This window comes from Syngnathus acus, chromosome 16 (assembly GCF_901709675.1).
Source record: "Syngnathus acus chromosome 16, fSynAcu1.2, whole genome shotgun sequence".
Lineage (NCBI taxonomy): Eukaryota > Metazoa > Chordata > Actinopteri > Syngnathiformes > Syngnathidae > Syngnathus > Syngnathus acus.
The window spans coordinates 12,177,069-12,298,964 of record NC_051101.1 but is presented as its reverse complement, the minus strand read 5'-3'; the positions used below and the strand labels follow the sequence as shown (position 1 = coordinate 12,298,964).

The following is a 121,896-nucleotide window of genomic DNA, read 5'->3' as shown; positions in this document are numbered from 1 at the left end:
AAATCATGCAAGAACCGTGCAATGGTGACATTTACCGAGCACACGCCATGCTACTCAAACGGTGGCCGTGGTCCGCAGATGCGGATGAGCGATTATCCTAAGTGTGTAGGGTGCATCATTTTGGACCGGTTTATATTTGAACAGTGAAACTTTCTTGGGGGGAAAAAAATAATTCAACTGGTATTAAAATAAATATATTTATTTTAGTGTATATATAAATAATTGATATTTTACTGATTTCTTTTTATTTTACTGTGAAAAGACAACTGATTGCCGTTGCATTTTCCTACTTCAGCAGCTTGATATGAATAAATATACTTTATGTAAGTGTATACATTTGTTTACTCCTTGGAAGACAAAATATTAATTATTTCCGAAAAAGAAAGAAAAAAATCAGTTACTATAAATTAATGAAATATTTGTTTCATGGTATACATGATTTCGCTCATCTTCCAAAAAATATAAAATGTCGATGTGGCACTTTGAGAAGAAAATATTTAATATTAATTAATCAATATTAATAAATAAATAATTTACTGTACTGTATTTGTGTTGTGTTAGTGTTATTGAATGTGATTTTGATGACAATCTTTAATTTATTGGAGTTTTTTTTTTTTTTTTTACAGCTCACAGTTTTGTATGTTACATTTTTGAATGTTATAAAATGTGTTTCTATTTATACAAAAGTAAAGCACTGAGTTGCCTTACTGTACGCAATGTGAACTGAACCATCTGTCCCGTTAATTACAGTCCTATTCAATACTTATTTTGTGTTTTGTTTTTGTTGTGCGTGAACGAACTGAACAAAAATCACTGAAGAAAAATCAATTAAGGCATGTTACCTTCTTATTGGACTGTCTGCACCACAAAATCATTTGAGCGGATTTATCCACTCAAATAAAACACGAGTATCTGCTTAAAGCCGTCCATTCCTGTAAAAGAAGTGCCATGCATGTATTTTTATTTTTTTTTCCAGAACTATCAATGACAAATGGCAAGAGTGAGCCATGAACAGGAAAAGGTAACACGTGCAAGGTGACCAACAAATGCCGAGAAAAAAATTCACATCTGAAGTGCAGAAAAATAAATAAGAATAAATAATCACAATTTAATCCAGTGTTACCTTGGCTTCAAAGTTTTATCCGTTCAGTGAGCCAGCTTGTAACTAAATTTACTCGTTTTTTTTTTTTGGCAAATAAATGGTCCCCAATGAAATTAATGACTTTTTTTTTTTTTGGTTTGATGCTTATGACAGCAGAGAACAATCTTTTTTGATGGGTTTTGAAAGAACAATCAAAATAGTCCGAAAGAGCTGGCAATATGGGCAACTCTGTTTGGGCAACAGCTGGTAGTGAATGAGTTAATTCCGCCATTATTTTGTCCCCCCCCCCCACCCTATCTGAATATTATTCCACTACCGAAGCTAGAGGGGGGTCCGCAGGGGCCCCCCTGAAATATGCTTCAACCCCCAGATGCCAGCCAGTCAATTGACTTTTTGGTATTTTCCGATCTTTCTGGAAATTTCCAGATGTCTACCGTAGGGAATATTTTCGGAAGACCTCCACCAAGGAAAATAAATCCTAGCTCCGCCAGTGAATCTCAAATCAACTTCCGGCAGACAGCACAAAGCATACAAATATCGACCGAGCCGTGGCTCCTAACTTGAAAAACTGCTAAGGTGTGTCAAAGTACCACAGTAAAAACACATGTGCAGAGGCCTCATGACAAAACACATTTGTCCGCCATAACCCAAAAGCGACAATTAAATAAATAATCAATATTTAAAAACAAAAACAGACTCGTGGATCTAAACAGCGCTCCGAGACCCACCTGGCAGAACCTAAGTTTTGCTACGGCACGCTGGGCTATCAAGCAGGCAAGCACGCGAGCCCCACGCACCTCCTAACCGGTCCCAGAGAGGCTGGGCTAAATTTTGTGACGAGAACTTGGAGAACCTGTGAAGCAATTCCAGGGATCAGTCATTGCTCTCGGCCCGCCTTCTCCTCACCAGCGAGGAGAAGAAGCTTCGACTCTGCTGAGGACCCATCAGCATGGGCGCTTGGTTCTTGTGGATGATCTCGATCTGGAAAGAAGGTTTCATTCCGTTTTACCCAGCGGAATAGTTTTGTCGGCTTACTTTTCGCAGATCAAAACGAGATCACCTTTGTCTTTCTGAAGGGTCCGCGTTTTTTTTTTTCTTCTTCTCGGAACCGTACATGATCGACCGTAATTTGTTCACACCTGTCTCCGCACACCACAAGTGTTTCCTCCCTCCCTCAAAGTGGCTGCACTTTGTCACAATGAAACATCTCGCCTACTTTGAGCTTGTTTTGTCTTTAATTAGGACGGCCCTCTCACGCTGAAGCGCGGCAGCCATTTCCATACGCGGCGCCCGGCCGCAGCCCGACGAGGCGCGGCGTGACCAAACGAGGGCCCTTCAAGCGGCGCCGTGACAATTTGCACAGCGGCTTCTTCTTCGTGTGTTGTTTAAACGCTGGAAGAAAAACATCACGGTCCAAATGGGATGTTACCCCCGCTAATTATTAACAACAAGTATGCAAATGGCGCCGCATGAATAAACATATTGACGAGCGTCTGTCAGAGCATTTGCATATCTGAGCCACGTCTGACATGTTTCTTTTTCGCTTTGATGAACAGGTTGCCAGTTGTTACGTGCTTTTCGCGTGTGATTGCACTAATGGATCTTAATTATTCTTTCACTTTCATAACATGGATAGCAGAAATAACCTGTCATCCGAATATGATTTACTTGAATGTATTTTTCAACCAGGTATAAAGTTGGAAAGCAACGATTTAAGCACGAGATGGTGGCAGCCAATAGTTTTTCTCGTCATTGCCCCGATTGACCTTGGCGGAGGTCCGTGCCAACTACATAAGAGTGAAAACTTACGGTGCATGGAGTCTGCATCCAAGGTTCACCATCAATCTGCATGGGAAGGGATTTACTGGTTCTGCAGGAGACGATTCAAAGGAATCACGTGATTAAAATGGTGAACATTTAGTTATTTGCCTTCAATGGCGTCATTTCACAAAACGGAAAGTAGGGCAAACCTGATGGTGACGGAGGAGCACTGCGCCAGGCGTCTTCCGGCGCTCTTCAGACCCGTGTAGATCTGACCCATCTCCATGGCCCCCTCGAGGCCGACCACCTCCAGCAGCTGATCGGACAGGTCTGGAAACACAAACGTGCGGGACTATTGTGAATTCAATTCAGATCTGAGTTCCGCACGTGTTTGGAGAACATGGTGAAGAAAGTCAGGTGGGAAAGAACAAAAGAACTCGCCGACATCTGCATCTGAGACACGTAAACGGCGCGTTAAGAACAGCAGCGCGTCAATTAATTAGATTGCGCCGGCAATGCCAGGCAATCTTGTGATCATATCATTATTAATTTGCACTGATGTGTATTGATTTTGGCCCTGTTGGAGGCTGGGTGTCACGCGGGGGCCCCATCTGCTTCAGCCTCCGACGCTTTCCTCCTCGAATTAAGGAGCCGCCGCCTTCCCGGTCGGGAGCGCGTTCGCATTAATTGAAATTCAGTCTTTTTTTTTTTTTTTAAGTCTGGTTGAATGCGTGCGAGGGTGAGGACTGGCTGCTCCCAACCTGTCGCGTCGGCTTTCCCGTGTCACCGTGGTGACGGACAGGCGTCGCTCTCTATCTGGGGCTGTGAGTGAGCTGCTTTTCAGGGTCACACTGTGTGTACATACATGGATGACATCGCCCACCCCCCCTCCCCCGTTTTCTCACCCGAGTGCAAACGCTTTAACACAGGTGACGTGCACTGTGTCGCCACGGGCAGGGGTCCATTTTTTTTTTTTTAGCCCCGGGCAACAAAGATTCAGTGTGAAGTCATAGTTTGCTGCCTAAATGGGTTGCCATGGAAATCTAATGACAGTGACAGCTCAATTTTTCACTTGCTGCCTAAGCAGACTGCCGTGGAACGAAATAGAACAGTTCGCTTTGGGACTGAGATTTTTTTTAACTATGTCCTTCGCTTAACGTCAGACAAAAGAAGCTCTAAACTTCCTCAAGCAGCAGAGCCGTCAAGTCCGACTACAGCGAAATGTCGGGATTTCTGCGGCGACCTGTCGTCCAATGAGCGCGTCGCAAGGGGGCTTGTCATGGGGCATCAGTCCCCAAACAACACACCCCACCCACAGTGGGGGGAAAAAAAACTCACTCCCATTGTAAATAATTCACTCTGCAGCCATTCCCTTCCACCTGAGGGGCTTGTCTCCTGGCGTCACCAGCAGGATGATTTAACAGCTCCAGAAAGGTCAGCTACACAACCATGCACACGCACGCACACGCACACAAAAACCTGCCACCAGTTTGATCCATGTGTCGTGCTCGACTACGCCCCCTCTGGCTAATACACTCGTGTGTGTTTACCACTAAATGGATCTTTTGGGGGGGCGTGTTGGGTCTGTAACAACGTGTAGCTTTTGACTGATTGGTCCATGATGTTCGTAAACTTCCATTTTTTTCTGTTATTGTTTTGATTATCAATTTGATGAAAAACTAATTTTTGAGCATGCTAACATTGATATTCTTAATTGAATTTTTTGTTACGCAATCAAACAGCAGATTTAGAAACAAACTGAATTAACCTGCTTGTTTTTGTTGAGTCTTGCAAGCGGTTTGTTTTGGAAAATCATCAACGGTCTTCCTCCACTTTTAGCAGGTAGCCACGTTGGACTTTTCTTTTTTGGGCCATTCCCGATGACGGCCGTCCTTTTGACGTAAATGGAGTCGGGGGAGTCCGCTCCTATTAACCGAGCGTGTCCTCCGCTGTCTTCGCAGGCCATTAATACGCAAGTGACAGTTCCAAATAGTGACACGGTTTTACCTGCGTGTCGCAAACAAAAGCCGCTAGCTGTGATTCACCTTGTCACCCGTGAAATATTCATGCGCTCGTTGAAAAGTTTCGGGGTCCCGAGTTTGGTGTTGAATGTTTCTCCCGTCTCTCACCTTGAACTGCAAACATGAGCTCCTTGGGGTCGGTCAAAGGCGTCCTCCTGTCCAGGCCCTTCTTGGCCGCCTTACGGTGACCCCTTCTCTTTTTGCTTTCGCCCCACAGGTTGGAGCCGCCGTGCATGCTGGGTATGTTGAGGATGGCGATGCCCTCTAAGGAGACGGAGCTCAGGTCCAGGGTCACGCCGTCGCACTTGGAGCGAGAAATTGAATTATCGTCAAGATGGAGGTGAGGTGTTGTTGCAACACGTCTTCCTCGCAGTTCTGATACTTTTGAATTTGAATAAAGTCCATCTTTATCAAGCTCCCGTACTTTTCTCGTCCTAATTAATAAGGCACTTTTCAAAGCGGTGGAAAAAGATGAAGTGTATCTTCATTAACATTTGGTATCACACTCGGCGGGGGTTGTGCAGGGCTAATTACCTTTGCGCACAATCCAAGTCTAGTGGGAAGCACTCTTCACGTCCATATTTTCACAGGAGTGAAATTAGCGCAATTCTGGGCTATTTATGGAAAACAAGATGGTCACCTGTTATCTTACACAGTTTTCCCCTGCTATGTAGGCAACTTTGCGATATTTTCATTTTTTTTTCTAGATTCTACACAATCAAATGCAAATTGCGACTTTGGTGTAGTACCGCATTGTGCCACAACATGCCCCGGCAGCACTGAGGTCGAACCGGAAGACATGCGGCATAATTACGGACTCACCTCAACCTCCAGGAAGTCGTGTAACTTCTTGCACGTGGCCGAGAAGGTTTCTGAAGTGCCGAACTCAAAGTACCACAGCTTGTTCTTTGTTCTGGGAGAGAAAAGAAGGGCAAGACAACACTCTTGTGACAAGCCAAAGCATCTGTTGTGAAAAGGGATTTCCTAAACACTAGAAAGGAAATACAATCGTGTTATCGGCGGATCATTAACCTCCACGGAATAAATGTTGCGTCCGTTTGTCATATATTGAGGTATGGAGTTAAGCTGGCGTCAAGAGGCAGCACGTGGAACATCGGTGGCTGCCATTAGCGTCAGTTAGGTGGTGAAAGAAGGTCATCTGTGTGCATCTTGCAATTAACTTAAGACTGGAGGGGGGGGGGAGGCTGGCACCCCCCCGGCCTCCATTGCTAAGACTGACGATCAATGACCCAACCATCCGTCTATAAACTTTTAGCATAAATTATATCACAGGGCTAAGAAAACATTTTATAATTTGTAATTTCAGTCTATTCATTGACCAATTTGCAAGACCACCCTGAAATTTGGTTTTAAAAACCAGAGGTCCGAACATCGACCCTTGCGGGACTCCACTTTCCGACATTCCGAGCCTCCGATCAATACGGAAGAATTCTAATTTCACAGAAGAGTTTTCATCTTTCCAAGAGATGGACGGCAAAGAGCGGAATGCCATTTATCTCCCAGTGTGAAAGACAAAAAACAACAACGACGATGCTGACACACAGGTGTGAATACAGTAAAGAATGAGGGGGATGTATTAGTATAAGCAGAGGAACAATCACTGAATTATTGATTCCCTCATTAGGACTTTTGTCAGGACCATTTAGCCACTTTATAGATGGGCTTTCATTTAGTCTACTTGCAAGGTAGGGCGACTCTCAGCTGATTTATCGTGGCAAGAGAGGGAAGGCGGAAGACTCAAACCGCAGGACCGTGCGCGTTGGCACGTAAACAAATCAGGACAGTGTATTCAGAAGAGATGGTTGCTGATTTGTGGGGCAAATGAGGCACGTGGCTAGCAGGTGCAAGTGAAAAAAATAAGATGAGCCGCAACCTGGAGATATGAAAAAAGTCTATCGATAGAAAATAAGAATCAAATAATCCTGATAAATAAATTGGAAAATCTTCATTTCATTGTTTATTCCTGTTTTGAGAGACAAAGGTAACGCGAGGCACCCATTCCCTCAAAGCTGCCGCATCGCCACGGGACGTCATGCAAACTTAATGATGCTTCCTGTGGGTGAGATGAGGAGGCGAAAGCAACGCCGCTCAAATAATGAAAGCTCAAAAGCAAGATTGGACCTGTGGCAGTGTATCGATGCAAAGCGTATGCTGATAGCTGCTCGGGTTGGTCACGCGATGATGAAGTCAGCCGTTGAAGTCAAAGCTGCCAATGAAGCAAATAATAAGTAAATGAAAAATGTTTTAAAAATGGCTGAATTTTTAAAGCAGATCGACGGAAAATCGTTGAAATCTAAAAATTGTCTTTCTTAGCATGATCTCGGAATTTAAGCCTAAATCCCAAAACCTCGTCTATCCTATCACTGCTGTGTCATCACAACGCTTTTATTTGAGCTCGGCGTGGCGTCGCTGCCCTGAGGCCAAAGTCCCGTTCCGTGCACTTTACACTGGACGCACTTAACACAACACGGCCTCCATTGATTTTCTCCAGCGCTGACACTTAATCTAACCCACAGTGATCTATGACCTTATTCGAGCACTAATTTCTTCTTGATCAGAGGTGATAAATATCGCATTGACATAACCAACTCTTTGCGTGCCGCATCAATGCGTCGCCGTGGTGTTTTAGCGCCCTGCCGCCTGTAGCGCTCTCCCGCGTCCGCTTGCCACTTTGAGAAACGACCAGAGCCGCATTAGGGAACAACAAACATGTATTTTTGTTTTAAAAGCAAGAATACCCCATGGACTAAGATTTATATGATGGTGCCTTGAGCTGAGAGTTTACTTTTTTTTTTTTTTTACAATGGTTTCAGAATTCTGTAGAACATTTTTGTACCAGTGAGTATTATTTTGTCTGTTTACATGTGTTGCTTCACTGTTTGTGTTAAAATATCAATTTCTTGAAGGTTTAAAACGCTGTATTAAAAAATAATAATAATAATCATGTTTTCTCTATATGGCAGAGTGAAGTTAAGGATAACGGATGTGTCATGAACGCAACAAACCGACTGAACGGGCTTTGATCCGTGCTTGGTTGAGGACAACTTAAGTGGCTTCACAAGAAAGGTTAAACGAGTGTGTGTGTGTTTGTGTGTGTGTGTGTGTGTGTGTGTGCGCTCCCACCGAGCTGTGGGACAGGGGCCACAGGTGAGATATCTCTAAATTACACACAAGCGGTCATTAATTATAGATGACACTTTGGTCGCATAAACGATTTCAACCTCAAATGAGGTCCGAGTGTGTGTGTGTGTAATTTATAACACTGGTTGGTTCTCAACACACACATTCACACACACACATTGTGGTGTAGCCCAATCCAGCACATGGCGGCGCTTTGATGAACACGGCTCATTATGCTAAAGAGCGCCGCATGCCCGGGCTTCCCTGCGCCTTCCGGAAAGGTTAACTCGGGATGGTTACACAACACAGCTGGGGCCTGGGGGGCCCGTGGGGGACCCCGAGAGTGTGGGGCGTCCCGGGAGGGGCACACCGAGACCGTTAGATGTCTAAGGACCTTAAATAGAAGCCCAAATATCAAGGGGACATCAAGGCTCTGGTAAAGATCGACACTTAAGCAACACAACGGGAAGAAATCTGCTTTTTTTTTTAAATGTGGCAGACAGCAGGGTGAACAAGTGGTTAGTACGTCCGCTTCACAGTTTTGGGGGAACTAGCAACTTGAATCTGGAAATTTTGTTACTTTAGCGTAGTTTGATAGTAACTAAATTTCGCACGCTAGCAGCATCATGTTATTTTGGTTCAAGCGCTAACTAATGTGATCTGAAAATCTTTTCTCCTGATCTCTGTTGTTTTTTTTTGTATGGCCACAACATTCAAACAACAAACAAGAAGTTGGTGAATGTACATGTAATCAGAAAAGTTGGCAGGTTTTTAGTTCTGAATCTCTCCCACCACCAGAGTTGTAACCCTGTGACACCTTGGAAATTCTGTCAACACCTGCCATGTTGCTTTTAGTGGCCAGAAGGTGTTAACCCCCCAAAAAAAACATTAACAATATGAGCCACAGTCACATAACAACGGGTTGCCAGGGGGAGAAAACTGAAAATTGGCTGCTAGAAAAGTGCTTATTAGACCAGGTTGAAAAGAAACCGCTCAGTTCCAAAACACCAAATAGGATAAACGCATTGGCATGGAGGATTTTGTGGACAGTTAGGAAAAGTTTGCCCCAGCCACCAGGTTCCACAATCAGCACACAAGGGGGGGTGGACATTTCGATTATAACAGGGAAAAAAAAAAAAAATTGGTCTCAAGGACTCATGTTGGGAATTGAACAGGAAATCAGCCATTTTGGTTTGGTCGTAATCTCACAGCAGATTTAAAGTTACAAAAAAAAAAATCAGGCTGATTCACTGAGCCAGTAAACTTAAACGAAACCACAGCGCTTATCCCCGGAAAAACGCATATCGCAAAAAACGTATCACCATATTTTTTTTGATAGACCGGAGGAGCACTAAAGTTAAACAACGGCGCAGAAACGCAGCGTTGATTAATTCATAACGACACACCGAAAAGCCCAGAGGTCTAAACTTTACAAACCGTGCCGTGTCTTTATTTTCCCGCCATCCTTCCTTTTCCCCTCCGAGTCACAGATTAGCGCGTAATTACATTAAGGATCAGCAAAAAATGTCGGATGACGGTGGGAGGAAGGTTATATTTTGAAAAAGTCAGTCGAGGAGTACCGGCGTGGGTGGGAGGAGGAGGAGGAGGAGGCCCAGTCTTGGTCACGGGCCGGCTGATTGTCTGCTTTTAATCCTCGACCTCATTATCACCTCCAGGTCCGGCAGTGGCAGTAAATGAATCTATCTGCCGAGTGTCAAATCTTCACACCTTCGCCCTGGTAATCACCCCAAGGTGCAAATACACAAGATGGATAGGACGCGAGGAGTCAAGGGAGAGGGGGGAGGGGGAGTCGCGAGACCCCGACATTCCATCAAGAAAATCTCCTCCGTTCATAATTAAGGCAATTGTCCCAATGTTGCTTGGCAGTTAAAGGTGATTAAATATTCAGTTTCTGTATAAGGTCAAATCACAGACAAAGCATGCAAATTACTGCACATTAAAATGCATGTAAATGTGTTCATGTGTTTTTTAAATTATATTGTTTTATAATTATATAAATATTAATTTATTTTAATTTATCCATCCATCCATTTTCTAATTTAATTTAATTGATTATTATTTTGTTTGTTGCTGTATTTTTTGCTTTATCATAGCGGTCTTTACAAAAAGTATCAAAGCCCAAATTTTGTCAGCTGTTATATTTTTGAACGGAATTTTCATTTCCTCCATGTAATCAACGCAGCGTGTACAGAACTCCGAAGCGGCGCATCCGTGTTGTTTCCACACCATTTTACGAATCCTCGGTGAAAAATGATTGAGGTATTTTAAGAAAATGATTCTGTCTGTTATTTGAATCCCGTTAATAATTCACACGGGCGAATGGCTTTAGGATCTCTCTATTACACACTATCCTTGCCACTTCAATAATGCATGCTGATAGTTTCACAGGGTAGCAGAGATTTTTGTTGGATTTGTTCACGGGGCTCGTGACCATTGGAAGTATCGCAACTTATCAAAGAGGAGGGGGCGGGGTGAAAAGTCGAAATTCACGTAGCAACAGGCACAAAATGCGCTATTGGAGTTTTTCTACGACTCATAAACTCATCATTTTGCCAAAAATGTATCTCCGAATACAGTCAACAACAAAGACCAAACATAAAAAACACCAGCTGGGCCAGCAGCATCTTCACATCTCTGAAGAATGAGCGCCAGGAGGACGTGGCGTGGCTAAATGGCGCACCAGGAGCAGGCTAACATATGCTAACGAGCACAAATGGGATTATTAGGAGGCGGCGTGTCATCGCTCTGACTGATCCGCCATGTCAAACTAGCCAAGCCAATTCAATTAGGGCCTGGATGACTCCCCGGCGCTAGTGGAGACGTATGGGCAAGACGTTAAATATTGATGGAAACATACTGGAGATGCCACATTTGTCCGTGCGCCAAAGGTGAACACGTCTCCTGCAGCTCATCACAAAGGCTAAATATGAGGAGCGTCCATTCGTCATCGGTGGAGACGCTACACGGCGGGTCACCGGGGAGGTAGGGAGGGGGGGAAACCACACGTGATGAGCCACTGGGTTAATTACACTCAAAATTACACACCCCTCCCCTGCGACACCACATAGTGGAAACCTTTTTTTTTCCTATTATCACCTGTGGTGGAGACCATTCATGTCATTGGCCCAGACTTTTTTTTCATATTTATAATCTGATAATGAAAGACAAAGAACTTTCTCATCCTTGACTTCAGTACACCTTGACGCTAGAATGGTTTGAATGTTTAAGAACAGTGAAGGTGAAATTGCAAAAATGTTCAGGAGTGTGAATTTGGAAATTTGGGAAAAAAAGAGTGTGACCAACCTGCTGTTAAATTTCTCCGGGTGCTTCTCCCTCATCACGTGAAAACGATGTGCGATCGAGGCGTCCTGCAAAGAGGAATTGAAGTGTTTCGTTAGAACACTTTATTTATACAAACAAATAATATGAAGCAATTTCAGCGCTAAAATGAAAATGGAAACGAGCGCGGCGAATCGTCGGCTTACTGTAGCAAATGGTGTGATCGAGTCTTTCCTCATTACGATATTTAAGGCAACTCGGAGCTCATTAACAGAGCGCCACGTGACGTGCGCTTACGCCGCCGTGTGAGGAGAGGTGGAGCGCTATTGACAGGAGAGGCCTGATGACGGAGGCTCCGCCGTCGAGCTAGCGGCTAATTAAGCAAACGCGCGTCGCCGATAATCACAGCTCCGGGAGCTTGCAGCCAGCGTGGAAAGCGTCCTCCCTTTTTTCCACTTATCATCCACCTCTCCTCCTCTGTCACTCTTGACCGTCCTCTCACCCGCTTTCACGGCCTCCCGGAGAGAAGCCGGAGACTAGAGGCGGGGAAAAAGTGTGAGTTTTACCAAAAGAGGCTTTTTTTAAACAGCGTATGTTAGAGAAGCGCGAGCGGCGTATTAACACCGCGCCGTCTGCTCGGACCGCTTAAGAAAATAAACTTTGAGGAGGAAGTTGATTAGAAATTTTACTTGTTGGAGAAAAAAAATAAATGCAGTTGATAAAGCTTGTTTTTCGGATAAGGTGTTTCATGTAAAATAATAATAAGATGGAGCAAAGCTGGTGCGGCGAAGCTTAAAGTAATCAAGTGACATTTCCTTTAATTCGCACTTCTAAGTGTCGGCCACAAAATGCTGGCAAGGCCTTTGAAGAAAAAGAGGCTGAACTCAGCAAAGTTGTCTGGCTCGATAACAATTTAGAGCAATACGGAAAGCGAGTTGGCGCAAACTTTTTTTTTGGGGGGGGGGGGGTGCTCCTCTCAACCCTCCCTTTCCTCCATCATGTCCTTCGCCTCCTCCCTTCCAACAATGTATTTTGATCCACCCCCTTTTTGAGTGGCACTATTGAAACACAAGGAGGACCCCCTGCTAGTGCACAAACTTAGCAGGAGCCAAAAGAGGAAGAGAAAAAAAAAAGAAAAAAAATCAATGGCTCATCTTTTTCTTCTTCTGGATGTCTCCTCAAAAAGACCAAAAGTGTTTTGGCTGATTCCCCACGGACGCAGCAGACGGAGAGGTGAGATGATGGATGTATCTGAAGGAACTTGATTCTCTTACAAAACAGGACAAGAGCGGCGAGCCGGGAGGGAGTTAGTTAGCTGGTTAGTTATCTCCCCTTTGGCTTGAGGCGTTGACAAGCAACACCAAAAAGCTTCACCTCGGCAACTTGGAAAAAAAAATTCTGACTCTTTACAGTCACCTGCTACATCGCCCTGAAATAATGACCAATGTTAAACATTTGGCAGGCGAATTAAAGCGGGACATGTGTAATGTCCTCCCATAGCTCAAGGTTTAGTCCAATTAGGAGCGGACTTTCATGTGCCTTTCATGTGGGAAGAGTAATGTCGGCCGACAGGATTGTGGCGCGGTCATTAGGCCGACTGACTGCATTATGCTAGCGAAGAGCACGCCCTGATTAGTTCTGTCTCTCGGCTTTGATTGAAATCATTGCGTGTCATGTTGAATCTGGGGAGAAAATTGGTTCTTTTAATCGGAATAGAAATGGCATAGTGTACATATATATATATAAAAAAATCGGCCAGATTTTTTGTGTGGATACAAAAAATGTCCTTCAACTTCTCGCAACCTTTCCTCAGAGCGATGATGCTACGTGGTTAGCGGTGGCGATTGCTGATCTTTTGATTTGAGCCGTGTCATTATAGAAACAATCTACTTTTCATCAGCATAATCTCTGAGGTAATTATTAGCTTGACTTGTCGCGTAATCTTTACGGTAGCACACCAAAAAAAAAAACAATGTGTCAGAAAATATATGACACTCAAATCTATAGAGAGCTCAAAGTCTTCTTAATCCCTTACAAACAACTTCATTTGTTATCATCACGCATGCTGGCTGATGCTGCGCAATTTAAAAATTGACAAGAGGAGCCACAAAGCTTGTACATGCGTAAATAATTCGTGTTATTTTTTAGCATTCTACTGATAGATGTTTCTTGGTTTGAATCTGGGAACTATCCATCTAATATTGTGTACATGGTTCAAATTTGCTAGCTGGCTTATGTGACCCTAAATGACCCCAAAATGCGTGTGTCTTTTCAGTCTCGGCTTCTTAAGACTTTTTTGTTTGGCTACTCATTACGTGCGTCAGCGCTACACTGCCACCTGGCAAATGTCAATGACTAGATTTCCTCGCTGACATTCATCCGTAATGACCGACATCAGTGTCATTATGTGCAAACAGTATTTGTTTTGGAAAGGAACCATGGAGTGTTAAGAGTGCTAAAAAATGTTTTTGGTCTTTGAGGCCTTTGCGTCAAAGTGTGTGACTCACCACTCCGATGGAGAAGTAGTTGTTGACGATGCTGTACGGCACCGGATCGCCTCGCTCGTCCTTGTCGGTGGCCGTGACGTCAATCTTCCAGCGGTCCAGCATGACCTCGCTGCTGTTTTCGATGTCACGTAGGATCTTGAGCAGGCTCTCGCCCTCGTAGCCTTCCAAAGTGAAAGGTCACAGAGTTGAAGTTTTAGGTTAAACTTTGAGGTTAAGATTTTTTTTCAGTACCTCCTCCCCAGCGCAGACATCGGGCCAGGTCATTTCCTGTGCCAAGCGGAAGTACACAGACGGGCGGGTTCCGGTCCAAGTTGGCCTTGTCTGACAAAAAAAAAGAGAAATAAAGTCACGACTCTGGCAACCAATCACAGCGAAATGGAAAAATCAATTTTGAGTACTGCTCTGGTGCTACTTAACGTAAACAGCCCGGCGGTCTATTTCTAGAGGCACGTTTTGTCCAACAGCCGTTCCCTCTTATTGCCTCACTCTTGTTTTGATTGATAAAATAATTGAGGCAATTTTTTTCCCTTCGCTGGCCGTACAAGTCAAGACGTAGTCGCGGCCAAATAAAGACGAGCGGGTTGATTCTTTTGTCTTCTTTCTATGTTCTTTCAAATGGTTCAAATGATGACTAATATGTTGTTCCATCATCCCATTTTACCACCCCTGACCACACACGCTTGCGTGTAATGAAAGTGTTTACATACACACCATCAAGTGTTTTCTGCTTCTAGTCAACATTGATGTGAGCACGGAACAGTGATAAAAAAATACATCACCCTACGCCCCCGAAAAAAAAAAAAGAAATTGAGTGTTTAAGCTTGAGTATGTTGTCAAGAGGGGCGTAAATTGCACCTATTTAATCACTGGAAGCAGTGAATGGGTTCTGTACCTATAAAGTCCAGGATCCAGCCCACCGTGCCGTCCCCTCCGCACGCCAGCACCCGGAAATCGGGGACGTCTCGGAAGAAATTCAACCTGCGAGGGACGAGCAGAACTTTTTCGGTGGCAATATAGTACACGGTCAAATAATTTCTTGAATGACCTCCACCAAGGCCAGGGAACCGCTACTATTTATTATTTCTTTATTATATGCACCGCTGCTGAATCGCACATTTAAAAAACTCTTTTTTCAGGCAAGTGCAAATTTGGATACGTGTAGTACCATTCCCTGCCACAACATGCTGGGCAGCACTGAGCTTGACTGTGAAAGAAGAGGTGATAAAGTAATCTCAAAAGTTTCTCAGTATAAAAACAGAATCCAAAGAAAGCCAGAGTGTGAAATAGGCTGTTGTAGTTTTCAGGAATATATTTTAAGCAAAGTAAAATAATTGCCTGTTAAGTCCTGACATTTGTAGGCATTTCAAAAGGGAATCATTGTCATTTAGCCGTATATCAAAACCTTTGACGAGTGCTCACCACGCCACTGCGCCCCTTCTAATAATAATAATAAAATTGCCGATCACTCATCTGCTGCCTGGTGCGGGCCTAATCGGATCACAACGTCCAATGTTCAGTTGGACGTCTTCCGTTCCTTCACAATAACAAAGACGTAACTGAATGAAGGCCTGCATGGCGGCTAAATGACTCGCTCAATTACACCCCGTCCGGGACGGTCAAACCGCATTAAAGAGGCAAACAGACGGCCGCGCACATGAAAGGCAACTTTGGGCCCATTTAAAGAGCAAGAAGCAAACACTTCATTTGCGCTTATTGCGTTAGCCGGGGAGCTAATTGACAGCAGCAGGGTGTGCGCGCGGCCAGCAGTGTCCACTCCGCTAATGCGCCGGAGAAAATATTAACCAGGATGTAGCAGCTCGAGGTCACTGGCAAAATTCAGATTTCGGAATGGAAGACGCAGGCGATGAAGCGGCATCCCTTTTGCACGTGCCGTGTGCCGTAACGCTTTTATTCCTGATAAAGTCGCTGAGGCTCGGCTAATCAAAGCCAAACAACGCGGCGGCACGACAGCGCCGCCGACGCCAGATGCCGAAGGCCAAGACGGGGAACCCGCCGCGTGGAAATCAAACATTCAAGGCCTTAATCACAGACGGTCGCCGTCTGGAAACGTCATACTGGTCTAGTTGCTCATCTGAATGCGGGATCACATGTCGTCTCAAAGACACGCATGCAATGATGCTTATTATGCATGAGCAATGCAAAATATATCACAGCATTTGTAAACAAAAAATGATAAGCGGATGAGATTTAAACTCTCTGCAATGCTTTCCTGTCCCGCCTTTTCCAATGTTGGAGGTGAAATGTGTTTGAGAAGAAGACAACACATCCAAAGAAAGATTCCATCTATTAGATTCTGGAATTTGTTGAGATTCTTCCAATAGTGAAAATGTTCTCAAAACATTTGGAGGGGGCGATGGCTGCGGTACTTACCCGGGAATGGGTCCATTCTTAGCTAGGTTGTACACCTGCCTCGGGTTTAAGAGGTACTGGAACTTCCTGTAGATCCTGGAGTGTCACATGACCAAAAATGAAATCACTGTCACACAGTAGCCATGACTTTTCGTATTCCGTCCCGATAAGGCCCAAAGGCAATTCGCGAGTGTGACGCGGCGAGACGGACTGGCCGGCGGCGGGGCGGGGCGGGACATACCCTGAGACCCCTTTGAGGAGAAGCCATTAGAAAGACTAATTCATTTTAATTCCAATTTCATTATGTCAACTGACTGAAGTCATATTTTGATCTCATAATTTAAACAAATGGGGGGCCGGCGTAATAAGGAGCGAGTGATGATGTTTCAGTAATAACCCAATTAGCCCCGAGTTACAGAGAAGGCCCGGGTGGTGAGGAAGGGGTCGCGAGCAACGGAGGAGGTGAAAGCCATCCAAAAGATGACACGCTTTGCTTTTGATACTGCAAAAGTCGTCTTTAAATTGCTTTGTCTCAAAACCGTCATAAATTAGCTCAACAACGAGACATGAAATTTGGTGGGCGTATCTATTATGAGCAAACCCACAAAAACATTCCTTTTATAACAGCCATTTTAAGTTGATTTTGAATATTTCCAGTAGCCCTGAAACGACTAACTCAGACTAAATTGTGTGTGGGAGGAGCATGGGACATTCCCAGCATCACCCCAATCTCTTTTAACAAACAAGACTATTTTTTTAGAACAAATGAATTCAGATTGACCTAAGAAATGTTTGATACGTCAAAAACCAAAGCAGAAGAAACGACCGAGGTCTTTTGAGGCTATAAAGGAGGTGGACTGTGTTTTAGTGGAAACAAACTGTGTACTCAAACTGTGTACTCACCTCTCTCCCTGTTTGCCGCCGCTCTTTGGATTGACAAACACCAGCAGCGGATGAGTGCCCTCTATTGTCGTGATCTGAACAGGAGATGTCAAAACAAAGCGTGGGTGTTTGGAGACTGCAGGATGCTTGGCGGGAATTGGCTTTCATGATGCATCCTCTCAAACGGTTTGAGCGGGCACATCGCACGGCTACATTGCACCAGCTGAAAACTGCTCACGCCCCTCGCTAGGCCTTGGTACGGTCGCCTTAATTCAATCTCGTACTAAAAAAAATAGACATCCAGAAATTGCCATCACCTAAAATATCAACACCAAACTTCATTCATAGAAATTTCAGAAACTGGGATCAATGTTCTTTTGATCTCGGTATTTTGAAACACAATATTGTAAGATAAGTTTAGGTTGACCATTCACTATTTTTACATTGGTTCTACGTCGCTACGTTTGACTGCACTCTCAATACTCGTTAGTCAGCACGTGTTAATTGGCAGCCGCTTGGTCCGCCGTGACGCGGGGGAATCACTTCCCAGTCCCAGAAAGCGCCGCGGGCCCAAGCTCGCAAAGCGCCAACCCAAACAAGCTCTAATCCGCCGGCCCTTGTTTGAGCGGGGCTTTTGTCGCCGTCAGACCTCGCTCCCCACCCCGAACCGCCGCCCACCCGCCCCTGCGTTCGTGACACAGATGAAGTGCTTAACTCTCCCTTGTCTGCTAACCCAGCAGGCCGAGGGGGGAATTAACGAGCTCCCCGTCCAGCCCCGGAGTGATCCATTACTTCCTGTAATTATAAATAATAATCTTGATTATTACGCTGGTTAGCCGGCGAGGGGCAGAGACGGATGTGGCGCGGGATGCGATTCATCACCGCCGTTGCTAGACGAGCAGTCGCCACGGACGCCGTAATGGCTGACGGATATCGTATGAGCGGATCGTAGACAGGACGAGCCGGGATAAGGGAGTCGCTCACGTACGCCGCAAAAGTCAACAAATTGTGTACGTCCACTTGCGGATGATGTTCATCACCTGCAGGCCTTGACCGTCCACCGTCACAGAATTGGCTCTCTGGACCTTTCCGCGACTCGACAGGCTGCACCGTGAGTCCTTCCTAAGAGTCGACTGCCTTTCCTGAAAAAGAATTTTTTTGGAGGGCGTACGTGGAAGGAATAAAATGTCAGACCAGGAAAAAAGAAAAAAGGTCTCACCAGGACGACGGGACAGATGGAGTTTGGCGGGAGGATGTGATCCCTTAGAGGACCACAGTCACACTCGGGTTTCACGTGGGAGGCACACTTGTTATGGAGCTGCGAGACATCATACCGTTATTATTTTTATTGGTGGGGGGTCCTTGTAAACAAAACTCATTACAGTATCGGTAATTAATGACTCGACAGAGACGATAAATAAAATGACAGACATTGCTGGTCCTAGTTTTTGCCAGGTACAACTGTATCGAGTCCTCACCGTGATTTGACACCACACGCAATGCAGCCCAGTTAGGCCCTGGTAACACTTAATGGTTTTGTGGCACTTGTCACACTTGTTGGGGCAGTTCCCCTCCACCCAGAAGTGATGCATGACCTGTAGAGGGAGTGACACCTTGAGAGAAAAAAAAATACTGGTGGCAAAAGTACACACACCCTGGAATCAAGAAAAAACAAACAAGAAAAAGAAGCGTGGAAACAATTAAAGGAAAAGCAAACAAGTCTGTGGATCAGTCGGTTGTTGCCGCTAATTAGCAATTCCAAGCAGGCAATAAGAGAGCATCGGGGCTTTCGGAGAACGCGAGCGCGTCGACGAGTGCGCCGCACTCCAATTGGACGCACCTCGGTGTTTTTCTTGGATTTGACGTAGGTTTTGATGCAGGAGGGCGGCGCGCGGGCCACGCAGCGCTCGTGGACCGTGTACTTGCAGACTGGAGAGACAACAACAGCATTCAGAGTGTGCATGGAATTCTGAAGTGAATATCTGCAATATAGTTAAGTGACACATTTCATTAGAGTTCAATACATCAGGTTATGGTAAAAAAAAAAGAATACTAGGAAGAATAAAAATAAGACTGGCCTGTGAAAAGAAATTTTTGGGATACCCTGTATATTAAATATATTCACATTAGTGCTCTAAAAAAGTCATTCTATTTCTTCTGTCTGTGGCGGCGGTGCTGCAGGTGTGTATGCAAAAAAAAAAGAGGCTGTTTTACATAACCTGTGCTTATTATGAATATATGGAAATGAGGTGGCTGTAACTAAACAGTGCACGCCAACACCGCCAAGTAAAATAAGAAAAGGTCATTCAAAAAACGTGGATTGAAAATGTGGCTTTGGCGCATGAATTCTTTTCAATTGCAGCAAGACAATGATCACCTATTAATAATGGCAATGCGGCAGGTTGTGTGTGTGTGTGTGTGTGTGTGTGTGTGTGTGTTGCAACCCACTCACATGAACAGCAGAGTCCCTGCTTGCCGAGGCCGATGAGCATGTTGAGGCAAAGGTTGCAGTAGGCCGGCTTGTTGAAGTGCTTCAGACGCCACACGTGTTGACCGTCATCTTTCACATTCTGCACACACACCATTAGCACAATTCAAGTAGCAGACTTATCTGATAAGCATTGAGCCTATTTTGGCTTTACCGCTATCGTAAATGCAATAAAGTTTACGCTTGCAGAAAATACACAGAGGAGATAAACATTGCCACTTTTTTTTTATTATTATTATGACACCTTCTGTTCCATTGGACCAGGAAGGGATTCTAAAATGTCTTCTGCTTTGTAGGTGCTCTTCATTGGACAGTTTAAGATCATGTCAACAAACTACAAATTGACAGAGAAATAAATTTTTAGTATTTTCATGCGAGGGTTTACTTTCGGAGTCCTTTTATTCCCTTATAGATGTGCAATTAAATAGATCTACATATATTTATGGGGGAAAGAAAAACAGCCATAAAGTGCAATTTAGTGACAATCTCACTGTAATTAGATTTGTTTTCTGGGACATTTTTGTCCATAGAACATTCTTGGCATCAACTCGATAAAAGAAGAATAAGTTTGACTGAAGAGAAGAGAAAAAAAACGTCCATGGAATCTTGTGGAATGGCTCCATCTAGTGGATACTATTGGAACTGCACACTCGTACCTGAAGCCAGGGGGCAGCCATCTTGCGTTGCCCCCCCTTTAACAGATTTTTTTTTTTTAATGCCAGGATCTGCGTATAACATAATGAAGCTCCGCCTTGTTTTGATTTCTATTTGCAAATTTTAATTTCTAAACAGTCTACAGTCTAAATACAGTTTACAGTCTAAATAAATTAAGAACAAATGTGTCTACTCACAGTCTCCAGACCCAACAGGACCAGAAGTGGGATGGTGGTCATCCCTCCTCGGATCCACTCTTCCAGAGACACGGTGCCATCGTGGTCATAGTCGATCTCCTGCATCATTTCCTGGAGGATCTTTTCATACAATTGGTACGAGGACAAAACAAGGTTAGAAAATTGAGTAAGTCTTCACGTCACCTAATCTGATCAAAATGAAGACATATTTTTAATATTTAATGTATATATGAATATTGTGAGAAACTAACATTACTAAAAAAAAAAAAAAATCAATAAAGTTACATTTGAGCTCAGAAACACATTTCAAGTTTGACCTCTTACAGGTTTGAGCTCTGTCACGTCCCATTCCAGGTACTCGGCCACGTGCATCATCTGCGAGATGATGTGCTCCAGCTCCTGTGTGAACGCACACACACATTTATATTTATACGCCATATTTAAAGACAGTCTTTAGCTGGCCTTGTGAGCCGCTGTTGATAATGGGCTGATGGGGGCCGCATAATAACAGGTTGGAAATGTCAGTGGAGGCGGCGTGAAGAACTCAGTGGCTTAATTACAGTGTTTGTGGTTTTCTTTCGAGGGAGAAGCAGAGCAGCTGACATTATTACAAAGTTCAACACGGGGTCACTTCGTAATTTGGTGAGTGTCATTAAATGGGAGATACGCACTTTCTAGAAAAGCATCAAGGCAATATTTATGGAGCAAAAATTCATTGACATCTGTGTGTTTTTTGTGGGTGTTTTTGCCGTTTTGCTTGTCCTATCAGAGATAATAAAAGGATCCAGAGCTATTAATGGGACACTAATGATAGGATATACAAAGTTGTCTCACCAAGCCTCCAATTTCACCCCATCAAGGGTGTTGTCACACAAAATTGCCACCCTCGCTCTTCACATTTTATTCATTCACAAATGTGTACCACTGATATTTAAAATGGTCCATCAATGGCTTGAATGTGAGAAACTGAAATATTGTTTCATTTTTCATAACGTTTTGGGAGAATGATAACAATCAATGTGCTATGTAAAGAGAACGCAGTACATTAAAAAAAAGATGAACTAGAATGAAGACAAATACTTACCGAGCTGTCCAGAGAGCCGTTTCCGTCTGTATCATAGAGACGAAACATAACTGTGAAGAAGGGGAAGAAAAAAAAACTTTATCAACATCGTCTGCTTTCATCGCTCTTTAACGTTGCACGAGATAGTCACAATTATCATAGCAGCTGACTTGCGGAAGCCGAGACTGCTGACATCATGAGATGCTCCAGAACAAACGGATAACGGCTTCTTTCTTTCACAGAAAGTGATGTAGAATGTTTACGAGCAAACTAAAGAATGGCAAAGAAAATAGAAAAAGATTCACAAGTAAATTCCTAATGTCAATTAGAATAATCATAATAAACTACCTTAGATAAAAGAAAAGTTTGTAGATTCATATTTTGTACTTAAATTGTATTTTTTCCATGTTATTGTATGAGTTTATAAGTCGAACGTAATTGGAAAAAAGAAATACTTGCATCCAGTGATTAAAGGCAACAGAAGTAACTGCAGTTCTTAGACTCACCAGCAGAGAGCGCTATCTGATAATACTACACAGTTGTGACTTTCAGTCAGAATTGTTTTTTTTATAATTTATTTATCTGATCGCCAAATTGAAAAGATAAAGGTCTCATTTGGCAAATTTAATAATAAAACAACAAACAATATAAAAACAAATTCAAAAGTGCTGTGTTTTCATCTATTCATAACCCAAGCTCGAGGACCACCATGACATCATACTTTCCTTTCGGGTGGCAAAAGTACAATATTCCATGGGCCATGTGTAAACAAAGCCTTATTCCATGTCAGAAACGGTTGGACCTTTGGTGACTGACTATTTTTAGCTTTTTTCTCTATTGCCATAGTATCAAGCGTCAGCGGAAAAGACGATTTGAGCTATAAAAAAGGACCGCTCGGCACTCACACTCCAGTTTGTCCTCTGGCCGTCCTCCTTCCAGCAGCGACAGGTAGCACACGATGTCTTTGAGCTGCACCGTGCTCTGCGGCCCGGGTAGGGCGCTCGTCCTCAGTGGGGTCGAGTTGCTTTTGATCAGCTTGAGTCCTGCAGCGAGGAAGGGGGGGGGGGGGAGCAAAAAGTCAAACCTGCAACTGGGAAGTCTGTCATGTTAGTAGGGAGGCCTGACATCAATGGAGCACAACTGTGCATTTAGAACTTTTAACTTTTTATTTTATGAATATAACATTAGACTTGGAATTGAATATTAAAATCAAAGAATTCCTTTAGATTTGTATAATGTGAAAATGTATTAGCTTTTATTGCTTGACCCTTTTTTTTAATGTGTATTATTCAGCAGAAATTACAGTAATCGTTACAGCCAAACAAATGAAGGAGTTTGAGTGAAAGCCTTGTGAGAAATTGTTTAGTGAAGTATTTAGAAAAGCTATAAAGAACCTAAGTGATGTTAGTGTAAACTCTTACCAGCGACTTTGGGCTTGTCGGAAGACGAGGACGGGCTGGCATGGTCCTTGTTGCTAAAGGACAAAAAAAGATGCTGGCAGAACTCGTGCGGCAGCTCGGTCTCCAAGAAGGTCTGCATGAACACCTTGAAGCCTTCAAAGTCAATCTCCTGAAACATACAGTAAAATAAATGACCTTTTTTTTTTTTCCTCATTGAAATGTGATCAATTCATATTCCTGCAGCCTGCGGTGTTATTATGTCAAGAAAGGGGTTGCCAGAAAAGAAGGTAGTTAAACTCACCTGGCTGAGGATTTCTTGTTTCTGTCAAGAGAGAGCAGAAAGATTGACGCTTGTTTTTTTATTGATACTTAAATCATTTGTCAACTATGAAACAATAAGCTATAATAATGTGTGTTGGATTGATCAGCGATGACTTGCACAAACCTCCTCTGGATTGTATTTGGCCAGCACACCATCGCCATGGAACTCCTGCAGCACGTCTTTCAGTTTCTTGGTCGAGTCTGACGACAGATCAAAGATGCATGAAAACCGCTTCAGTATGTGTGGATGTGTGTGTGTGTGTTGAATTGAACATCTCATGTAAGCTGTTCATCGGCAAACGCTGGAGCGCTTGTCATCATTCCTGAATGCCATGGCAACACAATCCTTAATGGCGGAGCGTGTGCGTGTGTGCCTGGGTGTGTGTGTCACATTCTGCAGATGTTCTTAAAGCGGTTGTGTTGCAGCAAAGCAGCACTTTAGCCACATTAAGGCATTGTTGGCTGCCATTTTTGTGCAGAATCAAATGCGCACGCTTGACAAGAAGAAAATATTCGACAACCTTCTGCAGCTGCTGAAACAACAATGCAAATCTCTGTTCTGATTCTCTCAAAGTAAATCTGCTTTTTGAATCATCACTAGACATTTTTTCGCACCCTTGCCCCGAAATCCATATCCGATTTAACTGTTCATCAACCGTACGTCCAATTAGCAATTAATGAATTCACCAGTGCCTTAAGAGGTTTTGACAGCACGAGTAAAGTTTGTTCGGAATGACACGTGGGTAGCGCGAGGCGTCCTTGCCCTGCCAGCCTCATATTTTCCACACCATGTCAACATTTTGGAGGGAAATGTAAACCGCTGGCACGGCGCGGTGAAGGCGGCATGATGGATGGATGACTGGGAGCGCTCGCATTAAACGCTTCAACGTTTCCATCTGGGTGCCAAAATCATTAGCGACGTCATTACGGGAGGAAATTGAAAAAAAGTCACGTGACAGGAGCGGCGTCAATTGTATTGCGCGTTTTTTTTTAATTCATTTTACAATCTTCGATTCGACTAACTTGTGAATGTGCAAAAACTAATAACGAGAAGGATGCTTACATTGAGTGTATTCTTGCAAGAGGGCGAATTCTGCCGGGGTCAACGTGACCCAAACGTCCTGGCCGCTCGTCATGGTACTCAGGCCTCACCCAGCAGCATTTTGGTCACGCTTAATCCAAATGAACGAGATGGGCTGTTTGGACAAAAAAGAAAAAAGAAGGTTAAGAGGAGTAGAAGAATATTGAGAAAAATATTCTAGGGTTGAGCCAAAAACGCTCGGTCATTTAGGCGTGTTCTCTCGTCACATTACAAGCCCTTGAAAAATTCCGTTGTGTTGTGATTTCATTAAACCCGAATTGAATTAAAGCCCCAGCGAGTACAGGTGGCCGTTAGGTATTCGTGCAAAATCCTAGCCTGACGCAACAAGTGCAAGACGACTGTTTTATTGTTATTGTTTTGTTTTTTCTGCATTCTGGGCTGCGTCCAATGGCATCATCAGACAGAGCTGTTGCTATGATGACGGCACCAGTAGCCCACCGGATTCCAAATGAGACCACTGCCCGCATGAATCGCCTGCTCGTAAATGTTGTGAGGCCAAATGATGCGCAATCCGTCAGGGACATGCAACTAAGTCTGCGCGTCGTTACGTCTCGGCTTGTGCGGTGAACCTGCGAGCGGCATCAATGAAATATTAAGTGTGGTGTCGCACACACGCAGAACACACAGAAAGCCCATTCCCCATATCTCGTCATTCCGAGGCATGGTTGGGAAGCAGCATCCTCACGTGTTTGCTCACGCTTGAGTGTGCTGCATCCATCGGGAGGATGGAGAGTGCCTTCACACACATACACACACACACATACTGCGACAGGCATGCGTCGATAAAACCACGAGACGAGGTCAACATGCCGCCGCTCACCTGCCACAGAGTCCAGGGAGCAGACGAGCGCCGGGTCCAGAAGATCCGCTGGTCGCTCCAGTAAGTGGGCGAGGAAGAGGAGGAGTGAAGGCGCTCGTCATTTAGAGAGTGTGCAGAAGAGGAGGCGGCAGCGGCGATCCGCTGGGGGATCCGTTGGGTGCTGAGCCAAGAGTCTTTGTAATTAGATGTTGAGTGCGGTGAAGGAGAGGAGGTGCTGATCCAGTCCAGTTTTTTTAATTAGAAGAGGCGATCTAGGTGATCCAGTGGGTGCTGGGGATTTTTTGATGTGACATGACAGTGACCAAGTAGGGGATCCGATGGAGAAGTGATCCGGTGTACTTTGAATGATCCAATGGAGGATCCAGTCGGTGTAGGATGAGTGCTTGGACTAAACGGTCGATGTTGTGAGATGTTCCAGCGAGATCCAGTGGGCGTTCCAATATTCTAAGGCTTTTTTTGTTTTTAATCAGATGTCAACAATGTACACACAGATTCAGTGGAAGATCCAGCGGATGCTGACGTTAGATCTCGAGCGTGTTATAAGAGAGATGGATGAAGTGGCTGCTGAAGCAAGAGTGTGCATTTCTGAATTAAATGTCGCATGTGAGCGAGGAGGGGAGGGGGGGAGGTCGAGCAAATGAGCCAGCATGTGTTGAAGCAAGGTTGAGTCTTTCTGAATTAGAAGAGGGGGCGTCAATCCGCTGGTCCATCTATTGAGTGCTCCATTAGATGCTGAGCCATGAAAGTGGATTTTTGAATAAGATGTCGAAAAAGAGAGGCTGTGCTACTGCCGCAGCCCACTCTTCATGTCAGGGGGGGTTGCTGTTTGTTTTCCTCCAAGCGAGAAACAGAGGGAGCGCACGCCAGAGAGAGAGAGAGAGAGAGAGCAGAATCATCACTCTTCCCGCCCCTCTATCTGCATTTTTCTTCCTTTCTCTCCTGTCAGCGCGAACGTAGCATCGGTTAGCATTCAAGACGACAGCCGCCAAGTGCGCCAACCTGTGGGGAAAAACGTCTTTTTCATCAACAGCATGGAGAAATGCTCAGTGTGATTCCAACAGATGCATTCTGGATTGGCTCATGCATTCAATCACATCGAGTGAATGGAACGGACTGCTTTATTGGATTTATTTGGCCTCTTAATAATGCATTGAAAGTGTAAGAATCATCGGAATAATGCAAAAACACAATATATGCTGGAATATTAGTCATTTTTAGTTATAATATATGACTATGAGTATAGTCATATTACAAGTCTACATTAGTTGCGCCACCGTTTGTGTTCAAATATTCATCGCTTCTAAAACCACAACAGACTAAACAGAACATATCACTGAAAGATTTCTGACTCCGCCCCCGGGTTGAGGAGACCACTTCAGTACGCAGTTAAATGGGAACGGATCATTAAGCGCGCCCGCATCTCATACACTGGAAAGCGAGCGGTCGCCATGGCAACTTTTAAGCGCACTCTGCAGTCGATTCACATCGCTGCTTCGAGGCTTTCTCACCAAGCAGATGAGCTTGGGAGGCGAAAAAGTGTTGTGAGGCCAGAAGAGCAATTGGATCTCCATTCAACCTCTGGATACATAATTCTATCACTTCACTACTACTTCACTTGTGAGTCTAAAAATAGATGCGGGAGCCTGCCTGAGCCTCGTTATGTAAGATCCTAAAAGTCTACAGGGATGACCCGAGGTGAAGTTTTCCCTTCCCGAGAGGGGTTGGCTTCCTCACAAGAATTAAAAAATAAATAAATAAATCAACATACATCACCTTCAGCATCTTTTCTTTTGCTTTCTGTCATTTTCTTTTGTGTCCAGATCTAATGAGCACCGACGGACGTTATTGATCGCTGTGACATTTTGTCCGGGGTTAAGCGGCAGGCCTCGGGCGCTCCACCCCCCGAGCCAGTGCCATCAAGGCGTCTGCTCTGGTCTCATTTTATTACTTGCGATGATTAAAGACAAAATCACGTTAGAATCGACCGATGAAAGGATTAGTCGAGGATGCGTACGGCGCTTCAGGTCCATTGTTTTGAGAGATTTTAAAACAAGAAGAAATCACATTTTACTCTTACATACCTGACTTTTAGACTTGCATCCCATCCCAGCCTTGTCTTGAACTGTAAATAAATGCCTTCATTCATAAATAGGGTGATGTCATGTTTCAAGGGAAGAAACAGCTAAGCAAATTCAAGTCTTGTATGACTTTATTCGTCAGCCATATTACGACAGTATATTGTTAGATTATTTGCTAGTATGCATACAGTACAGTTTAGAGCATAGCAGAAGGAAAGTGTGACATCTTCTGTGCAGCATTTCAGTCACCTCCGGTCCCACAATCTCGATTGAAGTCAATGGTCGTCTTCGAATCCGAAAGACAAACAACTCCAACTCCCACAATGCATTCCGTCACATGCTTCTTTCTACCTTTCCATCTGTTTATGGAACAAAGAAATAAAACAGACCAAATAATGCTTTTCTTTTTTCAATTCACCGTTAAGTGTTATTGGGTGCAGTTTAAGAGGCTAAAAAGCAAATGGAGTCAGCAGATGGCAGTTCTCAGTGCGACTTCCACTTGATAGAGGGCAGCTGCGAGAAACTCTGCAGAGCCCAGTACAGCACACTGAGGGACACCAAGGCCTGAATGAGACATAAACACGTTACAAGTAGTGGATTACTTGCTTGTTGCAGTATTAAGCAGTGCAGCAGACAGAGGGAGACAAAGACCTGTACATTTACATGACAGACTGGGAGTGTTATTATGACATAGTTGTATTAGTAAAATGATATTAGCGCTTTTACAGAATGAACAACAGTGTTTGTATTACTTTACAATTATTTGAACAAATGGGAAAAAAAACTCATACTTACCCTGGTTTGAAAACTTGAAATTCTAACCTTGTCTTCAAGTTCGCTGTTGAAATCCTAACGCGGGCTTGAAATTCAAATTTGAGGCCGTAATCCAAACCCTAATTTGAAGCGCTAATTCTGTCAACGAATTAACCGAGTTCTCCCCGAGCTTGAAACGCAATTTTGAGTTGAAACAACAAACTTGAAATCCTAATTTGGTCTTTATTTATTTTATTTTTTTTACGTGAACCCCGTTTTGAAAACGACCAATCACAGGACGGGAAAACGCTGATGTCATCAAGGGCCAGCGCTCTGGCGGCGTGAGAAGTAATTTCAAAATCTAACTTGATAAAGAAACAGTTTTGTTGCTAATATCACTGAAGTTACACGAACCTGTAACCTGCGGACATCCGCATATGTGAACATGCGCTACACTTTTATTCGATAACGTATATTTGTAAGATTGCTAAAAACAACAACCATATCCTGCTCTTCATCCACAACTGTTCATTCATCATCACTAACGTCACATCAACATGTCATGTCAAAGCGTGACGCGACACACATGGACGCCACATGAGCACCGCAAGTCATCACAAGCGGGAAAATATGCTCACAACTGTAAACCGTGAACGACCAGACCGCATTTTTGCGTCATGCTGCACATGCAGACTTTTCTGTGCTTCTCTTGGGCTAAAATATGTGAAATACAAACTATACAAAAAATTTTATCCATGCCTAAAACACATTTTTAATAGTATGAAAACAAACAAATCAATATAACAAAGGTTCACTGTGTACACAGCGATGCTCCTCAAATTCCTGTCTTGTTTTAAATTGCACTTTCACCTTACAGCAAGTGTTGTTTCACATGTGTTCTGTCTGATGTGTGTGTGACAGCAATATTTCTCATGGCTGCGCTCCAGCCTCTGGTGGGATGTAAACTTGCCCAATGTATCCTTCCTGAACGCCCCACCATTGTAGAGTAGACAGGAAGTTGTACTCGTATGTGCGTGTGGACATATTTTCACCTCATTTTGCTGTGCACTTATTCAATACAAACAATCGAGTTTATGGAGAATTTTTATTTTGATAAGCAAAATTAAACGCTCGCCGGAACGCTGACGATTTTTCATTCTAAGACTGCCGTGCAGCTGCAGAGGCCTGACATTTTCACCCCGCTTCTACTGGATGCCAGATAATAAAATTGTTTTATCGTCGTTGATATTCAGGAAAAAATACAATCTGCTAGTGAGAGACGATTTTACACACGGTGTACAGTGTTACCCGTTACTGTTTGCGCACCCCTGCACCCCCGTGACCACAGTCGCCAGAAATCTGTACGGCAAGGCGAGCGGAACGAAAAAAAGAAGGATGAAAGTAAAATGGAAACAAGCAGTGTGGAAGTGGTACAAAATTCTGTGTTTTAGGGTTCCTCCCTTGAGGAGAATTATCATTAAAACATTTCTTTACAACTTCTTGACTTCTAAAATGAGGCGGTCGTCAATGAAGCCCATTTTTACAATCCATCCCTGGAGAAGAATTCACATTTAAACGTTTTCTTTTACACGTCGGCTTCAAAGACGAGGAGAACCGACTTATTCCCTACTTACTTAGTTATTGGAATATATGTCGCAACCAGTCATTACCGATGTAAAATCTTGCTAGCTATTAAAAAATATTTTTTTAAATAAATTTTACAATTAATAAAGGTTTCTTTTTTTTGGTCGGTCATATATTAGTAAAAATGAAGCCCTTGTTTGTATTTTCACAGCTTAAAGAGCGCAAACGTGGTTGCCCTTTGCGACTCAGTTCAAGGGGATTCCTCAGTAAAGACAAATGAGTCTCCGGGGGGGGGCAAAGAGGTTAATGGCCCCCTCGACTCCTTCCATCCGCCCACTGATATTTAGAAGAGTTATGACGCCCCTGCTTGTACGCTCCCGCTGCGGACTTTGTTGGAAAATACGAGGCTGAGAAAGGAGAAGATGGCAGTAAAGGGATTATGTTTAAAAAAAAAGATCTTACAACGGTAGTGAATTTTGATTCCTTGGATATTGACGAATGGCACGAAGACTCGACTTTTGAGGTGCAAATGCATTTCAGAAAAAAAAACGAAGCTACCATATTTCATGTCAAAAAACCGCTGCCAACTATTGTCTAGTGTACATGGTTTCAAATTTAGTAGCAAAAATAAATCTCTAGGGATGAGTTTGAAGGATCCCTGAAAACTGCCAAAATTTCTTCTTCTTGATATGTTTTTGTAGGTCTACTCATGATAGCCATCTGTACCAAATTTTAGGTTGCTAACTGAAACTGGCTTCAGGGCCTATATTTTCAAAAAACGTCCGTCGGGTCCGACAGATTGCTTCCTCTCGGGTGTTTTGGATCGTAACAAAGTGATCAATAACAGAGCACGTGGGTTCTGTGATTACCGTGGTCGGCGTCCCAATAAAATAACATACTTCTTCTCTTCTTGAAAGCGGGAAGTATTTGCACGCGACCGCTTTTCCGACGCTCCTTCCAGTCTTCCTCATACCGACCTTCTTTTTCCGCAATCTCACGCTTCGGCGGCGGCCAACTTGGAAACGTCATCGGGAACCCATTTGGTGCCCAAACGACTCAAGGGCAATTCGGACTGAGGGGGACAAAAAAATTGACCAAACTGGCAGCGAGGAAACTTTTCCAGGCGGGACACTTGAAAAATGTGATTTTTACGACTCCACTTGTGATTGTTAGCCAAGACACGAGCGAGCCTGTTCAATGAGGTACGCGGAGAGCGATGGAAGCCTTTATGCTGCGAAATGATACGCCACCCTGGACCATATTATTGTAAAATATGACTTATTTTTATTGCGGAAAACTATGAACGTCCTCTTTCATTATTCTTGAATGATTTTGGAGTCGATTCGACGAGATGCTCTCGTGGGAGCAGACACCCTCTTAATATTTAAGAGCGGGATTAAAACCTTCATATTTGATCAAGCTTGTCGTTTGGGTCCTTCAGCGTGTTGCCTTCGGGTTATAATGCTGTACTGTTGGCTCTCTATGGACTGGATTTGAGGAGTGGGACGAACAAAGTACAAATATATGGTTATGGTATGAAATAAGAGTTTCATTAAACTACTGCAAGTGACTCGGTAAGATTCGGTAATATTAATTGCTGAAGATAGACTGTTACGTTGTCTATATGTGTTGCCCCACCGTTTGTGTTCCAGCGTTTGCACAGCTCCAAACAAATCTTCATTCATGATTTTACCGCCTCGACCTTCCGCACATGAGGTTTTTTTTGGCGGCGAGATAATGGCGACCTTTCGCCATGGGTTGTCTTATCAGGAAAAGGCGAGGCGGCGTTCAGTGTTTTTGCTGATTTGTGTCGGACTTGAACTTGATAATATTGATGTGACCTGGACATTTATCTTTCCACAGACAAGCAGACAAGCACAAATGAGCTCTCAATCAACTCTGTCATGGCTTGACTTATTACTTTCCTGTTTTATGATTACTCATCAAATTTCACTGACACGGAACGACCAAAAGTAAACATCAGAGTCGGGACAAGCCTCCATGGGGCCCTAAGCAAAATGTTAGCCGACTTCCATTATTGCCGAAGTCATTTTTAGACTTCTGTTATGCCAGTAAAAATTAATACAATCAAAAATTCATGTACTTTTTTTCTTTATCTGTGTCAAGTGACTTTCCAAGTGCTTAGGTTTTTGTATTGTTTGAGGACTTATTTTGATAATAATAATAAAAAACTATGTATTCTAACTCAGCCTTAATTTATTATTTATTCCGTTGGCCAACAGAGAGGAGCAGTAAAATGGGAGCGTATAATAATTTGCTTGTAAAAGTAGCTTTACTCCTGAGCAATTTGACACCCGCCCCACCCACACATTTTAAATTATGGTTACGGCCCTGTGTGACTGAGCACTTTTTAAGTACCATTAGGCGCGTTGGTGCTGGCAGGTGCTTGAAAGGCTCACAAAAGACTCAAAATGGTGGCTGACACATGGGCGCCCTTTATGCTTTTAATGACACGGCACGCCGCTCTGACGCGTTTTGAAGCCAATCGGTGAAGAAGAAAAAAAGTCGGCGGCAGAGAATTGGTAATTGTGCTGTGGCCCCTGCCGACTGTACACTTGCACACAAAATGTCTGGCTTGTGATATATGGCATCCTTAAAGCTCTCGGTGCTATTAACAGCTGGCAGACTCTGACCACGGAATCACACCAAGGCTTCACGAGCCAGACGTGAGGCTGGAAAGTGTCTGTATGAATGGATTGGATTTTTGGGGGGGGGGCGTTTTGTATTATAGACATGAAATGCTATGAATATTTCATCTGACCAACAGAGTGAGAAAAAATAATATTACATTAGGTAATGCGTTGAAAAAAAATTACTGTCCTATAATACTTATTATATAAAACTTTATGTGGGGTTAATTAGTGCTGAGAAACTGCAATGTGAAATATAGTAGTCGTGATAATTCTAATTTAAAATGATAATACTGAATTATTATTTTTTTGGGGCACACCTGAACTCTACAGATGTGGCCGAGACAATAAAAGCGGCAACTCTGTGCTCACGTGCAAATCCCATCAGCCAGCTCTAGTTAGCGGCAGACGCCACTAATTGTTTCCAGAAGCGTCGCTCTGCGCTCAGTGAGCAGGGCGAGGACAAAGCCAGAAGAGGGAGGGAAGGGGGGCAAAAAGTAATGACAGGTCAGCCACCATGTACAGTCCACAGCCATAACGGCACGCCAATTTTAGGGCTAATTGGCACGCGCATCTGGAGGGAGAGATCAGAGCTCCGCCGGCCGGACTTTGCACACAAAACAGACCACACAAATACACGGGACCGTGTCGGGACAATCAACGTGACAGCACGCTTTTATCCGAAAAGTGACTTCATCGTTCAAGATCATTGTCACAGTTGTCATTGGAGATTATCTTTGCGTAGAGCAGAACAGAAAGCAGTACGCAAGGTCAGGTGATGAGCACGGGGAAATCTGTCACGCTAATTCTAAATATTGGACCACGTGTATATTTAGGGGGTGGGGGGGCGTAGCCAAGTTCAGCTCGCTCAGAAAAGGTATTCAGTAAATTGTCACGTTATTTATGTTAACTTGTTTTTTCATATTTTAAGCCTACTGACTGACTATTTTGTGAAATGTATAAAAGGTCAGAAGGCCTTACCTGGGTGGGCACAGTCAGAGCTGAGTTGGGGGCCTTCACATGGCTGTACTGCAGCAACATCGCCATGCACATACAACGTAGCAGCTCCAAAATGGACGCCCACGGCCTGGATGCAACATATATGTGTATACTAGGGTTTTTCTTGCATATGAAATTTGACAAATGAGCAGAATTTGAGCAAATACACCATTTCAATTCAATTGACCTCCTGTACTTTATCATTGTACACCGTAAAATACATGTAAAGTGTTTGTTTGAGAAAGAAGGGGCCTCCAGAATACCACACGTATGCAAATGATCAAAATTGCACCACCTACACCAAAATCTGGGCATAAAAGAGCACCTGCAGTCGATGATGAATCCCAGGGAGGTGAGCGTGAGTACGACGTAGGCAGTCATTCCCAGGACGGTCAAGTGGGTCAGCGTCTAGGGGTCCAAATACAGCACATGGCGTGATTTCCAATGTAAAGCTGTAATCAGCATCATGGACGCTTGGCTCTGCAGTCGCTTTCCACAAAGCGCCAGCCCGCACCACTGTTTACTGGGCACTGCCAAGGCAAACAGGCATGAGTGTGCGAGCACATGGTGGGTAAACGGCATCACATTAACAGCAGTGTACACTCGCTCTGTTGTGTTCAGAACTTTTAATTTTCTTTGATGGAGGGTGTTTGCGTCAGACGCTCACCCCGTTCGCGCAATCAGTCGATCGGATTGTCAATCATTAAATCAGTTCGTCATTCACTCAGCGGGTCCGCCGGTTCAACACTCAGCCAGTCAGTCAATCTGTCACTTGGTCAGTCAAGCAGTCACTCAGTCAGTCACTTATTTACTCCGTCAAAAAATGGGTGACTTCATATCACTCACTGGGTTAGTCACTCCTTCAATCTTCAATCGGAAACCTATACAGACCAAAGTATTCTTTACAACTGGCAAAGCAAGTTAATAAATGTACTGAAGTCCATAAAATTCCCACACACAATCAGCTTCAAACTCATCAACGGGCACAATTGTTCGAGAGCAATGATAACGTTAGCTGTAGCGTACAGTGAGCTAGCGAGCTGGCACACACTCATACGGTACATAAACACAAAAGGGTGACATGATTTATTGCGGGAGCCGGGAGAGCTCTCGTTGTTATTTTCCTTCGCAAAAGTCCTGATTGCAGCATCCTGAAGGCTATTTTGCTTGGGAAAGGCTCCAGTCCACAATTAAGGCGTTTGTGTTCACTGCCGGACCACCAGCTGGTGTTTCATTTGCAGGCGAAGTACGGGGAGCCCTCTTGGCCCCGGAGGTGTGTGTGCGTGTGTGTGTAAATGCGTGTGGGACCACAACTGAGGAGCACAGAAAAAAAGGGAGGGGTGGGGGGCAATTTTATTTGGGAGTTTCGAAGGAGTTTGGGCGTAACGGCACTTCTCGGCTAACCAAAACTATGCCTGAGGGGGGAAAAAAAAAAGGCTTCCAAAGATAACTGCCGAGGAGACCCGATGCTTTATTTTTCTGACAGAGGAGGAAAGGAAGGGGGTCTTTTGGCTTGGGCAAGTGGAAAATAATAGACAAAGGTTCCTCCAAAGGGAAAGGCCGATCAGTCATCCTGTCACGATATTAGACGCAGCTCATTTTTCTTTTTGTTTTTTAAGTCAAAGTTACTGGAGCTCGAGCGGCCGCAATAAACTGTGTCATTAGTTCAATCATGTTGGCAGACGAGTAGCCTTCAATTAGGGAGCTCAGCACCTTCTCGTCAGACGCCCACATGGACCAAACATCGGCTATGTCAACAGTTTCAGGGTGTTTTGAAAAATATATATATTTTTTTTACAACAAAGCCAGAGATGTGGAAAAGTGGCAACCAAATATTGTTCAATTTTAACATTGAGAAAGATTTTTTTTTTTTTTTTGCCACAAATAATTCCGTGCGTCTAAATGTGACAAATACTTACCGCCTGGTTTTCGAAGAGCTCGTGGTACGTGTGCAGCACCAGCAGGAAATGTGTCACCACGTAAACTTGTAAGGGCAGTGAGCAGCTGGGATCGTGAGGCTTCTCCATGCCGGTCACCTGCCAGCGGAAAAGAAAAAATACACAGGACCTGAAACCGCTTGCCCACAACCACTCGGTGAAAACCATTAGGAGAAGAAAATCTTCCAGGCAAGGGACAGAGTGGTGACCCAAAAGTGACCACTTTAAACTAAATTGGCGGACTTCCTGTGTCTTTTTGGGCAAAAACTAAATTTCTTTGCAATTCAGCATTGAACCAAAACGGCAAGGTTCATTTGTGTTTTAGGGCACGGCCTCTTGAGTGTTTTTGTGGGTCTTTTCACCACAGACATGCCTACCAAATTTCATGTACTAGCTTAAATCAAATTGGTGAATTTTCATTGCAAAACCACAGTCCTTGTAGTATGTCTAATGGGTAGGATTTTCATTTGACTTGCAAAATAAAACGATGGTCAGTTTGAAGAGTCGAAGAAGGAAGAAAAATATATACAGCGTCTACATTTTCAAAGTCTGGCTGCTCTCGTTTGATTTCCATCTCTATACAAATGACATCAAGGGTGTCAAGATCACGGCGAAGTCAGTTTTCCATCGTCTAATGGAGCAAACGCAAAGCCATCACTTATCGGGCCAAATGAAAAATATACAATATGTCAACGTCACTGCTGTTTTTCCCACTTAAGGGAACCTCTGTTGTGGCAATATTGTTCTGCGGCGCTGTAATAAACATTGCAAAGTGCCACAAGTTGCCTTTGAAGGTTATTTTGAGACATTGCAGAGTTGTTGTTTCAACAAAATAAGGTTTGTCGTTCTGACTCGAATGCTGTAAAAGGTGAGTAAAGAAAAAAAGTGACAAATATTGATTTTTGGGGGTGACGGGGAGCAAAATGTATTATTTTAAAGGTTCAGTTGGGATGAAAATGAGTCTATGAGGTCATCTGGATTTTTTTTTTTTTTTTTTTACTGGAAGACGTGAGTCTATTTGTTGGAATTTGCTGAGTCATGTAACCCCTTTCTGTCATGTGGAAAGGAAAAAAAAAAAGTGAATTCAAATAAATTGACCAATAGAAGCCGCCAGAGAAGCTCGCTGCCTCTCCTCCTCGGCACACCTGCAGCTACGTCGGGTCGTGGTTCACCTGGTGAGTCTTCCCCAACCACGAGAACCCTTTCATGGTGTTTGGCTTCTGAGGTTGCCTTAAGGGGCCAATTGAATCGTGAAAAAAACATTTCCCCAAAGTGTCACGCATGAGGGAACTAAATATGCGCCACCATCAACGTTATTTCAAAGTTAACCGCCGGCTCGTTCCACTGGAGCCTTTCTGTAGACACACACACACACGTGTGTACACGCATATTTCCACTGGGGCACCATGCGGTTTTAATCCCAGAGACGGTGAAAATGAACTTATTGTGCTCCGTCTACAAAGACTTTGCAGCTTTTATTTGATGTGGCCATTCCCTGTAAAAGTCGCAGAAGACTCCCGCTGTGAGGAATTCTCTTTTTTGCAATGATGTCAGGTCACGACGTGGTCCCGCACCCACCTCTGGAACGTGATCATGGTTGCCCAGCCGAGGGTTTCCAGGCGTCCAGCTGGGACCTTTGACAAAAGTTGACACTTTGTCTGAAAGACTCGAGTAGGTGGTTGACCTTCTCCACAAGGACAAATAGTAGTGGAACTGAAAAAGAGGAGAAAACACCAAATCAGATACAAAAAAAAAACTGAAATGAGCAGTTGTTTGTGTTTAAGGTGAGTGATAAAACTTTGCCCTCATGTGATGACTATTTCTCGGTGCCCATTTATTGTTCAAATTTTGTGATGTCTTGAGATATTTTTTAAGGTGAACACATTTTTAAGATAGACCTGCTTACCAAGGAGTCATGTTGATAGGTGAGACTGGCTTTGAGCGTGGAATTTTAACATAAAAATAAAAATCCAGGTGTTACCTGGATAAGAGCGAGTTTGTTGGCAAGTGCAGTACTCACCTGACTTGTGATGATTTCAAAAGAATTGCTGGGGAAGACCAAGCCATACACCACCTTGTCCTTTTCTGGTGAGAAGGTGCCTTAAAACACAACGCAACAATTGAAGTAGCCACACTAGCATTAGCATGAGGCTTCTTTTACTTTCATACTAAAACCAACACTCATCGTATTTAAATCTTAAACCAGAAAAACTACAATTAGCTTTGTTAGCTTCAGAACAACGGTTCTCCACTTTCTAGCCAACACCAAAAACAAAACAAGTTTTCCCTGTTAGCCAAAAGCTTTTAATGTGTTTGCTTACCAAACAATCGGTCCCAAATGATCAGAATCCCGCCGTAGTTCTTGTCAATGCAGTACAAGTTTCTTCCTGTTGGAAAGGTTAACATTAAGAACAGTTGAGCTAATGCTAACAAAAATAAAAATCATATGACCAAATCAACAGGTCTTCACCGTGGTGAACTCTATGATGCTTGGGGGTGTTGAAGATCCACTCCAGAGGTCCCATGTCTCGGATTACCTGAAAGAAAAAGTAAAAGCCTTGAAGTGAGGTTCTGCATTTTTGTTTTTTAATCGTCAGACACCAATCAACATGGAATTTTGTGTGGATGTCTATCATACATTATCTGAAAAAGGTCTCAAGGATTATTTCGGGATTATCTGGATAGGTTTATCCTAACATGATGCTAAAAGAATATCTCAAAGACCCAATGTGAGCAAAATCCAGGCCCTGTACTTTGACAAATTCTCATTGGCTTCCAACACATGCCTCAGAAATGCTTAGCTGGGCAAAATTCATAATTGGTCATTTAGTATTTCTATGTAATAGCACGTCTGGTTGTTTTGCACTGGATTGGAAAAAAAACTTCACTTTGGCTGCGCAACAAAATCCATGCAGCAGTGACATAAAGAAAATGACCATAAAGACAAAATAGCGTCTGTTGCGAGCACTTTGGCTAATAGCGCACTATAAAGGTTGGATTGGAGGTGTTACAAAGCCATTCATTCCCAGGAAGGATCATAAAAAATAAAAAAAAACAGCGATACTTGTCGTCGCTTTGCTTCTGTTTGGAATATTGAACAGCACAGGCTCATTTTTATTGAGCGTCTAGACAGGAGCAGACAAATAAGATAAGTATTGATATTTTTTCTAATGCTGACGTGATGCCTACCTCCGTGTGCAGCCAGAACTGGAAGAGCAGATTGAGTTGGATGTGGACGGCGAAGGCGGACGGTGGCACGGCCAAGGCCATGGGCACGTAGAAAATCTGAACGAAAATATGACTTTTATTTTTTATTAGGAGTGTTGGAAAGAGTGCACGGGAGTAGGAACGTACCCACGACGTCAGCTGCTGAGTGAGCGGCTGGCGTAGCGCAATTGTGAAGTTGTAGTACTCGGAACTGTGGTGCACTTGGTGGGACGCCCACAGGATGGCCACCTCTACAAAAAACACAACACATTATGTTTTGACTATTTGTTCTGGCATCACGGTTGAAGCGAATATATTTTGGTACTGCAGTAATGTGACGATCTGATCACTGCAAAGGCAGAAATCAAATTATAATCAATAATCGAATTTTTCGATTCATCATTTCAGCCTGAGCTATCGCAGCTTAGCAACTATTATTGTATTTTAACGTGCAACAGGAACAAGCTAGTTAAGTTTTACTTGTTAGGGAATAGGTTTGGGGACCACCGGGTGGACCCTAGGAGCACTTTGGCACCTACAGGCTTCCAAAAATATTATAACTACTGTGTTGCACAGAAGTGGTGATTTCTTTTTTATTTGCACAAGTGAGCCCAATTTCAAAAAGTTTTATGAGGTAATTTTTAGTTCATCTCAAGATTCCGCTCAGGTACGATCATGTGATTTACGGCGTTTATGATTTTATGTGCTCAATCACGTGCGACCGACACTTGTGAGTTGCATCGAGGCCGACAGTCTTAAAGGGCACGGGTCGGGGGGGTTCTCTCGCACCTGAACAAACACGTTGTTGAGAAGTGCGAGTGCGTTCCAAGGTCCAATCAGAGAAACGACTTGAGGGGAAGGGGGAAATCCAGAAGGATTCCCCGGGAAAAGTAGGATATTGGCGTTATTGCTGCAGCTCGGCAGGTGCGAGGAAACGGGCGTACAAATGACCGTTTAGGGATTAGGACGAAACAAGAAAGAGCAGAGCTGGGACGTGACAAGATTTGGAGGATTCCCAAGCGTCTAACTATTGAAAAGTGTTTCTCGCTGGAAAAGACAGCTGTGGACAAGAGGGACTCCAGGCCCGGATCGGACCACCAAACGGAGTTTTTTTTTTTTTTTTTCTCTTTATACATGATCAATGGTCACATTTGGGCCATTAAAAGAAGAATATTAAAGATGTCAATGGAATGTTTTAATCGTATAAGAAAATTAATAGTGATTACAATGGCATTTTTTGTTCCACTTTGTATAAAGGGGAAAAACCACAACCATTTATTTAATTCATTTAAATCTTGATTATTAATATTATTCATCTTTTTACAATTTGTCATATTCCAAAATATATTTAATATATTATTGCATGTCGCTTGCTTTTTTGTATTTGTTTGCCTTCAGATATTTTTACTCCATGAACATACTGAAAGTCCAGTTGAGTTTCGCACTTTTTGTGCTGATGTCCATAAAACAAAAACAACACAAAGCAAAGCATTCATTTGAACTGTTTTGAACCAATTAAACAAGTATAGTGTTGATCTATCATTACGTACTTGTTGCAGAGTCAGAAAGTATAAAGTGTTTATGTTCATGCTTTGTTCCAACATCTTTTTTTTTTTCCCTACTTTCCTTTTCATGCAACAGTAATGTCGCTTGGCAAGGTCCAGCAGCGCGGCCGCGTTAAGATTGATGCTCCTTGTCACCGCTAGGAAGTGGGAAGCGCTAGGCTTCGCTGAAAAAGCCCATGTCCTCATGTCTGAACTCCACAGGACGCCGCATAGTTTGGCCAATGCCGTTCAGAAGGGAAGAGTTCTCAAACGCACACAAAAAAACAACAAGGCCCACCTCAATCTCAAACGCTTCCAAAAACATCCTCGGAACATTTGGTACATTTTATATGGAGGACATTAACGGCCTGCCGCCCGTTGTTGTGAGCTGGGCTCGCCCTGTGCAACTATTCTACCGCTGACCCAAAACAAAATGGAAATTATAACAACAGCTACAATGCTAACAGCTAGCCTACCTGGACCCAAATGATTCATTCCATTAACAGTTAATACATTAAAGAAATGTCCTACGCTTCTGCCACGCCAGTGAAATTCCAGTAGCATGACATCAGGCGAAGGCCCTCCTGGCACTAATAGACGGGGGCGCTTGATTTAAAGTCCTGCGAATGGAAGTTTGCCCCGTCAATCACGGCGCTAATGGGCTGTGAAGTAGATGGTCGTGTTTGGATTGGACGCTTCTCGGCGAGCGAGCCAATCCAAACATGGAGCGAAGACTGGACAGGACTGAATCGCTCGCTACACCGCAGTTCAGCTCTGTCACGCACACCAATGCAAACACACTCTTTGGTCAAGCCCACTTTGGCTCACTGCAAACAACTCCTTGCTTATATACAATTGTGAAGTGCTACGTTCCACGTTCAAACACAATCCACCGGTCCAACTACAATGAGGTTGACTTTTGCACTGAGATCAATTGAATTTGGAAAAATCCATTGAAAAATGTGGCTCATTTAGTGTCAGTTTTATTCCATATCTCAAGGATGTGGAATAAATGATCAAATGGCTTTATTCCGTCCGTCCAGGTGGCATGGAGCGGCTGAGCATTTGCCAAGGCTAAAAATAACTTGATGACGTTACTCGGCTAAAAGTAGCAAGAGACAGAACGGTGGCATTACTGCTAAGTTACAGAGCTGGTCAGCGTCGCTCTACCGGTAGTCGTCTGTACATTTTCCCCAATTAGCAGTCGGGGGCCCCAAAGAAAATATCCCATCATCATTACGGCACCGGCGGCAATGAATGTAGACACCGCGCAGGACAGCTTTGGTGGTTTTACTGACATCGGAAAAGATCATCTGCAGCAAACTTGAATTTTTACCGGGCTTTTACAGTGACGCAGACAAGTTCGAATTTAGAGTCGAAGCCGTTGCGACGCGCTCATCTCGGATCAAAGCCCCGCTGATGTTGTTGATGTTAATAGGTGCCTCCCGGGAGGCCTTTCGCTCTCTTTCTCGACTCCCACATCCTGGCCTTCGAGTCGGGGGCGTAGAGGGCGAGGGGGGGGGGGGCTTTTGGTCAAACCTGCACCAAGGCCAGGAACTCGCCGTCACCGCCAAGATTTATGAAGTGGCCCCCAGTGGCCAGGTTAAAACTTCCCTGGCAGCTCTCGTGAAATAATAACATCCACACGGGAGGAGCGTTGAGCACACGTGTTTGTCTGCTGCTCTCTGCACAGCTGACGGGGCACAGTACAAAAAAAAAAAAAGTTCCTCAGCACGACTGAAAGATGCTGAGCACATCAACTGGCGTGATAGATTAATGCACTGAGACGCCTCTCCTCCAATCAATACATTAATTCATCAGGGGTTGGACTACTGGCTTTGTATCATACGTGCAAACTTGCTTAAATACTGTACTGTATATTTTAATTTGAATAAAATTTGCATCTACTCCTCCCACAATGCGCCAAATGAATCCTGGTTTGCGGCCGTTTTTGCACACGCAAATCTTTAGTAAATTGGGCCCTTGGTGTTTCCCCTGTGCAGAAAAAAAAAAGCCCACAAGAGGCTGAGAATCTTTGTACTGGTCGCTCCGGGTCGGGACTACAAGCCATTAAAGGCGCAAGCGTGACCATTTAGCTAGACCGCTCTGCCGTTTTGGGCCCCAAAAAGCAGCGTGGCCTGGCGAGACGACTCTATTATCTCATGTATAATCAAAGGCGGGACAGCTGAGGGTCTGATTAATGGCCTCCGCCCCGCCGGCGGGGCCGCATTTAGACGCAGAGCTGCCATTAGTGGCGCTGCAGTTAGACGCGTAGAGTAAACAGCATCAACGCGCCTGTCAACAACACGGCCGCCTCCGAGCCCGGGCCGCCTCGCGCGCGCCCAAAACCATCTGCTTCCACGCACTTTTTGCTATTCTTGTGTGCTCCTCAGGTTATTTGATGGATGCGGTCGCAGCTTAACTAAAGGTCACGTCTTGCCCAGAGGTTAGACTGTTTGAGGCGGGGAGCTGCCACTGGCTCCTCCGCAAGCTAAATGCCAGACAAAGACCACAAGTGGAGATTCACAATGGAGCGTCACAATGCTCATGAGGAGGAGTTCAAAGATCAATCAAGGATGATAGTAAACCGAAAATAAATCACTGTACATTTAAACACATGATTGCCATGTTTGTCATAGTATTATTATTTGCCGTCAAATTCCAACTTCATACAATTATGACTTTGACCCCTCAAATGTATTACAGATTTTTGTTTTTAATAAATGCTTCATATAATGTTGGCATTTTTGTCAAAATGTAACTTTCTCTTAGTACTATGAATATTCTTTTGAAGATTTTTTTTTCTCACTCAATATAAATTTCCCTATTAAAAAAAACTCATGATCTCAATGTTTGAAATATTCAGTTCTTGCAGAATTACTACTTTCTTTTATGTCGGTATTATAACTTGAGTTATTCATTTGACTTTTTTCCCCATCGTTATATTAAAACTTCATCCACATAAAAGTAAGTGATCCCAAAGGTACGTTTGGTTCTGTAAGCGGACCAACTGGAAGTGGGGAACGGCGTCACGGAACAGCTCGCGGTGGCAAAGAGTCTGCTCCGGTTTGGACTCGGGACTTTTCCGTCGAGGGAGAATCCTAAATTTGCGCGTGCGGCGAGCGTTAAGCCGAGCAGAAACGTCTCTTCGGTAATGAAGACATCAGCGTGGACGTCTGACTGCCTCTCCAAAGTGTTTCCACTTAATTACGCTGCCGTCCCACTTTGATGTGGCGACGGCAGAGAGGGGGGGGAGAAGGTCGTAAAAGACTTGAAACTGAAAGTGCTGTTTTACACGGAGCTAATAACAGCCTCGCATCTCGGCGCACCACGATGATCTTTTGGCAATTTTCTATTGGACGCTCCCCATAACGCAAAACGGGGAAGATTTATGGCCCTCCTGCTTCCACACGGACGCAATTTTGCGATGTTGCAAAGCTCGAAAGCGCCCTGGAGAGAGCAGACTTCGACCAAAACAACAATGTTCATTTGGATCAGCATCATGATTGAACATATTGAACATTTTTTGGCGTGTTTTGAGTGAAACTTTTAAAAATTGCGATACATCTTGAAACATGTGATGCGAGTTCGAATGTGAGCGTGTAAATACCGTGGGCGAAGCGGTGGAACCAGTAGTAGCAAAAGTCCACGGCCAGGAAGCTGAGCCACCAGGTCCAGGCCGAGTCCCAGGGCAGCTCCACAAGGCGGAAGTGCTCCCAAACGTACACGTAGGCCGACAGTTCCAGACCTCGCACCAGCAGCCTTGAGGGAGATCCAAATTAGAGTTACAAGCTTTTTTTTATTTTATCGCTGGTGCTTCATTAGCTTCTAGCGCCTGTTGTGAGCTAGCAATCCACTCTTCTTTTTTAACTACTGTTCACGATATATTGGAGATAATAATTCCCAATTATTTTATATTATATTTTAAAAGACAAATGTACCACTGAATAAATCACCATAACAATGTTTGACGTTCATTTAAAGGTGTCCACTCACAGCGGGAGTCGCGACATCATCCCTAACGAGATGGAGATGATCCCATCAGCAACGTTGTAAAGTTTGGCTCCCGAGATCAGCGAGTCCAGCAGCATTTCCAGAATCACCAGACCCAGGAAAAAAGGGTTGGCCTGTGTACACACACACAATCATGACTCAGCACCATTTTAGCAAGTAAAAACAGGGCATCCAGTGTTGCTTTTTGCAAGACTACTATTTGTTTTGGAGGCGCAGAGGAAAAAAAAAAGAAAAAGCAACTTTCAAGTCTGGTCATCCGTGATGTTTGCTTCTCAGCAGCATCAGCCTGGACGAGGCTGCCAAGGAATACACGAGAGGAGCATTTACATTACACAAAAAAAAAAAGCATAATAAAAATAACTATTTGTATCTACCATATTTGCATCGTGATTATTTCTAATGACATGGAAGTTGATATTTGTTAACTGGAATCCAACTGCCACCAACAGTCTATTTTATCCATAGATGGAGGGCTGGAATCTAATTCCATGACAAATATCCAAAGTGTTCCACTCAGGAGCAAAAAAAAAAGATGGAAATTGTGTCACATTTTGCATGCCTGGTGCATCCAGCCTTTTGTTGTATGACCGAATAAATGCTGAGGAACGGCCTTCTACCTGGAAAACATGTCATAACAGCTTAATGGCACTGTCAAACATGGAACTAATTACTGCTGCTCATGTTTATCTGCCAGACACTTAGCCACAGCACCAACATGTGTCTGTTCATGTGTGTGCGTGCATCTGTGTAGCGCAACGCCAGGGAGTCATCAACAGGCGCAAAAATTCCAACATCTGGTCGCAGACTGCTATACGAACACGTCCGAGTCAAAAGTCCCGTTTCCCCCACCAGCAGTAAAGTTTAATTCACGATTGTTTTGCGTTTCCATTGTAAAAATTAGCACAGAGTGTCGGGAAACAACATATTTTATCTTGAATGAAAGCTCAAAAGCATTTTATTGCTTGGATTTTATTTATACTTATTATCAGCTATCCTTTTTTTTTTTTTTATGATAGAACGGTCCCTGTTGCTCGTTGTTCGCCGGGAACAGGGACCAGTCCAGCCTGCAAATAAAGAAAATCAATGTTCAATATCTGCAATTTTGACCCAAAAATGGAATAAGGAATAAACAGGATATTCTGGCAACAACCATTTTTGTTAAATGGGGGTTGGCCAATTGAATTGTTTGTCTACCTACTGTAAATGCAGAATGTGGAATAAATGCTCAAAAGGCTTTCCAAGTCAATTCGATGCCGTCTGCACTTTAGCAGCCTTTACGCACCGCTTTTTGGTCGGGGATAATTTGGTTCCTCGCGTGGAACATTTGCCGACCAGATGTGGGCGCCTTTCCCTCCATTCATACGTCTCGCCGAGGTCACGCTTGACATAAAACATGGCGGCTGACAAGACACTTTTATCCCCGCTTTCACTACCGCACCAAGACTACAAATCTAAAGAAGTTGATTTCCTTGCCCCCCCCCCCAGAGTAAACAGATTAAAAGAGATGCATAAGAAGCATTGTTGTGTAACTAATTGTTTTGATACGCCCTACCAGTAAGTTTCATGACAGTTCCCGAGGCCAACTAATTATAAAATTCCAATCACACAATGCGAAATGTCAACCAGGGTTACAAATTTTAGGAGGCTTTTAAGGGCAGGCAGCTCACAGAGATAATAAGAATAGAAAACTGTACAGCCATTGAAAAACTAGTTTGACTTGGGTAAACACACTTGCAATGTTAGCATTGTCATCAGCGCATTAAGTGGAACTCGAATATTTATACTGTAGCCCTGTTAAAGGTTATACTGCAAAAAAAATAACTACACAGAAGGAATATTTTTTAAAGGCTTAAATAATACAATACAAAGAGGCAAAATACAAATTTCATCATGACGAGACACAGCCAGTGCCAATTCTTTAAAAAGGCTTCTTATGCAATCCTGTTGTATAGCTTCATTGTTGACCTGTTTTGTTTGTGTTAAATTAGAAGCTCTTGTGCTAAACCCGTGGTGTGGTTTGCCTCAGGTTTTTATTTTTTTTACACAACTTTTGCACTCATTGTTACTCTTCTACACAAAGGTTTTACTGTTTCGGCCCTGCAGCATGTGAATTATGAGTCATTAGACTGAGCGTAACTGCACTCCCAATCACTTTTCATGCTGAGAGAACTTTCCTACTATCCTATCCGTGGCAGATGGCCAGAAAGTAAGAACATCATGTGGGAGACGTGATCGATCAAGAAGCTGAACTCAAAGGACCTGCTGAATGTGAGCGCTCGGGGAAGATTCGGATTGGGGGGGGACAAAGCTGCCCGTCACTAGCTTTTTATTTGTGGTGAGTCTTAAAAATAGTTATCAGACTTTGACGTAATAGCAGTAGCGTTGATGAAAAATGATCCAGGTTGCCAATTCTTGTCCTACGTCAAAATGGCCGCCGCACGAAGTCTCAAGCCAGCTGCATCATGATGGAATGTGGCTTCGGGAAAAAGGCCGGAGGTTTTTGGCATTCTAATGCTCATAATTACAGCCATTGTCTCAGCCATGTGACACACTGCCAACTTTGAATCCCGAAGGGCCAAAATGGTTTTGCAATTGGTGTAAGGGAGGTTGAATGGTGGATGGAAAGTTGAAAGACACCACAAACTCTCTTCATCCTTTGCTTACATTTTTAATTCAACTAAGCTGGTATATTGTGTCACCAGTATTTTGCGGGGCTGAACTGAGCTGAGCACTGTAGCAAATGATTTGTGACGATTTCAATACGGTGTGTAAATGTTGGAAAAGTTCCATTTTACACTCTGAAATCTATGCAATTAAGTCAGGGGTGTCAAAAATATTAGTTTGTTGGGCTTGGTAAGAAAAATCACTTGCAATGTCTCTTTGTGCTATCATTTCTATTTCATGGAGATTTTAGCAAAAATGATCACAAATTTGTATCACATAAAATGAAGAGGCAAGCCAGATCTTGTTTTAAACTTATGCTGTAAAGCAAACTAGGTGAACTTGAATTTGAGTATTTAAAATAATAATAACAGTAACCAGCACGAGTGTGTCCGAATAACACAAAGTCCACGTGTCTATCATAACACCGTGGACAAAATGGTTTATTTATATACTTGTCTGTTTTGTATGAACTAATAAAACAATTTCAAAATTTCTATCGAGTGATTAACTGGTGCGTTTTCAGAACTCACCTGATGGACGTACGCGGGGACATTTTGGATACTCTCGAAGGAGGACTCGTTCGGTGTGAGCAAGTAAAACATGGCCCGGAGCCGCTGCGGTACCGGACCGAGAAGACCACCGTCCGCCATGATGACCACCTGCCCAGGTGATAACGACAAGTAGGACAAGAAGATGGTGGATGGAAGGAAATAGGAAAAGGATTTCTCTCCTTCGCGTCGACACTGCGTTGCTCGTCCTCTGTGTGCTTCTTTTTTGTTTACTTGCGTCTTGTGCGGTGAGAGGTCAACTGTGGAGAAGTCACACGCTCCCTCATAAATATGGAGTCATGTTAATGATATCTTTGGGTTGGCGCCATTATTGCGTAACGAGACAGGAATTGGATGATGAAGAGGGAGGCGGGAAAGGGGCGGAAGTGGGTTGCGATAATCTCGCAGGGACGATTATACGGTTTTTTTTAATAAATATTATTCTATTATAATATTTTTACAATTTGACAAGGTGTGTGTGTGTCCAACTTTATTTTAAAAAATAAAGAATATATTTTTGACGTCAGTGAATTTTGATTACGTCACGCTCAAACAGGTGTAGGGAAAGTAGTATGACGTCAGAACATCCCTCACATATACATTATTCAGTGTTATTGAAGTGACTTTTTTTAAGAATTTAACCTTGTTTCCCTAAAATTGGTCAATCAAAATCGATTTAATCTCATTTCAAATGTACACAGATCAAAAATAAGTCACCACTCCACACACTGACTCCTTACTTGAGCCAGTGTTCAAGTTTTTGTCCATCTTGCTCTTTTTATCCGAGATGTTTACTCCTTTTGTCTCATCACCAAAAACATCACAAGTACAACTATAAACCAACTATTTAAATTATCACTCATATTCCAGTTAACAGAACAGAAAAAGTCAATGTTTGAACTAGAGCATCTATTAATTTTGGATTACTAGAAATTACCAAAACAGATTTTGTCATCATGACTTGAACTGGAGAAACTGTGACATATTTGAAGGAGGCATTTTTGTGACTGCAGCTGCCATTTGAGGAAATCCGATCGTGCACAAAAAAGTAAATCACAAGTGAAGTCGGTCAGTGTTTATTGCGGCACAACCCGACGACTGCGGATACAAACGTATAAGAATGCAGCTTATTTATTTACATATCACTGATCATCACCGATACGTCCTTTGCTTGGCAATTTTTAAGTCCTTCCAAAAATGTACAGACAGGTGACAAATTACACAGGCCGCCATGTTAGCGTTTTGAGGTTTTGCGTTAAAAACAACCTAAACGGGAAGCAAAAAACCTCAACCGAATGACCTCTTGGAAAGAAAAGCAACTTTTGCAGATGGCAAGCTTTGACAATGAATCACACGCTGCAGTCAGCAGACTCGAGATGGTTCGATTATCAGTTCCTTTCGGATTTCACACCGATTCGTCTTCATTTTAATCAAATTCTCATTTGTTCGGTTACAAATGCAGACGTCAAGGAGGGGATAAGACAGCAAAAAGGAAGTAAAAACTGGAAAGGGAGATTTTGTTATGGTAAAAAGGTTCTTTAAAATAAAAGTTTGTGTATTTTTTAGGGAAATGTCAAAATATTTTAGAGGAAAATTTCGAAGTTTGCATTATTTTTCTAAACACATTTTTGAAAACAATATTTTGTAAAAAGAATTCACGAGAATAGTTTTATTTTTTATAATATCGTAGTAATATTAAAAGATTCATACTGGGGGTTTTTTTCAATCAAAACATTTGCATCATAACAATATTTAAGTAATCTGCAGAGTTGCCAAAAGTTGAAGTGTGTGAAATCTAGGAGGGACTGATTTATGCTACTACCAAAAATGGAATGGATTTACTCATTTTCCCGAAATACAAAAAAAAATCTTTGAAGAATGCATAATGGGAGGCAGCTTCATGGCGATTGTTTTTTTCAACGGTATCTGCCATACCTGGACATGCCTTGCTTGGAATCTCATCACTGCCCCTTGTGGTTTACAGATGGTACTGCAAGATATCTGTAAGCTTCCAACGAGTAGTCTTCGTTCTCATCCAACATGGAACATAAATGAGCCGTAAGAGGGACTATTTCCAAAAAGGATGTCGACAGGTTAACGTTTCACAAATCTGACGGCGGCCAAGTCCAACAGTGCAAATCAAACATGGAATGTTTACATCAGTGTAGCCAAACGATCACATTTCAATATTTCGGAATACAGTGAACCCCCGCAAGATTGCGCTTTATCGTTCGCATGCTTGCTAATTTACAGGCAAAACTAAATTTTGGTGTAGTTAGCTTGTTTATACTACAACATGCTCAGCTCAACTGGATGCGATGTAGCATTTGTATGTGTTGCTACTTGAAGTGTTAGAATGACAGTCTATGCTAATTTACAAAACATAATGTTAAATTGCTTATTATTTCCCATTATTCGTTTGAACTGCATGTATTTTTGTATTAAAGTAGTTTGAAACTTTCTATTTACCAGCTATGCTAATGAACGATAGCTCATCAATGGCAATTCACATTATGTGCTAGCAGGAAGCTAGCCAACTTGTTCCATGTGTTTTTGTTGAACGTTTGCATTTGAAGATACAATATTTGATCATCTTTTGTTCCATTTTTTGTTTGTATGTGCTACTTCTGTGTGTTTTAATGCTTACTGGAACAGCTATGCTAATATGAATAAACAGCTTAGAGTAAGCACATCTTTTATTTGGAGAACTGTGCAAGCAGAGTCTTCCTAAAAGTGAGAATGGGAGCTAAGGAATACTGGAAGAAACATTTTTTACTTTGTACGGTTTCACTATATTGTGGATTTTTTCCTATTTCAGGTGGATCTGGAACATATCCACTGCAATAAACGGGGGTTCACTGCACTCGTTGTTTGTCATCATTTAATGATGTGGCTTTAATCATAACAGAGCGTGTTCATCGCTCTGGTCACTGTCGTGACTGTCGTCGTTGGCCAACGAGTCCGTGGAGTGGCGTAACGTCGCCATGCCGGAAAAATCGGAAGGTAGTAGCGTTCCCTTTTTCACGTTGACCAGTTCTTTCTCCCGCGCCGCCGCCCCCTGCTGGCCGCCCTTCACGCGCTTCCACTTCATCCGCCGGTTCTGGAACCATACCTTCACCTACACACAAACAAAAATATGTATTTTCCAAAAAGTCTTAATATTATACGAATGAAGTTACAGAATGTTCTTAGATAATGAATCACGAGTTCAGCCTAGGCCAGGGTATTATGGATTTATTTTCTAAATTGTCTTGGTCACACGCCTGAGAGCGTAAACATTTGTCTCGAGTGTATGAAATTCACAGCGGATTGCTTTTAGGTCATGGAGGCCTTTTTCCGCATGAAACCCTGGACACTTTCCAGACCCCGATTACCTCTCCCTCCCTCGGGACGCGGCGTCACCTAACGTGACCTCTCCACAGCAACACATCCTCTCAAGAACTAGCACACCTCAACACCCCCCCTTGCTAAAAGTGTGATTTCACTAGGGAGGATGAAATAGTTGAAATGTGTGCTAAACAGTCCATCATTGTCTGCACTCATCCAGCGTGAAATGTTCTCTCATTGCTACGAGGTCATTCAGAAGTATTGTAGGGGAAAAAAATGGAATGTTTGTGAAGACACCTGACAGTGATTATCTCGATTCGTCCGACTCGTCCGTCACATTAGAGCAGGTTGAATAGCAGAAGTACATTATATACATATCGTTGTCTTTTTTTTTTAACCCATAACCATATTCAGGAAAAAAAGTACGTACTTGTCTCTCGGTGAGGTCAAGGTTGACGGCGATCTCGTATCGGCGTAGTCGGGTCAGGTAGTTGTGGTGCGCGAACTCGGCCTCCAGCTCTCGGATTTGCTCCTTGGTGAAGGCCGTCCTCTCCTTGCGCGGTTTGCCGCTCAGCTCGCACTTCAGACTGCCATCCTGCGACTCTGCCGGATTATTACAGTTATTTTTAGCCTTTCCATACGTCCCTCATTTTGTTTTCTTTAACTATAACCACAACATAACTCCAATCGGGACTTTCTCCGAATAGTCAAGTCACGCTCCATAAACAATACTGTACTATATGTGGTAATCGTCAAAAGAAGCTTGATGTGGCTTGCGTTTATTTTCATCGCGACGTATGTTTTTACGTGACTTTTCCGTCTTTGATCCACACACAAAAGTCTTTTTTTAAAGCCTTGAGTCATCTTATAGGATTTAATTTGAGTTCTGTTTATTTGTTAGCCTTGAAATTGAATGAAAATATATGTGTCTGTTTTTACTGGATAAACCAGGCTTGTTTTTCTGCCTTTTTTTGGAAGTACTTGGGAAAGTTTTTGTACGGTGGAAAGGTACTTTAAATCTCACTCCTGGAGAGAATTAGCGCTAGCTGGTGAGCTAGCAACCCTAGCCTGCTAGTTAGCGTACTTGGCTAACATCGGTTATAATTTTTTTAAAGTCCGCAGTGGTGGGGGAAAACAAGGTTTTAACGAGGGCATAGCAATTTCTCATGTAACACGTGCTAAAACGGTGAGTCAAAGTGTAAATGGGCCCCGAGAGCTGGAAGCCAGATTGCCCAAAGGTGCTAAGCCCCACGTCTTCACCTCAGGGACCCCCGAAAGAGGATCTCCCTCGAACGACCGCTTTAGGTTTTCCAAATCGGGCCTCTCGCTCTCTCGCTCGCTCTCTCTGGTGGTAAACACTGCATGAAAACGTAATAAAGTTCAAAAACGAGCAAGGGCCTTTTTTGTAACACAGCAATTACAGCAATTTGCAAGCCTCCACAATAAAGGAGGAACAATCTGAGGGAAAACACCCAGAGACTTTTTCGAAGAATGGAAAATAGTTTTCCTCAAGTGATATTATATTAGACGCGCATGACACCGAGAGTCCATCCAAAATGTTTTCCTTCTTCAAGATGGAAAAAAAAGCAACAAAACAGAGTGGACTTTCCAAACAGACATATAACCTTTGTTTTACTTTTACCGAAAAAGTGTGGATTTTTAAATTGTTTATACGGTAATACATTAATAAATTCAAATAATGACTCAAATATTATATTATTCAGATTTAGCATATTTAATATTATTTGTTTTATTTTATTAATTAACAATAACCAATGGGGCAAGGAAAACGTAAATATGAGCTTGTGTATGTGTGCACATGTGTGTGTTCAAGTTACTAATGTATGCTTTGGTGGGATAATGCCCCTAAAAAAATAAATGAATTAAAAAAATAATAATAATAATCGATGATACGTCTCTTGCCTTTTTGTTGCTTTTTCTACAATTTCTTTCCCTTTCCGTTTTTATTGTTGGTTTGGGGGGTTCCAGATGGTGAAACTGGAGCCGGCCTCAAACTGATATTTAGACAGCTGATTGAGTCAGCAGGCTACGTGCTAATCAGTGTGCTAACTGGAGTTATTGGGGGACTGGGGGGGAGGATTAGCAGGAGAGGGAGGGGTCAAAGATCATCTTGCAAATCATTTAAGGAAATAGAAGGTGTGTGTGTGGGTGTGAGTTTGGGAATGTGAGTGTGAGCGTGAGTGGTGAGGAGTGCTGTCATCATGTTTAAAAAAAGAAAAAAAAATGGGCATATATATATATAAATAATTTTTTTCTGCAACTCTAAAATGTAACTAAAAGAAACATTATAAGTTATCATTGTTATTTAAAAAAAAAAAAAATGTTACCAATTATTAAAACAAAAATGCTAATCAACAATAATTCAAGCCTTATTTTTTCATAATCACACATTTTTTTAAATAAATTCTGTTGATGGAATAAATAGATTAAAGGTCGTGGTTTGTGTGAAGAAAAGCAAAAAAAAAAAAACACAAATGGCCTGCGTACACAAAGGAGGCCTTTAAAAGACCAGCGCGGCGAAAAGCGGCTCTGAGAGATCACGTTGCCGCCGACGACGCCAGTGAGGCGATGGCCTTGGTGATGGATAGCGGCGATGAGCGCAGGTGGGAAAAGATCTGGTGGGTCAGCGGGGATGCCTGCAAGACCAATGTGTGTGCGTGCTGCTGGCGTCTATGGTGCACCGTCATTTGTTTTTATATGGAACATCATGCTCAGCTCATTTGAGGGGTCATGAGTGTCTCTTTGCTGAAATGGGAAGATAAATGTGCTCACTGGAATTGATGACACATTTTTATAAGGTTAGTGGATTCAAATAAGGGAAAATGCAACTCCTTTGCACTTGTCTCATGTCAAACGAAAGCAGATTTAGGTCGGTTTGAAATTGTCAGTGTTATTGGTCCAATTGGGTGGATTGAATTTACGAAATCCTAATTGGGAAATCCTGTTTCAAGCCTTGAAAAAAAATCCATTTTACAGAATGTTGCTAAAGAAATATCGACCAAACAAACAGATGTAAGTAGCAGTCCATTCGAGTTTTAGTTACTGATTGGTGCTATATACTCAAATATATAAAATGTCATTTTTAACCGCCTTATATTTGAGTCAAAATACATCCCCGAGTCACAAAGTCCTCTTTCCCTTGATAAACCATGGCTATTATGTATTTTCTTTCTTTCTTTTGTTAAAAAAAAAGAGCCACTAATTTCATATTAAAAAATCAATTTTAAGTGGCCCACTAAAGCAAATCAAAGGTGCCGACTTTATATTTCTTGCTGAACTGATTTGCTTATTTTGGCAGCAAATCTTGATTAAACTGTCAACTTTTAATATTTGTTTATCCCATATCTTGTATTTGACTGCCACATGTTCTAATTCAAGTTGAAACTAATATATAAAATTAAATATCGGGTCAATTATGTATTTTTAATAACTATTTGTATGATTTCCAGTCATTCATTTGACAGTCTGAGGGAAATCATGACCACGATGTGGCCTGTGACGAAAAATGAGTTTGACATGGCCTGTGCGAGAGTGTAAGTGAATTAGATGTAAAAATCACTTTACTTTCCGCACAGTACGGAAATGTTAGTATTTATACCTGAACTGTCACTTTTCCTCTTTCCGTTCCTCTTCTCTGCCTCCGCAGGCGACAGCGTGGGCCTGCCAAACTCCGAGGCGGCCCCAGTGGGGGTGCTGCTGCCGCCCAGGCCGGGCGTGGTGGCGCCCATCGCGGGCCCCCCGGCGTGGGCCAAGTCCTGGGCGGCGGGACCCCCGTCATGGGACAGGTGGGAGTGCGGGTGGCAGAGGTTGGCCCTCGCTCCCCCGGGTGACATGTGCGGGATGTGCCAGGCGGCGGCCGTGTGGTGCTGACTCTGCGGGGCCGGGTGGTGGCCGCGGTGGTGGTGGTGGTGGTGCGGGTGTTGCTGCGGGTGGTGGTGGGGGTGGTACAGCCCGTCGTCGGGGGCGTAGCTGGAGATGATGCAAGTGGACGGCGAGGACGTGGAGGACGAGGACGACGATGAGGCCAGGTCGGGGTAGGAGACGTGGTCCGAGCGTCCGTGTAGGGTGAGCGGGGACGGGGCGAAGGCGGCCGGGTGCAGACCCTGAGCCGGGGCGTGGGGGCTCCGCAAGCAGCCGAAAAGCGTGTGATCCATGGCAAAAGCTCCTAAAGCAACCGGCAGCGCATATCCAAGAGCTCCGGAAAGTTCCAAAAAGAAGAGAGGAGAGGGACGTCCTTTCCCGGCTTAATCCGCTCGGTCTCCGGTTCGGAGCGGGATGAACCGAGTCGAGTCGAGCGGAGTCTCTCGGATGTCGAGGGGGGGAGCGTGGAGGCTGGGAGGAGGTCTCGGGGAAGTCAGGGAGCCTGGCGAGGGGCTGTTATAAATAGGGTGTAACGTGAGAGGGAGGCCGGCTCACCGAGGGACGGCGTGCATGCAAAAGGAACGCCGCCATAAATCTGCCGGGAGCCTCAAGGAAACGAAGGACGTTTTTAGGGAGCGGAGGCCCGCTTCAAACTGCTTACTTTGCTTCACGCTTAATATTCCAAAGGCCCAATAAATCACAATGTCAGCACTTTTTGCAGGTGTGTTCAGCCAGGTTAAAATCGACACCTAGAAAAACGAGCATTAAACTACGCTTTGAAATTGCAACATGAAATTTGGCAGGCTTGTCTATCATGCATAGAGCCACAAAAAAAGTCTCAAGGAGACACATTTGAAAAGATGCAGGGGTCTGCCATTTTGGTTTGAGAGCCGTTTTCGGATCATTCTGGTCAATTTCCAGGGATCTTCCAATTTGTTTCTTTATGCAACATAAAACTTGGTAGACTTGTCTCTTATGACAAGACCCACAAAAAACCTCGACCCAAAAACCTACAGTACGCCTACCTTTGCTTTGAAGAAGCCATTTTACCCGTTTCCAACGACAAACACTCGAGACTCTGTTCAGCGGCTACAAAATTTGAAACCACAGAAAGGCCAAGGACTTTTGTTATGATCATCTAGGCTGGTGTGGTTTGCGTGACGAGGAACGAGACGTCACCTGTGACCTCCCCAAAGGAAGACCAACGTTGTGGTCATCCTCGTTGCTTCCTCTGGAGCGACTCTCACGCGAGTGGGCTCCGTTTCCTGTTGGCCAACGCATCACTGTTGACAAACACAGAAGTCGTTTTGTTACATCGAAGAACAAGTGAGCTGCAAAATAGCATGGTTCATTTATTTAGTGACAGGACAGTGGAAAAAAAAAATTTGAAAATACGAAACGAATAAGTAGCTCAAGTTATTTTTGTAAATGACAAACTAATGTCAAGTTGAGTTTTTTCGGTTGTCACGGCGACTGCAAATGTCGGCATGTTCTGGGCTGGACTGAAGAGGGGGGTGAGCAAGTGGGCCACGCCGAAAGGAAATTAATTCCTTTTTGAGAGAAAATGACTTTAGCAGAAGGACACGGCTGGAACGCCGCCATGGTCCTAAACGGAAGAAGAAGAGGAAGGCGCCTCACATGGCGCCTTTTCGTTCGATTTTTTTCCTTCTTGTAATTAATTTTTTTCTGTTTTCAACTTTTTCCTCATAAAATAGCTTTTTATCTAGTGACATTAAAATTTATCACATTTATTTTTTCAACTACATTTTTTTATTCCCTAATATGTAAACGTTATTCGCTATTTTTCCACTAATAATGTCGTCAAATAAATCTTGTCCATGTAAAATATTTTTTTCTTTTGATTAAAATATCAACTTCTTTATCAGGATATGACTTCATTCACTACAATATCTGTAAAAAATAAATATTTCCACTATAATGTTATGTAATTTATAATATGTAAAAATATATAATATGTAAAAATTATATATTTTAAAAAAGAAAATAACATTTATACTTATGGGAGCCGGTGTTAACCTTCTCCAATGTTTGTCTTACAAATGGAGGCTATTAGCAGGTTAGCGGGTGCTGTGCACTGGACCCCCCCCCCCCCCCCACACACACACACGTGTTTCCAATGGTACCAGTGGTGGCCTGTGGTGAGGTCCAGTCAGCTTGAACTCTTTTTTGTTCTCCTTCTGAACTCCAGCTGAGTGAATTTATCATATGCGTCAGCTCAGTTCTTTGTTTGTACCCTCAATATATTGCAGATATTTAAGATGTCATTTCAATATTTCTGTTTGTCAGTGAATATGGTCCCCCTCCATTATGAATTTTAATCGATCACAATTCATAATTTCATTTTTTTCAATCTAATTCAATACTTTTTTGTGATGTCATGCTCTATAAATGAACTCGTGCAGACGTTTGTTGTGATGCTGCGCAGAGGCTTTCGCCGCACCTCGAGCAAACTCGGGGTCATCACACTAAAACCTCTATTTAAATCCGGACCGGCTCGCGACCGCCAAAACCAAAACGGGACGGGCGCCCGGGGCACCGAGGCGACCGGGGGCACCGGTTTACCGCCAGGCGCACACACACGTGTTGCTGAACCCGTTTCCGGCCAGACCGAATGTGTCCACGCCTTTCCGAGCTCGCGCCAGGTGGGGAAACACTTCACACGTCCCAATATGGCTGAAGTGAACCAGGCCAACTTTCATGTGGCCTAGCGGACCCACCCGGCAGCGCCACACGTCCTTTTGGGGCCACTTTAGTCACCGTAATGCATCGGTACACTGCGCTGTGTCCCTCCGGAGGTCCACTAAGCTAAACCATTCCGGCGAGTGAAGTCACCATTTTAGGATTTAATGGCTTCATTTGCTTTTCAAGCTTCCTCTGCTTTGTGGAAGGATCCAACAAAGCTGGTTTCTGCCCATGCAGGGCCCATACTAAAAGCTTTCAAATGAAAATAAAGCAGGTTTTTTTCCATGATGACATCGAGCAACTTTGCTCTTTACTTGAACTCACTGTGAGCCAACAAACACGTATTGTAATCAACCAACAGCCCAACCGATAAATTAGCTAATGAACAGTTTAACGAGAAACCAGCTGGATAATAAACCAACCAAGCAAATAACATACCAGTTACCAATTAACAACTAGCTAGATTTAACCAGAAACAAGCTGAATAATAAACCAACCAAGCAAATAACATACCAGTAAACAATTAACAACTAGCTAGCTAATTAACTAACGGAACAACAAATTCACAAACTGACTAACAATCCAAACAATCTGCCAAAAATTCACCAAACCACCAACAAACTAAACAGCAAGTAAGTCACCAACTAACACTAACTAGCCGATCAAACGACCAACAATGCCATGTTCAGAACTTCAGTAACCAACCAACCTCAGATGTTGCACAGGTGTCAAGTTGACATCTACAGGTGGTTTGACTTAAGGTCAGACCCCCCTTTTTTTTTTTTTTTCGTGGTAGCAGGTCTGCCTCTGATAAAACTGGATATACATTTCATGCTTATCACTCTTATTAGCAGATTAGCTGTGACGACATCAACGTCGCACGCGCCGTCTAGACAAATAACCGCAAAAATTTGACACTCCTCACCTTCTCACCTGCCTATCAAGTTCATTATACTTCATAAAAAGCAGTTTATTTCTTTACATTCATTTTTTACATCATATCATGTGACCCAAAAAAAAAATGAAATATAAAATCGCCAAATCTAGCCAATGATTGATTAATTGATTGAAGCGTCTGTCAATGGCGGCCTACGACGCCTATTTTTAAAGCAAAGTCATTTTCCCTGGCTGTATTTCTTCTCGGCCCACCAGTCAGCTCTGTTTGGGAAGCACAAATGTTTGCTTGACATTTATCCGCCTGCAAATAAACAGTACCACACCCCAACGGGCCGTGGGTTCAAGGGTTATTGTTGCTCGGTGTCAGTCAGATTTAGCTCTCGGACGCCCCCCACCCCCTCTTGCATATTTTTCACCCCCACACGCACTCAAGGGACGACTTGAGCTTCGCTTCTCGCTCCGCTGTCGTTCCCAAGCATTTCCCCCTCCCGAGTCAAGCTGCGGTCCAGAACAATTCCACGCCGTTGCCCAATTAGGAGAGTCCTTTAAAAAAAGAGATGGGATTTTAGCTGCGTGACGCATGGCTGGGACAATGGGAGGATATAGAAGCATAAAAACCTGCAGTCGGGGTTAAATAGGGCATCTAACAGCAAACTTTGAAGTTCAGGTGACTCAAAAAGTTTGAAGCAAAAATTCAGAGATCGTCAAGCATGATATAAACCACAGGTGTCAAACTCGAGGCCCGGGGGCCAGATACGGCCCATTTGTGGCCCGCGAAGACAAATTGTGCATCAAATTCGTGTCTCGTTACTAGAATTGCAAATCGTCTTCACTTTTCATATCTTTTTTTTTAATATTTGACCAGTTTTTACTTGTCTGATTTGAAAACGAGTTATTTGTCAGTTCGTTTTGTAGCTTTTACTGTACATACATTTATTTGGGTTGACAGTCATAATGGCCCTCCGAAAGAAGCTATGACTACAATGCGGCCCGCCAAAAAAATGAGTTTGACACCCCTGAAAATGGTTTAAAAGGTTTCATTTAGAAATATTTGCATTTCATTGTTATTCTATATGGAAAGTAATTGGATGACCGCCATCAAATTAAAAGGTGGAAGTCCTAGGTTGCAAATCAGCAAAGATTTCTATGGCCTGTGTCGCCACATCTGCGGAAGTCGTACTCTCAGTCCGCCGGCTGTCGCCATAGCGACCGTCCGCAAAAACGGGTAAGTCCAGAGGGTGTGTTTGTTACCATGCAAGAGGAGGCGGTTTGGATGGGATAGGCCACGTTCAGTTCCAGGGTTTTCCAGAACCTCCCGTGGGCTTCATTAAAACAAAAGGAGGAGGAGGAGAGGGGTTGGACTTCCTGTTGGAAACCATGCACACATGACAGTGGCCCTGAAGGAACTCGTGTGGGTAGAAAGCCGCAGTCACGCTTTGGGACAAAAAGCATCCAAGAGCCTATTACGCTTATTCGACATCAGTGATTCTCTAACTTCTCACATCAAAAAGTATTTAGCGCTCCAAGTACCACCATTAAATGTAAGCTAACAGAAATTAGCATAGCTGCTACAGTCATTATAAGCCTTCAACCAGCTTTTATTTGATCACAGATAGAGCAGCAACATACAAGCAAAGAATAAAACAAAAGAGAAGTCGACATTTTATAGTTCAACGCCAAAATATTTGACAAACCATAAATTGTGAGTCTGCTAGCTTAAAGCTAACTGGAAACGTCAAATTTCACTTTCAAAGTGGAAAACAAAAGGCATTTTCAGCTATTCTGAACAATGTCATTCTCAAATGTCTTTTTTAAAGCGAAAGGGGGGGAAAATAAATCACATTGCGCAAAAGTCAGACTTCATTTGAAGTCCTTGTGGCTAGCGTTGGGCTAGCCACAACGCATTGCATCCTTTATGTACTGTACTACCAAACAACCACAGCACATTTCATCTTGTTTCCGGAGCTAAGTGCTCATAGTTAGTCTTCATTTGATGTGACACGAAGCCTCCATAAACATTCTGCATGTCATTACCATGTGACCGCGCTTAAATTAGGAAGCCGTAATGTTGTAAACAAGGTTCGGCTTTCCACAACAATACTTCTTTATTCCCGTTTCTTCATTCCCACTCCTTCCTGTCTCCCACAACATTTTTACAATCCAAACTATGGTCCAACTGTCATAAAATGAGCATAAAAAGAATAACTTCATGTTTTCCCCCCCCTTCCCATTGTCTTCAACTGCTTCCGAGCCTTAAATTATCTCCTCGTACAGATGACAGCAACTTCCAACAATGTATTCTCCATTTTTTTTTTTTTTGCAATACGGCGAAGGAAAAGAGTAAGGAAGCGACGCCTGGAGCCTGACAGGCGCGTGATGTTCATCATGCAGCAGGAAACAATAGAGATTCCTGAACCCCGTGTGGGAAGATCCCACACACTTTTCCATATGAAAAGCAACTGGACGTCTCAATTTGTCTCAGTCTAACGTGTACTCCTGTCAAAAAAAAAATATGACAAGGAAAGTGGGAGTAGGCGGATTTTGGAATTTTTTTTGCCAACATCTATTAAATAAAATAAGTTGTTGTGACCTCTCACATTGTGGATTTTCACGTATTGGAAGGAATGACAAGGAATATGGAGGAAAAAAAACAAGTGGGAGTGGGAGAATTTTGGAATTCCCTGGCAATCCTCTGCATTTTTGGGAGACTGTAAAATCCCCCACTGTTGCTCAAACAGTACAAAAAAAAAATCCTACTGGGAGATGTTGTCTTCATTAGTCGCAATCATTTTGACGCTGAATAAATAAATAACACTTTACGACTCGAATATCGTGTTGCTAATTTGATTCCCATTTGCACGACTTGCATAGGTTAGAAGTTATCCACAAGCACACAAAGAAATGTCAATTGTTTTTTGTTTTTTTTCTTTCAGCATTTTCCAAGCATTGCTGGTCCATGTGTCAATCATTATACACAACTACAAGGATTGCTAATATGCTAATTCCCTTAGCATAAGCTAGTGTGGGGTCAGGTCAGGAAAAAATAATTCAATTTAATTCCAAATACATGAGGGGAGGGGAGTATCATGTGAATAAATAGATGCTTCTTGTTATGTTAAAACATTTTTTGTGGTGGTAATTTCCAAAACAAAGAATCAATGCTCTTTGACCATCTATCAGTGATAATTGGTCCATTTTCTCTGCTAATGAAGTGTTACACAAGCAAGATGTGTTTATCTTTTGGATTCTGATTACAATCATCACACACACACACACACAAAAGCGTTGTGCAACAAACCCACAACTCACTCAGGCCTCCGTACAGGATGCGAAGCAAAGCATCGAAAGTGATCAGAGCAACAAAAGATTGCGAGCGTAAATAAGTCGTAAATCTTCGCCACATCGGCGTAACGTTTCCCCTGTAAACATCGGCGCTGATGGAAAAATGGACCGCATTCTTCTTGCTCTCCACAAGAAAGGAAGAAAGAAAGAAGCTCAGTCGAGGAAGGAAAAAGCCCTCTCGGGGTTTGAGAAAAAAAAAAAAAAAAGTAACCCGCCTTTTTTTGGATGCTTTCCTCGCCGCATCTGCTGCCTTTTTGCGTGACAACAATATATACACACACATGTACATTTACACACACCCCTCCACCTGATGCCAACTCTGGAGCCAGGCTTGGCAGAAGAGTTTCATTCGACTCACTGCCCAGCATGCACTTCCATAGAAAGCCATGAAAGAAAATAACAAGTGAGGAACCTCTTCAGAATGTGACAAGTCAGGAGGGGGAAAGTGCTGGCATGAGTGATAGACCGCGAGCTGAACTGCTGTGCGCATCCGGGACTCCGCAGCCCCTTCCCCACATGGCCTGTTACGGATATCATGATAGGCTGTGAGAAAACTTAACAATACAGAGATGAAAACAAAAAAAATAAGGCCAACATCCATTTTGTGGCCGCTGGGAACAAAGTGTAAACGCAGCATTGGAGATTCAGATGTATGTTTTCGATTTACAGGATGTGGCGGCAATCGTATGAACTACATATGCATTTTATTTGTTTGTGTGCGAGTTCACGCGGTCGCCCCATAAACCTGCCGGCCAATTTTCTGGTCAGCGTGAGGCCTTGTGCGTACAAGCTGTGATTTGTGTACGCGGGGTGCGAAGGGTCTGAAAAAAGATCCGCCGCCTTGTAAACGTTCCAAGATGGACGCCCGAGTGAAGGCCGAACTGAACTTCAGGCAACTTTCAGTGTGTGTGTGTGTCATCTAAAGCGAGGTCAAGTGAGGAGCAATAACCTGGCTGACTTGTACGGCTCAATTTAGCAGAGCTTTTTTAACGGGTCGGGTTGTGGTTGGGTGGGTTGGGGAGGGGGCCTCCCACGCTGCCGTCTCCCCAAGAAAGAGCCTCATTATCAAGTTCGCTCCGTGCCACAGACGACTACGCCCCCCCCATCTGAAGAATGGGAATCGTAAAATTTCCCCATACCATAAAACAAAACAAAGGCTTTGACTTTTTTTTCCCCCCCCGCCAGAGTTTATCGTCCTTTTCGTGCAGCGGCTCTTTTGCCACCTCTATTTGTAAGGTTTGCGGCCGTCTGCAGTACAGCGTGCCGCTGGCTCCCGCTTCGGAAGAATTAGCTCCTCAGACATTACCGCACTGTTTTTTTTTTTTTGCTGCAAACGCCACAGGCCCCATCGGGCCTCTTTCCTCCACTCTCTAATTACATTAACTGGGTCCCCAATCTGGCAAGCCGGGGCTTCCAATCTGGCGGCCCGTGCCATTGACGGCTCGCCCCGGTCCAAGCGGGAGGAAATGACCTAAATGCGGGTCTACACCCATTGCCCAGCTGGGCAATGAAGACATGACGGATGTGGAGGGAAGGGAAGGGAGAAGAAAAAAAAAAGAAGGATTTGTGGGACAACCGGCGGCTTGTGGTCGGGGTAGACAATTTGGGAGGGAAGTTGGATGCACGGGCCACCATCACGGTGACAAAACAACCAATGAGGGGCAAAGGAAGGAGGATACCAAAAGATGAGAAGTCACGAGATCAGAGGCGCCGACCTACATTTACACACGAGAATATTTGTTTCGTGAAATGGAGTTGACAGGATTATTTTTTTAAATGTGCAATCCTCTACGGATAATGGGTGGGGCGGGATGCGCTGGTAAAAAAAAGGGGGGGGGAGGGGCGGGGGCAAGGCAAGCCCGTTCATGGGAAAGATCATCCAGGACTGGTCTCTGCGGTGTCATTATTACACTGACTTGGGAGAGACGCAGATTTGGTGCTCTAAAACTCCATTTGAAAATCAAACAAGGGCGACAACAACAAACAACTTATATTCATGTTTGTAAGAAATTCAATTCAGCTAAGCTAGCATTAGCAAGCACTTGAGAAGCTAATTTAAAATCCCAAGGGTAATACAAATATTTACATATCTGCAGTCAAATGGCTGTGGAAAAAATAGAGAAACTGGAATGTCATAAAGTATGACAAAAAAAATGAAGAAAAAGCACAATAAATAAATAAATATGTTCCTTTTCATGTATTAGCATCCAGTATATTTTCGCAGGCCAAGGTTCTGACCTCCAATCCCGGAATGTCGTCAGTCACCAAACTATGCACAAAATCCGGAGTCTAACCCAGACCGGGTCAACTATGCCAACCACTACACCACGAGGCCCGCGTCTTACCGGGTCCGGACCCTCTGCGGTGAAGCAGAACCCGACACCACTGGCCGCTATACACTTTGTGGACCGCCACAGAACCGCTCAGGACCCCTGGGGACAAGCCACGTGGAGGACAAGGCCAGAAGGTATGAGTAGAAACGATGAAATATACATAGAGGCAGATTCAATAATATGTCAATGTGGATAAAACATTATGTATCGTTTATATGCATTCGGTACATTGGGATATCAGTTATGATGACAAATGAATATGCTAGAAAAAAAGATGTTATGGTACATTAGAGCACAGGCAACATTAATTTTACACAAATATGGTAGATTGTAGGCGTAAAGAACATGAAATATGATGTCGAAAAATTGCACATTTAAAGCATATAGAACATAAATGAGGTGCGGATGGAGCAGTGACAGCAATGGGAGTTAAAAAATGTGGAATTCATTTGGCCCTTAGGAGTTCTCTGGATTTGAAGAAATATTTGGGTGGGAACATTCAGGCGAGATTGGGGAGAAAGAAATAACAATATGTACAAATACTGAATATTGCAATTCAAACTCTGCTGTTGTTTTTGTTTCTGTGATGCGTTCATTGCGACTATTTCTCATTTGAAAACAAACCTAACGCATTTTAATATAATATCATTAAGTAAATATAATTTATGTGTACTGTACTGAGTAGAGTAGAGCATATTTTGTAAAACCCCGAAGACAAAACATCTCTTAAGTTGCACAATACTTAATCATTCAAAACATCACTACAAAATTTCTTTGACTTTTTTCTTTATGGGGTCTTCCCTCCGTCGTGAAAAATAAATGATGGTTTCCATAATGGACCTACGACTTCTCCATGAGAAGTACAATATCGCCACCTCGTGGACGGAAACTGCCAAAACAACTACAAGAATAAAATAATACAATTGACCAGCAGGTGTCGCTGTCGTTCCAGAAAATTAAACATACGTCCCGTCATTCAGAAAAGAAATAGAATAGATATGTAGATGGGTAGACAATAGCTATAGATGGATAGTTGCTTATTTAATTATTTTGTGAACTACATATGTCATTTAAAAATTTTAATAAAAATAAAACTTTTGGAACCTTTGGTTCATAGACTCACAAATTCTCAATCACTGTAATAAATAATCCTAAATATCGTAAAAGCCATGCTAATTTACGTTAGCCTTCCCAAGGCGTTTCACAATTCATGTTAGCATTAGTGCACCTTCATTAATATTGATCAAGTCTGTCAGTTTGCTTCTAAAATTCAATCCAAGAAGTGGGTGTACTCCAAGATAGTGAAGCACCTTGAAACCCCTCCTCCGTATAAAACCAGCTGCAGCATCCTTCTCTTCATTTCTAACTCTCTCCTCCTCCTCTTCTTCCACCATGCACCACCACAAGTCCTTCTCAAACTCACTGCTTTTACTTTGCATCCTGCTGAGGAGCAGCCAGGCCCTTAACAACGACGCAACCGAGCATGCGGGAAGCCTCTTCCTTCACGATGGCCCACCCCAGGAGGACGCAAAGCCGGGAAATGTATCCCTGAACCGGGCTCGGGCCGGTGGGAGAGCGGCGGGACAGGACAGAAGCGGTAAGATGAGATGAGTGAGAACCATGACTTCGAAAATGACTGAATGGTTCAACAAACATGATGGATTTATTTTATTTTTTTTGCTTTTTTAAAAGAGATAATGCAAAGATTTTTTTTTTTAAAGAAGTTTTTATAACTAAGTCCTTCCAAAAAGCCAACAAAGCACCTGCTTAGGGCGCCTAGACCACTAGAGGTCGCTAAAAACAATTAGTCAACAGATCACAGAATAGTATTTTAAACTCCTAATTAATTTGATAATGCAGTACTAGCAAACACACCACAAGTTCTCTTACTTTAAGTCATGTGAATTTCTAATGGCATAAAAAAAAATGGGAAAAATAAAAATGAATTTAAAAAAACTATTTGAAACCCACCTGATGTCATCACCGAGGTGAAGTCACTCTCTCTATTCATCAAACGCTGTCACGGAAAAGGAGCCATTGTCAGGAAGGCGTGTGATGTTGTCAATGGATGCCGGCTTCAATTACAGCAGGGGACAATTTGTAGCCTGCAGCAAAATTGAGGAAAAAGGAAAGCATTACTTTTGTTATAGTTAGCTGCCTGAAGAAGTCCTACTTTTTTTTTAATCGGGCATTGTGGAATCTCAACGACAAATCGTCCCAAACGTTCACATTTTCCAGCAGGCCTCAAATCTACCATGTCAGAGTTTTTATTAATGACGAAGCCATATGGGACTTAAGCAGCCAGGAGAGAGATGACTAAAGTGAGCTGTTGTCTTAAAAACTCAAATGTTCCCCTCAGAGCGAAGCCAGATGGGCTGCAGAGAGCTGAGGTCCACCAAGTACATCTCAGACGGCCACTGCACCAGCATCCACCCCATCAAGGAACTGGTGTGCGCCGGCGAGTGTCTCCCGGCTCAGATGCTTCACAACTGGATCGGCGGAGCCCGGCAGTACAAAAAATTCCGGACTCGCCATAGCGCGGCTAACAGCAGCGGCCATGACTGGCGTTGCGTCAACGACAAAACCCGTACTCAGCGCATCCGGCTGCAGTGCCAGGACGGCAGCACCAGAACGTACAAAATCACCGTGGTCACCTCCTGTAAGTGCAAGAGGTTCTCCAGGCAGCACAACGAGTCGGGAAATAAATTTGGGCCTCTGACGCCACCCCAGACGCTAATCCCGCACAAGTCCAGGAGCAGGAAGGTGATGGGAAAGAAGCACATGAGCCAAAATTGGCACCAGACTGCACCATGAGGAGTGGAGGCTTTGAGGCCTTGCCAATAGATTCTTTCATCATGTTTGTAAACAACAGGCAGGGCGGGATACTTACAGGTGGCAGAATGCAAGTGACATGAACTGAAAAAACATGACAAAAAATTGGGGTTGCAATACCAGAAATTCTCCAAAAGGCTAACGTTATAAGAAAACAAAACAAAAATCAAACAATTGTCTGCTAAAGCGTTTGCCACCTGGAAGTACACAAAAGGTCATGACGAAAAAGTCTATGTGGATTATGGCGTCGCTCAAAAGGCTGGACTTGATTTATGCCAAACTGGAGGAGATCTAAGGACTACCTTGCCATTTAAATAATGTGAACAGAAACTGTATTGAGAAAAACATGCATTGTCCTATGTAGTCATGTATTTGTGTTCATGTGTTTTTGCTGTCCAACACCAGTAAAACAATAAGGTTGCAAAATTTCAGGAATTTGGAAACTTTCGACAATAATTCATGTGAATTCACAGGTATTTAAAGGATGGGGATTTTGCATGGTGTCAGCTTATGACAAAACAAAATGTTCATAAATATGATCCTTAATTCCCGGTAAATTTCCATTATTTACCATAGAAGGTTTCCAAATTGAAATATTTCCAAGTTTCTCCATCTTAAATTCCAATGGAAATGTACCACTTATTTTCCACCTGTTTGCAACTACCTGTTTAAACCACACTTTGTGTATCAGTCAAAATTGGACTTTTCTTTCCAATTTTGTTTTTCCCTCCTCCAACCGTGTGTATAAAAATAATTATGTAATATATTCCATGTGGCTGTAATGTGTAGAAAAGCTTTGCCAATAAAGTTTTAAAACTGAAAATGAAAGTCTGATTGATTATCCCAAACACATATGTAAATTACGTAATGCATTCCAAACAGAAAAGAACAAAGTTAAATGAGTCAGGTTCAGGGTTAACTCATTAGTCAATTTAAGATTTCTACCATCTCGTGAGACTTCAGTTATGCATAATATTCCAGAGTAGAGTCATTAATTATTAACAATAATAATAATTATTATTATCATCATATAATTGTTCATATTCCAAGTCAACCAGTAAATATCATCAACCAAGACTAAAAGGTCATTTTTGACTGACAAGCGTCCAAACATCTCGCGAGATGTACGTAATACAATGTTATGACCGGAATCTCGCGAGAACATCCGCCAATCCGCTTTGTGAGTATAGTGTAAAGTTCCCTGAATTCACTTAATTTTAAGCGGAAATCACACATTTTTATTGCTACTAACTAAATTTTCTAGTTTATTTATCCACAGCTCGTGCTTTACGTTTTTTCTAAAGTACCGGATATAGTTTTGGTCCTGTTGAACTCTAGATTTAAGTCATTCTATGCTGATTTTACACCATACGGTAATTTTATTTGAATATATCAGTACTTGTTACACAAAGCAAACAATATGATTGACAACCATAAATATAGAGCAGCAAGAAGATGCATATAAAGCATCGTACTAATATTTTGCGACCCGAACTACTTTTATTTTGAATGTGTAGGGCGGAAGTAAAATGTTGCGCTGAAATTCAAGCTCCACAATCATCCAAATTAGAAATACATCCATACCTCTTCTATCAGGAATGTTGTATCGTGATATTCCACCCAGGAAATGATGGACGATCCCCGCGAGGAATCGGACCGGCCCGCACATCCTGAGACTTTCCTTTCCAGCCAACCCGAGAAAAACAATCTCGGAACGGTCACAGTTGGCGTAGACTTCCCGGTGTGTGTGGTTCTTCCTGCTGGAGGTAGCGGAGAGAGAACCGGACTGCAAACACCCAAACAGTTCTGCTTGCTACTTGGCCGACCGCTCATAAGCTACACCATTCAGGCTTTTGAGAGGTTTGCATACATTTTTAAAAATGGGAAAGTTCGTTCGTATGTCGGTGTATTAAACGGTGCAAGTCGAGTCAGTGGTTCATAACTCACGCTAAACACTAGAATTACAATATTTTTGCAGACTGTTTCACGATTTAAAACAATTTCCAGGTAATGGCTGTGGCGTAGCTTTGCCAAAATATTGCCAAGAATCAAAAATTGCATGCACATTTGTGCCATGCTGCATGTGTCTGTTATGCGACCAGCCCTAACCCCGCCCCTATTTCTATCTGGGGCAATGACGAGACCCGTTTTTGTTAGATTGACAACCAACTGCTCCCATTATAAAGTTATTATCAGAAGCTAATGCTGCTAATTATTTAGTTAAGATTAGGGACATATTTGAAAGGGGGATTCGATTTTTTAAAAAAATCCATAGCCATCTCAGGAGGCAGTTAAATGTCAAAACAGAGATGGGTGAAAATGGGATGTCCTCGTAGGGTATCATGGATCCGCAGCATCGTGGTTGTCGTGGCCCGAGAAAACATGGACCTGATGACGGACATCGTTGGGCGCTTCCAGCACACCAAAGTTCGGGTGGTGGCGGGCGGCTGCACGCGTCACAGGTCCATTTGTAATGGAGTCATGGCTCTAAGTGAGGAAAAGGAGGAAGAGATGCAGGAGAACAAGGTTGTCATCATCCATGATGCTGTGCGGCCTTTTGTGGAGGAGGACTTCCTGTATCAAATAACCATGGCCGCCCGGGAACATGGCGTGAGTAGACTTGTATGACTGGCGATGCACAAAATAACTAAACAGACGACAAATTAGATTGGTAAATGATTTCCTCTAACTGCCCCAGGCATCGGGGGCCATCCGACCGCTCGTCTCCACGGTGATCGCCACCACATCAGAGGGCTTCCTGGACCATTCGCTAGAGCGAGCTAAGTACAGAGCCAGCGAGATGCCTCAGGCCTTCAAGTACAACATCATCCATAGAGCCTATCAGAGAGTACGTAGACTCGATATGTGCAGTTGTTTTACGGTGGGCCATGTTAAAGCCCCCGAGCCGTATTTTGCGCACCCCAAGACAGACTTTAGTTTCTTGGGTGGAAAATATCACATCTGGCCAAGAAAAGTGAATGCCGCCAATGATGATGTTTTCATTGTGTTCCTCTGATGACGACAGTGGGATGAAAGGCGCCAGATTAGCGAGACGCTTTGGTGAAATATCAGCAGAGTGTTTTCACAAGACAACGGGATGATGCACGAGCAGACATTATTTTGCTGCTCTTTTGATGCTGTTTTGTCTTTGAGTGCTGTGTAATTTAATGCTTAGTAAGTATTTGGCCATTTTCTCTTTTGCCTGGGTCACTTTGTAAAAGTCGTTTCAAACTCCAGATGAAAAAACTCGCACACTTTTAAACACGATTTTTAAAGAACTCGTCTCAAGTATTCTGATTTAAAAATCAAATCATGTGTCAATTATTTTGGTTCCCTCCTCAGTGTACCGAGGCCGATTTTGACTTTGGTACCGAGTGTCTCCATCTGGTGCTGCGGTACTGCGCTACTAACGCCAAACTCATCGAAGGCCCGCCCACGTTATGGAAGGTGACTTGCTCGCGTTAATTTTCAATTCACCGAGTTAGTAAAAGGCTTTAATTTGATAGGCTTCTTTCTACTCCTTTTTGAACAAACATGAGTTTATTATAAAGGGGAAAATTATAATGCAACATCATTCTTTTTTATGTTCTATTGAGTTATCATTTTCGGTATTTTACTTTTTTCTTGTATTTCCTTTTTTTTTTTTTTTAATATTCAAAATAAAACATAGATAGATAGATAGATAGATAGATAGATAGATAGATAGATAGATAGATAGATAGATAGATAGATAGATAGATAGATCTTTGTCAGTCACATATGTACAACGAAATTTAAAAGTGCCAACCGATCAGCGCATGAAATAAAAAAATAAATAGAATAAGAGATAAAAAAACATTCATTCATTCATACTGAATTCAGGTCACCTACAAACGAGACTTGGCCGCTGCGGAGTCTGTCGTCAAAGGTGAGCTCCGTACTCTTTTGTTTTCCAAATTTGGAGAAGCTTTAATTTGCTGTACTCACGTTGTCCTTCCAGACACGCTATCTCAATCGGCCTGCGTGATCACAGACGGATGTTCGCGTGCGAGCCCGCTGGCCGACTCCCTCCACGAGGCCTTTTGCAGCCTCGAAATTCAAATCGTACGTAACCAACATGTCCGTGTCGCACGCGTGTAACGGGAGCATCATGTTAACATGAGCGTCATCCGGGTGGTCCGCTAGCGAAACAACTGGGCCTGTCTGTGGTCGCACAAGTAATGAAGTGTGACTGTACGCATGCGGGAAAAGCAGATGGCCGTCACATTTGCTGAACCGGACCGCACTTTTGTTTGATTAATTGTGGTACGGGCGGCCTTTGTTGCTCAGCTAGCTCATGTTACCGGCAAGCAGACAGAAGTCACATGATTTAAACCAGTTGGATTAAAGTTAGCGGTTCCGAAAATGACTGGACAAGAGCTGCAAAAAAAAAAGAATTTTGCTTTCGGACATGCGTTTTCCATTTTTGTTGGCGTTATCCAGAAGTGAGAATGACCGTGCCAGATGTTGAGTGCTTTTAGTCGGTGTTTATTTGCCGAGGGGCGCGAAGGCCCGCGTTTGACTGACATCCTCTTCTCTCGTCACGCGTTTCCTTCGCCAAGGCCAAACAGAACGCAAAGAATTAAACGGGTGACAAAAAGAGCTTGAGATGTTTCTATCGATGAAAACATTCTGCCTTCCAGAAGCTGAACATCATCCCAGATGTGACGGGAGACAACGTCAGGTATCTGCTCAAGGCCTGGAACTTCATCCAATTTTCTGTACGTTTACATTTTTGTGTCTTCAAACAAATGTATTATTTGGCTGCTTAACACAGAACAATCACATCTGCTCTTAAAGATTTTATTTTTTTTCTCCAGAGGAATGTTTCTGATTTGGCTAAAGTGGAGACCACGTTTGCAGCAGTGGAGAGAAGCGGACAAACGCTTCTTCACCCGGTGGTTGTCATTGTGGTGAGGAGTTAGTTATCACAGCTTTGGTCAGATGTTAGCAATCTGTGAAAAATGTTGGTGCCACAGAGGCTTCTTGGTTGAGGTTCGAATGTTTTGTCTGAAAAAATTTGATTGAAATGAAAGAGGTGCTTCAAGTCATGGAGTTTGGGTACCAGAGGTGGAATACAATTTTTTTTTTTTTTTTTTTTTTTTTTTTTTTTTTTTTAAACAGGTCCATCTAAGCACTCCGGAGCGATGGGCGATTGAACCGACAACCTTTACAGAGTTAGCATTAGCAGCTAAGCGCCGGAATATTCTCTTGTACGGCGTCCATGTGCAGCAGTCAAAGGTAAAGCTTTCATGTCTGACTTTTCCCATCTTTTTTTTTTTAAAGAGCAGCCAAACTAAACAGCTCTTTTGTACATGATTTATTTTGCTGTGTCTTTTCTTGATTGAATGCCTGTCGCTGTTTTTTATCAATGTCTTTGCGTTATCATTCTTAGGTCCAAAACAAATCATGTACCCTGGAATTAAAACATAATTCAGTTTCTGAAGACAGTTTGAATTAGCAACATGAAGTTTGGTGGGTATGTTTATAATGGGGAGACCCACAAAAAAAAAAAGTGTCAAGAAGGAATGCAGGAATGTTTTGGTTTGAAGCAGCCATTTAAGGTTCTTTAAAAGCAAATCCATGCCATAACTCCGTAAGCAAGCCGTCGAGGAAGACGTCGGCTCACTTTAAAGCACTTTGACCTCAACATATGTCATGAGAATGATCGGAAAGCTTGCGGTCGACCTCAGATCTCAAACTCATCATTTAGTAATTATTGCGGAATTATCGGACCGCAAGCTTCACATCAAGTCAAATCGGGACCTTTTTGAGGCGCGGGATGTATGTTCAAAGACAGGCTTTGACAGTAGGACAAATGAGGCTGATCTGTCTTCATAAATCAAAACTGCTGCGTGACTCAAAGTGACACATTTTGTCCCCCCCCCCCCCCCCCCAAAAAAAGGACAAGATGAAGAAGTTGTCTTCTCTGTGCTCACATCTGCCTTTGATTTGACAATCACGTTGGACGTTACGGTTTCCTTCTCAATTATAGAGACAAGGGAATCCATGGAAAGACATGGCGCAAAATACAGATTGGGATAAATCTCAATCTTTTATTATTTCAAAGAGATCATTTTTTCCAGAAGTACTGGCTGTGTCTATGGGGCAATAATCGCAATTTTCCAGAAAGCAGAGAAGAAAACTGGTCAAGAAGATTTTGAGCTTTAAGTCCCCACTTAATACCTCTGCCAGGGTGCTTTGGTTTGCGGGTCAATTTGCAGCACACTTGCGCCTCTGTCCAAAAATTAAGACATGACTTGGCCTTGGAGGAGGTCTTACATTCATTCTGGCCACATATTAATAATAGGGTGACGTTTGTGTTAATTTCCCGTCCAGTCTGGTTTCATATGAAAAAGACATTTTGAGAAGAGAACATGGGCTAATTTGCTAAGCACTGCCAAGTTAATGATGACGTTTGGTGGCTTTTCAAGTATTATATAATCTAATCTCAATTTGGAGGAGTTTGTGATCGCCCTTGACCGCCATTTTGAGAGTTTTGAGTCAAGAACTGATCGGAGTTAAGCCATATGTTTATCGCAATCAAACCGCACAAGACTTTGACATCTCTCTGAGGACACTAGGCGTGAAATCCGTCAGCCTCCTACTCTGACAACAGATCCCTCACCTAAAAAAGTCACACCCTGTTGTGAAAACGTGGGCGATATGTGTCACAGGATCCCTCCTCCTTGCGTTCAGTCCCTCTCGCCCTTGTCACCTTCTGAAAAGACACTTGTCAGTCTGATGTCAGACTGATGTATGGCTCTTGTAATCAACGCACTGAGAGCCCTGATGTTTACCCAAGCCCGTATTTCCTCTCCGGCCGGGAAATCCTAAACCTGAGAGGAGATTAGCCGACACGGCGAGGGGGCGGGGGAGAAAAGAGCAACGGAGAATGGAGACCAGGTCGGGTGAAAGACATTCTATTATCCCGGACCTGTTCACATCAAGGTCTGAAAGGCAGACAGGTGAAACCTGATCCAAGCCAAAGAATCTTTAAGCACCACAACCTCGGAGTTGCTGCCTGGTTTGGGTCAAGGGAGATTAGGGACAACTGGTGGTTTCAGCACACGCTTCACTAAATCCCTGCAGTTGTCCACCATGTGTCATGAACTTCTGGCGTTCAATGGCGAGGAAGGTTTATCGAAACCGCAAACATGTTTTTGAAGGGTATCCCCGCCCCCAACCAGACCAGGAATTGAAGGGATGTTGGTGTCTTCAGACGGAAGTGGTACGTGAACCATGAGGAACATACGCATGGTATCAAGATGGATCTTCCAGGCTCTTCTCTGAACGAGACATCTCCAGATGTGTGAAACCCCAGCGCCTCAAGTTGGCTCCAGGAAGGGTTCATACCAGACTGTGTTTGCTCAGCTTTGATATGTCAGATTAAAAAGATGGAACTGGATTTAGGCATTAGAACAGACAAGTGGAAAATTGGGTTCCAAAAGTGGAGTGTCGTGACATTTGTGTATGTTCCGACTCGTCGGGAAATATTTCTGACCACCCAGAGACTTTTTCCTGATGCTCCTCAGTTGTCAAGAATGCTCACCTTCCTCTTTTATTTGCAATTCTAACGGCCGAGAAGGGAAAATAACATTTCCGCATGTTTGTTCAGACAAAAGCAAATGCAACCAGATGCCAATCTGTCAAGATTTGATTGGATCTGCAGCTACGTCAACACCAAAACCGCTAACACAACATCACGCTGCAGTGGCAATCCTGATGACCACTTGCCACCCAACATGGTTTCCATCAAGGAAACTTCTAATTCCCGATATGTATAAGAATACCTCGTCGTGAAGACGCAAGTACGGTAAAAGGCCAAGTCGAATGCTTTAGTGGTTAGCTACCACGGTTCACCTGTTCTTGACTCCTCGCATACCTTCCGCAGTTGAGTGTTTCGGCTGTCGTGAAGTGATAAAAGTACAGGAACTAAAAGTCAGGTCATTTGAGAGTGTCTTTAACATGCTTGCATTCTGAATTGTCACTTCATCCATCACACTCTTGGCCTGCATGTTTCTGTATGGCCTCAACTAAACATCCAGCGGTTCTGCTCCTTGTTGAGAGGTATGCCCGTCGAAGTTCATACCTCCTCGCCGTCTAGTCTGTACGTTAAACGTGATGAACGAACTGTTTGTGTGAGTACAAACTTCAAAAGATCTTTAGTGAAAGGCTTTTTTTGAAATCAAAACTGGAATTACAGTAAGTCCCTTGAACCATGTAGTGTCAAAATCCAGCCTCGGTTATAATAAAAGCAGACTCAACTTCTTCCATTGACATCCGACGATGAACAAGGCCTAACAAACCGACATCCTGCCAGTCGAATCTCGTACAAAGCCAACATTTTTATTTGCCAGTGGAAATTTCCAAGCATCATAAATGACGCGTTCAACACCAAAACGAAAGCCTCCATCCATCAGAGATTCCGATCGCCGGTTACGAGGAAGTTCCGTCTTATTCCAAATGGCACCCTCCGAAACGAGCCACCAAGCGGGGAAGGAAAACCCCTTTTGATGGACTTGTGTACACATGGCTTTGACTATTCCGACGAAGAGCTTGAAGAGACCGATAGGGATCAGATACTGTATATATAGAACTGTCAGAGCCTGTGGAAAGCCGTTTTCCAGACGTAAATCAGCCTTGGCATTAATGCGACTGCGACTGAAGGTTTTGAATTCCTTATCTTTGTAAATCATCTCATCAAGGGATTGGCTGAGCTGTGTGTGACACGCATGAACTCTAAACCCCATTTTTCTCTCTAAGCCTTAAACTATCCGTGGTTGCTTGGGCACGAGATCTCCAGGCATACTGTATTTCCTTAGGGTTAGGGTTAGGGTTGGGGGGGCTTAATAGTAGACATATACAGTGCGGGAGCGAGGTACGGTGGCACTGAACTCAATCGATGCGTAACTGTCCGACTGTCAAACCTAAAGATATGAAGATGTTGGGTTGAATTTAAAGGCTTTGTAAATATAATTCCTAGCCCCCACAGTTTGGGCATCCCGCCAATGGTCTTGGTGAGCTGTTATTTAATTGGGACTCTTGGCTGGTCATGAAGGGGAAGAAGCTAAGTGGGAACCCTTGGGAGAGTGTCACTGGCTGACTTCCTAATTACCCAAAGAGACCTTTTTGGACTTGAAAGCGTCCATTGCGTTGGTGGCATTTGAGGATAGGGGCGACCGCTCGCTGTGTGGTCGACCAACCCCTCCGCACACAACTTTGCCTTTCAAAGAGCTGTCGCCTTGTGGCTAGCCAAAGTGGTCCATGATTGAAGTCTCATTGGTTAAAAAGTTGCAGTGTGGTGACATCAATAACAATAACAAGACCCTTTGCTTGTGTTTATGTATACGCCGCACATGGGAATGATTGGGAATGCTTTCGCTTTTAAGCTCGTGCCCAATCTTCCATCTACAGAATATTAAAACAATGCTGTCACCTCATTTGGCAAAAAATAGGCTATGCTCGGTTTCTTCAGCGAAAGATTTTTTTGTTGTTGTTGCGTGCTCGGTCTGTTTGCGTTGCTGCTTTGTATAAGTTAGCAGATGTTTTAAGTTATAATTACCACATCATCTATTCTAATTTATGCTATGCAAATTTTTTGCCTCTCAATGTTGTAAAAGATTCAAGAGTTTTTTTAAAAGTCACATGTTAAGAGAAAGGACATCAAAAAAAGATTGGATTAGTCCATAATGGACATGGCAGGGGATGAGCGGAAAATGTCCCGGTGTTAAGAGTTTATTCTAACACGCATTGCGGTCACACTCCTTCAGATTCACGCCAGTCAGTGATGACACTTCTGGCTCGGGACTCCGCGAAGTGAGGCTGTGTCGTGGCGGAAAGTACGGCAGTCTGGTAAAAACTGGAATCCAAATCTCGTAAAAACCAAGTGAACCTGATTTTTTTTTTTTAAAAAGTGAATCGTAACGTGGCTGGCTCTAAACAGGTGAGGCGTTTAGCCTTGAGCGCTTACTTTGCGGTTTCATCACGAGGATTTACAAAAAAAACTGTTTGGCTTGTGATGAAGACACGCTAATCCTTCCGAGGATCACGTTCCCCCCTTATTCCACGTCAGGAGTGGTACCCCCATCTCTCCGCCATCCACTTTTAGTCCCTTTGATGCCTCACTCGCTGTTGTTGTTTAGTAATTCTACCCTGAAGATCCCATTTTGGAGACGGACTGCTTGGTATTTATGTGCCACCGTGCAAACGACGACTTGATTCAATAACGCTTCACTTTGAAGCTTGATTCAAAGACTGCCTGCCTATCTGAAGTGGACGGAATTGAACGCGGAGTATAGATTCTCTGATCCTCCTTGGTGATCTTGACTTTGTTTTTTTTGTCTTCTATCATATGCAAATGACTCTTTAAAATGAGCGTTGACAAGAATAGCCGAAGCTAGCGGGGCTAACTGCTAGCTAGATCATTTTTGAGCATCTCATCTGCTAAATTCTCAGCACTTTAATATCTCTAAATGTCAAGGACTGAAATTTATTGTTTGCAATTAAACAGTAACCCTTTTTGGTGTTTTTGGGGAAAAAAATAAAATCAGGTACTGTGACCTCCTTCCCTGGTTGTGATTAGAGACTGCTTCGTGTCATTATCCACGGTCAAGCCAGATTATACGCTTCGCAATCACACCTTGTCACATGTACCTTAGTTGAAGCCTCATCTGTCCAAACCTTCAAAACAAACAAGATGTTTGGTCAAACTTTGACACTGCGCCGTTGACCGAGTAAAGTTTGTGTTTGTCGACTCATCAAACTAAAATGGCTGCTTCAAAATAAAAATGTCAGACATCCTGTGGTCAGGTTTAAAGTTCAATAAAAACCTAATGGGAAAAAAAAAAATGAACCTCAAAAGACTTTGGTGGCCGATTGTGTCGAGATGTGAAAATTTGAAAACAACAAAGCGTCTTCATTCGGTTGAAAATTGTTCTCATGTGTCGGAGGAAGAAAAGAACACGCAAGGCACGCACAAACTAAAGCGGATCATTATCATTAATCAGAACAATGAACTAATCATTACATTAGTCCAGTCATTCACTCATCACCCTAAATTGGTGCATTCATCTATTAGTCCAATGGCTCAAGTATCAACAATTTTATTTTTCTTTCCCAGGATGCCGAGCGCTGGGCAAGATCTTTGTCAAAAGTGGCCGAGCTGGCGTCAGCTTTGATTGGAGAGCGGAGCGAGGCTTTGGTGGGACAACTTCTACAAGCGTGACGAGCGAAAAAATCATTTTGGGTCGGCTCCACATTTAAATCGAGTGGGAAGCGCAAACTCTCACTCATCTCCTAAGCACGCCTCCACATCTTGATAGGAGTGTTTTTTCACCATGACTAATAAATTGACTTGGACATGTGGAATTGGCGGAATGTCCCTTTAATGCTCTCCAGACTAATGCTTTTCTTTCATTGTATGATGCATGTTGAGAAAAAATAAAATAAAATCTACATATGCTTTGCATTTCTACATTACAGTATTCTATCAACATAAATCCACAAAATAAAGCAGTTTATATATTTTTTTATTTTGTCAACATTTTTAAATAAAATTAAAATGTTTTCTATATGTTCTTAGATCTATTTTTAAGAGCAAATCATGGTTTATAAAAAGTAAGCATTTTAAAGTAGTTTACATATTTATAAAGATGGAATAAAAGTGAAACCGTTTAATTTTTTTTTACGTATTGTCACATTTCTAATAAACAGTGTTGGTAATTAAAACTTGATTTATTCGAATTTTGTCCTTTCTACAGACCTGCACTTAGTGAATTTTTAGTGAAACGCTGCTCTCTGGCAGGACTAAAATGGTCATTGCAACTATGTATAGTTGATTGTCTAGGAAGTAACCCAACACACGTCTCACAGAAAAAAAAAAAAGACTCAATAAATATAAAGAAAAATGTCTATACTCCAGAACTCACCTCACCAAGTAGACTTTCATGGACCTTAAGTCTTGTTTATTAAGTGAAACCTGACGCAACACTAATAAATGCACATACAGTATGATACTGTTGTTATAAATATTTCACAATGTACATATTTTGTCGAGTCGTGGTTCTCCCGAGTTTGTCCTTTTTTTTTTTTTTTTTGTCTCTGCTCCACTCAAGACTGACTCAGAGTTTCTCACCGGACAAAATGGATGCAACGACCTCAAAATGTCCGCCGGAGCCTCAAGTGGTTTGGATTTTTGTTGTGTTCAACGAGTGTCGTGTTTTGTTGCGTACACACTTGTTTGGGTGTCCTCGGTCTAGCTGTTGGTGTCCACGTTAAGCTGCTTCATGGACTCCGAAGCCTCCTCAATTGCTTCACTCTCCTCTAAAATGCAACACAAATTTTATTATTATTATTGTGTATAATAGCCATCAACTTTGTGTCTTTTCGTAATTGATGAGACCAACCGGCGACTTGATTGCTTTGTGCTTGGTGCTGCTCTCGCTGCTCTTGAAGCTTCTTGCAGACTTTCTTGTGTGTGAACCAGTGCAACTTTTGACACGCTTGGCCGCAGTAGATCACCTGGTTGACGAAAAAATTTTCAAAAGATTAAATAAATGTCGCACTAAATATTGTTACCTCAATAATGCGGGATATGATGACACTGTTTGTCGTGAGGTATCCAAGATAGCAATGAGCACTCACCACTTTACAAATGGAGCATCTTTTCTGGGCTCCTTTGTCTCCGCACGTGGTGCAGAACTCTGCGTCCATGAAGCCGACTTGACCTGTGATGGCCTGCGTCAGCACCGATAGAGCTGTGGGGTCATTGCCCTGAAAAAATTCTGGGTTTAAATGACTTGAAATACCATTTAATTGTGTTTCTAAAGAAGAAAACCACTTTGTTGTAGAAAAGCATGACGCAAAGGAATATAGTGGTGAACTCACGATGGCGACGGGGGCGATGCTGCGCACCAGCTGCTGCAGCAGCGTGGCGTCGCAGTAGGGGAACTTGCGCACGCATTCGCGGATGAACTTTTCCTGGTACACCGGGAAGCCGTCGCTTTCTCGGCCTTTCAGAAGACTACGAGGGGGGAAACAAAAAGTCGCTTTTCAACCCTGCAGAGAAAACATAATAAATCAGGGTCGCCGACCTCTTGATGAGTCCGTCCAGCTGGTCGTCGTGTTCGTTGAGGAAGGAGGCGCACTTGGCCAGCACGCAGCTGATGTAGTGCATCTTCATGGCTAGCACTTCGTTCATGTCGCGCTGCTTCGTGCACTTCTCGCAGATGAGCTCCATCACTCGACGACACTTGTCCAGGGCTGAGGGCGAGGCCAGCAAAGGGTTCTCCTTCACCAGCAGCACCATCTGACGCCAGAAATTATGGCATGACAACAGAGGCTGTGTCTCGCTTCACAGCTTTCACATTACTGTTTGCTAAGAAGTTAATCACGCTGTCTTGTTACCTTAACAGGGTTGAGGTTGGTCGTCATGATGATCTTGTGTAAGGGTCCAGCTAGCTTAGGCGGTAATTTGGGTTCCTCCTCCAGACCCTGAACTTTGGTGTAGTAGTCAAGTCGGGCACGAGAAAAGAAGTTGTTAATCACCGTCACGCAGTCGTGTTGACCTGGAAGACAAGAGGATTCAAATCAATTCTAAAATTTTGATAAATATATTAGAAGTTGCCTGACTCTAAACTAAGAAAACTTGAAAAAAAAAAAAAAGGTTAGTCGGCACATACCAACAAAGGCGGCCATCTGTGCTGCGGTCCTGCCTACAGAGTTGACCACGTCCGTCTCAGCCCCAGCGTCCAACATCATCCACGTGATGTCCGTCTTCCCTGTGAGCACAAACAAAAACGACTGTGGTTGGCGTGCGAGTGATGTGGCGCATACATTTCACCTTTTTAGCCATGGACCAACCTGAGAGTCCGGCGAACATGAGCGCAGTGTATCCGTGCTCGTGGTGGTTGCAGTTGACGTCGGCGCCGAGCCTCAGGAGCAGCTTGCACATGTCGGCTTTGCCCTTGTAGGCGGCGTGCATCAAAGGCGTCATGCCGTACTACGCCGGGGAGAAACAAGATGAGAAAACATGCTTCCAACATCTGACTTTGACACGGGTATAGAGATTGAAAAAGGAAGTGAAGGGTTCTTCTACTCCTCCTTGAAGGACCCCAGTGGCTCCTTGTCACATGCGTATTGCTCACAGAAAACAAAGACATGGCCGATGTGTTCTTTTCCCACAAAATAAGCTGGAGGCTTGATTATCCAACATTGCTATGTAATTTCAGTCAGCAATAATGTTGCCGAATAATTGTAAACTCAAAAGAATAGGCTTATTACAGCTGTGAAAAGTCAAATGAAATATTCTTACTTCATCCAAGCAGTTGACTCTGACATCTTTGCAGCCCAGAAGTCTGGAAGCCTCTTGGACATTTCCTGCAATTCATAAAGGTGAATAATATAAATTAAAAGTGTTGTTGAAGTTATGAAGCTAAATAAGCCAGAATGCTGTGTGGACTCGAAAGCTCCACGTAACGCAATACTATTCTACACCACTATAACCACAGCCATAACTATAACTAGAAACGCTACAACGTCAATAAAAAATACAAATTAAAAGTTTATAATAGGGGATTTGGGGTGGCGTATCATACAAGCTAACTAGTGTTAGCCACATTGCATTGCATTGTGGGGGATTACTTACCTGTCGAAATAACGTCAAACAACTCTTTTTCACTAGGGGACAAGTCTCCTTTCTTGGCCGCGGACATTTTGGCGATGTACAATGGCGAGAGCACTCAAATAACTCGAAACAAGTAACGACGAACTCCTGGTTGTTTAAAAATATGAACACGGTGCCTCGGTAGATGGTCGGGCATGGGTAGCAAGACTAGCTCAGCTGTTGCTGTCAGAGAATGTACCATCATTTATTCACAGCGGGGGGAATACAATTAATCTGGGCGTACTATACAGCTATATAACGGACAAAAAATTGACACAAATTATTAATATTTTGTCAAATTTAGTTTGAAAACTCTAGATATACTCCACTACGTCGTTGAAATGTTAGTTTAAACGCATTTTAATCGGATGTATGTCCCCTGCTCTTTCGATGAACTACTCACGCCCATCCATGACGTTCCAGAAAGTTCATTCAATGAGGTGAGACGTTCAATGAAAAAGGGATTTTATAAATCTGAAAAAAAAATAGAAATATTCAGGAATGATATTGACCTAAAATGACTACCAATAAAGTACTACCAATACATTTTGGGGTTGGAAGTGCACTTGCATTTCAAATATTTTCGTTAACTCAAGAACAAAAAAGTACTTGTGTATGCGTCATAGTGAGTCAATTCAAATATTAATGAAGTGCTGCCACCTACCGAAGAAAATGGCAACATATCCCTCTTGTGTTAGTGGTAATGCCAATGTTCAGAAGAAAGAGAAGTTCCAACAGTTTTTTTTTAATAAACAAAGCAGTCAAATGAAGACAAAATGGTGAGCGCCAGAACAGAGCAAAGACGCTGGAAGTGAGCAAACAGTGACTAAGAGAAGTACTGTAATATAAGAACAATGTAGAAGGACCAACGAGAACTAAGGCAAGGGAACAGCAGGCCAGATGCAGTCGTGTGTGCAACAGCATAAACACACTTATAAGAATACACAAGCATTACTTCCACAAATCAACGAGGTGTTTGTTCACATTCTAAACGATGGACACATTTCCAATGCCGAACGTTGGGCTTGTTACAGTGAAGATGATTTATGAATGGAATGAAGTTGTGTGTCTGCTTCTCCGTTGTTTAACGGGATGCAGCGATAAAGAACAATTATGCAAAACGTCAACTTCCATTTTTAGCGTTTCATATGGCAAACAGTTGAGCATTAATTCCATGTTCTTGATGTCCAGGTAGGAATATGACAGATGGACATCAAGGATATGATTTAATGCTCAAACGACTTTCCGTAGTTCCATGGACGTGTTGATGAAGAAGCCAGGCTCCATTAGGAGGATGAAAAGATTGTGAAGAAAGCATCAAGAGTGAACATTTTCAAATAAATAAATAGCTCCAAAGAAGACTTGCACTATACATTCTTCTCTGGGTGGTGGAAATAATCCTAAAATTCTTCTTTATAAAAGAAAGATACAATTTTGTACATGTATTTACAAATCAGAACAACAACAAAAAAGACAGGAGGGAGAAAGCAAAAGGCCGTACGTGTTTTTGTTTCTCTTCCTCGCACATCCTTCAAGTCTAACATTCAAAAAGTGTTGGGGTTCGCTAGTCCGTTTTCAGGGAACGTCACTTCCTGGGCCAGCCCAAGTCCCTGAGTTACTTCTTCTTCAACTATTGTTTTCTATTTTAGCCGCAAAGATCTCAGCCGGAGTCTGACTCACTGGTGTCCGAGGACGACGATGACGAGGAGGAGGAAGAAGTGGACGAGTCCGAGCTGGAGCTGCTGCCGCTGAGGCGTGAGGGTTGTGTGTGGGCCTCGGTGGGGTTGGCCTTCTCCGCTAAAAAAAAAAATCATTCACAATTATTTTAAATCAAATACATGCAATCTTTAATGGATGAACCTCTGACCTTTGGGTTTTCCGGGCTTCTTGGCAGAGTTGAGCTGCCCGCTGACGTCCTGCAGTCTCCTCTCCAGCTCAAGACGCTTCTCCAAAGTCAGCTCCTCTTTGGACTTGAGCACGCCGCCTTTCTTTACTGCTGACGAGAGCACGGAAGCAAAAGATCAGCCGCCATCAGGAAAGCGGATGGCAAAAATAATCCTATTTTTCAACTCTTAATAGTTTACAGATTATTCCAGCGATTGATTTCAGGCCTTGTGGTCAGTCACATGTGGTGTTAAAAATAAATATGCCAGGAACAGCACCAATTCGGGCTGGCAGTTTTTTTAAGCCAAGATTTAAAAGACACATATGAAGTTATAAATCGTACCTAGGTCAGTGTAGGGCTTGCGCGGCTTCTTCCGCAGACACGTCATGACGTAGCGTTCCAGTTCCTTCAGCGTGGACGGCTTGAGTGTCTCAAAGTCGATCTCGATCTCCTCGGGGTTGGTGTCGCGCAGCGAGGGCTCCCGCGACTGGATGATGTGGACCACGCGGCCCAATTTCTCGCCCGGCAGCTTGTTGATGTCCAGGCTCAGCTGCCGCTTCTCGTCGTACGTCATGGGCACAATCTCGTCCTCTTCCTCAGAGTCGTAGTGCGGAAGCATGGCGGGCGTCAGCGGAGGGTAGAACGACTTCTTGGTGCTCCTGGAGGGAAGTTCGATTTGACATTAAATCATGCTCGTAAGGGTGTGAAATTTCCTCCATCCAAGGCTTACTTTTTTTTTAGTACTCATAGCACAGTCGTAAAAATATAGATTGTTTTATTCCTGACATGTTTTTGTGGTACTAACTTGCTGCTCTTGCTGCTCTTCTTGGTCTGGCTCTTCTTGGTCTGCGATGTGCCGGCTCTCGACGTCTTGCTTTTGAGCATTTTAGTAGGCATGGTCCACTCTTCGGAGCCCGCTCGGCTCTTGGATCCACGCCCGTGCTTATCTGGCTTCTTGCGCTTTTTCTTCTCCTTCTTGTCCTTTTTCTCCCGCTTCTTCTTGGGCTTTACGATGGGGCCCTGGGAGAGCGCGGTCAGCTGCTCGTGCACGGCTCGAAGCTGCGTGGGGGAACCCGCAAAAGAGTGATGAAATATTGCAGATTTTTAAGCAATTCTTTTTTTTGTTCCTCCAACATCTAGATGATTAGAGTAATTGGTGGGCTTTACCTGCGTGCACACCTGGTCCTGGAGCTCAGCTAGCCGGTTAGCTCGCTCCTCCTCGCTGTCTGAGCTGGGGCTGCTCTCGCTCTCCTCGCTCTCACTGCTGGGCTCGCTCTCTGATGTGGACGAGGAAGACGATGAGGAGGACGAGGAGGACGAGGAGGAGGATGTCGGGTGGCCGCTCAGGGACAAGGCGGCGTGGTCCAGCTGTGGATCGTCGGGCATTTTGGCAAAGCTGAATTCAAAGACGTCCTGCAAATGATGCAAGAGTCATGAATACAATGAACCGTGTGGCGGCTGTGATTACATTTGAAAGTCTGCCTAGCAACAAGTGATGCCATGCAAAGAGACTGTCCTAAACCACAATTTTGCTGCGGCTACAAAGAACGTAAAGACATGAAATCCATTTGCTTTTGTTTTTTTATGAAAAGTGTTCCAGTGTTTGTGATGTCATGCACATCCCCCAAAATAGACTTGTGGAGTGAAATAGATGCTATCTGACATGACGCCTCGGGTCACATACAGCGACAGTTTAAACAACCTTATTTTGCTTTGCTGAGGCCTTCGGACTTTGGAGGTTCCACTGTATGTTGCGCGTACTCCCAAAGTAAGCCTTTCACAAGGGTGGGCGATTTGATGACTCGGGGGGGAGCAGCAGGGCTCACCTGCAGCTTGCGGGCCATGCCCACCACGTCGTGGTCAGGCGGGTTGTACTTGTAGCAGTTGGAGAACATGAGGCGCACGTCTCCGGCAAACTGCTGCGCGTCGCGGTACTCGCGGCCGTCCATCTTCCTCTGCCGGCAGAGTTACACGAGCACGGAGTTCTCAGTGTTGTACAAATGCACCGGTGTTAGAACGGCACCCAACTTAAAAGGTTCGAGCCCGCTGAAGAAAATAATCAAGCATTGTCAAATCCAGGTCCGGAAAGTAAAACCCCTGCCATAGCTTGGCTTTAGCCACAAGGTGCGTCTAACTACAAAGTGGCATGCAAACAAAGTGAGTTTGACCGACGTAATACAGAGACAGTGCAAACAACAAGGAGGGAGCGCTGTGTGTCACCTTGATGGTGCTGAGGTCCATGGGATACTTGATGATGTCGTGGTAGTCGTGCAGGCCGAGGTCGGCGGCGTCCACGGGTTTGTAGAAGGGCCAGGCGTAGGCGGCGTGCTTCTTGGACAGCATGTCTTTGAGCAGCCCGCTGCAGTAGCGCATGGCCGAGCTCAGCTTGCCTTTCCGCAAAGGCTGCGGTTGCACACAGTCAGGCAAGTCCTTCTTGGGCGGCTTGATGGGGCGCCCGCTGCCCACGCGCCGCCCCACCACCGACATCATGGGCTGGAGGAGGACGGGTCCGCCGGGGCTGTGGACCAGGCCCATGCCGGGCGGCGTCTCCAAGGTCATGCCGCCAATGCAGGAGATGGCGTTCATGGGGGGTTCGTGGACCTGTCCGCCGTGGCCTCCCTTGCCCAAGCCCACCAAGTGTCCGTGTCCCTCCGCTGAAATCCCCACCGTCAAGCCCATGGTGGACGGAGTGGTGGTGTCCGCCTTGCGCTTAACGCCCTTTTTCTAACCCAAAGAAACAACAAAACACCATTGAATGTCGCCATGGAAACCGCAAGAGACCCCTCATTTTCTCGTAGCTGTACATGATGTGCGTTAAAACATTCATGTCGTCTCCCGGGTTCTGAAGCAATGATTCCGTTGAAATGTAAATTTGGAATACAGTCTAAACAGTTGGGAAGTGTAAATCCAGCCGAAACGAGGAGCGTAAAGCCAGACTGGCCAATCATGCGAGACGTCATCGCAGTGAGCATCAAAACAAGTGGACTCTGCAACAACAACGTCATCGTCACTAAACCCATCTATGACGGCACTTCATGTTGTCATTGAAGAAAAAAAAATTGCAACCGTACCTTGGTGGCGGGCTGCGTGGGAGGCAGGCCCATGATGGTGGCCGGCGGTAGGCTCTTGGTCAGCACCGTATGCGGCGAACTGGCCAGCATGGACTCGCTTGTGTCCGAGGAGGACGGCGAGTAGGCCGATTGTGACACGGCTGGCACCTGCTGCGCCCGCATGGCTAACGGAAACACACACGGGGAAGACACGTTGGTCAGCACGGCGATGGCGGTGGCAGAGGAGCCACTCACCGTCACGGGTCGGGGAGACACTCACGACTCGTCTTGCGGCCGCGTCCCAGGCTGCTCTTCCTGCGGATGGCGGGCGTGGGGAGCTCCACCTCCTCCTCAGGCATCTGCGCCACCTTCTGGAGGAAGATCTTCTCCAGGGATTGGGCCATCAGCACAATGTCATCGGTTGGCTACAATGGTGGCAGTTACAGGCCGGAATTATTTCATACATTTCCTTAAAAACTCCTTTGGATTGTTTGACCGCTCATCCATCAGCATGGCGCGATCGCTATGGCCTACCTTATTGTAGATGTAGCAGTTGGTGAACATGGTGTTGAAGTCCTGGATGCACTCGCTGGCAGAGCGGTAGAAGTTGTTCTCCAGGCGCTTCTTGATGGTGCCCATGTCCATGGGTTGCTTGATTATCTTGTGGTAGTCCTGAGAGATTGTGGGAAGAAAATGAAACAAACGTTACATTTTGCTTGAAAGGGAGAGGCAGTAGCATTGCTGTCCTAAAAGAATTGCAACAATGAGGCCAATTCCTTGAGTCTTCAGCAAAAACAAAGGAAATGGCCTCACTGTTCCAATACGTTTGGAGGAGAGTCTACAATTGGGACTCTCACAGGCAAGTTGAGCCTGTGCGCGTCCACCGGCTCGTGAAAGGGCCACGCGAAGTGATGCTTCCAAAGGCACTTGAGCAGGGTCTTCTGGAGGTACAGCAGCTGGTTCGTGGCGCGGCCCTGTCGGGACGGATCCCTGACGGCAGGCTGCGGATGGGCGGGCGGGCCCGGCGGCATGGTGTGCGGCAGCGACGGGCTCTCAAAGTCTTCATAGAGCAGCGAGGGCTTGCGGATACGCTTGCCGGTGCTGCCGTGCGAGTCCATTGCGCCGCAAGGCAGCCCCACCGCAGAGCTAAGGTGGAGAGTAGCAGACAGGCATGCACACGCATGGAATAGAGTCAGCTGGAGATATGGCACGCACTTAGTGAGATGACACCCCCCCAGAAAATGGCATGAACAGCACTTTAAGTTCATGCCACAGCTATCTTAAATGAACAGTATTGGAGATGAGCAAAACCATTTCTGTAATGGCTAACATTGCTATATGTGGATACACAGAGGCACAAATGATATTGTAATGTTTATTATTATAAATATTGATATGTCTATTCTTTTCCAACGGCTCATTTTAGTTGCGTTAAAGCAAATGTAATGAAACCGAATTGTGTCTGGGAGGTGATCACGTGGTGTGTGGCCCCGCCCTCCAATCGTGTTTGTAAACATTGTCGCACAATGACAAGGACGAAATGATTGTGGTTGAAAAAGCTTCCAAAAATCATATTTATTAGCTATAATTTCGCATTGCTCAAATAAACTCGGAAACATATCGACAGCCGGCCACTGCCAACTGCCAGTACACCCCAAAAGTATCTAGCATAACCAGCGAAAGACAACGACGAAAAAAACTAATATATAGACGCCTGACATGACATCTAAAATTGAAAACATTGAATCGGAAAGAAGAGGGCCAATTCATAAAACAGGGGTTGTCCTAGTTTGCCGCGGCGGGGCGACGAATGAATGGGCGGCCACGCACTGTCAAACTGTGGAATAAGAGGAATATAACCCTTCTAATGACGGAGACGTCTTTGTGTAATGTCGCCAGTTTAATTAGGAAAGCGGTCACCAAATGACACTGACAGCTAGCTAGCTAGCTGGCTAGCTGGAAAAAGCCATACCAAGACAGCTACTAACGGTAACTAAGCGCATTACTGTCACGCCAAGGCTGACATTTGAGATGAAAATATTAGCTAATACACAAAAGAATGCTTGTTACCTTTCGTGGGGAGAACTGAGGGCCATTTCTATCGGTTTGGATGTTTTAGCAGCTATCCAATTGGGCGGAAGAAAAAAAGAAAGAAAGAAAGGGGGAAGAAAAAGAGAAGAAGCTGCCTGTTAGCGGGCAGGGGCGAAACGACCCCTTGCAGCTTCTCCACGAAATGGCGCCCGACCACTTCCGCTTCAGCCTATATATATGTGTACGCACGGCGAGAACACCCACTTCCTGTCAGGTGGTTGGCCACGCTGTGCGTTGATTGGATCAACGTCGAGTCTGTTTACGTCACACAGCCGCGTATCTACCTCACGTGACGTTAGCGTTAGCCACCGAGCTAACTCAGGAGGATCAGCTAAAGTGTTTAAAACTGTCGACCACCGTTATTCGACGAAAAGTGGCATTTTTACAGTTTCTACTATAAGCGTTAGAGTGATAATGCGCTCACGGGCGAGCGTATAAAACGAAACGTTTGCGTTTTAGTTGCTAATCTTAGCAAACATTACCATTGAAATAGAACTGTGCAAAGTCAAGTGATGATAAGGTGCCCAAGCCCATTTAGACAATATTCATGCATTTATTAATAAATGGGACAGACATAACATCTAATCAAATATTTCGTACGGCGAGAGAAATTCAATTCAATTACAGAAGTCCAAGCAGTCTACTAATTAGAAACTACAGCATTGCCCAGCAATTATTAGAATTTGAGCGAAAAGAATCTTCACGTAAACCAGAAGAAATTACAGGAAAAAAAGTGGCTCACTCCACATGGCATCCTTCATTGCACCTCATTCACTAGTTTAGCATAGTCCTCGCAATTCTCCAGCAGCTGGCGGTGGCGGCCCTCTGACCTGACCACGCCGTCCTTTAAGAAGATGATGTGGTCGGCCTTCTCCACCACCCTCATCTTGGTGGAGATCAGTAGCACGGAGCGATTGTTGCAATTTTGTTTCAGCAAAGCCTGGTATACCTGTGGAGTACAAAATGACAAAGCCATGTGGAGATAGTCGTCGTTTGGGGGAGAAAAAAAAATACAATGATTACAAAACTGTATTTGAGGTCTGTCGACGATTCCCAAATCGTCTTCGATCCTGTCTCAAAACTGCATTTGATCTTTGTAAGCATTAAGGATGCCAACCCAGATGTCCCTCATTGGTTGGCACCTTACATTTACGAAAAGGTTTGAATGCACAGCTTACCTGATGTTCATTTTCAGTGTCCAAGTCACTGGTGGCGTTGTCCAGTACCAAAATGGTGGGCTGTCGAATTAAGGCCCGCGCAATGGCAATACGTTGCTTTTGACCGCCAGATAGTTGTCCGCCTTTCTCACCAGCATCTACAACACAAGTATTTTCAAAGTTGGAAATATTCCATGTATATTAACATATGGAATATTTTCTGGAAACTTTTCTCGAAATGTTCCACCCCTTTACAAGCCCAATGGCGGCACCTGTATCGTAGCCGTCGCACAGCCCCATGATGAAGTCGTGGGCGCTGGCCAACCGGGCCGCCTGGTACATGTCTTCGTCGCTGGCCTCCGGGCAGCCGTACTTGATGTTCTCCCGCACGGAACGGGCAAACAGGGCACAATCCTGGCTCACCACTGAAATCTGAGGGCAATGGTCCAATTATTCACTTTGACTATCTTTCGTCACAGAGCTATGTCCCAAAAATTTGGTCCTACTCACCTTCTGCCGAAGATAAGCATCTTGGTAACTGTTCAGTGGCTTCCCGTCCAGAAGAATTTCTCCACCTTGGGGCTGATAAAACCTTTCAAGTAGCCTAACACAGGTGGACTTCCCAGCTGTGTTGAGTCCCGCCAGTGCCGTGATCTGGCCGGGTTTCATTTCCAGGGACACGCCCTAGTCCGGAAAAAGCCACGTTAGCGGCGGCTAAAGTGTCTCGATCTTTACGCTAGCAACAAACCTTGAGGATGTCAGTGTTTGACTTGCCGGAGTAGGCAAACCTAACGTTTTTGAACTGGACGTGTCCCTTCAGGGACTCGGGGGCCAAGGTTCCATCTGGGGGCATTTGAGGTTTCCGATCCAAATACTCAAAGATCTTCTTAGATCCTCCCACGGCTTTCTTCACCTCAGGGTACGAATGCATTAAAGCCTGTGACACACGATTATTTATCATTCATATCGTACAGGTATACGATATTTGAATCGATGACTCACATCCACCACGGAACCGAACTGAAGTTCGTAGAGGATGAAGGAGACGAGTTCTCCGTTGCTGATTGTCCCCTGGGTCACCAATACGCCTCCGTAGTACATGACGCACACCTTCATGACGAGTGTGGTCAACTGGGAACACGCAAAAGATGGAAAGATTCAACTGAAAGACTGAATTAAAAAAAAAAAACGGTGTGCTGACGGTGTGGATGATCCTCACGCTGTTGGCCGAAGTTGTGCTGGCATATGTCGCTGCTTCTAACTTGTTGAGGGCATATATGTCCTCCAAGCAGCGGCTGTAGCGTTCCGTCTCACCGTCCTCATTGGCGAAACTCTTCACCGTCGTAATGCAGGAAAAGGTTTCTGTAGCAACTTGATTAGCCTTAGCCAGAGACGCTTGGACCTTCACTGATATTTTCTACAAAAAATGTCAGACAGAAAATTCAGTTTTTGGGGCAAAGACTAAAAGCTTTATGGTCGATTACCTGGTGGAACTGTGAGGCGTATTTTGGCACCAGCCATACGATGGGCAGCCCCATGAAGGTGAGCAGGGACATTTTCCCTGATTGCTTGATCATGAAGAAGAACAAGAAGAGCACACGGCCCGTGTACCACAAAAGCAGGCTCAGCCTCTCGCTCAGTGCTTCGCTCATTGTGTTGGTGTCCGTCGTGATGCGCGACACCAGCTCACCTGTAGCAGGGCAAGTTGGATTCGTTCGGGGGCCATTATTAAAACTCAGTTAAAATATTTATCGCGTCAGTTTAGCTTCCATTGAAAAGAATTGAAATGTCATTAATCCGTAAAATTTTGGCGAGCAAATGCTAATTACTGTTAGCCTGCCTATGGAAGTTTACATTATAGCATTAAGCTAGCTGGCTTTAGTTAGCCTCAAACAGGAAGTTTGAATATTTTTCTTTTGAAAATACAATTTTTCACCCATCTAAAATGGAAACCCACGGAATATACCTGTGGGGGTGGCATCAAAAAAGGCAATCTCCTGGTTGAGTACAGCCTGGAAGACATCTCCCTGTACCGCCGTGTGAATGTGACTCATGGTGGTGTTGTATACCAGGTCCCCAATGAACTCCAGTACGGCACTGGAACAAAGCAAGTGGAACATTTCTTCAAATGTACACTACCATTCAAAAGTTTGGGGTCACAAAATTGTTTGGGTGACCCCAAACTTTTGAACGGTAGTGTAAATATTATTATAATAAAATATTATGAATTAAATATTATAAATTATATCTTATATTTGTATAAGATTATATATAATCTATGAATATAAGTATACATATATATTATAAGATTTTTTACACAGAAGATTATATATATAATCTATAAATAATTATCTAAATAAATATATACACTACCGTTCAAAAGTTTGGGGTCACCCAAACAATTTTGTGACCCCAAACCTTTGAACGGTAGTGTACATGCATAAAGGGTATCACAAAAAAAAAAAATTACCCGGCAACAGTCATGATTGCTATAATTGTGATGGCCTCCGTGAAAGCGTCAGGATCCCCTTGGTTCTGGAGCCAGTCCGTCACTTGACCCGTGTACAGAGGGACCGCCATCTCGCCTGGAGACACAACCACACAAGTTTTTTTTTTAAACATCTTCATGAGGTGTTGAAGACTCCAAAATGTCTATGTGAGCTTGAATGATAAGAACTTACAAAAGCAGGAGATCCCCACCAAAAGTAGCATGACTACAAAGGCACCAAAGTGAGGCCACATGAACCCCATCAGAGACGAGGAAGTGTCCTTTGTGGACTCTTGTTTGCTGCTCCTCCGACTCCACACAGATGACACGGCGAGAAACAAAGACTGCAGCAAAGATTGGACGTACTGACTCCAGTAGATCCACGCCGTCACCGTCACCAGGTAACCCTGAAACACCTGCACAATCCGAACTTTTAATTCTTGGCACTCGACGGAATAGATGTCAATTGAAGCTTCAAGATGTGTGGCTGTTTATTTCTCACCCTTTCCCATGAGTGCCACGCCCACATCTCCTCCTCGACGCTCCAGCCGAGAACATGGAGAAGAGTCACGTACGTCGGGAAGTGCAAGCACAGGACCAGGATGCTCTGGATAGCCCCGAAGCCTCTGGAGCATGAGGGAAGGCTGGCAGGGAGCAACAGCAGGAGAAGCAGGATGGCCCTGGTTAACTCTCCTCCCCATAGGACGACGAATGGAGGACAAGGGAAGATGGGGAAGAATTGTGGCGAGAGCTGCAGGGAACGCAGGACGCTCACAACGCACACGTCCACGCACGCAAAAAGCAGCAGGAGCAACAAGGCGCTCACTTTGAACATGTCTGCAAACACAAGAAATCATCATAAGTTATATTTCTTTTTTTTTATTTAACTGTGTATTGTATAGTTGAGTGAGGTCGTTGTTTTCAAAGGTTGAGCTTTTTACTTTCACTTTCACCACCAAGACTTACTGTTAACAAGGTTCTGACTTTAAAATTTGACCTCCATTATACTTATCGAAGTTCTTAACCTAAATCAAAACTTTAATAACACAGTCACACACGAATTCATTGCAATACCCGTAAAGACCAAAAAATAAATCTTGCCGTCACGTGGTGCTGTACTTACTTGTATGTCAAATATCAACGACGTCGATGAATAAAAGTATCATTCGAAGGGTTACGATTGTGTTTGGAATATATATATTTACATTTGAAAAATGACAAAGCATTCTCAAGTCACCGACTGACTGTTCTTGGTCTTGTTCCGTCAAAATGAAAGTGAAAGTTTGGAAGGACTACCTGACAAGACGCGCGGAAGTTTGCGCTTTGTACGGCAACGCCACTTGGACAAACTACGTGGCATCAAAAACGACTTTTATACTTTTATATTAACGCCCTGTATCATCGCTTGCTGAAAGTACTCTCGCTTGTTATCTCTCTCAGAAATGCCTAATTTAGTCATTTTCAACCTTGGTTTTGTATTTCAAATTAACCTCCAATAAAATGCTATGCAGGTACAATTAAACATCAAATTAATAAAAGACAAACTAGCTAACTCAGAAATGTTGCATTAGTTTTAGTGTACTTTTGTACATTGACATTTAAACCTTTACTTGAAACTAGGTCATAGAAAAACATGCTATTGGAGGATTGACTATCTCAATATCAATGTTATTGTGATTTTTAACATGAACCAAAAATATATACTATATATCCATACGTCCATTTGAAAGTATTTATGCATCACACATCTTTGTGAGATTCATTGTTGGAATGAGGATGATCTCTTTTTCTCTTGACATATTGTGCAGTCCCACTGAAAATGCTACATTTGATAGTGTTATAAGAGTCAAATAATGAGGAAAAAAAACAGTGGAGGAAACAAAAAGCCTGAGCATTTGACATTGTGAGTCACAGACGCTCTATTCTTCTGCACACAGTGGCAGGAAGTCGTCCAGATATCCGCAAGGGCCTCCGGGAAACAAGAAAAGGTCTGGTGGACAAAGTGGGGCGGGTGGTGCTTTGAGAAGGTGCTGCTGCTGTTACAGTCCACATGAGCTATTCGAAGTATAACGCTGGATTGGTAAAAAAGTTGAAAGTGGTCGTCAGCAGCTGGATGTGTTGAAAATGATGCGGACTATGAAGATTTTAATTCTCCTGGGACTCAGCTGCACAAGACAAGGTCAGGAAATTTATGTTTTTTATATCATGTTATGCACTACCATGGGGCAGGAGTTTAACATTTTGGAAAATGAAATTCAGTTGTGTGGGGAAAGCTCTGATTTCAGATGGCCACGAGATCAATGGATGCATAGATGAACGGATGAATGCTCACTTGGGCTGAATAATAATTTGAATTCAAATCGACACCACAATATGCAGTATACCACAATTTCGAAATTGCAAAGGCTACAATTTTATAAAGAAAAGTGCATTTTGATCTGTTGCGCTATTTTATTTTCTTTTATTTTATTTTATTTTATTTTATTTTATTTTATTTTATTTTATTTTATTATATTTTATTTTATTTTATTCTGTTGCGCTACTTTATTTTATTTTATTTTATTTTATTTTATTTTATTTTATTTTATTTTATTTTATTTAGTTATTTAGTTAGTTAGTCAGTCAGTCAGTCAGTCAGTTAGTTAGTGAAATGTCTGGAAATGTGTGAAATAATTGATTACACAGTGGAACACATTTGATTGTTTCATTTGGATCATTGGTGTATTTTCAACTTCACTCTTCACCAATGACGTTGCGTGTTTGTGGCGCCACGCCCACCTGCCAACCTGCCAAGTCCCATTGTCCCTCTCCATCACACAGCCGGTTGCCATAGCAACCAATTCTGACCTTTATCCAGCGCCGACTCCTTTTCCCGTTTGCCATTGGCTTCTACTGGAAACTTCCTGTTGATGTCGGGTCCCACTGGCCTCACTTCCTGTTCCCATTTAACACGCCAAGATCAGGAAGCGCTCGTTACGTCTTGAGCTGCATTCATGCTGAAAAACAATGAGAGACGTTATTTGTGTCACCCACGCAGATGGTGCGATTACAAAAGAAAAAGGCTTAAAGCAAACCAAGCTGATCTTGAAATAAGATCTTACCATTATAATTAAATCAACTTGAATTAAGTGACGAAAAGTCATATTTGTTGTGTGTCCGCAGTGTTGTCCAACGACCCATGGGGGCAATGTCCTGCTAGCAGAAAGTGCAAAGACAAATTTAGTGATCGGTCATGTGACAAGGAGTGCATAAAGCCGGAATGTCTCCTGGACGGAATGGATTGCCTCAAGGACAAAGGACACTGCCAGTGAGACCATTTGATTAAAACGTTTTTCAATTGATTGGCAAAAAAGTGCCTCTTAAATTGTGATTTTTTTTTTCCTTTTAGTCCAGGCCACATTCCGTATTGCCGCAACCACTACGCCAACTCACAGTGCGACAAGGGCTGCGACAACGCCGCCTGCGGGTGGGACGGCGGCGACTGCTCGGCTCACCAGAGCCCCCTCTGGGCCAAGGGCACCCTGGTGGTCCACGCTGCCATCCCCCACAAAGGCGGGGTCCCCACCAATACGTCACTCCTGTGGGCGCTCAGCGTCCTGCTGCGGACCCCCACGACGCTGAGGGGCTCGGCGCCACTCGCCGTCGGCAGGAATTTGTTCGACTTCGACCCCCAGCAGCTTGTTGACCTGTTGGCTGAAACGTCAGCAGGCGATGCCAATGGGTGAGCAGTCCACGAAAAAATTTCATTTCAGTCAGAATTGTGAGGAAAACCAGTGGGGCCAGTACACAGCCCTGGGGTTCTCCATTGTGTTCCAGCTCCCTGTTTTTTCTGCAAGTGGACAACCGTCCATGTTCCCGTCAGCCCTCAACGTGTTTCCCTCATGCCACTGAGGCAGCTAGCTTCTTGAGGGCAATCACGTCACGGAGGATCTTTGCGTCTTCGGCCTTACCGGAGATGAAGACCGTCATTGCCGTTCGAGGTGTTCAGGATGAAATCGGGAGCCGGGACGAACAGGAAGGGGAGTGGACCAGAAAACAGGATGTCAAAGGTAGCATTGAAAATTTGGTTGGAAGTGAATCTCTCTGAATTTCTCCATTTTTTTTTTATGTTAAAGAGCCGACACCCACGTGGCTGTGGGCTGTCGTCGCCATAGCGATAAGTCTGCTCCTGACTCTGGCCTTGGTGGTCTTCCTGGTGGTAAGGAGGATGAGGCAGCAGAGGCGGCAAAGAGAAGGGAGCAGTCACGGAGCAGGAGGCCAGCAGGTGAACCACCGCTCCACCACCACGGATGGAAAACCCAAAACCTGGACGGCAACGGCCACCCAGCAGGAGGCCAGGGGGAGGCCGGCCCGGGAGAAAGACAAAGACAAGTTGGCCCCCAGGAAGAAGAAGAAAGCCAAGGAGGCTGAAAAGAAAAGGAGGAGGGAACCCCTGGGAGAAGATGCCATGAGGATGAGGTGAGTTTCCAGGGAGTTTTAATTCTTCTTGATGCTGATCGTTTCTTCTTCAGGCCTCTTAAAAGGGAGCAGGACATTGCCAGCGACACGGACTTCACGCAGAGTTCCTTGGAGGACGTGAGGACCGTTGGACGCCAGGAAGACGTCAAACATTACAGAGGGGGAGGATCACAGCCTCGTAGGCCGCCTCCAGGTGAGACCACGACCAAACATCAGCCATACAGAAGTTGGAATAGCTGACACAGCACTTTTTACATTTCCATTTAGCTTCCACTCACGGCTGGCACCGGAACGCCACGCCTCCGCCTCTGCTCAGTCCCCCTCAACAGGTTTGCGTTTATACTTTTATGATATTAAATTTGTTTTATCATATATATAATGTCATTATGCTGTGGTCAGTCTGCAGAATGGTGCGGCCCGGATGGCTCCGTGGTCCTGATCCGTGCGGTGCGCAGTGGACTGGACCGAGTAGTTCTGGAACTACTCAGAGCTGGAGTGTCTGTCAATAACACGGATCATACTGGTAAGATTCACGATCATCATCAATACGCTTGATTGATGGAAGTACAGTAATTCTATCACATGGCTGATAACGAAGATGACATTTTGCCAAATTCTGACCATTTAAAAAAAAATCTAAAAATATATATATTTTATATTTTTATATATAAAATCTAAAAAAATATACATATGTTTTTTAGATTTTATATTAAATTAAATCAAACCTAAAAATATATATATATATTTTTTTTTAGATTTTTTTTATTTAAAAAAATATATACATATATGTTTTTTTAGTTAGGACTTGGTGTAAAAGGTTCGAGGCCCACCGACATTTACTTTTCAGATCTAATCAAATTTTGAGTAATAATCTTCAAATGTAACAAAAAGGTTGACCTTGGAGAAAAGCGGCATGCGGCGACTATTCCTTGTGAAGACGGAGTAACTTACCTCCTTCTTCCTTCCATGTCTTCTTCCCCCTCTCTTTCTCCTCCAGCCCCTCTGTTGCCTTGCTCTGACTCAGAACAAAGTTAATCAAGAAGCATTAACTTTGTTTCCTGACATCGTCCCCCTCCTCTTGTGTCTTTCATCTGCGCCCATGTCCAAACACATCCCTCCATTCTGGCTTTTGACTCTGTTGTGTAAAGATTGTTCATAGGCTGACTTACTCACTCCCTTCTTCCATCCCCACACTCATGACCTCTCCCAGGGAGGTCGGCCCTGCACTGGGCGTGCTCGGTGAACCATCTTTCCCTGACCAGGACGCTAATTCGCTATGGTGCTGCTGTGGACCTGCAAGATAATAAGGTACAGTTTGTGTAAGAGCAAATTTCGAAGCAAATAAGGGAAGATCGGCGCTAAAAATGTCTTTCTGTATTTCGCCACCAGGGTGAGACGCCGCTTTTCCTTTCTGCCTTCTACGGCTGTTACGACACCGCCAGGCTTCTTCTCCTCCACGGTGCCAACTTGGACCTCCATGACCGCAGGGGGCGCCGCCCTGTAGATGTGGCCAGGGAAGGCTTGCACCATCAAGTCCTGGAGCTCCTACTGGCGCACCAGATCCAGAGGGGGCCCACCACTGTGGACACATCCAGCGACATGCTGTGGGAAGAGCGGGCGCTTATGTACTCGCCGTGGGTTGGGACGCAAGGACGGAGTGCGTCCTTCTCTGGGATTGTGGCACATCGGGACATGACACCACCACCGCAGAAGTAAGTGTTAAACATTTGTGAGTGGGTGATAAACTCCAATCCATTATCTTTTACTTGCTATGACTTTGAATTGAAAACAATAGTGTGCTTAAGATTGAACCTTGCGGAACTCCTTTAATGTTTTATAAACCAATTGTTGGCATAATTTGATGATAATATTCGACTCAAATGATGTCTTGACAGTAACTGGTCGATGGGCGGCGTCCAATACCCATCCCCTCAAAACTGGCGACCGCAGCTCAACCAATCAGCGACCGCTCTGGTACCCCCCAGAATCATGGGCCGGTCCCCTCGGCCCATAAGCACCTTGCAGGAGGTCACCTCGGAGGATGAGGATCGAGATAGGCGGCAGGAACACCCCAGGGCGGTGACCCCTCACTTCCTATCGCCGCAGCCGGCTCCCCGGCAGCGTTCCTTCTCGTGTACCCAGCATGCTTTGCAGCGCCGCTCCAGCTCCCACCAGATGGAACCCAATTACGTGATTGTGACCGAACGGACAGCCAATGAGCACATAGAACGAGTCATCGTGTCCCCTCCGCCAGAACCCGCGACGCAGACACTCGTGAACGGCGGAGGCAACGACAATGGCGGCAGAGTGGAGCAAGCTAATGTTAGCGCCCCAGGTTCAGAGCCCAAATCTCGGGGTGAGAGGTCAAATAATGCCAATGATGCCACACAGACGGCCTTGTAGGAAGGCATAAGTTGCCCCATTGAACAATATAATACAGTCAAGCCTCATTCATCACAATGGATACATCCAAAAGGACATACGGTGGCCCGAAAGAGACAAATTTTGTATATACAACCTTGTTTGATGGTCTTAATTACGTTATAATCCATTTTGCATCTGTTGATTATTATATTAAATGCAGTATATTTGTATAAAATGACTTTTTTGTGTGTTTGGGTAGATGTCAATTTAATGTTGGTGTCATAGTGAGAAAGATTTCATCTCCAAAACACATTAAAATCATTTGAATCAGAGTGTTTAATTCTCTTGAGCAAAAAAAATAAAACTACTTTTGCTTGCCAGACATTACATTCATTCAAATGATATTGAAAAAAAGTGCCCAGAAACCTGACAAAAAGCAAAGTACCCAATTAGATCATTTTGGTCCATAACTCCAGACAAAAAAAAAAAAAAAGCTGACTTGACACACAACCATTCATAGAAAGTTGTGGTGGAAATTAAATAACAGTGATTTGCTCATTTTCAAACATCTCCATATTGGCTGAGACATGTAACTACAACACCCAATCTGGCAAGTCAAAGTGCAAACCCGTGGTGATAAATAGAACTAAATACACACCACAACAAGTAGTACCACTCTTAAAAGTGCAACATCTTCACAGCGCATGTTTGACGGCCGACATGCACTCGTCTCGTTTCTTCTGCAAGTTGTGCTGAAGCTCTTCCACCTGACGGTCGCGTTCCTCGGCGTCCTGCAGAATTTGCTACGGAGGAGAGAAAGTTGCATGTTCTGTTTTTAAAAACATGTGCTAGCTTAATGCTAACACATAATGGGAAACACCTTAGATGGGCTAACGAATAGCATCTATGTACCTGTATGAGTCGGTCCCTCTTCTCCAGACTGTCTCTCAGTTTCCTCTCGGCCCTCTCTCCGTCCTCTTGCTGGTTGTGCCGCATCCTCTCGGCCTCCTTCCTGCGCAGCTCTTCGTTCCGCAGCGCCCGCCTGGCGTCCGTCAAGCGAGCGGTCAGAGACGACATCGTCCGGTCGTAGCTCTCGTGCTGACTCTGTTCATCGTGTTCCGATTAAAACCAGCACGAACGAAACCGTCGTTTCCTTAAGGACGCGGTGTCCCGCACCTGAACGACGTTCTGGTACTCCTGCAGGGCGGCGGTGAGTTTGGTGACCTCCTCGCACAAGGTGGCGCTCTGTGTCTCTCGTTCTTCCAACATGGCCGCCAGGCGGGTCTGCTTGTCTCGTAACTGGGAGGCCAGGGATGCCTCGGCCCCGCCTCCCTCCAAGCCATGGCAAATTACGGAGTCTGAGAGAGCCTGGTGGAATAGAAAACGGTCACCATGGTAACGACCGTTCATGATGACACAATCTTAACGAAAGCTTTTGATTTGATGAAATAAATGACGTGAAAAGTCGTTTTTTTGTCAATCCGTACCTGCACATCTTTCATACAGCTCTCCAGCTCCACCTTGAGGACTCGGACCAATTCGTCCTTCTCGTTCATGGTGGCAGCCAGGGCTTGCTCCCTCTGCCTCCACACCTCCCTCTCCGTCTCCAACTCCTGCAGGAAGCGCTGTTTCTCAGCCAAGGCCAGACGCAGATCCTGGAAGGACAACGTACATGAACAGAGCTCAACAAATGTCAACTCGTCCCCGATGTTCTAAGGACGATCTTACGTCGATGACGTCCTGGTTGCACTGCAGCACCATGTTGAGGGTGTCCAGGTCTTTCTCGCGGTCTCCTGCCGCCTTTCTTAAGGAAGCCACCTCTTCCTCAAGACGCTTTTCTTTCTCAGCCAACTCACGGATCAAACTCTCCCTGGCAACCTTGAATTCAATTCAATTCAATTCAATAATGTTCAATGTTCATCCATCAGGTTGACTCACCTTGTTGTCATGAACAATATCTTTCAGGTTCTCGCCGAGTTTGTCGAAAATCTCGTCTGCTAGCTGGCTTCTTCCTCCGCCTTCCACGCACACTCTTCTGATCACACTCATGCACTCCTGATGATGACAACAACACACGCACACACAAGCACACGCATGCAAAAGGCAAAATGAGGAACATCATAAACAAATCAGGTTGTCTACTTCCTGGGGGCATCTACAGCTGTGTTCAGTCAGTCATGTTGTGGATTCAATGAGACGATAAAAAATATTCATAATTGTGTCTTTATATCTGCTAGCTTGTGTTAGCATGCAGGAAGAGTCTGGCTGGCACACAGACAAACAACATTCCAGGGAGCTTAACGTCTGTCCGTCTGTCTGTCTGTCTGTCTGTGTCCGTCCGTCCGTCCTCATCATGTCTCACCTGGATGAACCGATCCCGACTGTGCAGGGAGCGAGCGAGGTCGGGCAGCAGGGCGGCGCCGTCTTTATCACGCACAAGCTAAAGAAGAAAAATGTCGTTGACGAGGTTAGACAATGAGCAGTCCGAATTGGAATTTGAAGACATTAATAAAGTTTTTATGAGGGTTTAAATACCACAAGTTATTCATGATGTGATCTCTGCGTGATACTACTTTGACTTTTGGCATCTTTTTAAATGCAAACTAAACAAATTCATGGAGTTGCAAAAGCTCATGCAAAGCACGGCGATTAGGTAGCTTGTTGAAACTTGTTTGTGCCCTTTGACACACGTTCCTTACATTTTTTTTTTTTTATCTGACAGTCACTGATATGTTTCTTTTGTCCCTGTAATAATCAGCCAAGGGCAAACTCCACTGGTCTGCCAAGATTCCACTCAGTGCGTGTGTGTGTGTGTGTGTGTGCATGTGTGCGTCAACAATAAACGAACAGGGCGGCTGCTGAGTGTTGTATAATAACTTGCCATTCAAACGGGCACACCTGGCCAGTCTAAAAATGTCGTTGTGCCTAATGAAGTGTCCGCCCAAGTGTACATTTGATCCATGGACAAAGGCACTCGAACTTTAAATGAAGTTCAGCTTTCATTCCAAACTTGAGTGCTTACATGTGTCCAGTCCTTGATCTCGTCATCCTGGGCTGTTCTGGGTTCCAGTTGTGCCTCAAGGGTCCTGACCCGGGTCTCGGCTTGGTCGAGCTGGCCACGCAGATGCCTGATCACTTGGTGGAGCGTGTGCGAGGCGCTCTGCTTGAACAAATAATTTGGGATTTAAACAGACGGCCGATTGAGAAGCTACGCAACTAGCACACGGCAGCTCCCGGATGTAACAAAGCGTGTCAATATTTAGCAAGTTGAGCTGACCCACCTGCTGATGCAGCGGCATGAACTCATCCTTCATCTCCATCAGAACATCATCATCTTCCTCTTCTTCTCCGTTGTGGTGATTGCCGTTCTCCCCAAAGCTCAGGGTCTTCTTCACCACAGGGGATGTCATCTCACTAGAACTTCTCCTCTTGCTCCTCCCGGACAGGACGGGAATCCTGCTCCCGGCCGGCGAGCGGACCGGCCTCCCTCCCAAACGTCGGAGTTCCCTGAGGACCGACGACAAAGTGGCCAACACGTCGCCGGGTGTGTCCAAGGGGTCGCAGCCGTCCAGGGAGTCCAGAGACTGGACGGACTGGGTCCTCAGGGAGAAAGTGGACGCCGCCAGTGAGGTGGGACTGGAGCAGGTGGATGGGATTCTGTGCCAGTGGAGAGGCATGCTTTGGGATTTGTCCCGGGACAGAGCCAGAGGAGAGAAGGCCTGGTACGGCATTCGGCGAGGAACGCCGCACACAGACTCGTAATCTGAGTCGGACACACGTAAAGAGTCGCAGCCTTCGCAGTTTTGACCTTTTCGGCACCGTTTACCTGCAGGGCACACAAATAGAGCTCAAGATTGGGTCAAGGGTTTAAAATTAGGGTTAAAACTGAGTTAGTTACTATAATTCAATTTTCAAACTAGATTAGGATTTGATGTTAGGGTTCGTTCCGGGTCTTGTGTTACCTGTTCGTATAAAGTAAGGACACGTGTCCCACTTCTCTGACCAGCACTCATACTCGGCCAGAGCCATGTTGTCCTTCAGTATGTCTCGGTAGTCCTCCTTGTCTTCATCTCCGCCCACCTCCTCGTCCTGCTCCCGAGGGTGCCTTTGGACGTAGTTGCTCCGCACCCAACGCCGGACGTTGTCTCGCTCCTGAGTCAACTTGTTGAGCCTCTCCGAGGACAGCGCCCTCACCCTGTTGATGACCGTATCGAATCTGAAGACGCGTTCCAGGACGCCGGTGCATTTGCCGCACACGAACTCCCCGAGGCCGCCGCCGCGGTGAACGGGACGGCCCAGGATGTGCGTCAGAACCGACAGGAGGTCCAACGATTTGGAGGGAGAGCTGAGGGACAGCTGGGACTTGGACAGGGAAGATGATGAGACCAGGGAGGACATGCTGCCTGTGGACGACGAGCAAGTTGAAGTCAACATTAGGACTTCGAATGAGTGTTTCAAGAGGGAAAACTCACCCCAGGGGCTGCATGGTGAAGAACCTGACAGGCTTCCTCCTCTCAAGGAACTTGTGGGGGTCTGAGGCTGACTACATTTCTTGTGCTGGTTTCCAAACAGCCAACGCCTTTGGTTGCCTTGAAGAACTCCTCCGCATATTACACACAAGTCATTTGGACCACGGGATGACATCTTGGCAGGCACTCTAAATACACAAAATATAAATAATGAGTGCCTTGAATTAATGGAGTCACTGTGGAGTCACAATTAAATTATTCCAGTAGTGACTCAGTGGAATCAGCTCATTTGCAGGCTCAAGAAAGCAAGCTCACTGGAAATGTCAAACAGACTCTCACTATTTGGTTCACTGAATAAAGTTTTCCGACTCAGCCATTTGGCATCTGCTTAACCAAACAGTGACTCAAAATACTGTGTACACTGTTCGAATCCTCTGAAAATGTAGCAAGTTTACCAAGACTAGACAAGTCGAAGGGCGGAAGTGACTAGCTTTTCAAAATAAAAACAGGAAATGACATCACCACGGAGGTCTTCCATTGATTTCAGTTATCATTCTTGATCATTTGATCGATATATTGGTAAAGATTGACAAAACACTGGATTGCTAGTTTAGAGTCACGAGTTGAAACGTCCAGGACGCGACACGTCGACTTTTGGCCACGCCGACAGTCCATGAAGTGTCCGCCAAGTCAACTTTTCCCTTGAGCGCGCGGCGCAAACTTCGTCGCCCGGGCACTTTCACTTTAACAATCACTTCTACCGCTATAAACGTCTTTTCTTTCGCCTTCCAGTGCATATATAATCGCAAATTAAAAGCAACTATAACGATCTTACAAACTTTGACAGAAAACAGCTGTCTGATCACAGTCTGCTATCTGCTTCTTCCGAGGGTACCTGAAAGCAACCGAACGCTTGAGAAAATAGAGCCACGTCGTTCGTTACCTTTACAAGGCAACAAGTGTTTATATTCCAAAAACAAAGTTTTACCTTTAAACCTGACTTTTGCTCCGGTTTGACGGAGAAACGTCCGTCAGACGAGGATGAGTCTTTACACTGTGACACAGAGGAAGAGCAGCCACAAAAGTTGCAGCCTCTCGTTGGAGAGAAAAAAAAATCTCCACCACTGCTTTGAGTGAAGTGAAGCTGCTCTTCTCAGCTCGACTCACAGCGCCGCGGAGGAAGAGAGGTGGTAGGTGTCACCTTGTGGTTACGTCATCAAGTCTACCTGTGGGCCGGCTGGTGCCAGTAAAAACAGTACAGCACAGTAGAATCGTTCATTTATGTTCAATATTTTACGTCATTCAAACCCGAATTTAAGAAGGTCGTAAATCTACGTTCAACCCTCCAAATTAAATGAAAATAAAAGCTCAAAGGCCTAGGGACCGGATGTGACGTCACCGGTTGACTTGATGTGTGCTACGGTTTTTGTCAAATTAGTTTTCATTAATATCCGCTAGATGGCAGTAAAGCCGTTGTCATTACGTGGTTATTAAAAATACTTTTGAAGCATAAAGATGGAAATTCAAACAGTTAGGGAAATTGCCTTTTATTTTTTATCCCCCATTAAATTATAAATCTAACTGAGAAAACCTTTTTTAAGATGATTAAATGTCAACATAGTTCAGTGGTTATTGCAAAAAGGCACATAGAGCAATATAAAAAGTCACAGAATTCTAAAATCTTTTCTTAATTCTCAAACACCTTTCCATCGTCCCCCCTTTCCCTTCAAGTGAGCCACTTCTCGATGCAATTGGTGAATACAGTGAAGTTGGAGTGCCAGTGGATGTGCTTGACCCCAGAGCAGAGGCAGAGTGAAAGGTCACCGCGAGCGCTCAGCGTCTTCAGTCCAAAAGTGTCATTCCTGTAAAACTATCCACAGGTTGCAATTAGAATATCTTTCAAAAATCATTCAGCATTAATATGCATTAACGGCGATGGAGTAGATGGGAAGAGGGAACAGAGAAAGGGTACCTCTTGGTTCCTCATTTCCACAACACGTTCTTTGTTGTCATAGAACCCAAAGTGGCTGAAGAATAAAAAAAAGGAAACGAGTATTAACACTGAACCCCTCCAAAGGCCCCGACTAAGTGCTGCATATTTTACAAAATGGCACCTGTTGTGTCACATCCTCTTTATCGTTGCAAAGTGGTTTCAATTTGAGATGACAAAAAGAAAATGCATAGCTCATTTGCTAACTAAAAAAAAAGAAAACTCTCCTTTTAAAGAAAAAAACAAAACGTATGTGAACCGCCATCTTTGCCCACCTCAGTGTAATTTTCTTATTATCCCGACATACCTATAAATTTATTATATCGTCTTCTTTTGATGTCATCAACAAATTTCTGTGTCATCCTTATAAATAGAAGAGACAAGTGTCAAACCTGGACTGCCATGGAGTGATGACATCATCATCCGGTCCGCCAATCAACACCAGCTTCTTGATGCGTAGGAAGTTCTCCCTCCAGGCTGACAAAGGTTTATTAATATTATTTATTATTTCTATCATTATTACAATCTTAACACAAAGGCAGCGTTGGGATTACTCCTGGACTACTGTGTGCTGCCTAAATAGTGAGTTGGCCATCAGGAATTGTGAATTGTGTGATGTTGCGCTTACATTTTGTGTTGTTGTGAGGTATGTCACCGTTGAGTAGTGGAAGAAAATTGCTGTTCTTCAAGTAACTGGGCCTGTGATGAGGGTCTGTAGAATATAGACACAATTATTACTCAAATTGATGATATAATTATCCTAATGTCAGGGGTTCTAGTAATGATCTCTGTGGGACGCCATAAAACAATCCATCTATTTATGAAGCTTGCAAATTGTTACCATCCGCAGGATCAAAAATTGTGCAAAATTTGACTTTTTACATTGTACATGTTTCATTTTACATCACGCCTGAACAATCCAAATTGAAATGTTTCAACTCCAAGAATGTGCTCACCATTCCAATACTGGCAAATAGACACTTTTTGTCCCAGCCTGTTGTAGCAAACCAGGAAGATTGTATCTTTCATGAAGTAGGGAAACACCCGCTGAAGGTAGTACGTTTCTGGCGGGACAAAAAAAAGCTTGACATGATAGCGACTTGCTGCGAGCACTGTTTGGTTGTCTGACCTCCATACTGGCCGGCCAGAGGTGACGACAATGCGATGAAGTTGTGGATGTTGTGGTTGGGCATGGTGGAGAGGAGGGCTCGGCATATTAGACCACCTGAGAAACATTACAAATATCAATATTAAATATTGTAAGACCACTTTCGCCTTGACCTGAAAGAAATATACGTGTATACCTTGCGAAAAACATAACAGGTGAACGCCGTCTTGAGCCGAACTCATTATGGGCTCGATGGCCCGATGGAAGTTTTGCACCTGGTTCCACAGCGGCTTGAGACTGGACATGTGATTGTACATGTCCACCACCGTCACCTCTGTGCCAGGATGCGTCTGCAACGAGTTCCCGTTTTCAATCGTGCAAAACAATAATGTGCTGTAATCATAAAAATCAGCCTAAATACAAACCAGTTATTTCTTATGTTAGTTTTACCTTTCAATAACTGCTTATATGCTTGTTGCAAGTATTTGAGAAAACGTCTGAAATTATTTTTTTAATATTACAATATTTTTTTAATCTGGATATTTGACCTTATTAATGAAGAGAACCAGGTTTTGGAACTGTTTGGGTCCATCTAAGATTCCATGCACGATGATGACCGGCCGGTAGCCATCGACGCGGGCGCAGGTGAGCAGCAACACCGGGAGCAGGAGAGCCGCAGTCGGAGTCCTCATCTCAAAAGTCGTGTTTGTCCGGTTTGTATTGTTCCTTGTCAGTAGTTTTGGGGTTGAGTGCGGCGGTGTTGCGTATTTAGGCTCCAATTTAATTCTGCTGAAATAATAAAAAAGGAAGAAAAGAAAAAACTATCATTGAGAAAAAGTTAGTGGCGCATGGTTGAAAGTTTTTTTTAAATGCTGAGAAAATCTGTTGAAATCATAAAAAAGGAAGAGAAACTTCATTGTGAGAAAGTGAGTGGCGCGCATGCTTGATTTAAAAAAAAAAAAAAAAGCCACCCAAAGCAATCCACGTGACAGGATTTTTCTTATTGTTCCAGTGATGGCCACAAGAGGGCAGTAACTAGTAGCCTCCTTCATTCTCCTACTTTTTTCATGAGCGAAGGAGAGTTTCTTGCAGGCAGACATGCGCGTAAACTTAGCGTCATTAAAAATGGACTGTTTATCTCGTTATCTTGTTTTATAGTTACTTGTGTCTTAAAATGTATGATCGTACATTCGACTTAAAAGTTACTCATTCCGTCACCGTTTGTAGCAGCTGCCAATTATGGACTAAGTTAGCTCGCGTTTAACAGTGAGCTAGCTTTTAGCCTCCGAGTTTTGGAGCATAAACAACGTTGAATTGACATTTTCAAAGCGGTAGGTGGAGTTGTATTGTTAATATTTTGTGTCCAATGAAGTTTTGATATTCTTCTGATGTACGAAAAGGTTGGCTGATAAACTATAAAGTTGTGGCTTCCTGGTTATCAAGACAATCACTTAAGTAACAAAATGTAACAATTTTCAAGCTTCAACCTTTTGAAATATCTGCTATTTTATTGCTACAAGGTTAACTCATATACCAGTTCAGCAAAACACTGACCAGATAATTATGTTTTTTAAAAAATTTTTTTTTACTGAGCAGACACCATGGCCGACCTTGAGCAGTGGGTCAACGACCGGCTGCATGACATCTTGGGCCTGAGCGACCGATATGTTGCTCAGTTCATGATCGGCATTGCCCGGAAGGCGAGCAGCTCTCAGGACTTTGTGAGCAGGCTCCAGCAGACAGGCACCATCGACATCGACCAGAGCATCACCACCTTTGCGCATGAGCTGTTCGACAAAGTGTGTAGACTCATCTTAAAAAGCTGAAATTTACCTTAACTGACCCCCACAATCTGATGCGCATCTCAATAAATGGAGTACGATAAGATTAAAAAACGTCAATACTGATGATGTGTTGCAGATTCCTCGCAAGCAGGTCGTGGAAAAAGCCTCCCGGGTGATGGAGCGCCAGGCCATCGAGATGGACAGGAAGAATCGCACGTACACTTTGCTGGAGGATAGCGACAGCGAAGAGGACATCGTTGTGGAGAAGCAGCGTGGGACTAAGAAGAAGAACAAAGAGAAGGACGGAGGGAGCAAAAGGAAGAACATCCGGCGGAAGAAGGAGAGCGAGTCGTCCAGCGAAGAAGAAGCGCCTGTTAGGTAATCTACAAATGTAGTCCCCTTTGTATTTTGTCGCTCAAAATGTTCATTTCTTTGTACAGCAGGGCTCAGTCGAGCAAGGATGACAACTCGGCTATCAAGAATGAAGATCATGAAGAAGAAGAGTGGGAGAAAGAAGAGCGGGAGCGACTACACGACATCGAGGAGCGCGACGCCTTTGCCGAACGCGTCAAGCTGAGAGACAAAGATAAGACGAGGCACATCGCGGAGAGGACGGACAAAAAGGTGAAAGGCCGTGTGAGGATACCCACAAAAGATCCCCCTTAAAAAAACGACTCCATCATGCTCTTCTGTTTTGCTTTTTGTTTTTCAGGCTTACGAGGAGGCTCAGAAGAGACTGAAGTTGGCTGAAGATGATCAGAGAAACATGGTAGGCAAAAAGCATCATATTGTGCTTTTTATTTTCTCCAGAATATAAAAAAATAATTTCCTGAAAAATAATTCCTCGCTCCCTCCTATGCCAGTTGCCCGAGTTGCGGAAGCAGTCCCGCCGCGAATACCTGAAGAAGCGTGAGGAGGAAAAGCTGGAGGACCTGGAGGCGGAACTCGTCGACGAGGAGTACCTGTTTGCCTCGGACGACCTGACCGAGCGTGAGAAGAAGGAGGTGGAGTACAAGCAAACACTGCGAGACCTGGCGAAGGACTACAAGAAGGCCGGAGCAAAGGAGCTGGAGGAGAGGAAGAACAGATACTACATACCGGAGGAGATCAGGAGAAAGGTGGGAGTTTCCAACTTCCCTGAATATTATTTGTGCCAAACTAAAATGAAAAATGCAGAAAAAGGTCAAAGTGTAAAAATAGCTCATCAGCCTTGGTTTTCGTTTGTCTAGGAGGTGCCCCAGAAGGAGTTGGAGCTAGAGGAGGAGCCCCTCATGGAGCTGGGCGGCGAGCAGGGTCGCTGGGAGGAGGAGCGGCTCAAGACGGCCTCGCTCAGCTTCGGTGCCAAGAAGGAGCGCGAGCAGGGCGTCAGGCGCCAACAGGAGAAGTACCAGCTCATCCTGGAGGAGGACGAGATGATCGACTTTGTCAGCACCGCCATCACCATGAAAGGGACTTTGATGGAGGTGAGAAGGTTGATCAAATATATCAACGTCATACCTTCTAAAATTCTCGCTGGGTCTGAAGAGTGGAAAGTGATTCTCTTTGCAGTTTTTTTTAAACACATGGAATAAATCCCCCCCAGGACGAGACTCCGGCCTTGTCCCAGGCAGAGCTGAAGAAGCAGTCCATGCAGGAGGTCCGCCGCAGCCTCCCCATCTTTCCATACAGAGAGGACCTGCTAGCTGCCATCCACGAGCACCAAGTTCTGGTCATCGAGGGCGAGACGGGCTCGGGAAAGACTACACAAATCCCACAGTACCTCTTTGAGGATGTGCGTGTTGTATTTTATAGTTTTTTTTTTTCCCAGTCGCTTGGTCAATATTTTTTTTCTTTTGCATTTCAAGGTTATTTTTTTCCTCAACCCTTCTCTTAGGGTTTCACCAAAGGAGGGATGAAGATCGGATGCACGCAGCCTCGCCGAGTAGCCGCCATGTCGGTGGCCGCTCGGGTGTCGCAGGAAATGAGCGTCAAGCTCGGTAATGAGGTAATTAAATGGCGAGAAAAAAAAACACTTTAATTTTGCTGGTGTTTGTCCTTCATTTTTTTTTGGGGGTGACATTTATCCAGGTGGGCTACAGTATCCGTTTTGAGGACTGCACATCAGAGAGGACGATCATCAAGTACATGACAGACGGCATGCTGCTACGGGAGTTTCTCACCGAGCCCGACCTCGCCAGCTACAGGTAACGTTCTCACTGACCCGTGTGTCATTAATCCAAACTTCCTCTTCTGTATAATGGAACCTCTGAGTCGTTCTTTGATCCGATCCCAAAAAAAAAATCACCCCCTCCTGTTTCACTCAGTGTGATCATCATCGACGAAGCTCACGAGCGAACCCTCCACACGGATATCCTGTTTGGCCTCATCAAGGACATCGGCAGGTTCCGTCCCGAATTGAAGGTGCTGGTGTCAAGCGCCACACTGGACACGGCGCGCTTCTCCACCTTCTTCGACGACGCGCCCGTCTTCAGGATCCCCGGCAGGAGATTCCCCGTGGACATATTCTACACTAAAGTGAGTGCCGGTTCCGCCGTTGAGATGAATGTCATGTGTTTGTTGTTTTATTAGTGGAAGAAAAACAACAGCACATTTTTAATTGTTGAAATTTTAGGCTCCGGAGGCTGACTACATGGAAGCGTGTGTGGTGTCAGTGCTGCAGATCCACGTCACGCAACCTCCTGGAGATATTCTGGTCTTCCTCACTGGACAGGTACGCTGCAAGAATCGGGCTTAAAAAAAATTGTCGCAAGAGGGAAAAAAAAAATTGACTGTGAAATTTTAGTTTTCTGTATGCCAATTGTGTTTGTGGCCCATAAGTAGATTTAAAATCATAATTCTCCTGTCGTGTAGGAGGATATCGAGACATGCTGCGAGCAGCTCCAAGACCGATGTCGGCGACTGGGCTCTAAAATCGCCGAGCTGCTCGTCCTGCCCATCTACGCCAATCTGCCCTCTGACATGCAGGCCAAGATCTTCAGCCCCACGCCGCCCGGTGCACGCAAGGTAAGATCATGCAAGTGAAAATCTTATTTTCCTTTGACCCTTTGCACCTCCTCCTTTTTAGGTGGTGGTGGCGACCAATATTGCGGAAACCTCCTTGACCATTGACGGCATCATCTATGTCATCGACCCGGGTTTCTGCAAGCAGAAGAATTACATCGCCCGGACCGGGATGGAATCGCTTATCGTCATGCCTTGCTCTCGGGTAACCACTTGGCAATTTAGGAGGATTAATTTGGTATCGCGAGCCAAAATTTGAGACTGGTTATCTCACACACTCACAGTACAGTTCCATATGCCGATGTCCCACCGTGTGATTTTCCAGGCGTCGGCCAGTCAGAGAGCAGGCCGCGCCGGCAGAGTGGCCGCCGGCAAATGCTTCAGGCTCTACACGGCGTGGGCCTACAAACACGAGATGGAGGACATGACCGTGCCCGAAATTCAGAGGACCAACCTGGGAAATGTGGTGCTGCTGCTCAAGAGTTTGGGTGGGTGCGATGCATGATGACACCCAACGAAACACAGTGTCGAACGAACGAGAGCTCAGCCGTGTTATCTTTACGAAGGTGGAGTTTTTTGGTCACATGTCCGACGCAATCAGTCTCATGCATCTCATGTTCCAGATTTCTTTGTAGCTCAAGCGGATAGTCAACATGCACCGATGCTTATCAGCGATGACAAAAATACACTATCCTGTCCTAAATCTAAACATTCCTCTGAAACGTCAACTTTTTTTTTTTCCATTCTGATCGTGGAACATTTTTGTAGCTATGACATTCATCACTTCTGATCTATTTATTGTTTCTGTCCGTGTCCAGGTATCAATGACCTTCTCCACTTTGACTTCATGGACCCGCCGCCGCACGAGACGCTTCTGATGGCTCTGGAGCAGCTTTACGCCCTCGGAGCACTCAACCACTTAGGAGAGCTCACCACGGTACTCCACACAATAGAAGGGATCGCTATTTTTAGGACATGATGCTCACTTGTCGCTTCCTCTCCTGTCCGCGGACTTCAGTTGGGTCGCAGGATGGCCGAGCTGCCTGTGGACCCCATGCTGAGCAAGATGATCCTCGCCTCTGAGCAGTGAGTCTCTTCCCACTCCAACTGTCCTGGGGGTTTTTCACGACCTCTTCCCTCACATCATAGCCGCTTTGCTTCTCCTCTTCCAGGTACAAGTGTTCTGAGGAGGTTCTCTCAATCGCCGCCATGCTCTCAGTAAACAACGCAATCTTCTACCGGCCCAAGGACAAGGCGGTGCATGCTGACAACGCCAGGATGAACTTTGTGGTGCCCGGCGGGGATCACCTGGTCCTGCTGAATGTCTACACGCAGGTATGGATGGCTTGTTCTAAGGATTCATTTTTTTTTATATAAAATATTAATAAATAGAAAATTTCTACCTTAGTGGGTGGAGAGCGGCTACTCGACACAGTGGTGCTACGAAAACTTCATCCAGTTTCGCTCCATGAGGCGAGCGCGGGACGTGCGGGACCAGCTGGAGGGCCTGATGGAGCGCATAGAGGTGGAGATGGTCAGCTCGCAGGGTGACTCCATGCCTATCCGTAAGGTGGGAGCATCCACGAGTACCAGATACCTTAAAGTAGGACCGGTATCAGCCCGATACCGGTTCCCGATACTCACCCGACCCCAATTTGAGTGACAATGATGCGAAACGTGACATTTTGAATGAATGGGCTCTTTGCAGTCGGTGACAGCGGGCTACTTCTACCACACGGCGCGGCTCAGCAAAGGAGGCTACAGGACGGTGAAACATCAGCAGACCGTCTACGTCCACCCGAGTAGTTCGCTGTTTGATGAGCAGCCCCGATGGCTCATTTACCACGAGCTGGTCATGACCACTAAGGAGTTCATGAGACAGGTCTGTACCATCGACAACAAAAAGCTATTTTAGATCATGAATGATAATAAATGGGACAGGGATAAATATCACCCCCCACTCAAAGGGAAACCAAATTTAAAGAAAATCCAAATAAGCAATAGAAAATCATGAAAAAAATCAAATATTTGTGGAAAAAAATAGCAAAATATTTGTATATATAATATATATTTGTGAGTTGTATGAATGTACAAACTATATGTAAATGGAAAAAATTGAAGAATATTTGGAACAGCAGTATAAAACAACAAAAATTTGAGAGATTGTTACAAAACTAGAAAATCATACAAATAAAAATCTGAGAGCCTCCCCAGTATTGGTTTCACCTCACATGAGCAGAGTTTATTGAACTCCAAATCAATTTCAAGTCACTCCTACCCATTGAACCATGACTAGACAACGTCTCGTTAGAACAAAGAAGTGCAGTTTTTCTTGAGTGACTCCACGAGGAAACTATTTGCTTGTCACGCTGACTAGGCACAGAAGGAGGAAATGCGGCTGACAATTATGGAGCTAATAGCTTCTGCCTTTGCCCCCAGGTGGTGGAGATCGAGAGCGGCTGGCTTCTGGAAGTGGCTCCTCACTACTACAAGAGTAAAGAAGTGGAGGATAGCAACAACAAGAAGATGCCCCGCAACCAGGGCAAGGCCAAGGAGGAACTGGGTTGAAAGCCACCGACCCGATTACGACGGCACACTGGCACATGGGCCAATTCGCAGGCGTTAGTGGACATGGGGGGGAAGAAAAAAAAAAAAAAAAATGGACATGCCCAAACAGCCTGAACACAAAGCTGTGATGAATAGAGATTCCACCCTAAAGTGGCTCCCGAACGGTTTAATTATAAACCCGATTGCCTGCGGCGATAACGTACGATTCACCGGGCTCATTAGTGACGCTTTGCTACCCACACTTGAATTGTTGTCCTGATTGCTGAAAAGCAATAAATGTTTTTTACCGCTATTTGGAGTTCCTCTGCACGTTCGAATACTTCTTTCGGTTTTTCCATCTTTTGATTGCAAAACTGTTTGACGAGCAACACACATGATTAATGATCAGCATCTTTGGTGATGTTTACATATTTTGTATCATGGGAGTAATGGAGTCCCCCCCGCCCCTGATATAATTTGACCTACGCAACTATGTGGTTTCGATATTTATCCACAGTGTTCCCAGCACGTCAAACGGTGGCGAGCGTCGGTAAACGTCCAGACCGCACAAAGACTCATCGGGTTGGTGCGACGCACAAGTTATGACGGTAAGGACCAGTTTCGCTGTGCGCTCTCCGTTGTGTAGCACGTACGAGGCCCCCTGTGCAAATATGCGGCCTGCTGACATCCATCACGCCTGTCGGCTAATGGAGGTCGAGGACCTGCTGGAGCTACACAGGAAGTGCTAATAATGCTTCACAGAAACTGGAAGAGTCACAGAAAGGTGGACGTCCTTGGAAATGAATTTGGATGCATGTCAAATGTTAAGCAAGGCCCGACTGACTTATTGACATATTCCTCAAGCAGAACCGTATACACACGGCGGAGCAGGTCCGACTGGTCCGACCGAAGGCGGCTTGCCAGGCGGGCGGGGGGGGAGTGCCTCTTCTGAGAAGGTGGTGCTGTGTCATAGTGAGAAAAGAAGACAGAACAGCCAGACTTGGAATGAAAGAGGAAGGCCAGCGCAGACCAGTTTTACAACAGGAGGTCCGTTTATGGAACTGCTGGTGATGTGAGAGTTCCTCGACAGGTGTGTTTCGGTTTTGATCTTATTTTTTGCAGTGGTGGGACGTAAAGTAACATTTGAGTAGATTTTTTTTAGGTAAAGTATTTGACATATTAATTTTTTTTACTCCCACTCCCTACATTTCTTTACGTGTCTGCGCCAGCTTCTGACATTGAGATCTCCTTCTAATTTGAAAATACACGTTTTTTTTTTTTAGTTGGCATAAGCTGATTTAGCAATTTTACTACTCAATTCACAAGGTTACCTAAGCTTTGGAAAGTGATTTTTTTCTCCCTTCCATTTCCTTCTGAGTAGAATCATTATGCAGTATAAACATAGAGGAGGAAATGTTTTTTATTTGTGTCAGTAATTGTATATAATTGATTTGTATCAGTACTACATTTGGAGTCCTTTTTAAAAATATTTGTTTATAGTTTGGTTTGACTGTAAGGCAATATTTTTCGAACTTTTTTTAAGAATGTTTCAGATGAACTTGTTCTAAACCTGAAAGTGTTTGGGTGGATTTTAGTGGAGCAAAATCAGGTTTGGGCCGTAATCTGAAGCCGCCACAGGCATGCTTGCTGTGCAGTAAAACCCAAAAAACAAATAGAAACCACATTAACTAACGCTAAAACAATGTCGGAGGTCATTGGCCAGCACACCTGCTCCTTTCCTGCTTTGCCGCTTGCAAACGAGTTGTTTTGTCGTCTGCAGAAAGCCTCGACTGGAAAACACCGACGGCCGACATGAGCGCCGAGCGGGAGAGGCGGCGGCCTCGTCGTAGCCACAGCCACGACGCCCGACCGCCCCCCAACGTTAAGCCCCGGATGGACAACCGTCGCCCGCAAAATGTCCGGAGGTCCAGGAGCTCCGACTCGGAGCGAGGGCGGCGGAGAGAGCACCGCTCGGGGGAGCCCAACCAGCAACGGCATCGGCATCAGCACCGGCGCCGCAGGAGCGCCGACGAGCGCCCCCCGCCGCCCGAGGGAAGCGACAGCGACGATCTGGAGTGCGCCATCTGCTTCTGCTCCTACGACAACACCTTCAAGACGCCCAAACTGCTGGCCTGCGGCCACACCTTCTGCCTGGAGTGCCTGGCGCGCATCAACGTGACGGCGCCCGAGCTCAAGACGCTGTCGTGCCCCGTGTGCCGCGAGCTCACCGACATCCCGCACGGCCAGGACCTGCCCCGCCTGGGCAACAACCAGGACATCATCGGCAAGCTCCCGCCCGAGATGCGCCGCGCCAAGTCCATCCGCTTCAAACGCAGCAAGGGCAAGCTGCTCCTGAAGAACACGGCGGCGCCCAGCGGCCCGGCCAACGTCGGGGTCCTCACACTGCCGCACAAGAGCCACGAGACCCAGGCGGCGCCCGCCGACGCTTTACGCCTGGACGCCATGGAGGGCGGCGTGGAGCCCGCCACCGTGGTGGACGTGGGGCGCCCGCCCAATAGGGTACACGGACGCATCCGCCGCTTTTTCCGCTCGGACCGCTGCTACTACATCACGGTGGCCACCGTGGTCACCATCACGGTGCTGCTCTTGCTTGGGGGAATCCTGGCGTTTGTCATCATCCCCAACACCGCCATCAACCCCAGACCCCCGCCCGGGAACCAAACGAGGCCTCCGCCTTCACGGAACGCTTTCACGACATCGCCGTGACCTGGGGAGCAAACTTTCAGGAATTTTCATGGAATTTCATTGGGATAAAGTTTTCAACATGGACAAGAAATAGACTGCTCGGCAAAAGTTGGGGACTCAGTTAGGCTGTCTCAACATACACTGCGGTTTTAATTTAACATTTTTTTTTAAACCACTAAAATGTTCCATTATGAGCTTTTTCTTGTCAGTCAGTGTTTTAGTACTTTTTGTACAAGTTACTGTTTGACAACAAGGAGCTAAACAACAATAATTCACATGGTTTTCTTGTTTTTAATTCTCAACAATTATATGCCTGTCTGGATGTTGTATTTTTTATTTTTTTTTGCTTTGTGTTGCAAGCAGAAATTGTATAAGCAGGCTTTAGATGTGTGAACTAAGGTGGGAAGAAAAGAAATGCAATTTTTGCACAGATGACTGCTTATAACAAAACTAAATGTTCTATATATTATTCTGGATTATGATACCATTCTATTAAATAACCAATTTAATTTCCATGGAAATTTACTGGAATTTGCTAACCCACTTCAAACCCTTACTGTGACGTTTGAACTAATCACTGCTTTACTACGTGTTTGGCCGAGGTGAAGAAATGAAGCCAAACGAGGATGGTGGCATTTTTCAAATGAAGGACGCACCGACTTGGAACCGCACGCGAGGGAATGTATTGTTGTTTATGACCCAGCTAGCTTTCCATTGCCATGTTTATACGTGTGAATTTATTGTAAATAACCTATTTGTAAATGTTTTTCAAACCTACCAGGAACGGGTCAAACTCTATAAAGAGAAGTTATCGCAATTTTTTATTTTTTGTACAATGCTATGTTCTGTTCGGCCCCACTAATCTAAACAGTATTATGATTAATATTGTGGAATATGAAGCAACAAAATCCACTCGTTTTGAATCCATCTCAGAAGACGGCCATTTTGCCACGTCACATGATCAAACTCCGAAACCCTGATCTCATTTGGTCAATGCTAAGCCAGCCAAAATGTAAATAACATGAACAGTGTGTATAAATATATATTTGTGTATAAACAAATGAATTTATTGTATGATACCAAATGATTGCAAAGTTGTACAGAATATGTTTCACTAAAATAATGACTGTTGCCTGACTAATGTGGGATTTTTTTTGGACTGTGTGTTATTTGTATACTACTGTACGGTTTCCTTTTGGGAGGTCAGCACATATGGATATTGTCATCTTGTTTGTCTTGAGACGTGAGCATAGTCTCGTAAACATCAAATAATTTGCTCTCTACTTCCTCGCAGGAAGCTAAACCAGTCTGACGCTGCTGGGTGAGTGACACCTTTATCTGGACTCTTCAGCTTTTGACAATAAGGAGACCGAGAGATGGAGGAGACAAGCGCACGACAACGCGGAAGAACCCGTAAGTATTATCTGCAAAAAAAGATGTCTGGAACAGAAAGATTGGAGCCAACATGCAGCAGTTTAGTAAAGTAATAGAAAAGAATTTGTCAAAAAAGAGGCTTGAAACTGTTTATTGCCACTCCCGGTTTACAGTGACATTAATTGAGTTAACTTTTCAGTTTTGAATAATAATGAATTTTAAACACTGCACAACTTTTTAGTAGAGTGTTAAATTATGACTCTAGATGTTTTTATTAAGTTGTCCATTTCAATTTCGAGATTCATATTATACTAATATTTAGAATATCTCACTCCAATTATTTCAATAACAGTATAATTTGAAATATGGAATTAGTACTGTGTATTTTTTAATCTTGAATGAATTGCATGAAATGATTTCATTTACATTATTTTTTTGTTACTTTTCTAAAGATTCAATTTACTTTCAAGTAGATATTAATTTTGAATCATTAACACAATCTATTTTAGTCAGTCTTCCACTTGAATTTTAGTTTTTTATTTATAGTGTCCGTGTTATAATGACACCCTCACCCCTCCCGGACTTTGGCAACAGTCTGCCCAAGAAGATCCCCCTCCCCTCCGCCCCTGTAACCACCAGTGGGGGGACGGAGGTTGAACGAGTCAGCCGAATCTCTTGGACGCCTCCGACCGCCATGGCTTCGACTCCCTCCGCTTCGGCCCTCACTTCGGTGCTCCGATGTCGCGGTACACTGTGGACCCGGAATCCGCCGAGCAAGCGAAGCTCCCCCTCGGCGTACGGCCCCGCGCTGGCGGGCGGAACTCGGCGCGACTCGCCCGGCCGCGGAGAGAGCTTGTCGTATCGACTGTCCGTGCGGTACGATTCACCATCGCGGGAGGGCGATGGGGCCCACCGATCGAGGGAGCTGCAGAGAAGCGGCCCGGAGGCACGCGCAGTGTTCCAAGCCAGCAATGGGCGGCCCGGAGGAGCTCGCCAACCCGCGGCAGTTGTTATCATTACCCGGTTAATACGACCGTGTCAAACGAAAGTGTTCGTACGGGACATGTGTGAGCATCGCTTAGGGTTTGGTGGACTGTGCCGTGACGATGGACAAATGACGCCGTCTTTCGTGGAGGGCAGATGGAGCACTTTGAGGAGCACCTGCCGCTCTCTCCAACTTCTGCTGACCCACATTGTATTACGCCGGCTGGCCATACTCTGCGGATGCGGCAGGGGGCGCCAACGCAAGGTGACGCACGTCAAGAACGATTATGAAACGTCCACGCATCCATCGTCGATAAATATTTATTCGAAAATAATACAAAAATATTGTTTCAAATATACGTATTAGAAAAAAAAAAATTAAGCCGATACATCTGAAAATAATAGAAACATTTCAATTGAAATACAATATTTCAATATAAGATTTGGTACTAATGTTGATCTTTTCTGTTTTCTGCCAGATTAAGAGAAATGATTCCGGACAGAAGATTCCCAAAAATGGACCTGATTGACAGTCGGAGGCCTTGAACTTGACACACCGTGATCCTTGCCTTATTTATTGACTTTTATCTACGTCTGTGTGAACATTTTGGTTATCTTCTGTCCATGAGCGTAACACGTGGTGGTGCAGGTGTTCCTAAAGCGTGGCCTCCATGTGTATTTTGCACATTTGGACTTCAACCTATTGAGCAAAAAAAAAAAAAGCTAAATCTGTGAGCACTTTTTCCGGCAGTGAACAGAAACCTGCGTTGAGAGGTAAAAAAACAGAAAATATCTTTGTCATTGACTGATACGATGATGATAAATATGCGAGAAAAGATGCCTCGAATTGCTAAACCTGACACATGAAAATATTTTTGTACGATTCGAGTCACGGAGTGGGCTAACTCATCTCTAGTTCTCTCAATAACTGTTAGGTTATTTCCCTAACTCATTGGGTTGATGAGGTTATGTGGTAGTTTATAGCCCTTGGCTCAATTGTGTTTCCAAATGATGATGTGGTCTTTTTAGAAACTTACGTAAGTGAGTCTCAACCGTGTAAAAATAGTTGTCACCTGGAATGAATTTTGATGCCTGGCAACATGGAAGATGTTTACCACTTGGCCCCAGTGCAATAGATGCTAAACGTGCCTTTTGGTTTGCCAAAAAAGAAGGCGAGGGAATGCTGAAATTGAAGTCTCGCCGTCACAGCGTGTGTGATGTCAGTGACTACAGCAGCTGAAGTTTGAAACTCAACTGTAGTTTTCTAACAGTTCAGTGACACAAAAGGATTGGTTCGAGTCTCCTGTCCCATTTAAGCATCTCTCCTGATTCACTAGACTTTTTTTTAAATGGGCTTTTGTCCCAGAAATTTGCCAATAGAATGCTAATTGGCTCCATGTTAAGGTGTAGCTACTCACGGTTGTAGCGTTGTAAACATGTTCCCCAATTTTTACTTCTATTATGGATATTATATTTTTACTTGCTATTCTGCAATAAAAAAATCTCCCCCAGTCAGTCTCAACCGTGTATGAAATACAGTCCGGTAAATTGTTTTAATTCATTTTTTAAATGTATTTCTAAATTTAAATGTTTTTTTCTCATCAAAGATATTTTGTAAATTGAAATGGACTGGCCTTTTTAATTTCATTTTTTTATTTGTTTATATTTGCATTTCTTTTAAAGCTCACCATATACATATTCACTTAGTACATACTAGTATCATATGTTTTATTTTCTGTATATTTATTTTTGCCGCAAATGTCATGATTTGGTGTTTTTTCTTACTCTCGGGGCGGAAGCTTTACGCAAAACCTAAATAAAGGAGGCGTGGCGCTCCTTTCACACGACTTGCCAAGCAGGATAGACGCGCAGCGGACAACTTGCCTCTTGCAAGTAGCAGACGCGCTCAGACAAGACAACGGTTTGTCTGCTGCTCATTTTCCGGCTACATTAACAAAAACTTTTAACGTCTCGTGCAGACAAGTTGCTTCCGCCACCGGTTTAAAAAAAAAAGAAAAAAAGAGGAACAGACGGCGATGTTTTCCGGGTAAGGAATCATTCGTACACGCGTAATCGTTTTGTCTTTAGTACATCAAATTATTCTCACGAGTTGCCAGGGAGTTTTTTAGTTTCGGTTTTGTAAAAACAACTTTTATTTCGTATGCGGCAGAAACTGGTTGGCTTAACTTATCAGAACTGTGGGACGCGACATCTAGTGGAAGAGATTCCAAATGTTCTGCCTCTCACTGGATGGAAGTTTTTTGTTGGTTCGGTGTGACTGTCGAGACCAGTCTGGCTGGGACATTTTCTACGATGTAAAGACAGCCATGGGGCGGAGCTACAGGGTGGCCAAGGGGGGTCCAAAGGTCACAGCTTGTCAACTTGTGGCCAGAAAATGACAGCTTTTATATTTTATTATTATATATTTATATTAGCTTTTGTTCGAATAATATAGAACATTTTTCTTTGAACAAAATCAACAATTTTTATTATTATTTTATATGGGAAAGGTAAGACATTGTTTTCTTAAAAAATGCAACTTAAAAGAATATTTAAAAATAGTCTTTGGTTTTCTTTATCATATGTATGTTGCCCTTGGGAATGAACAATTCTTCAAAATAAAAGAGCTGATTATTCTAAAAATGTGAAAACCAATGTAGTTGCTCTTCCCTCTTTGCAGCCTTTTTGGTGTGTGGTTTGATCTGGGCGGGACATGCGCTGCCAGCGAGGTTCTGTGATCCTGTTCGGCACCTTGCTGTTCTTCACCTGGAACGCCATTCTGGTTCTGCTTCTGCGGGCCAGACTTCCAGACCAGGAGGCTCCAAAAGACGACGACAACAATGACATGGTTGACAAAGTGCTGCGTGTGGCAGACATGTTGGAGAAGGAGCTGCAGATCCAAAACAAAATCCTTATGCAGATCCAGAACTTGCAGCCTGTGCGGGAGAAGTGGCAGAAAAAGAACCTGAATCCACCAACGCCTCATGTTCCCGTCATCCCCGTCCTGGTGATGGCCTGCAACCGGGTGACGGTGCGGCGCTGCCTGGACAAGCTGATCCAGTACCGGCCCTCGTCCAAACTCTTCCCCATCATCGTGAGTCAGGACTGCGGCCACGCCGACACGGCCGACGTCATCCGCTCGTACGGAAGCGCCGTCACGCATCTGATGCAGCCCGACTTGACCGACGTGGCGGTTCCGCCGGAGCACCAAAGGTTTCAGGGCTACTATAAGATCTCCAGACATTACCGCTGGGCTCTCAAGCAGGTCTTCAGCAAACACTCCGCCGTCATCATTGTGGAAGACGACCTGGAGGTATTTGTCAAATTCTTGTCA

The 121,896-nt window shown here is 44.1% G+C and overlaps 14 protein-coding genes and 1 long non-coding RNA gene across 26 annotated transcripts in view; 7 read left to right on the top strand and 8 right to left on the bottom strand.

Moving 5' to 3' along the window:
• Nucleotides 1-605: 605 nt before the first annotated feature.
• On the bottom strand, nucleotides 606-27,129 carry dgkb (diacylglycerol kinase, beta). Of its 3 annotated transcripts, none has more exons than XR_005100760.1 (26): nucleotides 25,130-26,187; nucleotides 24,271-24,403; nucleotides 23,332-23,408; nucleotides 23,188-23,208; nucleotides 22,908-23,055; nucleotides 22,392-22,529; nucleotides 21,508-21,557; nucleotides 20,748-20,822; nucleotides 20,424-20,543; nucleotides 19,537-19,654; nucleotides 18,925-19,013; nucleotides 18,563-18,679; nucleotides 18,304-18,402; nucleotides 18,125-18,226; nucleotides 17,106-17,179; nucleotides 16,224-16,298; nucleotides 14,725-14,810; nucleotides 14,064-14,153; nucleotides 13,833-13,993; nucleotides 11,350-11,414; nucleotides 5,707-5,797; nucleotides 4,993-5,188; nucleotides 3,073-3,193; nucleotides 2,912-2,972; nucleotides 1,900-2,083; nucleotides 606-932 (listed from the first exon to the last, which is right to left on the bottom strand). XR_005100760.1 is itself a non-coding variant. In XM_037275088.1 (26 exons), the coding sequence occupies exons 3-26, from the start codon at nucleotides 24,341-24,343 to the stop codon at nucleotides 1,976-1,978; spliced, it is 2,355 nt and encodes a 784-aa protein (XP_037130983.1). In that variant the 5' UTR covers nucleotides 24,344-24,403; nucleotides 25,130-26,128; nucleotides 26,903-27,129; the 3' UTR covers nucleotides 1,460-1,975. The 3 variants fall into 3 exon arrangements, 2 of the variants coding, with proteins under 2 accessions (XP_037130983.1, XP_037130982.1); XM_037275088.1 differs by lacking the exon at nucleotides 606-932 and adding an exon at nucleotides 26,903-27,129 and having other exon boundaries at nucleotides 1,460-2,083; nucleotides 25,130-26,128; XM_037275087.1 differs by lacking the exon at nucleotides 606-932 and having other exon boundaries at nucleotides 1,460-2,083; nucleotides 25,130-26,186.
• A 189-nt stretch (nucleotides 27,130-27,318) lies between these two features.
• Nucleotides 27,319-47,401, bottom strand: agmo (alkylglycerol monooxygenase). Its single transcript, XM_037275107.1, has 13 exons — nucleotides 47,091-47,401; nucleotides 43,879-44,009; nucleotides 43,493-43,644; nucleotides 38,486-38,589; nucleotides 38,321-38,416; nucleotides 37,602-37,668; nucleotides 37,453-37,518; nucleotides 37,152-37,231; nucleotides 36,710-36,844; nucleotides 35,114-35,230; nucleotides 33,520-33,602; nucleotides 33,177-33,282; nucleotides 27,319-27,771 (listed from the first exon to the last, which is right to left on the bottom strand). The coding sequence occupies exons 1-13, from the start codon at nucleotides 47,208-47,210 to the stop codon at nucleotides 27,691-27,693; spliced, it is 1,338 nt and encodes a 445-aa protein (XP_037131002.1). The 5' UTR covers nucleotides 47,211-47,401; the 3' UTR covers nucleotides 27,319-27,690.
• Nucleotides 47,402-48,168: 767 nt separating this feature from the next.
• Nucleotides 48,169-55,600, bottom strand: meox2a (mesenchyme homeobox 2a). Of its 3 annotated transcripts, none has more exons than XR_005100761.1 (4): nucleotides 54,055-55,149; nucleotides 50,866-51,038; nucleotides 49,912-50,226; nucleotides 48,169-49,773 (listed from the first exon to the last, which is right to left on the bottom strand). XR_005100761.1 is itself a non-coding variant. In XM_037275124.1 (4 exons), exons 2-4 carry the CDS (start codon nucleotides 54,608-54,610, stop codon nucleotides 50,008-50,010), a joined length of 948 nt encoding a protein of 315 aa, XP_037131019.1. In that variant the 5' UTR covers nucleotides 54,611-55,066; nucleotides 55,497-55,600; the 3' UTR covers nucleotides 48,169-50,007. The 3 variants fall into 3 exon arrangements, 2 of the variants coding, with proteins under 2 accessions (XP_037131019.1, XP_037131018.1); XM_037275124.1 differs by adding an exon at nucleotides 55,497-55,600 and having other exon boundaries at nucleotides 48,169-50,226; nucleotides 54,055-55,066; XM_037275123.1 differs by having other exon boundaries at nucleotides 48,169-50,226.
• Nucleotides 55,601-64,928: 9,328 nt separating this feature from the next.
• Nucleotides 64,929-67,126, top strand: sostdc1a (sclerostin domain containing 1a). Its single transcript, XM_037275129.1, has 2 exons — nucleotides 64,929-65,189; nucleotides 65,952-67,126. Exons 1-2 carry the CDS (start codon nucleotides 64,985-64,987, stop codon nucleotides 66,404-66,406), a joined length of 660 nt encoding a protein of 219 aa, XP_037131024.1. The 5' UTR covers nucleotides 64,929-64,984; the 3' UTR covers nucleotides 66,407-67,126.
• A 778-nt stretch (nucleotides 67,127-67,904) lies between these two features.
• ankmy2a (ankyrin repeat and MYND domain containing 2a) lies at nucleotides 67,905-81,156 on the bottom strand. The gene is made up of 11 exons (XM_037275122.1): nucleotides 81,090-81,156; nucleotides 80,757-80,821; nucleotides 80,306-80,444; nucleotides 80,125-80,223; nucleotides 79,850-80,010; nucleotides 79,537-79,751; nucleotides 79,331-79,466; nucleotides 79,088-79,216; nucleotides 78,850-78,964; nucleotides 78,680-78,766; nucleotides 67,905-68,911 (listed from the first exon to the last, which is right to left on the bottom strand). Exons 1-10 carry the CDS (start codon nucleotides 81,154-81,156, stop codon nucleotides 78,699-78,701), a joined length of 1,194 nt encoding a protein of 397 aa, XP_037131017.1. The 3' UTR covers nucleotides 67,905-68,911; nucleotides 78,680-78,698.
• crppa (CDP-L-ribitol pyrophosphorylase A) lies at nucleotides 68,015-77,835 on the top strand. Of its 2 annotated transcripts, none has more exons than XM_037275108.1 (10): nucleotides 68,015-68,284; nucleotides 68,761-69,034; nucleotides 69,123-69,272; nucleotides 69,767-69,871; nucleotides 70,286-70,331; nucleotides 70,404-70,507; nucleotides 71,086-71,163; nucleotides 71,263-71,355; nucleotides 71,567-71,683; nucleotides 77,565-77,835. In XM_037275108.1, the coding sequence occupies exons 1-10, from the start codon at nucleotides 68,052-68,054 to the stop codon at nucleotides 77,667-77,669; spliced, it is 1,305 nt and encodes a 434-aa protein (XP_037131003.1). In that variant the 5' UTR covers nucleotides 68,015-68,051; the 3' UTR covers nucleotides 77,670-77,835. The 2 variants fall into 2 exon arrangements, with proteins under 2 accessions (XP_037131003.1, XP_037131004.1); XM_037275109.1 differs by lacking the exon at nucleotides 77,565-77,835 and adding an exon at nucleotides 76,216-76,302.
• A 680-nt stretch (nucleotides 81,157-81,836) lies between the features above and the next one.
• brd2b (bromodomain containing 2b) lies at nucleotides 81,837-88,291 on the bottom strand. 3 transcript variants are annotated; one of them, XM_037275084.1, is made up of 12 exons: nucleotides 88,113-88,291; nucleotides 86,900-87,188; nucleotides 86,577-86,714; nucleotides 86,323-86,467; nucleotides 86,064-86,227; nucleotides 85,213-85,716; nucleotides 84,819-84,947; nucleotides 84,160-84,405; nucleotides 83,798-84,051; nucleotides 83,335-83,651; nucleotides 82,975-83,103; nucleotides 81,837-82,904 (listed from the first exon to the last, which is right to left on the bottom strand). In XM_037275084.1, the coding sequence occupies exons 1-12, from the start codon at nucleotides 88,136-88,138 to the stop codon at nucleotides 82,768-82,770; spliced, it is 2,478 nt and encodes an 825-aa protein (XP_037130979.1). In that variant the 5' UTR covers nucleotides 88,139-88,291; the 3' UTR covers nucleotides 81,837-82,767. The 3 variants fall into 3 exon arrangements, with proteins under 3 accessions (XP_037130979.1, XP_037130980.1, XP_037130981.1); XM_037275085.1 differs by having other exon boundaries at nucleotides 82,975-83,100; XM_037275086.1 differs by lacking the exon at nucleotides 88,113-88,291 and having other exon boundaries at nucleotides 83,335-83,653; nucleotides 83,797-84,051; nucleotides 86,856-87,017.
• Nucleotides 88,292-88,663: 372 nt separating this feature from the next.
• tap1 (transporter 1, ATP-binding cassette, sub-family B (MDR/TAP)) lies at nucleotides 88,664-93,075 on the bottom strand. The gene is made up of 13 exons (XM_037273983.1): nucleotides 92,902-93,075; nucleotides 92,281-92,615; nucleotides 91,972-92,194; nucleotides 91,761-91,875; nucleotides 91,257-91,387; nucleotides 90,775-90,980; nucleotides 90,510-90,707; nucleotides 90,293-90,421; nucleotides 90,039-90,227; nucleotides 89,801-89,974; nucleotides 89,563-89,722; nucleotides 89,312-89,448; nucleotides 88,664-89,082 (listed from the first exon to the last, which is right to left on the bottom strand). The coding sequence occupies exons 2-13, from the start codon at nucleotides 92,611-92,613 to the stop codon at nucleotides 88,891-88,893; spliced, it is 2,187 nt and encodes a 728-aa protein (XP_037129878.1). The 5' UTR covers nucleotides 92,614-92,615; nucleotides 92,902-93,075; the 3' UTR covers nucleotides 88,664-88,890.
• A 649-nt stretch (nucleotides 93,076-93,724) lies between these two features.
• On the top strand, nucleotides 93,725-98,838 carry notchl (notch receptor, like). The gene is made up of 11 exons (XM_037273850.1): nucleotides 93,725-93,957; nucleotides 94,941-95,085; nucleotides 95,167-95,499; nucleotides 95,595-95,827; nucleotides 95,894-96,236; nucleotides 96,290-96,429; nucleotides 96,504-96,565; nucleotides 96,636-96,759; nucleotides 97,447-97,544; nucleotides 97,626-97,948; nucleotides 98,132-98,838. The coding sequence occupies exons 1-11, from the start codon at nucleotides 93,903-93,905 to the stop codon at nucleotides 98,637-98,639; spliced, it is 2,364 nt and encodes a 787-aa protein (XP_037129745.1). The 5' UTR covers nucleotides 93,725-93,902; the 3' UTR covers nucleotides 98,640-98,838.
• An 80-nt stretch (nucleotides 98,839-98,918) lies between these two features.
• On the bottom strand, nucleotides 98,919-104,216 carry si:ch73-95l15.5. 2 transcript variants are annotated; one of them, XM_037273852.1, is made up of 12 exons: nucleotides 104,058-104,216; nucleotides 103,073-103,257; nucleotides 102,563-103,003; nucleotides 101,882-102,426; nucleotides 101,623-101,763; nucleotides 100,963-101,040; nucleotides 100,539-100,655; nucleotides 100,329-100,478; nucleotides 100,088-100,255; nucleotides 99,777-99,968; nucleotides 99,513-99,704; nucleotides 98,919-99,403 (listed from the first exon to the last, which is right to left on the bottom strand). In XM_037273852.1, the coding sequence occupies exons 2-12, from the start codon at nucleotides 103,242-103,244 to the stop codon at nucleotides 99,296-99,298; spliced, it is 2,304 nt and encodes a 767-aa protein (XP_037129747.1). In that variant the 5' UTR covers nucleotides 103,245-103,257; nucleotides 104,058-104,216; the 3' UTR covers nucleotides 98,919-99,295. The 2 variants fall into 2 exon arrangements, with proteins under 2 accessions (XP_037129747.1, XP_037129748.1); XM_037273853.1 differs by having other exon boundaries at nucleotides 101,623-101,760.
• Nucleotides 104,124-106,141, top strand: LOC119135881. Its single transcript, XR_005100630.1, has 2 exons — nucleotides 104,124-104,259; nucleotides 105,434-106,141. It is a non-coding gene; the product is annotated as an uncharacterized LOC119135881 (long non-coding RNA).
• LOC119135880 (lysosomal thioesterase PPT2-A-like) lies at nucleotides 104,721-107,109 on the bottom strand. Its single transcript, XM_037273854.1, has 8 exons — nucleotides 106,716-107,109; nucleotides 106,364-106,517; nucleotides 106,189-106,284; nucleotides 106,016-106,123; nucleotides 105,688-105,771; nucleotides 105,452-105,536; nucleotides 105,042-105,096; nucleotides 104,721-104,939 (listed from the first exon to the last, which is right to left on the bottom strand). Exons 1-8 carry the CDS (start codon nucleotides 106,857-106,859, stop codon nucleotides 104,796-104,798), a joined length of 870 nt encoding a protein of 289 aa, XP_037129749.1. The 5' UTR covers nucleotides 106,860-107,109; the 3' UTR covers nucleotides 104,721-104,795.
• A 106-nt stretch (nucleotides 107,110-107,215) lies between these two features.
• dhx16 (DEAH (Asp-Glu-Ala-His) box polypeptide 16) lies at nucleotides 107,216-113,811 on the top strand. 2 transcript variants are annotated; one of them, XM_037274826.1, is made up of 21 exons: nucleotides 107,216-107,498; nucleotides 107,764-107,966; nucleotides 108,088-108,329; nucleotides 108,395-108,575; nucleotides 108,664-108,720; nucleotides 108,815-109,069; nucleotides 109,181-109,414; nucleotides 109,534-109,722; nucleotides 109,825-109,935; nucleotides 110,019-110,134; nucleotides 110,255-110,465; nucleotides 110,563-110,661; nucleotides 110,802-110,954; nucleotides 111,016-111,156; nucleotides 111,277-111,439; nucleotides 111,770-111,888; nucleotides 111,970-112,037; nucleotides 112,124-112,286; nucleotides 112,360-112,521; nucleotides 112,660-112,833; nucleotides 113,391-113,811. In XM_037274826.1, the coding sequence occupies exons 2-21, from the start codon at nucleotides 107,769-107,771 to the stop codon at nucleotides 113,517-113,519; spliced, it is 3,165 nt and encodes a 1,054-aa protein (XP_037130721.1). In that variant the 5' UTR covers nucleotides 107,216-107,498; nucleotides 107,764-107,768; the 3' UTR covers nucleotides 113,520-113,811. The 2 variants fall into 2 exon arrangements, with proteins under 2 accessions (XP_037130721.1, XP_037130719.1); XM_037274824.1 differs by having other exon boundaries at nucleotides 107,217-107,498; nucleotides 108,392-108,575.
• Nucleotides 113,812-113,906: 95 nt separating this feature from the next.
• On the top strand, nucleotides 113,907-117,341 carry rnf183 (ring finger protein 183). The gene is made up of 2 exons (XM_037274834.1): nucleotides 113,907-114,588; nucleotides 115,279-117,341. The coding sequence occupies exon 2, from the start codon at nucleotides 115,311-115,313 to the stop codon at nucleotides 116,223-116,225; it is 915 nt and encodes a 304-aa protein (XP_037130729.1). The 5' UTR covers nucleotides 113,907-114,588; nucleotides 115,279-115,310; the 3' UTR covers nucleotides 116,226-117,341.
• A 799-nt stretch (nucleotides 117,342-118,140) lies between these two features.
• mgat1a (alpha-1,3-mannosyl-glycoprotein 2-beta-N-acetylglucosaminyltransferase a) overlaps nucleotides 118,141-121,896 on the top strand; it is a 4,683-nt gene continuing 927 nt past the window's right edge. Inside the window, exons 1-3 of one of the 3 annotated variants that reach the window (XM_037274831.1) lie at nucleotides 118,141-118,827; nucleotides 119,048-119,336; nucleotides 121,243-121,875. In XM_037274831.1, coding sequence (XP_037130726.1) covers nucleotides 121,276-121,875 — 600 coding nt within the window. In that variant the 5' untranslated portion in view covers nucleotides 118,141-118,827; nucleotides 119,048-119,336; nucleotides 121,243-121,275. Of the gene's footprint in view, nucleotides 118,828-119,041; nucleotides 119,337-120,392; nucleotides 120,610-121,242; nucleotides 121,876-121,896 lie in introns of those variants that run through there. The other 2 variants (XM_037274830.1, XM_037274832.1) reach the window with 2 other exon arrangements.

What these genes read in the sequence shown, in the direction of transcription:
- rnf183 (XM_037274834.1), top strand. Translation starts at nt 115,311, where the DNA reads ATGAGCGCCGAGCGGGAGAGGCGGCGGCCTCGTCGTAGCCACAGCCAC.
- sostdc1a (XM_037275129.1), top strand. Translation starts at nt 64,985, where the DNA reads ATGCACCACCACAAGTCCTTCTCAAACTCACTGCTTTTACTTTGCATC. An exon ending in GGCGGGACAGGACAGAAGCG is followed by an intron (nt 65,190 to 65,951) that starts GTAAGATGAGAT and finishes TGTTCCCCTCAG; the next exon opens with AGCGAAGCCAGATGGGCTGC.
- tap1 (XM_037273983.1), bottom strand. Translation starts at nt 92,613, where the DNA reads ATGTTCAAAGTGAGCGCCTTGTTGCTCCTGCTGCTTTTTGCGTGCGTG. An exon ending in GCAATCATGACTGTTGCCGG is followed by an intron (nt 91,388 to 91,760) that starts GTAATTTTTTTT and finishes GCTTTGTTCCAG; the next exon opens with TGCCGTACTGGAGTTCATTG. An exon ending in ACGCCTCACAGTTCCACCAG is followed by an intron (nt 90,708 to 90,774) that starts GTAATCGACCAT and finishes CATTTTTTGTAG; the next exon opens with AAAATATCAGTGAAGGTCCA.
- si:ch73-95l15.5 (XM_037273852.1), bottom strand. Translation starts at nt 103,244, where the DNA reads ATGTCATCCCGTGGTCCAAATGACTTGTGTGTAATATGCGGAGGAGTT. An exon ending in TCCTTACTTTATACGAACAG is followed by an intron (nt 102,427 to 102,562) that starts GTAACACAAGAC and finishes TGTGCCCTGCAG; the next exon opens with GTAAACGGTGCCGAAAAGGT. An exon ending in ATATTGTTCATGACAACAAG is followed by an intron (nt 100,479 to 100,538) that starts GTGAGTCAACCT and finishes ATTGAATTCAAG; the next exon opens with GTTGCCAGGGAGAGTTTGAT.
- agmo (XM_037275107.1), bottom strand. Translation starts at nt 47,210, where the DNA reads ATGGCGGACGGTGGTCTTCTCGGTCCGGTACCGCAGCGGCTCCGGGCC. An exon ending in TTGAAATCATCACAAGTCAG is followed by an intron (nt 36,845 to 37,151) that starts GTGAGTACTGCA and finishes CCTCTTTTTCAG; the next exon opens with TTCCACTACTATTTGTCCTT. An exon ending in CTCTGACTGTGCCCACCCAG is followed by an intron (nt 27,772 to 33,176) that starts GTAAGGCCTTCT and finishes TGTCTCATTCAG; the next exon opens with GCCTTGGTGTCCCTCAGTGT.
- crppa (XM_037275108.1), top strand. Translation starts at nt 68,052, where the DNA reads ATGATGGACGATCCCCGCGAGGAATCGGACCGGCCCGCACATCCTGAG. An exon ending in ACCATTCAGGCTTTTGAGAG is followed by an intron (nt 68,285 to 68,760) that starts GTTTGCATACAT and finishes ATGTCCTCGTAG; the next exon opens with GGTATCATGGATCCGCAGCA. An exon ending in TCCATAGAGCCTATCAGAGA is followed by an intron (nt 69,273 to 69,766) that starts GTACGTAGACTC and finishes TTCCCTCCTCAG; the next exon opens with TGTACCGAGGCCGATTTTGA.
- dgkb (XM_037275088.1), bottom strand. Translation starts at nt 24,343, where the DNA reads ATGACGAGCGGCCAGGACGTTTGGGTCACGTTGACCCCGGCAGAATTC. An exon ending in CCGGAGAAATTTAACAGCAG is followed by an intron (nt 5,798 to 11,349) that starts GTTGGTCACACT and finishes TTTCTCTCCCAG; the next exon opens with AACAAAGAACAAGCTGTGGT. An exon ending in GCTCATGTTTGCAGTTCAAG is followed by an intron (nt 3,194 to 4,992) that starts GTGAGAGACGGG and finishes TTGTGTTTCCAG; the next exon opens with ACCTGTCCGATCAGCTGCTG.
- LOC119135880 (XM_037273854.1), bottom strand. Translation starts at nt 106,859, where the DNA reads ATGAGGACTCCGACTGCGGCTCTCCTGCTCCCGGTGTTGCTGCTCACC. An exon ending in TGGTTCTCTTCATTAATAAG is followed by an intron (nt 106,518 to 106,715) that starts GTCAAATATCCA and finishes AACTCGTTGCAG; the next exon opens with ACGCATCCTGGCACAGAGGT. An exon ending in TCTGGCCGGCCAGTATGGAG is followed by an intron (nt 106,124 to 106,188) that starts GTCAGACAACCA and finishes TTGTCCCGCCAG; the next exon opens with AAACGTACTACCTTCAGCGG.
- dhx16 (XM_037274824.1), top strand. Translation starts at nt 107,769, where the DNA reads ATGGCCGACCTTGAGCAGTGGGTCAACGACCGGCTGCATGACATCTTG. An exon ending in CACAGTACCTCTTTGAGGAT is followed by an intron (nt 109,723 to 109,824) that starts GTGCGTGTTGTA and finishes CCCTTCTCTTAG; the next exon opens with GGTTTCACCAAAGGAGGGAT. An exon ending in ACTCCATGCCTATCCGTAAG is followed by an intron (nt 112,522 to 112,659) that starts GTGGGAGCATCC and finishes GGCTCTTTGCAG; the next exon opens with TCGGTGACAGCGGGCTACTT.
- notchl (XM_037273850.1), top strand. Translation starts at nt 93,903, where the DNA reads ATGATGCGGACTATGAAGATTTTAATTCTCCTGGGACTCAGCTGCACA. An exon ending in AAGGACAAAGGACACTGCCA is followed by an intron (nt 95,086 to 95,166) that starts GTGAGACCATTT and finishes TTTTCCTTTTAG; the next exon opens with TCCAGGCCACATTCCGTATT. An exon ending in TGCTCAGTCCCCCTCAACAG is followed by an intron (nt 96,566 to 96,635) that starts GTTTGCGTTTAT and finishes TGCTGTGGTCAG; the next exon opens with TCTGCAGAATGGTGCGGCCC.
- ankmy2a (XM_037275122.1), bottom strand. Translation starts at nt 81,156, where the DNA reads ATGTCCGCGGCCAAGAAAGGAGACTTGTCCCCTAGTGAAAAAGAGTTG. An exon ending in ACAGATGGCCGCCTTTGTTG is followed by an intron (nt 80,011 to 80,124) that starts GTATGTGCCGAC and finishes CTTGTCTTCCAG; the next exon opens with GTCAACACGACTGCGTGACG. An exon ending in CTGGACGGACTCATCAAGAG is followed by an intron (nt 79,467 to 79,536) that starts GTCGGCGACCCT and finishes CCCCCCTCGTAG; the next exon opens with TCTTCTGAAAGGCCGAGAAA.
- brd2b (XM_037275084.1), bottom strand. Translation starts at nt 88,138, where the DNA reads ATGGCCCTCAGTTCTCCCCACGAAAG. An exon ending in CTCAGTTCTCCCCACGAAAG is followed by an intron (nt 87,189 to 88,112) that starts GTAACAAGCATT and finishes TCTCCACCTTAG; the next exon opens with CTCTGCGGTGGGGCTGCCTT. An exon ending in CGCACAGGCTCAACTTGCCT is followed by an intron (nt 86,715 to 86,899) that starts GTGAGAGTCCCA and finishes ACAATCTCTCAG; the next exon opens with GACTACCACAAGATAATCAA.
- meox2a (XM_037275124.1), bottom strand. Translation starts at nt 54,610, where the DNA reads ATGGATCACACGCTTTTCGGCTGCTTGCGGAGCCCCCACGCCCCGGCT. An exon ending in GAGGAAAAGTGACAGTTCAG is followed by an intron (nt 51,039 to 54,054) that starts GTATAAATACTA and finishes ATAATCCGGCAG; the next exon opens with AGTCGCAGGATGGCAGTCTG. An exon ending in TTGACCTCACCGAGAGACAA is followed by an intron (nt 50,227 to 50,865) that starts GTACGTACTTTT and finishes GTTTGTGTGTAG; the next exon opens with GTGAAGGTATGGTTCCAGAA.